This window comes from Sander lucioperca, chromosome 8, assembly GCF_008315115.2.
Source record: "Sander lucioperca isolate FBNREF2018 chromosome 8, SLUC_FBN_1.2, whole genome shotgun sequence".
NCBI lineage: Eukaryota > Metazoa > Chordata > Actinopteri > Perciformes > Percidae > Sander > Sander lucioperca.
In genome coordinates, this window is record NC_050180.1 from 37,156,647 (window position 1) to 37,264,043 (window position 107,397).

The 107,397-nt window shown below is 40.9% G+C and overlaps 5 protein-coding genes across 5 annotated transcripts; 2 read left to right on the top strand and 3 right to left on the bottom strand.

Annotated features, from left to right (window-relative positions):
- Nucleotides 1-24,811: 24,811 nt before the first annotated feature.
- gdf3 (growth differentiation factor 3) lies at nt 24,812-26,986 on the bottom strand. The gene is made up of 2 exons (XM_031279512.2): nt 26,599-26,986; nt 24,812-25,758 (listed from the first exon to the last, which is right to left on the bottom strand). The coding sequence occupies exons 1-2, from the start codon at nt 26,885-26,887 to the stop codon at nt 24,905-24,907; spliced, it is 1,143 nt and encodes a 380-aa protein (XP_031135372.1). The 5' UTR covers nt 26,888-26,986; the 3' UTR covers nt 24,812-24,904.
- Nucleotides 26,987-28,993: 2,007 nt separating this feature from the next.
- trappc10 (trafficking protein particle complex 10) lies at nt 28,994-54,196 on the bottom strand. The gene is made up of 23 exons (XM_031278749.2): nt 53,993-54,196; nt 50,127-50,208; nt 48,934-49,069; nt 46,652-46,851; nt 46,254-46,449; nt 45,860-45,971; nt 45,479-45,726; nt 45,071-45,217; nt 44,695-44,809; nt 44,093-44,169; nt 43,801-43,892; nt 42,970-43,110; nt 42,472-42,581; nt 41,792-42,324; nt 41,549-41,690; nt 40,174-40,332; nt 36,857-37,086; nt 36,156-36,256; nt 35,807-35,930; nt 34,398-34,562; nt 32,952-33,132; nt 31,871-32,065; nt 28,994-31,194 (listed from the first exon to the last, which is right to left on the bottom strand). Exons 1-23 carry the CDS (start codon nt 54,051-54,053, stop codon nt 30,947-30,949), a joined length of 3,795 nt encoding a protein of 1,264 aa, XP_031134609.1. The 5' UTR covers nt 54,054-54,196; the 3' UTR covers nt 28,994-30,946.
- Nucleotides 54,197-54,686: 490 nt separating this feature from the next.
- Nucleotides 54,687-61,864, bottom strand: cnga4 (cyclic nucleotide gated channel subunit alpha 4). The gene is made up of 7 exons (XM_031300533.2): nt 61,749-61,864; nt 60,692-60,793; nt 60,479-60,585; nt 57,446-58,029; nt 57,082-57,327; nt 56,749-56,914; nt 54,687-55,545 (listed from the first exon to the last, which is right to left on the bottom strand). The coding sequence occupies exons 1-7, from the start codon at nt 61,802-61,804 to the stop codon at nt 54,749-54,751; spliced, it is 2,058 nt and encodes a 685-aa protein (XP_031156393.2). The 5' UTR covers nt 61,805-61,864; the 3' UTR covers nt 54,687-54,748.
- A 2,700-nt stretch (nt 61,865-64,564) lies between these two features.
- On the top strand, nt 64,565-90,246 carry fam160a2 (family with sequence similarity 160 member A2). The gene is made up of 12 exons (XM_031278861.2): nt 64,565-64,931; nt 73,288-73,798; nt 77,778-78,182; nt 78,453-78,683; nt 81,282-81,527; nt 82,000-82,167; nt 82,828-82,907; nt 83,957-84,120; nt 84,706-86,094; nt 87,036-87,214; nt 87,647-87,809; nt 88,399-90,246. Exons 2-12 carry the CDS (start codon nt 73,670-73,672, stop codon nt 88,701-88,703), a joined length of 3,459 nt encoding a protein of 1,152 aa, XP_031134721.2. The 5' UTR covers nt 64,565-64,931; nt 73,288-73,669; the 3' UTR covers nt 88,704-90,246.
- Nucleotides 90,247-98,159: 7,913 nt separating this feature from the next.
- Nucleotides 98,160-101,453, top strand: LOC116035692. The gene is made up of 2 exons (XM_031278993.2): nt 98,160-100,328; nt 100,433-101,453. Exons 1-2 carry the CDS (start codon nt 98,382-98,384, stop codon nt 101,174-101,176), a joined length of 2,691 nt encoding a protein of 896 aa, XP_031134853.1. The 5' UTR covers nt 98,160-98,381; the 3' UTR covers nt 101,177-101,453.
- Nucleotides 101,454-107,397: the final 5,944 nt, after the last annotated feature.

A 107,397-nucleotide genomic window follows, 5' to 3' on the forward strand; every position in this document is an offset into this window, starting at 1 on the left:
GCACCAGTAACTCTGCTTCCCACCTGGCATGATGATTTGTATTCATTTTTTTTGATGAATAAATTTGTAGTGTCTTTATCAGCTGCCATGGTAATAGAGAGGTGGAGGGCATGCAACGAACGAAAGGCCATCTGGACTTAAAACGGGGAATACACCGCTGACATTCCTGCTCTTTTTAGTCTTTATTGACATGAAAGCTTTGTCTACAGTAAAAAAGCAAGTACATCCAAAAATCTTTATCAGATCTTTTTTGATATCATTTTTCTCAGCCAAGCACAACAAGTCTCTCAAATGTCTGGTATTTCCACTGAATATGTGTGTGTGTGTGAAAAGATATGGCTGAGACATGCAAAGATGCAAAGTCTTTTTCTGGTGTGCATTTCAGGTATTGACAGGGGATATTTTAGCAGGTGGAGGAGAACAGAAGGTATTTCTGGAATTTGGAGGAAGGTTTAGAGGTGGTTTGAAGGTTGGCGGATTAGAGGAGAAGGAAATAGGTTGACGGGGACAGAGGGATAGGAAAAAGGATGGAGGAAAAAAGATTTAGTTCGGGTGAGAGAGAAGCAGATGGATTTGAGGTGAAATGGGGAGGAGGGAGAATCAACTCAGCACAGAGTGTACTGAAGAAGAGGGCAAAAAAAGATATTTAACTTTTGTCTCCTTATTCATTCCCCTCTGTGTGTGTGTGTGTGTGTGTGTGTGTGTGTGTGTGTGTGTGTGTGTGTGTGTGTGTGTGTCTGTGTCTGTGTGTGTGTGCTCTCGTACATCTATCTTTGTGAGGACCTGCTTAAATGTTATACCTTGAGATTAAGGACATCAAGGACACTGTAGAAAGTAAGAACATTTTGTCCTTTCCTTACTTCTTTAAAGGGCTGTTTGAGGGTTAAGACTTAGTTTGAGGATTAAGGTGTCAGTAATGGTCCACAGAGGTGTAAAAGTACAAACAGGTGTAAAGAAACACCGTCTACACCATGTTCAGTCTTAATCTGCCAATAAGAATCATCAGGATCAGGCCGAACGGAGAGCTCTGCCCCCCCCCGCCCTATATAATACTCCCTTCTCCACATTCTCCTTTCTTTGTTTCCTCGCTCGTTTCCTTTGTTTTTTCTTCCATCCGTGTTTCTACTCTTGCTTTTCAATGTTTTTCTCTCCTCTTTCTCCTCCTCTTCTCTCCAATGTTTCCTCTCCTATTTTATTATTGCTTCCTCTTTCCCCTTTTCTTCCATTACCTCCCCTCTATCCTTTCCTTAACTTGTGTCCCCTCATTGCTTCCTGCCTCCCCTTCCTTCTTCTTGTTTGTTCTTTTGTCTTCTCCTTAGCCTTGTTTTTGATTTCTTTGCCTTTTTGCTCCTTTTCTTCTTTCTTCTCTATATTTATCCTATTTTTCACCTTTTTTCTCTTGGTTTCCTCTCTCCTCTCCTCTCCTCTCTTTTCCTTTTCTCTCCTCTCCTCTCCTCTCCTGTCCTCTCCTGTCCTCTCCTCTCCTCTCCTGTCCTCTCCTCTCCTCTTCTCTTCTCTCCTCTCCTCTCCTCTCCTCTCCTCTCCTCTCCTCTCCTCTCAGCAGGATTATTGATGGCCTCCTATTCTCTGTGGCCAGGCAGACAGGAAACAGAGACACCTGCAAAGAGTGAAACAGCATCACAACCCTTCAGGCAGGTGACCAGGTAAGTGACTATGTGTGTGTGTGTGTGTGTGTGTGTGTGTGTGTGTGTGTGTGTGTGTGTGTGTGTGTGTGTGTGTGTGTGTGTGTGTGTGTGTGTGTGTGTGTGTGTGTGTGTACATGTTGGGATTTGGGCCCAGGTTGGAGTTATGGGGGTTGCGCTGACAGAGGAAAAAAGGTAAAAGGGGAAAAAGAGGGAAAGGAGGAAAAGAATTCATTTTATTCAGTAGGATGAGAAGTTTATCTGTTTGTGTGTGTGTGCGGGTGTGTGTGTGTGTGTGTGTGTGTGTGTGTGTGTGTGTGTGTGTGTGTGTGTGTGTGTGTGTAGAGTAACAGTGGACTCCTGCTACCTCCAGCCCCACAGGCCTCTCAGAATAAATGGATTTTCTTTTTCTATTCTAGGACGCACTGGACCTTATTTCCTTCTCATTCTCCTCTCTCTTTCAATCTCTGTCTCCATCTCTGTTCTCCCCGAGCTACAAGAACATGCTCACAGATGTTTTAACCCTTACACTCGGCTCTATTATCTCACAGAGGACCATTAATAGACTTTAATTTAATTTAATAATACTTTATTACAGTAGACTATAAAAAGGAGCAGAACTAATCAAAGCAAGGCAAGTATCCCAATCAGTGGTTGGATACCACTTTTTTTTTCCTGGCTCAGAATGGGCCTTTTGGGGGGAGGGGGGGTACGGGCATATCAAAGTGTCAAAGACTAATATCCTGCATTCTGATACACTTTTATGCACCAATTTATGGTGGCAATACCTTTATTTATCCTATGAGAAGGAAAACACAGATGACATTCAAAATATAATGGAATATAAAGCGTTAGTGTAGGTGGAGCATTTGGGCCCAGTCGCTACGCACACACTACGTTACTGAGCACACACTACGCACACGCACTCAGCGAGGTGCAGGTCGATGAAAGATGAGAGAAGTCTCTGCATGTTCTGCAGTGTTAGTTTAGTTTGCTGTCACATTACTCAACCATGTATTTGTGAATAGAAATATCTGAAGTGAAAGTTCTGTCACAAAAATATTTTGTTGCGTATCATTGCACATTTTTAAGTGGGTATATGGAAATCCTGGAGATTTCTTAGTGGGTATACTGCGTATACCTGCGTATCACGTAGACTACACCACTGATCCCAATCATACTGTACAACTTCAAATAAGTGAGGTTAGAACGCACTAAAATGATAAGAGGGATAAACAAAATAATAGTAATAGCAAAATAATCATGAGCATCAGTATTGGACAGACTGAAATATGTAAGGCACTGCTGTGTGTGTCCCATTTTCTACCGACAAGTCAACATTGGCTTTGTTTAAACATGATAGTTCCCTGACCTTAACCACCTGGTTATTATTGTAACCATGACATCAAACCATGATGAGCCACGTTAACCCAAACCAAGATATTTATCTAACCCTATAACCAAGTCGTGTTTGTGCCTAAACCTAATCAAACATTCACCATCATAATTTATTTGGACAGTTTTGGAACGTACTGACAAAAAAGGGTTTATATGCATTGTTGTGGAGGGCAATTACAAACAACATCTTTTGTATCAGAAGACTTGTTGGTTCCATTATGGTGTCCCACTCATTTTTATGTACGTTTTTCAGGCTTCTACATCTTTGGGCCCATAGAACCTAGATTCCTCTTAACACAATGTGTGAATTCCTTCAACAGAGACAGGAGGACTCAAGTGCAAACAAATATACACCAGGAAAGCAGGGAGGATATAGAGAAATGTTCTCACGCCGATGGTACGGGACAGGTAGTCTTGCATTGCCAGACCCTCCTCAACAGCACTGTAAAGGAGGGTCTGGCTAGTCCACACAGCATTCCAGGATGGGAGAGAAACGTGGTCTGGTTTATTGGCATTTCTTTAAACCAATTACAATCATCTTGGGCGGCTCCGGACAGAGCCTGAAGCCGCTGCAAAATAGCCTTGGGAAGGAACTTGTTTTGGTGGTACGTTCAAAAGTTGTTTTAGTCGTGCAACAGAAAACTCAGTTTGGACAGATATTCTAGCTAGCTGTCTGGATTTACCCTGCAGAGATCTGAGGAGCAGTTAACCATAGTCCTCATAAATCCACCGGAGTTTAAAATTCCAACACAAAGAAAGCGGAAGGTAACGGACATCCGGCCGAAAAGAAAGACATACGGCGGAATTTCTGGTGGCAATGGAGCAATCCCGGAAGCGAAAGTTTGTGGATACTAAGGACTAAGGAACAGGCAACAGGTCAAAACACAGAAACAGATCTGATACAGGTTTGGGTGGAAAGCAAAGACACAAGCAGCATTGACAATGTGGCGGGAAATGAGTGGAAATGGACTGGTTATATACTGTAGGGCTAACGAGGGAAAGTGGAAACAGGTGAGCAGGTGAATGAAAGAGTGAGCGGACTGGGACAGGTGGGAAAGTTTGAGAGAATTTGGTGGATGGATAGAGAATGGCAATGCAGGGAGCAGGGGAAGTGAGAGTGTGGGTAAGGGGAGGGACAGAGACCTTGTCACACCTGATGTATAATAATAAACAATTCACTGATACAGCACACTTTTCATCAGACCGAATGCCTCATTTTGAGATATTAGAAGCAATTTCAGGATGTCTGTGACATTTAATGTTTAATTTACTTCAAGGTTTTACAGCTGCTTCTTTTGTTGTGTGTGTGTGTGTGTGTGTGTGTGTGTGTGTGTGTGTGTGTGTGTGTGTGTGTGTGTGTGTGTGTGTGTGTGTGTGTGTGTTTGTGTTTGTGTGTGTGTGTGTGTGTGTGTGTGTGTGTGTGTGTGTGTGTGTACACAATTCGCCTCACAGCGATGCTTAACTAGTAATTAGTGAATTCTTAAAATCCATCCTGAACCTATTTAAGATTTAGGAGTCGGTCACACTGTAAAGTTGCAGAGAAAAATGATTTAGTGTTAGCTCACTAGCTATATTACTAGCAGTTAGGATTGCAAGCTAACCAGTTACAAAATGTTGGTATTGCAGTCTTTATTCTACCAGAGAATAACTGGTAACACTTTACTTGAAGGTATTTACATAAGAGTGACATGACACTGTCATGAACACATGACACAGTCTGACACATGAACTCTAACCCTAACCCTAACTCTAACCCTAACCATAACCATAACTTGTCATGACAAAAACCGAATGACACTAAATGACAGAAGCGTTCTGTCATAAACGGTTATGACTTGTTTATAACCGTTTATGACACGTTCATGACAGTGTCATGTCACTCTTATGTAGATACCTTCAAGTAAAGTGTGTCTATCCCTTCAGACATCAACAGTGTTAAAGCAGTTTGCTATTGGCCCACAGGTAATGTCAGCCAAAACAAAAATACTGCTGAATTTATTTTTCAAATCTTATCATCAGCTAGAGAATTGCTGAGTCCTTTGAGCTTATTAAAAAACAATTCATGGCGTAGTGTCTTAAAGCCAGCATGAAAAACAGGATTCAAATTACAATGTTCCAGTAAAACTGCAACAAAACATCCCAAAGCTTTAATTCTCACCCTAAAGAAACATAAATGCACAAAACAGCCCAGTCTCCTCTTCATATGAAAGCACTTTATCAACGTCACAAGGTTGCTTATTATCAAGCTTACATTAGCCGAACAGGATTAGCTTTGCTGTGTTTTGTGTTCATTACCGGTTACTGCTCTTTGTTCTTGTAGGAATAAAGTCTGCACACTTGATAAGCCACTGCCTGCCTCTAGCTTTTTAGTTTCATTAATTTGAAAAGGTTGGATGTTGCAGCTTTACAGTAAGTAGTGCTCTTTCTTGTTTAAATAATGCTCCTCCATCAAAAGTCTTTTTGGTAACACAAAGCTGCTGAGCTGATGTTTATGTAATCTTTGTAATTTAGTATTTACACGGTTTCTTAGTTAAAAAAAAATCCTACCCTTGAAGTTGACTTTTTATATTCTAGTGTAGGCGTCGTCCATCTGCTCCGGCTGTCAGCAGCTCTGAAGCCTGGAATCAAATCTACAGAGAGACAGAGAGGACTCTTGACATTGTCCAGAGGCTCTCCATGGTGATAACTGCATTATGTCACATCTTACAGCGGCCGGGAGAGCTGGAGAATGGAGGAAAAGATTCAGTTTCATCACAACATGCATGTTGAATATGTTAAGATAATAGATTTATGTCAGTATTGATGGGAATAACATTGCACTGTATATTATAACTCTCACACACACTCGAATAAACCTAAAGATGATAATCAGTTCTCTCGCTGGTTAAAAGCTCTGATTAATGCTCCCTGAAAACAAATGATTCAGACATATTAAACAATTATAATTACATACTTCACAGAAACCTTACAGATACTGACCCTGATTTACACCATATACTGCTGCCATATAATGCTCATTCAGCATTTCTATTATCGTCTTTCTGAAAACATGAAGTAATTGAAACCTTTGTGATTTAAACACAGTTAGCTGTACTTGACATTTAGAACATTAATATAGCAGTAAACAAATATTTTCTATGTAAAAAGATATAATGGAGTAATGGCATCCGGAGAAGTCACATTCGCTCTGTGTGTGTTGTAATCTAAACTACTTTGTTCTTTGTTCTGATAGCCGGTCTGCCACGCGTGCATGTTAGTGCATGTGGTTGTGAAAAAACTTATACTATATACTATAGAAATACTAGGCTTGTGAGACCGTCCTGATTTCGCGAGCTCCAGTTTTCCACTCGCAGATCAGTCTGGCATCTTGAGACAGAGAAAATTTGGATTTGGGTTTAGGTGTGACGCAACGAGAAGCGACTGTTCAGTCTAAACAACGTGGCGGCTTCCACGGATGAGATGAGCGTAGCTATCGCGCAAGTTTTATCCAAATTATTCCAATAGTATTCCTTCATTGAAAGAAGAGTAAAAAGCAAGAGTTTGATATATATCGTTGATCTGATTGGTTGATTTGGCCCATCTATCACCAACATAGGTGGTGATAGACAGATGGTTTATCCAATCAGCTAACCAGTATTTTCGCCCCTTCCCAAAAGTTCTCCAACAGAAAGTTCCCAGATGGATATGCCGAGCAAATGCGAAGCAATCCATCTGGCGGAGTCAGGTTATAGAAATACAGCTCCCATTAAAAAATCACAGTCGCAGCAGTGCAGGTACTTCCATCCATTAAACTCATCAAAGTTTTTTAGATGTACATCTACGAATGTCGAATGTCTGGGGGTTATGGGAAATGGGGTTCATGAAAGGCTGTGAAAAACAGAAATACTAAATAACGAAAAAAAAAATTTTTAAACTACAATCCTTATTAAACATTTGAAGCAAGCCACATGTCCAAGGCTGGAATTTGAGTCTTTAGTGTTGCAACAATTGTCAATGTTTGAATGAGGTTTTTAAGTTGAAACATTTTTGACTCACGTGGATGCATCGTCACCGTAATTTGTTCCACCTGGTTACAAATCTGTGTCTGAATTTGTATCCAGTTGCACCACTAAAATGTGCTTCACATTCAGTCTAAACACACTTTTTTTTTACTTTGGCTTGAGTTGGAATTTGTCTCTTACCTTACTGTCCATGCTGCTCCATGAGCTGTTGCCCTCCCTGGTTTGTTGAAGAGCAAAAAAACTATAATGGAGAAACAAAATTTCAATACATGTACAACAAAATAGGTAATATCAATCTAGCAGAATCTCAGACTACATTTACACGTGGCCGGCTATTTTCATAAACGGACATTTAGAACCTCTACGCTTTCAGAAAAGTGTTCGTTTACATGTACCCGTGTATATATGCTGTCAATGTCGTTAAGAGCATGCCACACCTGTAGGTGGCATTGTAACGAGAAGCTCAAGCCCATGTTAGCCAATCACAATCCCGAAAATAGCAACAACAGCAACGAATCACTTCCTCTTTCTCTCTCTCGGCTGCCTAAACCTCCGTTTGTCTCAGTTTACATGCAAACGTGCAAACAAAGTTTTCCAAAATCTCCACTTTGGCCGGAGGTTTTAGAAATAATCGTTTTCTGTGACAAAAATGGGGTTTTCGTGTAAATGAGAAGCCAAACCGCAAGAAAATATCTGCGTCTTCCCTCCGTGTAAACGGGGTATCAATCAAAGTGAGACATCTGATTGATTTTGCCCTCTGTGGTTGAGGCTCTGCTGTTCTCTGAAATCATCCTGTTCTCTGTGGCATATGGCTTCACAGGTTTCACAAACAATCATGTTCAGTTGGATTGTTTGCTTTAAACCTGCCAGGAGCAGCAGATGGGCAGGGATAACTGATTTCAAGATAGACTGCCTGAACTTTCACGTTGCCTTGGGAAAATTCAAGCAATCCCAGAAAAGTAACCGAGAGAATGTGTTCTACACGCTGTATGCATGTGGATAAAGTGAGAGTCTCAGTGGTGTAAGTCTCAGCAGTGCAGCCAGTGAAGTTAAATCATGAGTCCACATTCAACACAAGTGCAGAGTGACTGTGGGATATAATTCATAGTGAAAGGTTGCATTCGGGAATACAAAATATTTCTGCATTGAAAGCCAAAGTGTGCAATGATATTTAAAGCTGCAGTAATGAAACCGAACTTTGCAGCTCCCTTTGTATCTACGAAAAATGTTGGAAAGCCTTTCAACTCATTGTTTTGGTTGTACGGCACTGTATGGTTCAGTCTCATCAACCTCATCACCTCAAGCTCTGATAAACCAACTGTACTCTACAAGCACAGCTCAAAACAGGAGACATATACAGTTACAGTTAGTGACTAGCTGGTGAACATGTAACACATAGAACAACAGATCCGGCCCAGCTTATATCCAGCTTACATCCAGGACATGATTAAACCTTACACCCCTGCCCATCCGCTCTGCATCAACCAACCTGCTTGCTGCTCCCTCACTGCGGGGGACACCTAATCACTCAACGAAATCCCCACTGTTTGCTGTGCTAGCTCCTAAATGGTGGAACGAGCTCCCCATTGACATCAGGACAGCTGAAAGTCTACACATCTTCCGCCGCAGGCTAAAAACACATCTCTTCTGACTGCACCATGGCTAAGAAGATAATGTTTATTAAAAAACAAAAATTGCACTTACATATGGAACTTTCATTTTGCTTTTTGTAGTTTGGCTTATTTGAAGCTAATGTGCTTCTACGTGATTCTTGTTGTTCTGAGTTTGTACCTTCATGGTTGAATGCACTTATTGGAAGTCGCTTTGGATAAAAGAGGCAGCTAAATGACTTGTAATGTGACATAGAGGAACAACAGACACCTTTTCTTTTCTCAGTAGGAGGTGGAGACCAACCCAGAGCTAAAAAGAGAGTGAATATTGGACTTACATTCACCAAGTGGACAGAAAAACTACTCACTAAACTATTGTTGTTGATTGGTTACTCATTAGAAACGGAGATAGCATTTTTGTAGAATTATGGTTAAAAAAGAAATAATTAAATTGTGGATGACAGCATTTAAATTTATAAATGACAGACACAAGAAATGTATGAATGAAAACAGTCAACAAGGAAAGAAGTAAAGAGAGTGGAAAGCTTCAAAGCAAATTATTCTGAAAGCCTCATTAGAGCACACCATTAGCTCCCTGCTGGGCTGGTATATAAACTGTTTCAATAGTTTAACAGAGATTTGGTAAAGTGTATTAAAAGTAATAAAGTGTTATAGCCTACTGTATATAACGTTGAAGGAAATGGTATTATGTATAGCATGTGTTCATATTCATAAAGTCTGCATATCAGTCTTTTTTATCTTTGTGGGGCTCTTTTTTGTGGTATGAAAATTGTCAAATTATAAAACAAAATATCAGCAAAAAATACAGTAAATATGGTCACAAGTTGCTTCAGTAACTAAAATGTCAATGGCACCCTTCAGAAACTCCTTTTGGTTAAACCTATTCTATCATTTCTGGCTCAAAATGCTAAAAGATATAAATATAATTAATTTATTGCCTACAATTCTCAGAGCATCATGATAGTTTCTCCTGCTTTCCTCATTGGCAACACACATCTTTTGACCTTCCTTATAAATTATTTATTCTCAACTCTGTCAGAGAGTCAGCCATATTATATTTAAGACTCACACATAAAACTGTATCTTACAAGGTGGTGAAAGAATCATTTATATTGATGTGAGCATTTCTTCCAGAGGAGAGCTTATTGAGTACAGGAAAGAGGAAATAAAGAGAACAGGTCTGTAGTTCCTTGTTTTTCTGCTTAATTGGTCATGTTTCTACAACAAATAAAGCGGATGGAAAGTTTTTTAATTGCTGCTGCACAGACAAAGGAAAGGCAGGTCACTGGGCTCCAGCCTCACTCTGTGTGTAAAACTGTACTGTTTTTGGTTATAGTAAATGTATTTATGTGTAATCTAGTATTAAAAGAAGACTGGACAGCCCCCTGCATAAATGTGGTGCAGGATGTTTCTGTAAATCAGCTTTGTCAATGTTCCCTGGAGAAATTAAAAGGTTAAAAAAAAAACACCCTTTTTGTCCTTGGGGAGTGGACAGGTGATCATCGCCTGCTGCCATTTTTCACAGGCCTACAAACCAGACGCACCTCAGGCCTTGTGACAGACGTTTTTTTTTCTAGTCAATTCTCTTTTTCTGAGGAGAAATTAATCACTTCTTGGTGTGAACGCCCACTGCGTGTGTGTGTGTGTGTGTGTGTGTGTGTGTGTGTGTGTGTGTGTGTGTGTGTGTGTGTGTGTGTGCGTGTGTTGGACGAGTTAATATTCAGGTTGTGGAACGAATGCTAATTTAATCAATATGCTGTAAATCCGACTGGGTGCTTACTCATGCTGGTCTGAGAGTCCCAGCGGGGGGAAAAAACACTGAAGCAGTGTGTTCTCATACACACACACACACACACATACACACACATACACACACACACACACACACACACACACACACACACACACACAAAGTTCAACCGCTGCTATCTATATAAAGGTCTTCCCATCTCTTCTGTTGTCTCTCTGGTTCAGGTTGTTGTGTGTGTGTGATCTGAAAAAGTTTCCTGGCAGTATCCCCTCCATCACCTCAGACTCAGACAGACAGTCTAAAGCCTCATTTAAACAGAATTTATTTCTCCAGAGGAGGTTCTGATTTAATATTGCATATGTTGATCATTGATTTTAATCAGTGCACCTGTGTGTGTGATAAGAGTCCAAAATATGTTCTGGGTTTCCCCCGAAATTCTAAGTGCCAACAGTGACTTTGCATATTTTAGCCCATTTACTAAAAACCACATGCTGTTGTGGTTTAGATTTTTGTATGGCAGCCATTGCTTTACATTCAATTCCATGCGGTAAAAGAAAATCATGCAGTATACTGCTTAAACCTGACAGTGTAGAGTAAATCATTATATCTTTCCTGCATTCATTGTTTGCCAAAGCTACATTTATGTGTCTGATCACTGTGATGGACATACATAACCCAAACACATAACTACCAGAATTATTGGAAGATTTTTACAGGAATGGAAACCCATGGCTACTGGGAACTGTAGCAAAAATTCGAAAACTGTCAGTAAAAATGTAAAGTACAGATAATGTATAGCTGCCACAAACACTGATGTAGTCTACTATGGACAGACACGTATTATAAAACTGTATTTTTCACTCGTTCACTCGTGCATGAAAAGGTGCAAAGCATGCTATCATTGGGCCTCATCAGCTCAGCACTAGTTTGAGTTCTGTGTGAGGACAGGTTGAAGACCTAAGTAACATATGCCACCTTGTTAACATCAACATTTACTTCCATTTGTGGATCAAGACATTGAATATCACTGTGCAGACATTAGCCCCTTGTGTCATGCCCAGCTCCCCATCCTAGGTCATGTTTTCAGTTTTCTGTCATCTTGTTGTTGTTGTTGTTGTTGTTGTCTTTCTTGTAAAGACATATCAGCACACGTTCAGAAAAAGACTAAAGTGTATTTGCAATAAGTCAGTCAAAATAATTTCATATTAAACAAAAGAAATTTAAAAAGCAATAAATTCTATCTTGGAATTATTATGCTTGCTGGTAGTGAGGCTCAGTGCGTTTCCATCCATCTGTTTTATGTGCATTTTTAAGTTGTGCGTAAAAAAACCTTGGTTGAAACACTGGAAATCTTTAGAAAATTCCAAATATCGTGGAGGAGATTGTAACCTTCTTCAAATAAATACATGAAACAAACATTGTGTGTGTGTGTGTGTGTGTGTGTGTGTGTGTGTGTGTGTGTGTGTGATATGAAATGTAAAATACTGTTATTTGTTACATGTTTTTTTTACTCATTAAGCGATGTTTCAACTTTTAAAATGTTGTATTTGTATTTGTGTTTTTCGAGGGACTGCAGATGTAAATTAACCAAAGGCTAACTCTGGTGCAATGCATCAAATGGTCACATTTATGTTTTAATTGCACATTGTCCCTTTTATAAATAAACTGAAATTGAAATTGAACATAAATGTCATATTTCCATCACATTTTCCACATGGTTTTTCACCGTTTGAGGTATGACTGATACTCTTATTTCGTCTCATTCCATTTTTCTTCTTCTGCAACGGTTTAATGGCACCCGACTGAAGAATTAGTACCACAAACTGCTACGCTCAACTCCTTATAATCACACAACAGTATAGTGGATGGAAACATGCATTCATTTGCATTTTCTTCTGTTGACTTTTTAGGAAATTCACTTAAAATTTGCACTACATTTAGATGGAAACCTGACTATATATAGTGTTTTCCGTCAGACTACCCTTGTGTCTTATAGAACCATCTCATGCAGAGGCACAACATATTTTGACTCTTCTTTCACATCCATTTCAAACTAAATGAACCACACTGCCATGCTCCTGGGTTTTTTTCTGATGTGAGGTTTATTCTTCTCATGTGTTATGTCTTGTTTTACTTCCTGCCTCGTGTGTTTTATAATTGTCTGGCCCGTCCTGATGTGTTTCACCTGTTCCTTGTCAGCCCTCATGTCACCTGTCCCTCGTTAACTTACCACCCTGCTTTCCTTGTGCTGTTCTCTTGTTTCAGTGTCTGATTTTCTGTGTTCGTTCCTGGCTTTCAGTGTATCGTCTAGTGTTAAGTGTTTCTAGTGTTCTTGGTTTTTATTCAGCCTTATGTTTATTAAAGCTCACTTTTTGTTCTGCCAACCTGCCTGACTGGGCTCCTGCTTTTGTGTCCTCTTTTTGAACTTTCAAACCGTGACACACACAATATACAGAGTGCCATATAATACAAAATATATATAAAGTCACACTATAAGCAGAATACTACATAATTTACACATTCTCGTTTTGATTCTACAAGTTAACAAAAGCCAAAATAACTTCAGGTCCCTTCCTGTATTGATTTGCAAAATTAAGTCATAGCAACAGGAGAACTGAGCCAATTTATTCTCCAGCAATTATATAAATGGAAGTCAAGACGGACTTCACATTTCCTGACATGGCGCTGTGTTACTGAACCGAGACCAATCTTCAAAAATATGGCAAAAGGATACATTAACCTGAAGAGGGTCAGTGACCTGTGTCTGACTATCTGACACAGATTAGATGCTCGTTAAAATCATATTTGTGTAAGAATTAATGTAAATGTGTTGAACTGTATCAGCATGAAGCAGCAGCTCAGCCGTATGGTTTGTAATTAAATACTCCAACTGCCACGGCTCCTCCAGCTGCAAACACACACACATTCACACACCAACAGATACAGGCTGTAGGGTAGGGTCAGGGGTAATGGTGTCACCTCTGTGTGTGTGTGTGTGTGTGTGTGTGTGTGTGTGTGTGTGTGTGTGTGTGTGTGTGTGTGTGTGTGTGTGTGTGTGTGTGTGTGTGTCTCCAGGTGAGGTGTTAAAATGTGTGTTGGTGGAACCTGCTGTCCCCTCATTAAAGGACACCCACGGCCACAACTCACGCTGACATCCAGGGGCCGTATTCACAGAGAATTTTATTTTACCACCAGGAGTTCTTCTAAATGGCACTAAAAAGTTAAGAGCTAAGAGTTTTTCCTCTTAAGACTCATTCACAAAGCTGCTGGGAGCAACTATAACTGAGGAACGGATAAAACTATTAAAGAAAAGTACAATATAATAGTTTCTGTTTTATCCCTCTACACTGTTATCCTGAATTAGTTGACTTTACTAGAAATTACCAAACCCGCTGCCTTAAACCATCTAAGTTTTTACACAAGGTGAAACTTAACAGGTCAAGCTGCAGTAACACAGAGCTGTAAGTTGATGCAGTAGACAAATCAAGTTTACATTAGTAGTCATTACTAAAAATCATTAGTAAACATAAATTATTTAGTCATGTTGTCTAAAGTAAGCATTTTAAGTTAAAGCTTTAGTGCGTAACTTTTTGATATTAATGAACGTCCGTTACATTCAAGCCATTGCCAAATGAGTTGATACAAAGCTAATTAAGACCATCAGCTCCACACAACTCTCTCTGTATTTCTCAGTATGGCTATAGTCAGAAACTGGCGACTTTCGCGTGCAGAAAATCAAGTGAAGATAATTACCTCTTCTGAAGAGTCCATCATGTTTTTTTAATCCTCCGTGTCCTCCTTGGCTACTAGTAACTGCGTGGAGGAGGGGTGGGGGTGGTAAGCGATCACAGAAGGCTTGTATCATGTGGATGCGCCAACAGTTTTGTTGTCATTACTTAGAATTCCTCATGGGGGAGACAGAAACTACGTACTATTGCTTTAAACATGCAAAGAAACATAAATATAAAAGTTAGGCTACTTACTACTTACTTACTTACTTACTTACTACTACTAGATAAATAATTCCCTCATGTAAATAATATTTTTCCTTTATGACAGAATGACTTTAAGAACAATGTATTCAATAAATGTGTTCCAAAATATCAGAAAGGACAACATACATACACATAACACACTGTAATATTTCAATGTATTGTACTAGACGGAAAGTTTAACTCAGGAGACAGAGTTACTAGTTTCCAGTATGTATATGTTCTAAAGAACACTTTCTCACCTCCCAGACACCATCAGTCCCCACCTGGGTCTCGGTCATGGTGCAACAATAAATGTAGTGTAAATGCAGTTCAAATGACCCCGCCCCTCCCATACAGAAACTTAACATCCTTAATTATCTGTGCTTAACATGATCTGTGCACTGCATACTTAACCTGATTATTACAAACAACTAATGTGATTTAGTAATGAATATGTTTTTTAACAAAACATGAAAGAATAAGTAGTGGCCACTAAAAAGTTTAATTACAACTAAATCTGGCTTTACAGTGTACTCTCTCAAATGTATCAAAAAATAATTTTTAAATATATAAATATCAAAGTCTTATTTTCTCTTCCTGTTAAAATATTGACTTGGGATGTACAGTACATCAATTATTTATCCAATTAACTGTGATTATGGACAAGCTAACCCCTTTCATGGTTAAAATCACACTAGCTAGCAGAGATAAATGCTTCATTTCCATTGCATGGTTCAGCTTGACTCAACTTACTTTTAGTACCAGTTACTTTACTCTATTTCATTGTTTTCATGAAACCGCAGTGACATAATCTTCAAGACGACACTCGCTGGATCCTTTCATCAACAACGATGTCTGCACTTTGTCAATTAAATGTTTTGTGCAGGATGTCCCGTGTTGTGCAAGTGACTGTTCTCTCTGAACAATCAGTGGTCTGCAGTGTTTGACCTCCACCTTCTAGTATCGCTCAGCTCGCTTGGAACCTCGCCCGAGGGGGTACCAAATAATTACCAGTTACCAGCTATTATCCACAACTTTTGCTAATGTAAAACCAAAAAGAAGCGAGTTGACTTGAGTAGAGCCGTGCCTTACCATGCAGTTAAAATGCGGCAATAGATTGTTTGGATTCAAGGTCCACTCAGTTCCCAAAAACCAAGACCTGACCCAGACCTGATTCAGGCCTGATCCAATTTATACTGTCATGAACTGGCTCACAGCTCAGACAAAGAAGGAAGAAAAACACATGTGGTTTGAACCAAATATAATTTGTTAATGCAGACTATTAATTATGGTAAATAAAACTAAGATAGCAAATCAAACAAAGAGGACCATGTGGGATCTGAGAGAGAGGGACTGAGCAGGCCGGCTTTTAAAGGCTTCCCAGAACAGCAGCCCAGGTGAACCTGCTCTCGCTATCAACATCCACTCAAGCAGAGTAGGGAGGAAAGCAGGAGGGGTCGTCACAATATTCAGTCTAGTTGGGTCAGATAAAGTCTATATCCACGACGTTCCACTTCTGGGATTGCTCCGTTGCTGCCGGAAATTCCGCCAGATGACACTCTTTTCGGCCGGATGTCCGTTACCTTCCGCTTTCTTTGTGTTGTAATTTTAAACTCCAGTCGATTTATGAGGACTATGGTTAACTGCTCCTCAGAGCTCTGCAGGGTAAATCCAGACAGCTAGCTAGAATATCTGTCCAATCTGAGTTTTCTGTTGCACGACTAAACAACTGTTGAACGTACACGTTCCACCAAGACAAGTTCCTTCCCGAGGTTATTTTGCAGAGGCACCGTGGCTCCGTCCGGCGCTTAGCGCCGCCCAAGACGATTGTGATTGGTTTGAAGAAATGCCAATAAACCAGAGCACATTTTTCTAACTAACCAAAGTTAGACTAACCAAAGCTCAACTCTGCGCAGAAACAGTGTGTGAATGTACTTGACCACCTTGAGCAAATCCACTGATCATGGTGATTCCATTGAAATTAATTCATTTTGGCACAAAATGTTGTTGTTATGAATGCCGCTGAGACCGACAAGGCTGGATGTATCCTTTTCTTCCTTCCTTCCACCACGTTCTGATGAATTGACTGACTGATTGTCTATCAGAGGAGGTCATTTTTGGAACAGCATCCCAACAAACATTAGAGAATGTCCAACTTACTGCACATTTAAAAAGCACCTTAAACAACTTCTTAAAAGTTCCCAGTTATGTCATAATTTTGACTAATCTTATTGATGTAATGTAACCTGCCTGAATGTGTGCTAATGTGTTTCTTGTTTGATATCGTATATTGTCATATTCTTTTGTGTTGCATTATTTTGTATGTTGTTGTTGTTTTCCTGCCTCGGGACTACAGGTGAAAATTAGCATTTATGCTATAACTTGGCTCATTTACAGTCTGTACAGAAATGTTAGATTGTTCATTCATAAATAAAAAAAATGAATGAGGTGTGGCTGGAGGCGAACACCAAAACAGCTGTGGTTCTCTGAAGACTTGATAAGTTGTGTCCATGTTTGAGCGATCAAATCAAATTCCTGAACAATTTGATCAAATCCTTTCCAACACTATGACCTGACCATATATCAGTTTCACACAGTAATAAATACTTTAACTGCCTTTTCAAGTGGCACTTGACTCCTAGATGAAGCTATCAATAGTTATTATGTTAACTTGTTCGAAAATAGCTGCCTAAACATCCAGCAAACACAGAGCAACATTTGCATTCATTTTGAGTCGTCTTTCTATTCACCTGATGACTGTAGGTCCAATATTCTCCTTACTACTCTCCTACTCTTCTTTTAGCACTGTTTTGGTTTCCACCAGCTCCTGAGAAATATATCTGGCTCCTCAGCTGCAAAATGTTCCCCTGTCTTCAACAGCTAGCTGATAACTTTGTCAGCTTTTTTGTTGAAAACAACTGCCTAGGAAATAAAGGTTGATGAGAGTGACGAGACTGAACCAAACAGTAAATGTGTCATAAAAGAATTCATCATTTTTGTTGGAGTCTTAAACGTTACAAATTCTCATCCAACCGTTTAGGGATTTTCGCGGCACAGTGACAGCATTATCTACTGGGTAACAGCTGGTTCAGTGTGCATTTGAGTGTACATACACGTTCCGACATGCAAACGTGTATGTGTGTGACCGAAAGTGTAGGTTAGCATGTTAATGACACAGAGGCTTGTGTTACTAGGCAGGATACACAGTGATTCCATTATCATTGATTAGGTGACAGTGTGTGTGTGTGTGTGTGTGTGTGTGTGTGTGTGTGTGTGTGTGTGTGTGTGTGTGTGTGTGTGTGTGTGTGCCAAATGCGTGTCGGTGTGACACACACTGTAAAAGGATTAGAAATATGGGAGCCAAGCAGTGTGTGTGTGTGTGTGTGTGTGTGTGTGTGTGTGTGTGTGTGTGTGTGTGTGTGTGCGTGCGTGCGTGCGTGCGTGTGTGTAGTGACAGATCATTAGTCAGAGTGCTTGTCCTATCAGACGGGGTATTACTGTACTCACTATGGAGGTCAATGGAACGATGAGTCTGTGTGTGTTTGAGCGAGAATAAGTGCCTCACTGTCATCTTTGCCACTCATATGATCATCTACTCACATTAAAGGTGCGGTAACATCTAATGGAAGCTGTAAGCGAGATACAACAACACTGACACACTATATTCGACATTGGGATTTGACAAATATTACCACTCATGATCAATTAATTTTTCCAACACTTGAGTGTATCATATAGCCTCTAACAGCCTCTTACAGCCCCAAAACACACACATCAGCAATCACCAAAAACATGCCAAACGTCAGATTCTCTGAACTTTGTATCGCCACTACAGCATGCAGAATAAATTGACAGGATGCCATGTTTCCTTCATGCTTGTTGCCTTTTAAAATAGAATCCTTAAACCTGCAATGATTCTTTGTCGATTAACGGCAGCAAAATTAGAAGAAAGGAACAAAGCTGCGTACACTACACTGTCAATTTTTGATATGTCACTAAGCAAAATTTGCTTTATTTGAAGTTGTGTTTAAGGCCACTAAGTGAATATAAGTTTAAATGTCACCCTCCTTTTAGCTCTGTTCATGGTCTCCACCACCTCAGGGAAATATATAACTCTAAATCTATGTTCACCAGCTTGTCTGGGCAGATATTGTACAGCAGGTTTTTAAGAGCTTTTCACTGAAAACAACTGCCTGCGTGTGAAAACAGCATTATGAGAACGGTGAAGGGTGAACCGAAACAGTAGTTGTGGGCCATAAAACCAAAACAATTAGCAGAAAGACGCTGTGTAAAGCTGAGGGGAGCTGCAGAGTCAGGTGATAAATAAGCTGTAGCAAAAATTGAACACACTGATAATGTGAAATAGTTTCAAAACAAAGGTCGATCTGCAAATATTGCATTGAAATGTTAAGAGACCATGCTTGTATGGGAATTAATAGTGTTTCATTAAAGGCCCAATCTGTATTTTTATAATTTTTCACAAACATTTCAGGCATATTGACATTACTGAAGAGTTTTAGCCTTAGATGGAAATGTTTTGTGCATAGCATGGGTTTAATTTGAAAATACTGTATGTGTGTATATTCCTGGTATGAATACATCCACCAGCAAACATTAATCATAACGTTCATAAGTGTAAGTCTGTGACTGTGATGATGGCAGGTTGCCATCATTTTTGATGATGGGGCGACTGCGTTGGTCATTGGAACAAATATAAGGTTTGACTGTGTTTTGAATGACACACTTAGTCTTAAATAAAATGATAAACATTGAGCCCTACACACACACACACACACACACGCACACACACACACACACACACACACACACATATCCCATCCTCACTTCTGATGGGCTCTGCAGTGGTCAGCTCAGCACTTACCCACTGCTAACCAGCAGCTACCTTATGCTGACACACACACATGCACGCACGCACGCGCGCACGCACACACACACACGCACGCACACACACACACACACACACACACACACACACACACACACACACACACAGCTACAGCAGCCAGTCAGCTCTGAAGCCACATTGCCCCCTGCTGGTTAATAGAATAACATTGCCTCTAAGTGTCAGAAGTATTTAGATTCTTTACAAAAATAAAAGTATCTGTAGTTAAATAAAAAGTGTAACGTTGTCCTCTGGAATGTTGTAAAATTGAAGTAAAGCAGCTTCAAATTATATATATTCAGTAAAAGTACAAACATCTAGGAATTCAATGCATGTACAGTGCTTGAGTAAATGCTGGTTACTTTCCACTGTTGTTTTATGGTTTCTTGTTTTCCTTTTCTTTCTTTTTTTGTATGATTGCTTTATTAATGTTATTGTTAATGTTATATAATGTTATTAATTAATATCATGCCTTTCACCATAGAGTTTGGCTTACAATGTCTTAGAAAACTAGAAGGGCCCTCGGAGAGCGCAGACCTCCATCAAGGCCATGTATAGTTAACGAAAGTGAAAAATAATTTGTGTATTCGCCCCATGATTTGGATCCACTCCAAAATGAAATGGATTCTCCCTTGGCCCACAACAATGGAGCCAGTAGTTTTTCCGTAACCCTGGTGCAAATCAAACCAGCCAAACCGAAAACATAACATCCTTGATAGAGTAATGGAAAGGAATTATTAATAAAGGAAGTATTTTCAAAATGCTTGTTTCCTAGTTCTATGGGGAGTCAGGGCAGCAGCAGATCCCAGTCGCTTCAACAATCTGATGTCTTCACATCCTGTTCTGTGGGATAAATCAATGAAGTACTAGTACTTAAGGAAAACAAAGAAGCTGTGTTATCACAAATAAGCAGAAGTTAAAAATTCAGAAGTGTGCAGTATCTCCATTTTTTTTAAACTAAACAACAATGGCAACCAGATGAGTAAGAAGTTACACAGCATGACATAAAGTATGCCGACAATTGAACAATACACCTATAGTATTATTGAACATGTCATTCCAAAACATAGACAATAAACTGCTCCTATAACAGTCTCTTTCCACCAGATTTTGGAGCCTGGTTGCAGGGACTTGCTCAGCCACAAGAGTATTAGTGAGGTCCGACACTAATGTTGGGAGACTCACAGTCAGTGTTGTAGTTCATCAGAAAGGTGTCCAAGGCCTTCCCCAAACTGTTGCCACAAAGTTGGAAGAACACTGTTCTAAAATATCAACGTATGGTGTAGCACTATGATTTCTCTTCTCTTGAAAACAGAAATGGATAGAGGGACTGGAGACAGAAATACAGTCAGGATGGCTGAGTCATACTGGCTCCGCAGGCTCCATCTTGACTGGTATTGATTATTCATTCACTCATTGACTGTGCACATGTGGGAGAAACTGCAGAGGAAGGAAAAAAGAAAGAAAGCTATTATCCACTGTGTCCGATAACATCTGAACTCAGGTTGTGACGCCAGTCAATAAAAGCACAGATTTTTTTTTTCAAAGTGTGTGAAAATGTATTAATTTGTGTCATTTGTGGTCGACAGGTATGAACAGTACATGCATTTTACCCAGTGGAAATGCTAAATTAAGTTAGTAATCATAGCCTAATCACCTAATTCCCAAATCAACCAGCTGTTGCTGTAACAAGACAGTAGCTTGTAATACTGCAACTTGATCATATTTGAATTACAGGAATCATTTCAGAAGTTTTATACTATCTTTTAAATTATTCTGACGGCGTTCATTTTTTGTTTGTTTTAAAATGAGACAATCCAAGTGAAAACTGGTAGAGTCTGTGATTTGTTGTTGGGGATCACCAAAGTAAATAAGATTCATCCTCTGGGGGCCATGATTATCTGTCCCAAATCTCATAATAATCCATCCAACAGTTGTTGAGATATTTCAGTCAGGACCAAAGTGGTGGACCATAGAGCAACACCGCTAGCATGGCTAAAAAAGAAAGTGGTACTTTGTCCCAGACCCCTGAACCCAGCGAAAACGGTTGAACTCTGTATCTTATTTTCTGAGAGTGTTAAAGGAGCTCAGGGTGTCCCCAGGTTTCACCACTGACGTAAAGCTTAAAGATAATTTGACTCTGTGGCTCGTCTGTAACTCAGTGAAGATTCATTTGGGAGAAGGAGAGAGCGAGTGTTTTAGTTTAAGAGACAGGAAGAAAACACTTCTGTAAGTCTGACTGTGAGAGATAGAGTGTGTATTGTGGGCCCCAGAGGGTAAAGTGGAAATGACTTTGTCTTTGACAGCAAAGTACTGTTGAACAGCCTGAGGCTTCTTCTTTTTCCCGTCTATCTCTCTGCTGCTTCACTCTCTCTCTCTCATTCATCTTCTGTTTCAGTTCAGTTATGTTACACATCAGAGGAAAATAAGAAAACAGTATGATTGAAAAAAAAAAAAAAAAAAACTGGCAGAGTAATAAACAGGAAGGGATGCAAAAAAAAAATAAAATTAGTAGTAAAAGGTTTTGTTTAGATATTTCAGTGTGAGGTAGGTACAAACTACATGTTGAAATATTGCAATTTAAATGCTGTTGAAGAACAATAATATGTAATCTATACATGTAAAAACGTGCAAAGCAGTGCTTAAAGGGGCACTCTACCTCTTTTACACAAGGTCAGTTTACTGGTCATGGTTAGTCTTACTGACCCTATTGGTTGCATTATGGGAAATGAGGGACCCAGTGTTTTTTTTTAGCTTGACCCATACTAGGGAATATAAGAATAAGAATTTAAGAGTATCACGGCCTCTGCTACACAGATTTTGCCAACTTTATGAAAGTGTAATGGAGTGCCCATTTATTGGGACGTGTATAAAAAAAAAAAAAAAAAAAGAGGGAAAGGGGACTAGCACCCTCTAGTACTTGTACCTTCCTGCTGTATTGCTAATTTCTGAAACTCTTCAAAGTAAAGTATTTATTTCCTGCACACTGCCAGCACCAATGTTTTCAGTCACATTCACCACAAACATTGCATTTTCAAATCTGTTTCTGTTGCATGATTTCTCATGAACCTGTCTACAAGGTGTGCATTAAACAACACTTAATTCAACCTCCTGATCTCTGAAGCACATACGGTTCCAGGAATTTTTCAAACACAGAACTTTCACTTTTCTTCTAGTCGAGATTCCAAACACACCAAAAATGCCTAAAATAAGTTGTATTTTAGGGACATTTCTATGAATTGATGCTCAGGGCATCTACAATATTTCAATTTAACATAGTTGTAGCAATAAAAACATACTTTCCTGAATTGGTTTTAAGTATTTACATCAGTATTTGAGTCAGTAAGTTGTTGGAACCATAGACTGTATAGGTTGGAACAAGTGTGAAAATCAAAAGGTGAAAATTAAAAGTTTAAAGGGTTGATAATGTTGTTTGAGAGCGTTTCAAGACTGTTCTCATAACGTGGGAATGAAAGAGAGACAGTCTAGGAACCTTTAAAAGACTAGCATTACCATAACCCATTGGGAACGTTAGGGGAACCTTCTGGGAGCCAAAAACTGCTCAGTGGGTCTCTTCTTCTCTCCTCCTTCACACCCCAAACTCTGTCTCTTACTAATTAGTACTACCTGTCAGCCTCTCTCTGTTGCTGTGGCGACCAGCCGTCGTCAAGGCAACCCCAGTGCCTGTCTGTCTGGCACAGTGAGGGAGGTGGTGGCCGGTGGGGGGTGTTATCAGGCAGGAAGGTGAGATAAGAGTTCATTTCTCCTTTAGTAGATAAAAGAGTAGCTTGTCCCCGTCAGTGAGACATTGAAACCATAGGAAACCGGTGGTGACATGTAAAGGCAGAGAGAATTTTTGCTGATCTGAATATTTCTATCAATATTGATATTGTCGTTGCGTGAGGCAACAATCCCCAACAAGCAGTGTGTGAATATTCTAAAACGTAACAAATCTGCCAAGAAAAATATGATTGCAAAGCGAATGCGTCGAGGATATTTCGTTTCCAATGTTAAGCAAATACTAGCCTATAATAGTTCTTTAAAATGAGCATTTGTTTTCCAAGAAGATGTAAGTTTTATCTTCAGGATACAATTATGATTTTAATAGTTGATTTATTGATTAGTAGATCAACAGAAATCATTTAAGCGCACACAGACATTCTCTGCTTTCAGCTTCTCAAATGTGAGATTTAAACTACCAGCTTTTATTTTGAAGTAACCACTTACTTAAGCAGCATTATTGCAATAAACATAGAGCAGTACGCTAGGGACAAAGGAGAGGAGAAGGAAAGACAAGTTGCTCAGTTTTAGATTAGCCAGCTAATGTCCAGATAGGACATCGAAATTTCAGTCTCACAAGGGTCTTTCATTTTGTTGGGGGAAGAACGCTGAAAATATAAACTCATTGGATGATATCCAATCTTCCTAGTGACAAAAAAACACAGAACATAAAGGTTTCTTTCATTAAAGTCAGCACAAACATCTAAAGATAACGCAGGATTTATTCCTCACATCTGTATTGCTGTTCCAAAGCACTGGTCTCCGAGACGCTGTATATAACAAACACTAAATTATTTCCCCCCAATCCACTGAGGGGACCCATAGGAGAGAATAACCTGGCCAGTCGCCCCCAAGTGATTTGATTTTCAGCCCCCTTATCTTAAAAGGTCCAGTGTGTAACGTGTAGTTGTTCATTATCAAAATATGCGTTGCCCGTTCATAAACTTGTCCTTTTTCATGAATATTTACCACCACCATCAATTCCAAGTATTCCTTTTGGCTTGAAATTTTACATTTACATTCGCATGAACTGGGGCAGACGCTCCATATTCATGCGCCATCTTGAAATATGTTAGCCGGTAAGGGACATACAGGACGTGATAAACTCACAGGTGCTGCTAATGCTGCTAATGGGTATCGTAGCTTCCCGGCCCGGGAAGTTTGAAGAAGGAAACATGGAGGACCACACGTATTCAAAATCCAAATTTCAGGAACAGGAGTCTTCTTCTTCGCCCAGAAAAAGAAAAAGGATATTGAAGGGAGCAAGAGACCGGCTTTTTGAAGCGTGAAGGCTACCGTAGCTGTAATACATACTTTGAACTGCGTGGTGCAGGAGAGTTGATTGCGATATATGATCTCAACGCTAGATGGGAGAAATTCCTACACATTGGACCTTTAAGTGTGGATTAGTAAAGAAAGCTCCACCAAAATTAGAGACTTAAGAAAACTTGTCTTTCAAATTCAGTCCTCCAGTGTGGCTTTATTGCAATTTTTATTAACACCAGCCTTCATATTAAAAAAATATGTCTACATTTCGTGAGAATACAAATGTTAAAATTCTATATCATTGACTGCAAAGAACATTGTACACTGAAGACCTCGTCTGACAAACAAACAAACAGCATTAAAGCAACACTATGTAACTTTTCCCTCTTCGGTCCCCCTACAGGTTGTCTCATTGGAACTACTTTGGGACCAAAATGGGAAAAGTTACATAGTGTTTCTTTAAGTCACATTAAGAAATTGAGACTCCTAACTTTGGACTAAGAAAAGCTTAAAAAAAATAACTGGTGGATATTTGATAGTGAGAAATGTCCACCGACATCATCGACACCCACACTCATCCACCACCATATCCTGGTAATGTCGGAGCACCACGTTGTCGTTGTTGTCGTAGTAGAGCATGGAGATTGGGGAGAGGCGGATGGGGACGCAGCAGGGCTGTGGCGTGCCGTGCGGGTCCAGGGAGTGCACCAGGGTCTGCAGGATGGCGTGGTTGGTGCCGTTCAGACTCTCACTAAGCGGGAACGGGCACTCGCCGTGGCAGTAGTTGGCCATGTAACCCTGTGGAGCGATGATCCAGTCCTGCCAGCCCACGTCTTTAAAGTCGATGTAGAGGCGGCGGGCCTTGCACACATTGCTGGGTGTCACTGGGAGGTGGACGGCGCTTCTTCGCTGTCTGGAGCTACACTGGTGGGGATTAAGGGACACGGCCACCAGCGAAGCCTGGATCAGCGGCAGGGTGAAGGCTGGTTCCGAAGGGAGGGAGTTCCCGGGGTGAAATGGAAGAAGCTCCTTTGAATCTGTGCTGAGAGGAAGCAGCTCTAAAACCAAACCGTAGTTGCGTCCCGGTGTGCGCCAGCTCTCTGCCAGCGAGGTGAGGTCCATGGTGATGGAGGCGGGCTCAGGCTGCAGCTGGACTGACTGTGACAGCAGGAGTCTGCGGTTGGCCTGGGGATTGGCTCCCCTCAGCGTGGCTCTAAGCACTTTATACAGAGACACGCCGAGGGCCCGGGGCCCCTGCAGGAGATCTGCCGATCTGAAGGGCTTCCAGTGGAACTTGATCTCCAGCTGAGCCAGAGACAGCAGCTCCACAGGCTGCAGGACGGACATGTTGAAGAAAAGCTGCTTCTCCAGACAGGCCTGACAGCTGCTGCTCCAGCCTGACATCAGCCTGCCTGCAAAACATCAGCGGGGAGAGGAGCATTTTAACAGCAAGGGTTTATTTAGGTTTTATATTTATGTGGCGATGGGATGCATGATAACCTAAATAAGAATAATAATCATTTGTCATGACCGATTACTTCTCACTCAAACACACACTGTGGTTGTACTCACTCTGCATGTTTAGCAGCACAAATAAAGCACATTTGCAGTAGGATTTAGTGCAAACACCTTAAAATAATAAGCCTTTTGTTGTCTATTTTTATAGAAATGTTGACAAAAAAATTGCTCTGCCATGTTTCTGATAACACTTTGATCAATAAATAGTGTGTATTCTCTCTCTCTCTCTCTCTCTCTCTCTCTCTCATATACCGGAGTGCAAATCTTGGCAGAACCTGCTTTTTTTTTATAAACACAGATGTGCAAAACTTTGCACAACCACAACACATGGAATACGCCACTATGAGGCCAGTTACACAGTGATACTGATAAAAATGCCATATTTGTGCAATGCAAAGGAATATTAGTACATAAGAATTATAAAGTCTATCCAAAACTCCACAAGTAGGCCTACTAATTTACTATTTTCTTTAAACGCATTTTTATTTTCTTCAACATTGTGAGCAGATTTTAAAAAATGCTGAAATGTATTTCAGAAGCATAATTACTAAAAATATCTAGAGTTCTGCCTTTAATTAATTAGAAGTTTAAAGGCAGAATTTACATTTGATCGGTCTCCATCTAGGCCTAAGTTGTGGTCATGCGGAAGCAACTACACTTCACATGACAACTTGAGCACATTTGGCCTTTACAACCAGTCAACATTAGCCTACACACTAAATATGATGACCTACCTTGGTCTTGCACGTATCGGATGATGTTGCCGCGGACTCCGTACTCAGACACCGTGCAGGGGTCGCTCTCCCGGGCCTGGATGTTCTCTGACCTCCGGAACATTCTCCAGAGCGGGGAGGGGACGTGGCGCCGGGGCTGGTGGCTCCCCGCGGGCCGAGGCCGCTCGGAGAGCCCCAGGGAGCTGAGGAAGAGCCGCTCCTGGCTCCTCATCTCCTCCACATGTGAAAGAGCACACACACCGAGGAAACACGCCGCTAGCAGCAGCAGAGGAGTCACGTTTGGCCTCATGTTTGATTGTATTACTCAGGTCTGTTGGTACCTCACCTGTAACGTTGTTCCCAGAGACAGCGGGGCGTTTGTTTTACCCTGTGAAACCTCCCGGTGTGCAGCTGCATAATTATGGTAATGAGAAGCGGGCAGACAGGCAGAGATAAGGTGAGCGGGCCGGGAAGAGACTTAGAGACTTTTACCATATAAGTGTGAGATTCACCAAGCCCAAGAGTTTGAGTTATAGACGAAGAAGTTAAAATAGAAAGCTGGTGAGTTGATTAAAGGGTCAATTTACCCAAAGTAGGCTATATCAAATTAAGATAGGCCAACTAGTATTACTGAGATGGACATTACTTCAATTTCATTCAAAACAACAAATATTAGGCCTATTTAAAAAAGACAAAAGCAGCATAAATACAGATATGGTGATGGTTACCCAAGATAATCTTAAGACTTCTCTGTAAACTGTTTAACTTCTGTCTAACAATGTAGTCCCCCAGTGAAACCATTGTTAACATTGGGATGTTACTGGCACTACATAAAAGGTCAGGAGATACCAACATGATTTGGATTATCATCTGGAGACCACAAATGTCTGCCCCAAATTTTGTAGCAATTTGAACGATTTCAACCGACACAGCTAACTTGACTTAACATGATCAAAACATAGCAACAACATGCACTGGCAGACTGTGCCTGAAATCTTTCTCTCCTGCATGTTTACATCAAAAATCGTTTGTTTTCAACTTAAAGTCACTGTTTGTTTCACCCCTCTAACCCCTCACGAACGCTGATTAGGCTAAACATTAAAACCACTTTGTGTAGAATATGAATACATAGATAGGAAGAAAAAAGACTTTGGTGTATAGTAGTAGTATAAAAAATGACACATTGCACACTACTAATTAGCATGTCTACCCGGTGTCTATCCACAACTAGAGAGAGATTGTAGCTAGAAATACACACACCAAACCCAACAGAAAAAAGATCACCATGTTAAACTAATGCTAGAGTTTATTCAGCAATATTTCAACCCAAAGCTGTGAGGTCTGCAGTGTGTTAGAGGCATTACTGAACAGTTCTGCCAGCACTTTGAGTTTCTTACGCCATCTCGTGTCCATTACAGGTATTTCCTCTCTGTAATTCTACAAACTGACAGCACCAATACATTCCCTTTCAGACAGTGTAGTTTATATTTTTAAATGCCCAAGGCGGTAAAAGCATCCAGTATTTCACACAAAAACAGCCAGTATTTCACACACACACACACACACACAAAAAAAAAACAAAAAACAAATTCACTTGTTTCTTTCTCATCCTTGATCTTGCAACCCCACAGATTTAGTCCTGACTCCCATGTTGGCAGCATCACATTTTAGTATCCAGCTCAGTCTTTGCAAGTCAGTGTTGTCTGTTGTCCCTCCACAAAAAGAAGTTGGTGCCCAATTCCTACTTAAACCACACAATAATCACAGCTAAAAAAAAATTGAAGTTGAACATTTTTCTAAATTAACACTTGGACTTAAAGTTTGATTTTTCATTTGTCGCTGAACTTCCAAAGATAATTGAGCTCCTTCTGCTTCGTTGTGCTCAGTTTTGATTTCTGTTATAACTTATCCATAAAATAGTTTGTTTCGTCTTTTTTTTTTTCTTATGTTACACTATATGATCAAAAGTTTAAAACCACTGTCCACATTCTTAATACTACAGCAAACAATAATATTTCCGACAAGTGTTCTTCCAACTTTGTGTCGTTCTTTAACATGACAATTCCTCCGTGCACAAAGTCATATCCATAAATAATTGGTTTTCTGAGTTTGGTGGGAAAGAACTTGACTGGCCTGCACATAGTCCTGAACTTAACTCCATTTAACAGCTTTTGGATGAACTGGACTGCAAACTGAGAGCCAACATCAGTGTTGGACCTCACTAATGCTCTGAAGCAAATTCCTGCAGCCAGGTTCCAAAATCTGGTGGAAAGCCTGAAACCATGAAAATGGAGGCTGATATAGCAGCAGATAAATGCACGTTTTAGACATGTTTAACAATCACTTCTTCTGTGAGGAGACCTTCTTTATCTATAATGTTCTTGCTAACATGCCATTATAAACACCATACATCGAGTCAGTTCCAATGATTTTTTTAATATAGTTGGAAATCAAAGATGATTTTGATTTGAATCATTATTTACAGATCAGTATGTACAGTGGTCAGAGAGAAGCCGGAGGCTGTAGTTGCACTGTGTGTGTGTGTGCACCAGGGGGGAGGAAAGGACGAAGGAAAGGACGCGGGCGGGCGGGGCTGACATTCATCCTCTCAAATAAATGAATAAATAAATCCAATAAAGACTTATTACATTCATCTATTCAACACCTAAAGGTATGTGTGCATAGCTCGGATATGGATTTGGCGACGCACACCCAAACACACACAATAAATATACACACTGTATATGAACAATCCACTGATAAGGTAAGACAATAGACAGACTATAATGTGCACTGGCTGATCTCACCTGATCACACACACACACTCGTACAGAAACATACACGTAAACCCTCACACATACACACAACTACAGCTGAACCCTTACAGTCTATGAGCTGAACACACCGCTACTCAGTCGGAAACTCATGTCGTCAATGGTTTTACATTTGAGAATTTTGTGCTGATGTCTGCATTTCCGTTTTTGTTCAAAATGAATACAGTTATCCAATAAATCTTACTTGTATGTTTTAAGACATTTTCATAATCACTGGCGACTTTTCTAGGAAGCCCAGAGAGGCAAGAGAGAATTTTCTTTTGAAGGGTTTGTTGTTGTAATACTCATTTCAACCACAAGAGGCTGAAGTGCACCACTACCCCATTTCACCCATTTTCAAAGATGGAAAAAAAATGAAGAACAAGAAAAGAGAAAAGAGAAAAAATTTGCCCGGGAATAAAAATATTTTTTTCCAGACGTTTTCAGATGAAAAAATGAATAAAAACATTCTCTCTTGCCTCTCGCGGCTTCCATACTTTTTTTATCTTGCAGGTACAAAAACTATTCTCTTTGCTGTTATACTTGTAATAAAACTGATATTTAGAATACATTATTTAGTATAGTAATGTACATTTTCATCTAAATTTTTACCAAAACTCTACTGTAGAGGGCAAGCAGCAGCTTGATCTAAATAAATAAATAAACCTCGCTACAGGTAATAGTTTATGAACGTTTGAATAACCGATCAGCAAGCACCATAATTAGTTACAACGTAGCAGTATTAGCTTAAAATATGTCCAAATTTAAAATACAAAAGGATGCCAGAGACAACTTAATTTCACATGACAACATTACAACTGTCCAAAAGCTGGAATTTTGATCATTTTGGGACCATTATCAGGCTGATACTATGTAGTCTGTTGTCAGAATTAATATTCTACTTCAACATCAGAGGGAATAGTTTTCATATTGGCAGGACAGAAGAGTCTGGAAGGATGGATGGATGGATGGATTTGTCTCCAAAGATGCATTCAAGTTTGTTAACCTTCCTCGTTTTGACTTCTGTAAAATTGAAGCAACTCGAAGATAACCATCAAGGCAAAAGTCTCAAATGTAAAAATGATGACTACTTGAGTGGCACAGGAACGGCACTTACAGCTGGACACACTCGATCAGCTACTTAAGTACTGTAATTTTGACTGAGGCGTACACACATCTAGGGCTTTGGTGCATCATGGGACAATCAGGACTGTTTTCTTCAGTTTGAAGGAGCAGGACAGGCGCCGATCTGATTGATCAGTCCATATATATATTTATAACTATAAATCCATCCAATGAGCTATGTACAAAGTATGGCAAAGAAACATCTTTATTTAAATTTTATCAGCAGATGTCATTGGCTCTTCACTGTGTCTAGTCCGTAATGTCTCCAGTGATGTGAACGTTTCATGCTTAGGGGTGAGTCCATGCCGGCAACCTGCAGCGGTCTTCGACAAGGACTCATGGACCCGATCTGCCCCAGAGCAAAAGCTCAGCAGAGTCCACCCAGGGCCTGGGTTCAGTTCTATAAGAAGCGGGCGGTCTTGCCACCAGGGTCATGTAGCGTTGACCTCCAGGATGTGGTCGTCGGTGGCGGGCAGCACCAGGACCTGCTGTGTGTGGCTATGGTTGAACACCTGTCCGGGACTGAAGGGCTCCAGACGCGGCATGGCCACACCCTTCTGCTGCTGGTCACCGCTGCCCACAGAGTGCACGCTGCCCCGGCTGCGGATGCTGGCTGTGTCCCCCTGGTCGTCCAGCGCCTTGTCCAGCAGGGACAGACTGTCGTTCTCCACGCAGCTGTCTGAGGACGGGAAGAGACGAACTAATTACCGAGCGTCCACAGGATGAGAGAGAAGATCAACAAGTCAGCAGAAGTCCATTTGCTATAATGTTGTTTTCACATCCCAGGTCCATTAGGTTTTGACGGACCAGTGTGATTTCCACTCCATTTAATCTAAGCTTATTTAATGCATTCTTGTCTGTTTACAAGTTGTCCAAAGCTAAAATTAAAGTTTGTCCTGAATGATGACTACATGTTTCCTAACAGATGATGGTTTGGAGGTTAATATGTTGTTTACCTGACATTTAGCTGCCTCTTACTTTTTGAAGACATCATGGAACAACTTTCCCCTAAATAAGCAGCGTTCTCTCTTTTATTATTTTTTGGGCTTTTTCCGCCTTTAATCGACAGGATAGCTAGGTGAGAAACGGGAGAGAGAGGGGGAAGACATGCAGGAAATCGTCACAGGGTCGGATTCAAACCCTGGACCTCTGCGTCGAGGCATAAACCTCTAATTATATGTGCGCCTGCTCTACCCACTGAGCCAACCCGGCCACGAGCAGCCGCGTTCTCTCTTACCCTAACCCACTACTTGCTGCTTGAATGACATTTAAGTGCTTTTCCCTGGTTTTTCTGCTACATAACATGGGACGAACATCTACTAAGATGTGTGGTTTTGTGTTTGGGGAGGTCTTACCAGGGTCTGGTTGAATGGCCACTGCTGCAGTGTGAGGCAGGTACTTCAGCACTTTGATCTTGGGGAAGGGCAGGTGTCCTGCAAACAGAGGCATCACCTCGATCTGCACCTTGTGAGTGGCGTCGGCCACCATCGGCATCAACACCATCCCTGAACTCTTCCCGCACACCGCCCAGTTACTGCTGCTGTCAGCCACTGTGGACACACACACGCACGCACACGCACACACACACACACACACGCTGAAGTCACTGATGTTTTGTCTGTTCTACAGTTGGTGACTCTACAGGGACTCTAAATATCAACATATTTGTATTTATATGCATGATTATATGATCTACAAACTCATCAATCTACTTCTAGAAATATTTGCGAAAATTGCTAAACTTGCATCAACGAGCCTTCGCTGTGCTTACGGCAAACAGCTGGCAAACACTTTTTTTTACTTTTTAGATTTTTTTTACTTTCAATATTGTCGGCAACTAATGAATATCTTCTTTAATGGTTAGCCTATCAGATATATCTTTCATCTAACTGATTAATTATTTAGTTTATCAAATGTCAGATGTGATGAACGACTGAAATGAGAACAAAGGTGGGAAAAAGCTAAAAAATAAACATGTGGGATACGCTGGAACCTACAAATGTTTGGCATTTTTATTTTAAAATGTGTTTAAACAGGTAATCAATTATTAAAATAGTTGCTAATTAATTAGAGTTTGACTAATCAAGCTTAATCAAAAAACATTTCGGCACTCGTTTTGTTTTATTTTTGACTCTTTTTGGAATCGTTATTTGAATATTTTTACTATAATCTTAATTGCAAATAATGATTATCTTCATTACATTTTTATTTGATCATATAATCCTTTGTCACATTACCAGAGCTTGAAGAAAGCTTAAATTTGATCTTTTTATTCACATTTGAAGCGCCGATGATATACATCTTACTGAATGAAAGACTTAATTAATTGATAATTCATTTTCCAGTGCTAGTATAATCCCCATTCCCCTGCTTTTATGAATCTCTGCTTGTGTTTTTCCATCATTTTAGAAAACCCGGATGATAAACCTGACATACCTTCATACATGAGTTTGGTGGTTTTGAGGCCATCGGTGTCAGTCTTGCTGTCCTCCGCCATCTCTCCCTCTGCAGGTTCAGTCAGTCGGGTTATACACACCTCCAGGCCACAGAGGAAACCGGAGCGACAGTGCTGCTCACCAGCAGGAGGCGAGATCTCAGCTCTCACACTGTACAACGTCTGACGAAAACAAACAGTGGTTATTTATGATGGGAAAAGTCTCTTTAAAAGGTGCAGTAGGTAAGACTTATAAAACTAACTTTCTGTCATATTTGCTGAAACTGACCCTATGTTCTATTAGAACTACATGAAGCAGGTAATTTAAAAAAAATCTGGCTCCTCTGGCACCACCTACAGCCTGTAGCGCGATTTGCAAAAATCCACCGCTCCCTGTTCAGATGCACCAATCAGGGCCGGGGTCTAACTGCGTGTCAATCACTGCTCATGCACACGCATTCATTGTCCATTGTCCCTCGTGGGGGGAGGGGCTTAGGAGACTGTTTGGGCTTTAGCAGAAAGAGGGGAGGGACTGAGAAGTTGTTGATGTTCAAATTGTTTGGCTAAGTCCTGGATCTTCGCAATCCTACCTACAGCACCTTTAATGTGGTAGGAGTGTTTAGATAACCAAAACTCACAAAATAGTATATGCATGTCTTTATACTACATGAGTAACATTATCACTTATTCAAACCAGGAACATAATTGCCTGTCCTAATGTTTTAAAAACATCTAGATATTTAAGTGCCACATGCACATTTAAAGAGGTTACTTCCCCAACAAAAGATGCAAAAGAGGAGTGAGGAGTAAATTATGCCTACATGTGTGCTGTCTCAGTCAGCAGTAATAATGAGAAAAGTTGATCTACAGGAGACTACATGAACGCAATACAGAATGCCTAAGAGGCTTACTGCATTATTTACAATTATAGTTTTACATTTAGAACTGTTATCTATGTTTCCCTTTACATAAATAAAGATATTTCCAGCACAAATTGATGCAGAAAAGGGTAGAAATAGGTGCATCTAATTCACCAGAATGCAGGAAATTAAATGTTTAATGCTCAAAATTGGCCACATTTGATGTGGGAAGGTCCCACAGACAGGTCCCCACATCAAATGTGTCCACCGAAATGGAAACAAAACCTTTGCCTTGGTGCCTGGCCAGCTGTGATTAAGCCAAATGGTTGTGCCATCTAACTAACATCTACAAACTGGGCAGCTGAAATGAACATACACAGATAACTGGGAAAGCCAATCACCGCTTTTGTGATCTGCGTGCATTGCTTTCAGTTTATTTTAATGGGTCTGGGCTAAGGCCCGCGCCTCATCAAGTACTAGAAACGCCCCTGGCTCGCAGATTCGTGTGGCTTTCAGGGAACACAATTACAGCTTCACTTATCAAACTCTCAGGACAAAGGGACACAATAAATGTTTAAGTGGACTCACAGTGACTCTCTCCAACTGGAACTGGTAGTGGAAGGGTTTGAAAGCAGAGACGTCTTGCTTGAGTGGAGAGAAGTTGGCAGAGAAAACACACTGTAGACAGGAGGGCAGATCGTCCTTCCACCTCACCTCCCACAAGCAGAACACGCTGTGCTTACTGCACAAAAGCTACAAAAAAAATGCATAACTATGAATTAGTGATTGATGTAGTTTTTATGTTCTTTAACATCAGACGACAAAACAGACGAGAAATGTACAAAATTCATACATGACAGTCAGCCAGTGTCCACACTAATGTGGACATATTTGAAAATGTTTGTTTGAGAAATAAACAGGGCCAAAAACAAAAACCCTAGGATCCAAACTTAAACCAAAGCAATAAATCAACTGTAAAAGTGTAAAATATGTTCCTCCTGTTTCTGTCAGTGAACAACAACATTCTGTATAACTGCCATCATGGTAAAGACTAAAGAGTGTGGCTGAATGGGTAGATCCTTTTTGACAGACATGTCCAGATACTCTGCTTAGTATTTGTCAATTCTGATTTTCTTTGTAAAGACCTCCACAGGGAGGCATCCAGGAGGATCCTGATCAGATGCCTGAACCATCTCTGTTGGCCACTTTAAATCCCTCCGGATATCTGAGCTCCTCGCTCTATCCCTACGTCTCAGCCCTGCTAAAGAAACTCATTTTGGCTGCTTGTGAACACAAGCATTATTTCTGTCACTAGCCAGAGTTCATCACCAGGAATGCGGCTTGCAACATAGAGCAACTGGTTAATCAAGAGCTGCATCCTCAGGCTGCTCCCTTTAGATGGAAGGCTGAAACTAAGGGGAACATAGTCTATATCGACGACGTTCCACTTCCGGGATTGTTCAGGTGCCACTGGAAATTCCGCCGGATGTCCGTCATTTTCGGCTAGATGTCCCACACCTTGCGCTTTCCCGGTCAATTTATGAGGACTATGGTTAACTGCTCCTCAGATCTCTGCAGGGTAAATCCAAACAGCTAGCTAGACTATCTGTCCAATCTGAGTTTTCTGTTGCACGACTAAAACAACTTTTGAATGTACACATGTTCCACCAAAACAAGTTCCTTCCCGAGGCTATTTTGCAGAGGCACCGTCATTGACTCCAGGGCTTAGCGCCGCCCAAGATGATTGTGATTGGTTTAAAGAAATGCCAATAAACTGGAGCACGTTTCTCTCCCATCCCAGGGTGCTGTGTGGACTAGCCAGACTCTCCTCCGCAGCGCTGTGGAGGAAGGTCTGGCAATTCAAGACTAGTGTAAACATGGCCGTAGAACCCATCTTATTAATTTCTAATATTTCCCCATAAACATAATGAAATGTATACTGGAAGCTCTCTACGGATCCATCCTGTAGTCAATGACATTTCTTTTTTTCTGCTCACCTGTTGAGTTTTAGTGTTGAGAGACTGCAGCTCCAGTGACGCATGCTGCTTCTCGGCCAGCTTTACTTCTGCCAGCGTGAAGTTCACATCTGACATGTTCTGCACACACACCTGGATGTACTTCCTGTGGGGTCAGGTCAAAGGTCGCAGGTCAGGCATGTGTATGAGCAAGTTGTGGAATGAAACTGGTAAAGCATGCTGTTAATTAAATTAGTAAAGCAGGTTCTTTTGTTTTTACAATTTTATGTGAAAGTGAAAATATTTCCCAAGGATTCCCATGGATAAACATAGTTGGTTTGACAATTCAAAATGGCACATACAGGTTATTTCTATGAGAATGGAGGCTTACCTGTTACCAGCAGAAAGCAGAGAATGTTTGGTCTTGAAAGGGATGTAGAAGGTGAGGGCAAGCAGTGTGGAGTAGATGGACCACGGACAGTCGATGGACATCTGGGGACAGACACCAGCGGGACTTTACTATCAAATCTCTTGAAGTATCTTGTTTCAAACAGCTCTAACTGGCCTAATTACAAAGAGCAACTAACGATAATTTTTTATTACAGATTAATCTGCACATTGTTTTTTTTTTTTATTTTCAATTAAAATCATCGTTTGGTCTATAAAACATTAGAAAACAGTGAAAAATGCCTGTTACAGGATCCTTGAGCCCAAAGTGACTTCATCAAATGTCTTGTTTTGTCTGACCAAAAACTCCCTAACCCCAAATTCTTCAATTTACTATAATGTAAGACAAAGAAAAGCAGCAATTACCGACATCTGAGAATCTGGAAATATCAATTATTTTGCCATTTTTGTTTGAAAAATGACTTAAACAATGAATCAATTATCAAAATAGTTGCTGATACACTTTATGTCGAGCAACTAATCTATGAATCCATAATCATTACAGCTCTAGATTACTGTACAGATACCGCCTAAGCCTTTAAATATTGGTTGAACAGATTGTGAGCTGTGACAACAGAAATGTTGCTTACATCACTATTTCCTCATCTCACGCTTTGAAAGTGTGTAATTGTTTGAGAGGCTCACCCTCTGGTCGATGGCGGTCATGGGCGTGTCAGGATGACTGTAGCTGCGTGGTCGATGGCGGACCTCCCCGTTGGTCAGCCTCTCATTGGCGGGCCGGTCGGACCCGGACGGGATGATGCACAGAACCTCCAGGAGGAACTCCACAGTGTGGTAAGGAGGGGTGGCGGGCAGGCTGATGCTGGTCACCTTCTCAGACGACTGGATGAACAGGGCGCTTTCACCCACCAACTCTGTACACAGGAAGGGGAATAAATAGCAATGAGAAAAGCTGTATATGGGTTCGTCAGTGTGCTTATAGGCACACAAATATCTGGTTGTGATCAGCTTTCTGCAGGAACCTGATTTTTACGATTTGAACATTACGTACCCAAGAAGCATGGTCTGACAAAAACAAACAGTAGTTATTTATGGTGGGAATGTCTCCTAATGTGGTAGGAGTGTGTTGCGGCTGTAAGTAGGGCCCTATGATTTCCGTGTTGCGGAAAACACGGACGGAATCACGGAATCTACACATAAAAACGGAATTCTCTTATACATGCGGAATCGCACGGAATTTGCATACATTTTGTTGAAATATTAAATAATTTTTAAACTTTTTTTTTTTTTTTACTTCCTTCTCATTTTTCAGTTTAAAACAACAAGCGGAGAAAGGTCTCTACCTAAACCGTGGCCAAATGGTATTGTTAAACATGTTGCCTAGTAACCATACGTCACTCGAATATTCACGTTGAGTTTGTTGCGTGGGGAAAAAAATGTCAAAGCGAGTGGCTCCTGATAAGCCAACGGTGGCAAAAAAAATTAAGAAACTCTCAATTGACTGCTAAATACTGGGCTGAACAATACTATACTATGAGTCTGGACAACAACTCTTTTGTAAGTTTTGTCAACATACAATTGACTGGACCCGCAAAGACACATGTAACGACCATTTGAAATCAAAAGTTCATCTCAAGAACAAAGCTAAATCCACAGAGGGCAAATCCCTCCAGGTTACCATTGAGGCAACGACACAATCAATAGATGCAAGGCGTGAGTTTGTGGAAGATTTTGTTGCAATGTGTGCAAGCAGGGAGGCGCATTTCAGGCAGACCCACCTGCCGCGGGTCTTTGACCAGCACATGCAAAAAGTGCTGCAAGAGATCCGTGGAAAGAAAATCTTCGTTTTTGTCGACAAAACCTCTGACAACCGAGATGTCCTCAACATTGCTATAGGTGAGCATCCAATTAGCTTTTATTAGGGTAGGCTAATACAGCATATTAGCCTATGTTTAACTTGGCCTAGGGCCTATATTACATTTTAACATAGGCCTACACTTTCTACCTACAAATATTGTTGAAGGTTTAGCTGAATTCTGGAGAATTTTGAATGTGCTTTGCTGAATATGTTAACAGTTTAAATAAAAAAGCTGAATTGTGAGTTTGTGTCACTGAGTTTTTAAAGGTCAATACTGCTTAGAAGTGAAAAGAAAAGCAAATCCGAAAAATCCGAAAGGGCTAAAAATAAATCCGAAAAAACGGAATTTGAAAAAAAATTAAACAGATTTCATGGGGCCCTATGTCAGCAGTCCAACAAAGTGCTGCCGCGAGGGACTAAACACAGAGATGCATAAACACACTGTGACACGCTCAAGATTGTATTGCAATGATTTATTCCTCCACACGTAAAATACAACTAGTACCAAATGTAAAGTTACTTTGTGAGTCGAAAAAAGTGCAGTAGTGCTGCGGTCAACAGAAGGTTTTCACTCCCAGGCTCACCCCCTCTCTGTCAAAGCCCCAAAAACCCAGGTGAACAGGTGAAGCAAAAAAATAACGTTAATCACTTCCATTCAAGCCACGATGAACACGCCCACCATCTACAACATAAGTGCACAATAGGCCTGCACGATAAATCGTTATAAAATCGCGATCTCGATTCACCCCTGTTCGCGATTTAATTTTTAAATGACTTAGATTTTTTTTCTCTTCTTCAATTAATTTATTGAAAGCATTTGACATCGACATAAACATGTTTTAATTATGTAAAGACATGTTCAAGGAGTTCAGATAGAGCCTGTATCAGGGCCATATTTAGTTCAATGTGTTATATGTCACTATTTTTGGTAGCCTACTGTACTTAAATGGTCAGTATGTACTTTATTTTCTTTATTCATTGAAGCCTCTATGTTTACAGGCTTGTGGTGATGCGCAATGTGCTATAGGTACCAAAAAAAAAATCTATGTTTGGTACTGCCAATTTGTTTTGTTTTGTCATGGTCATGTGTGCAATAAACATTACACTTTGTGAGTAAAAAATCGTTGCAGAGAATCGTGATATCAATTCTAAGCTAAAAAATTGTGATTCATATTTTTCCCCGAATCGTGCAGGCCTAGTGCACAATATAATAATCAATAAATAATATAAATGAGACCATAAACAACATACCTACAGAGTGCTTAGATAATCTACAACTCACAAAATAGTAAATGCATGTCTTTATACAACATGAGCAACATTATCACTTACTCAAACCAGGAACATAATACATAGTTGTCTCATGTTTAATTTGCCTATCCAAATTTTTTAAATACATCTAGATATTTGAGTAACTGACAACACACAATTACTAGCCTGGCATCACTAGACTATTTCGCAAATGCATATTAGTTAGGGCTGGGCGATATGGAGAAAATCAAATATCACAATATTTTTGACCAAATATCTCAATATCGATACCACAACGATATCGTAGTGTTGACTATTGGTGCTTTCACAAAATATATACACAATGAGATTTTTGATAAATAATCATCAGTAATATGGATATAATGACTAAGTGGGTAAAGGCAAATAATAGAACAGTTACAACAGTCTGGTAAGTTCAGAAAATGACATAAATTTACTGTGATGCAGCTTTTAAAACCAGGAAAAGACAACACTTATGCCATATTACGATATCCAAAATCTAAGACGATATCTAGTCTCATATCACGATATTGATATAATATCGATATATTGTCCAGCTCTAGTATTAGTCTATTAGTCTAGTCTACGTTCGGTAACTACGTTCGGTAACTGATTGATCGATAACCCTGATTAGGGTTATTAAGAGAAACCAGTTAACAAAGGTAGATTTGTGCTGGAGGAACCAGATTTCTTGGCCATGTAGATGTGTAACCATATTTCAAACATGGTTTTTACATGTGGGTTTGTGCACACAAAGATTTCAGACGGGGAGAGAATGACAGCAGAGAGATCGATTGTCAGGAAAGATCACTACTCCAACGGCGCTCCCTCAGTGGCGGATTCAAATAAAGCTTTTCAAATGTGTACTGACCAGCTGTAGGGTTGCTGATGCGGGCGGTGCAGCTGGTAGAGGGCAGGATGGGCATGGTGTCTGTGTTGCTGAGCTGCAGAGCGTCTCCCTTCTTCACTGCGTAGTGACCCGTCAACAGAGTGAACTTCACCATCTGAGGCAGACCGGCCAACAGTGGCTCTGAAAGAACACACAACCACAGTGAACAAAATCCCCACACACATGCTGCACTGTGGTTTATATACGATCAAAAACGTGATATGGTGGTAATCAGAGCAGCAGAAACACGTGATCCAAGCTCAGGTGAAACTTCACCATGATATGTTAACTGAACTTGAACTTCCTCCAACACTAAACACTAAAATGCAGGCAGAAAATCATCACATTATTTTACCCTCGCAGCTTTTGCAGGTGATGATCATACAAATATTTACATGACAGCAAATGAAGATTCAGGCCTGCATAAGTATGTAAATACAGAAGGCTTGTACAGAAATAGTTAAATAATATGATACACCTTGCTGTCAAGGCTCTAGACTTGCTACAAGAGCATACCCAACTTATTCTAGACAATCACATAAACACTCATAACATGGTAAGCTGAAGAAGCCTGGGGGATAGTGTGACACGTTTTGGTCTGCCAGCTGCATGTTTGGTTTGTTCAATTAAAGAAATCTGTGAAAAGCTGAGTGCAGCTCCTAATCTAAGCAAGTGATATAAAATTGAGAAATCAAGGTTGCGCAGTTCTAGTGCAGTGGTTCCCAACCTTTTTATCCTTGGCGCCCCCCCTAGAAAAGCTGAACCCCCCCCTCCCGAAACCGAAGTGGAGGTAACTCTCGAGCTAGAGCCTTACTTTCTTTTTTGATAGAGAGCAGTTATCAGCACTTTTACGTTTCTCCACCATGTTTCATTCATGAAACAGTGATGCCGTGGCGGGATGATAGCAGCTAGCAGCTAGCAGTTAGCAGATAGCAGATAGCAGCTAGCAGCTAGCAGCTGACCTGATGACAGCAAGGTCCCAGGTTAAGAGGTCCCGGAGGTTTGGCCTACTAAGTAGCCTGCCTACAATTTTAAGCGAGAACAAAAATATATAGTTTTTATACCGACTTTTGTATATTATTTTATATATATTCTAGTATATTATCATAATTTGTTAAACGTGCACATATTTTTTTTTTTTTACCTCAACCTCAAACCAGATAAAGACTTGCGCCCCCCCTGTGATCTTTGCCGCCCCCCTGAGGGGTCCCCTGACCCCAGGTTGGGAACCACTGTTCTAGTGTTTCATGGAATTAAGTTCATGTAGTGCAAAGCAAAACACACTTGAAAATTGAAACCAATACCACAACCTCAGATTTTAAGCATTCACGTCACCCATTATATAAAACATTCAGACCTGAGAGAGGCTCCACGGTGAGTTGAGGCTCCTGAGAATAGACTTCATACTGGACCGATGGGTAGATATGAGGCAGTACAAACTGCACCTGACCCACCGTGGCATACAGCTGACGCAATGTGTAAGTACCTGGTTGTCCACTCTACAAAGAAAAGAGAATAGTGACAGAGCAAAAGTTATTTTAAAATGTTCACATTTTAGTTTAGCTTTTTTCATTTAAGGCGGCAGCAAAGTTTCTCTTACTGGTGCTGTGAATAGGATGCTGTTATTCCCGGGCTCTAACGTTACATCCTGCACTTTCAGCATCTGTGCTCCTTCCTGTATGGTAACAGCAGGAGGGCTGACACAGTTGGGCGTGTCCGGCAGCGAGATGTTGTCATGAAGACGCATGACCAGATGAGTGTTTTTACACACCACTCCTGTAGAGTTGAGCGAATTGTCCGAAGGACTCCTGTCTTGAATCTCATCTAGCTCTAAAGGGGGACCAGCAGCTGAGGAGGAGGGCGGACCCGCTGACGAGTTACCTTGGTGAAACTCTACTGTCCCTGGGTTTGTTTGTCTCTGATTTCCCTTAGACCTTCCATTAGTCCCTCCACGCTCCAGGTCAAAGTGAATGCTAGCAGCTAGTTGCTGTATGTGCACTGCCACGGGCATCAAACATCGCAGAGTGAGCTCCACCTGCAGGACGGCTCCAGAGTGCACCGAGGCTGTGGCTGGACGGAACTGTAGCCGTGTGAGTTGAGAAAAAACACCCATGCTGAGAGTCACTTTGTGAGCTGTGGAGGAAGAAAATTACATTTGGTGTTAAAGACCCCCATAAAGCAGTACAGACTGATGATATACAACGGTGTTTATGAGGTGGTTTTGCCCCTTTAAGCTTTGTGTTGTGAAGGTAAACTTGTAATGATGGCATGATCACTTACACTGATCTTCAGACTTGTCCGCAAAGGTCAGAATTTCTTGACAAAAGTGCTTCCTCTCCTCCGTGGTCAGATTCACATCACCAGCCAACAAGGCACTGGTTTGCAAGTAGCTGCAGTGGGCTGTAAAGGAAACCAGACACTACAGTGCATTGGTACAAGAACACCACCTCTATCAGGTCAACACAGGAACCCTTTTGTTAACTTTCCAATGCCCGAGCATGTTGGATGAGATTTTGGATCACCAATGGGCCAACCTACTTCAACCCTGACTGAAAAGGCACAATACGACCAACTCAAAGCTGATTAATATATTTCTTATTATGTATTCCTCTAGTGTACAGCACTATAAGGCTTTGACTATTTGAACAACTGCATATGCCACAGAACACTGAAGGTTATTTCCTTTTCCAGTTTAATCTTGGAACTACTGCAAATTTGACGCATTTGGCCCTTAATTGGTCTTCTGGCTATTCTTGGTGTTTGTGTTATGAAGGATACTCTTCAGTTCTGCCCAGCAGTTTCTGACACTCAGCAATCTGTTTCCTGGTGTGAGTGACGGGGAGGCTCCATCCCTCTGATACGTACGACTTCAAAGCTTCCTGTAAGAAGGTTTCTGCCCGCTCAGGGTCCCCCTTCTTCCTAATAAATGCACAAACAGACAGAAATACATCACCTTGTTTCTCATATCTATAGAAAAGCACATAGATAACTGACAGAATGTTTGCTTTTCCACATCCTTTTCCACAATGCTACTTAGAAGTGAAATCAACTCTAATTTAAAGACCAAAGTAAAGGCAGACAACAGATAGAGAGTATCTATACCATTCATGTACTTAGCATAAAGCATAAACAAATTAAGCTTTACTCTTTTTTTTTTAAATATTTGTAAAGGTATTATTTTGTCTACTGTCAATGCAGAATGATGAACTATTCATCTGCATTTGGCTGGCGTTGGGCATTAGGTGATGAAAGTTATCTAAAAAGTGATGTCAAAGATCGGCCTCTTAAAAGCCACTTCAAAACCCAGCAAAAAGAAACCTGTCACTGCATGACATACTATAATAAATGCGTTTAAAATGTTACTTTCAACTGCACATTTATGGCTTCACAGTTATTTTAAAACCCCATTCACACCCATCGTACCACATTAGTGTTTTCATTTATTCTGCCTAATTAGACCTCTCCACAGGAGTGTGTGGGTGTTTACAAGCAGTAACTGATTGACAGTTCTGGAGAAGAGGCCTAATCAGCCAGAAGAGCTGAAAATACCAGCGTGGAAGCGTAGCAGCTTTAACCCTTGTGTACCCCAAGGGAAGTAGGATTACTTACATGTAGAACTCAGCCAGGCTTTTTCCCACTAGTCTGGCAGACCTCAGCCGGCCTATGGCCCTATACATCTCCATAGCAGCATGAGAGAGTTCCTGATGCAAGAAGTGGCCAACAAGGTGGTGGAGGAGGGAGAGGGTGAGAAGGAAAAAGGGAGGAGAAGGATCATTTCCACTGTGGTTTCCAGGAGATTACATCAGAAAATAATTAATAATAATTCAGAAAATGGTTGTTAACTTCCTGCTTTGCCAACTACAGAAATACAACACCAGGCTGTGGCAAGAAATTGACTTACAAGATAGTGCCTTTCAAAAGCTTCCACAGACGACAAGGCTTCTTTCAGCTTTTTGTAAGGGCTCTGCAAACTGTTGACTGTGGAGGATAACAAAGGGGAAATTAAAACAAGGTACAGGTCTTTCAAATATGAGTTTTCATTCAGGAAATAGTATTTGGAAGTGGAGTACAAGTACAAATGTCTGATAAACTGAATAGGTCTGATAAAAAGTTGGAATTAGTGCTGTAAAGTTTTGCTTTGCTGGTGTTTTCAGCCCATGACCGTCTGCTTGTAGAAGAAAAAAGAAAAAGCAGGGGCAAAAGATGAGGAGAAACTGCACTAAATGGGTTAAATCCCAGATCAATCTGTCAGACATCTAGTCAGTCCTGAGTCAGCTGAACCGCTGATGAGGGCCGATCACACTGCAAAAGCTGCAGGCAACAGACAATCACACTCGGCACAAAGGTGCCTGACTGTCGGTGTGTTGGTGTGTCAGGGCCCTAAATCACAATCTATGTGTTGATGTCATCAATGGGAGGGGTTGGGACGCCTGTAAACATTACCACCCAGCAGGACTAGAAAATTAAGCTAGTTTCATTTAACAGCTGAGTCTAAAAACTCACCAGTCTCGGGCCTCTCATCCCCCAGTCCGGCCAGCAGATCCACAGTCCTGTTCAGGTCCTCTGATGTGGGTCTCTTCTCTGACACCAGGCCACAGAGTTCCCCCAGGGACTTCAGCTGGAGAAGACAGACAGGAAAAAGAAAAAAAGAATTTGATTTGAAAACGCTTTCATTAGTCGGAGAAACACATTTTTACCAGCTATTAACTGCTCACTATTTAAATGAATGAGTAAAAGAATGAGCAAATAAATTCCTCCTCTTAAGTCAGAAATGTACTACTGCTATATGAAGAATGGGACCCTTGTCCTCTAAAGGTATCACCATGACACATCTTGGTCAATCAAAGCCAAAGTTACATGATTCAGTATTTTTTGTTACCTTGTCAGTGGCGTAGGCCCACAGCCCGACGGTATGGGAGCAGTTTGCAGCTAACTGGGCCTGATCACAGCAGCCCTCGATCCTGTGCAGAACCTCCAAGCAGCTGAGAAACACCCAGCAGTCTAGCGCCCCCTCCAGCACCGACACCTAAAACAACAAGAGCGACAACATACAGCATTATGATGAGCGACACATTTAAGTTCAGTCCGTTTAGGCTTTGTTCGTTTGTTTAGGATTTAGGATGTAGAGCAGTTCATATGTCAAACAAAGAATTATCCATTTTTATTTAGCGTTTTCTATAGATGGCTACAGAGTTTGAATACATTTTGAGATTCAGCCTGTATTAAGTACATGCAGTTGATTAAAGTGTAATATACATGACAGAAATGTCCCTGTAGGAGTCTGCACCTCCAGCAGGCGGAGCTCCTGGACACAGTTGTGCAGCAGCTCCAGGGCTCTCTGTGTGACCTCCCAGGGCCTCAGGAGGAAGATGAGTAAGGTGCACTGGCGGGAGAACAGGTAGCTCCTCAGATCTAACAGGCTGGCCTCCCCACGCTGGATCCCATCCCTCTTCTCCATGTCTATGGGCCGCCGAAGAAGCAAGCCGTTCCAGCTGCACACTGGGGCGCAGAACGATCCGAGCCAGTTAGCTGTATCTGTGAATAGAAATAGACTGGTCAGACCAAAACCAAAACTAGAATGGACCTTTGATCTTGAAAACAAAAAAAGCATGTTATTTTACTTGAGGACTGCGATATTGAAGCCAACCATTAGGTGGTGGTAACTTACCTCCAGCTCCAAAGTTAAGGACATATTGGGTAAAAAGAGCATCGAGTTCATCATACTGGACCAAGGCATCTTCAAACTGCTGTAGCATCTCAAAAACAAAGGCCAGCTCCTCCTACACACAAACACACACACAACTGAACTGGGACACTTTAGCACCGTAATCCACAACACAAGGCAGAGTTAGGACAGCATCAACATCAACACAGAATCCCTCTACATCACACTGATGAATATGTTCTTGACTGAGAGCCCCCACTGAGCACTCGGACTCTGATTCTCCACTAAGGGTGAGGCTGGTTTAATGAGACTGGACTGGACTCCGTTTCAGTCATTACACAACCTCTACTTCTCTTCCTGTGCAGACGCATGCCTGTTGTTTTCCTACAGTATGTACCTGGACCATGAAGTATTCACAGAAGCTCCAGCCAGGCTGGGTGCGTTTCTCTCGGAGCGTACGCATGTCGTCTTCAAAGCGCCCCAGGTTCTTGGTGAAGGACATGAGGAGAAGAGTTCGCAGCTTGAGCAGCAGGGAATTCCAGGATTCCTGAGACCGAGACGAGTCTTTCAGAGGATCGGACAGCACCACACACCTGCGTCAAAGGGGAAATAACCTTTACAAACTCAGGGAAGGTTGACTCAACATGGTTTCTTATATTCAGCGGGTATTGATTATGTTGCCTGCTGTGAGAACATATAAAAACGGCAGCAATAAATCAATCTGTTACCAATTCTCATGGTCCTCTCCAAAAATTCATCAAAATCAACTTGTTTATAGGGGAGGAGTGTTCTCACCTGTCGTTCTGCTTGTTGCAAAAATCGCTGCGGATCTTGTCCACGATGGATGACCGAGGCAGGATGTTGGTCTTGTTCTTCTTCTTAGTGTCGTTGGTCTCCACGACGATGATGACCCAGTCTGCTGAGCCATGAGCTCGCAAGCTGTTCTGCCAGCGCATCATGTCCTCCTTCACCGTGCCCTTATACACCTCTGTGTCCTACAATGAAGTTACAAAATAATAGGTAAAATAAAATAATCACTCTTTACAGCAGGAGGTTGGCAAACAGTTCACTCTTGATTGCCTCATGTGAACCCCCAAAAAGGACGTTAAAAAAAACAATTATACATATGAAGGAACACAACATAAAAAACTCTTGTTGATACTGAATTTAGGGGAAATCAAGTCTTATAGAAATAAATGATTTAATGATGAAAGAAAGGGAAAGGATACTTCTCCTTTAAGTGACCTGTATGTTGTACACAATGAGGATGTTTCCACATCAGAAGATACCAGAGGACAAAAACTACAAAAAAGAGCTGGCCAGCAAGTTTACATTTTATAATAACTTACTGAATTCTGTGACTCAGTGAATGACTGCTACTTGAGGCAATCTCAAGTCTGTTATTATGTAACAGTGTCCAGTGGCAGGGAGAGGAACTGAAGCCCTGGTGTTTCACAATGTTTTGGAAGTGAACTTCTAGTTACATTTGGCAGGATCATTTTTGGGTTGTGAATCTTGGTGATCGGCCGATTGACACTGCACATGCAATCACGTGCTGATAGAAATTAGAGTCACAGTTTGAGTCACTAGACAGCATCTAAGGCACAATTATTGCATGTGACAGTTAACCGTAAAGGAAATTAAAAGAAATGAATGTGTTCTTTTCCTTTTAGATAGTTGTTTATCAGGGAAGTGGTGATTCCCGCTCTGACACAGTCTCGAAAATGTAACTTTAAATAATAAAAATGCACAAAGGCAGGCTTTATTGCAGGGCTATTGTAGTGAATTGTAATACTGTACAGGTGATAATGTTGCTGTGCCCATCTGCGTACACATATGATATGCAGGCTCACTACTCCCACACTGGAGGCATAGTTCTTAAGTAATGTCATGAGTCACATGCTGATGACAGCACTTCCTTAAAGTAACCTGCTGCTCAGCAGCAGCAGGTTCCTGTGGCCCTGTTTCTTTTTCTTATCTGTTTTCCCTAAACAGCGGCCCTGCACAGTAGATGTCAAGTTCAGTTTAGGTTGGTGACTGCAGGCTCCTAAAAATCCATCAAGTGGGCACAAACATGCAGGTGCATTTGCAAACGTGCTATTTTCTAAATTTCTAAACTAAATACATTTGAAAATGCTATTTTCTGGGTGTTGTATGGACAAGGAAAATAAAGCTTTGTATGTGCCTGTTAACCTTATGAGTCATGGGAATTATGCCAAAACGATCTTAACTTATCTTATAGCTCTTACACTATGAGTTTGCATATCTTGCTTACAGAGCTGTGTGATCTATTTTTCCCAGATAAGATAAGTAATAAGTAAGTACTCATCTATTCTTAGGAGGGTAGGCAAGCAGACATTGCCTATAGGCTACTCCAGAACACATGAAATAAACAAACTTTGTCAGAAATCTGTGTGTTCTCTTGGGACTTCCTGCACAGAAAAAGTCAGGTAGCAGCAATATTAAAAGGCAGACTTTGAGTTGCAGCCACCGCCTCTCTAGGATTAATCAGTTTGTACGTTAACGTAAGTGATCGCACAATAAAAGTGTTCTCATTGATGGGTCTTTATATTTATAGTGTCAGACAACTCAATTGTAATGGCCATAAAACAGTCAACATTTAATCCAAACTCTAACAGCAGCAGCATTTCTTTCATTAGTCTTAGTTGACAGGAAGCTTTTATGGCCACAAATCAAGTCATTATGCGTGCAACTGTCTGACAGCAAACACAGAAAGCTATCACAATAACCTAATCATCTGCACCGATTGTTCAACTTCTGAAACACAAAAGTGTTCACAGAGAGTTATATCATTAAAGCACTTGAGTCTTTGCACCGGATCTGCCAGCAGGATAGAGAAGAACGGAAAAAAGTGTAATAAAACAGTGCTTTATTGTCCCACTGGAACAGGAAGACAAACCTCCCTTGTATCTTTACACACTTTGTTCCCAGTATTGTTAATGAAATTACAATTGAGTGACTGAATGATGGATGCACGTGTGTGCGAGTGTGTGTGCGTGCGTGCGTGCGTGCGTGCGTGCGTGCGTGCGTGCGTGCGTGCGTGCGTAGCTACTCACACAGCAGTCGGTCCAATAGATGTGGAGAAAGGGGAAGGTGAGGAGAGCCTTGTTGCCCTCCTTGGGGAGTAGTTCCTCTTTAAACTGGACAAAATTAGCTTCAAGGTGGATCATTTTTGGTGCACGGCCATAAGTCCTGTACGGAAAAGAAAGCGGGTTTTATAGGATCGATTACATGCTGTTTACGATGAATATTATTTTTATTGGTCCATGAAAAACTGTTGCCATATCTATTGAAAATCCATGCCAGATTTTTTTTTCCTCTCCACACATTAGTTCCACATTCAAGACAGAGGGAGGGAGAGAGAGAGAGAGTTCATGAACACTGACCCCTGAATCTGTCACTGGATCAGCAACTTTCGCAGAAGCTTAGTTCAAAAGTGTTTGAAGGACAATTCAGTTTCTCATACCATTGTTTTGACTAAATACTGTCCTTTATCAAATCCCTCATCTGAAGAGAGAACAACAAGGCCTGTATGAAAGTATGTCATTTGTCAAAACTATGATACTCATCTCTGATAACCTTAAATGAAATATAAATGCAGACATCACATTAAAAAGCCCAACAAACTTGTAACTCATTTCAGCTCATAAAAAAAGTCAATGTGAGACAATTTCTCCTGCTCCATCTCAGCCATCATAGAAAGCATTCTTACATCATACGCAGCAGTTTCTTATGGCGGTCTGGATTGTCTGAACTGCATTTTAAACTCCAGCACATTATCAATAAGTCATCCAAAATCACCAGCACTCCCATACTCTCGTTAAATGTCTCTATCAGGACGTAAAGAGGACCGTAAAGGGAGCGAGTCTCTGGCTCTGCACACTGTGTAAGTGCAGGAGTTCTTGCCATGCACCACTACCATTCAAACAGTCGTATATTTATGTACATCCTGCACTCACCGCTTCCTACATGCTTCTTGTCTTTTACTGTGAATGTTTCATGCATGCAATGTTTTGTGATTAATGCATGCAATGTTTCGTGGTTATTATTGTGGCTATGTAAAAATTAAAAATGCATGGTGCAATGATGTTAACCACCTGGAACACCTGTACCAAAAACATACCCGCTGACATCAATGAGAGGGGACAAAAATTCAAGAGCAGCCCATAGACTCCATCCTCTTGTGGCAACAAAAAGTAAAAGCTATTACAATGTTTTTCCATTATACATTCACCAGAGCAGCACTCACCTCCTCCACTCCATTGGCTCCCTGGGAAGTTGTTGGGCCAATGAGGTATAGAGAGACGTAAACAAGCCCTGGTCTCCAGCACCTGTGATGAAAAGGGCAGAACAAAGGGAAATTCAAAATTAGTCAGAAATTAAGAATTCAAATAGGGACACGGATCATTTTTGGGGGAAAATTAAGTTTGCACATAACTGGAAAGCAATCATACTAATGTAAATACAAAGAATATGGGCTTACCCAAAAAAACTCAAGTGAAAAGCAGGGGTACAACGTGAAAAGGGTACAAATGCTACAAAGAATACTTAACCGACAAAAAAAATAGAACATTAAAGAACAAAATCCAGAGCAGAAGTCAGAAGTTGTTTTTGCTCTACTCACACTCAACTATTGTACTGATGTTTTCACACAACACAGTTAAAGGCAGGGTTGGTAACTATTTCCAATATGCACTTTTTTATAAATTGTTTGAAATGGTCTTTCCACCCCGAAGCAATAAATAACTTATTGGGCTCTGTCTGAGCTCAATGTGCGCCGTCACCACCGGAGTTACTGCAAGTCTACTGGAGAGTGGAGGAGAAAAATCAGCAAAAGTTGCCATGGTTGCCGTCGTTCTAGGAATCACGGAGCAACACGAAAATAATATTTTTCATTTTAACTGTGCTGTGTAACTGATTATTTACTCACTTCTAAAACTGTCATTTCTGTCTTTTCTGTTGAGCGACTGATAAATGCCTGCTTCCAAAAAGCTTTGGAAAATCGTTCTGTATTGCATTGGATTCATATGTCTGTGCATATTTCATGCTTTCTACTGTTATTGTGCTTTAGGGAGCCAAATGTTGGCTGAACTGACAAACACAGTTTTCTGCAGAGCTGTTTCAAACCATCGAGTTTGTCATCGTTTGTCCCAGAGAGTTTTACAATCTGCACAGCGAGAAACACCCTCTATCCTTGGACCCGGTTTCATCACCGTGTCACATTACTGCACAGTCTGAGTCTACATAGAAGCCTTCTAACAACACAAACTGTAGCAGCCATTCCTATTAACATTTGGTCTTTTTCACTTAACTAGCTGCTCACATCTCACTAGTGCTTTAAAATAAAAGTCCGCCCCTTAGATTATCTTATACTTGTCAATATGGAGAGCAGTCCTTAAGTACTACAATACATTTGTTGTGGCACTGCACTGAAGCACATTGCATTTAAAATGAAAATATGACTATTAATGCTGTCAGTTAAACGCGTTATTAACGGCGTTAACGCAAACCCATTTTAACGGCGTCAATTTTTTTATCGCGAGATTAGAGTAACGTAACTATGGAGCTAGAGCTAGCCTTCAGTAACGCTATTATTGTACAAGAAACAGGCATCATTTGGCCCGTTTCCATGTAGTTACATAGTCACTGATATGATCATAACCACTACAGTGCTCAATTACCTATTTTTGAGGGGGAAATAAACTTTTTTCATCGCACACAAAATGGATATATATGCTACAAATACACAGGGAACTGCTGCTTGATGATTATTACCGAAGCCTGGCTGAACACACTCACTCATCCCAGACGGCAGCTAGCGGCTAACAGGGTAGGTGAATTTAAACAATGTCTGAGTTGAAAACGCATCTTGTTGTCATGTAAGGGCCCTGTTCATGTTGCACAGACATTTTAATTGCATCTTGTGTCTGTTAAGAGGCACAAAGGCACTCTTTATGATATGCCCCCAAAACTGCTGTTTTAGCTAAGTGGGAGCTCTCGGCATTAGCTGCAGCAGCTCCAGTTAGCTAGCACCGATTCGGCTCGTTTTTTTTGCTATCGACAGTACTCACATACTTATAGCGATCAAGATTAACGTAAAAATTGCCCGGAGTTCTCCTTTAACGCGATTAATCACGATTAAATATTTGAATCGTTTGACAGCACTAATGATTTTGAGAGTAAGGTGTTCAGTTTTAAATTGCATTTAATTTATTTTTTTATTTTTTCAGCTGGTGAGTTTGTGTAAATAAGAGTCTAATATTTGGCTCCTAAGCTGAGCAGATCCACTTTTGAGGTTGGTCCATCCTCCAAATCCCCAGCAGTGCTGTGGAGCAGGCCCTGCGCCCCACTGGTAGAATCCCCAGTCCAGCTCAGCAATAAAGTTACTTCAATATCACCACCAGTTCTCCATTTCAGCAAAGCTCAATCTGTCAACAGTGACTTATAGGACTGAAGTAATTGTTCAAGCTACACTGGAACTGTGCTTCATCCGATCAACACATAATAAGCCCTTTTTTTTTATATAAATACCCCCCAAGAGGAAACAGGATCACAAGTCCTCACTAATCACACACTGTTAATGTAAACACCTTCAAACATCCTGCAGGACAATCTTCAGCCCTAGTGAGTTCCATTTACATTAGTAACAAAATATGAACTGGTCACCAGGGTTTTTCCTGATTTAGAATGGGTCTTTGGGGGGTGACTACGCACGACAGTAAGCATGACCGGTCTGCGTGTAAAGGCAATGAGTCTGTGTTATTTCTGACAATTTGATAAACAAAAATGTATATTAAGCTTGAGTAAATAAAACCCCAATCGACAAAACTGCCTAAAAAAATAATATTAATATTTAAATATTCCCATTTAAATCCCCAGTAGAGACCAACACAGTCAGAATCTAGACGGTAAAACTGATTAGTTAGCTCTCATATTCAAGTTTATGTTCTACTTCTTTAACTGTTTGGTAAATTCCTATTAAACACATTCAGAGAGGATTTGAAGTCAGTGCTCTGATCTGAAACCTTGTTAAAATGCAACAGTTTACACATTTAGTTGATGCTTCTGTGTGCGTTAATTGATGCCATTAATCTTTTTAGGTTATTAAAGCTCCAGTAAAGTCTGAACAAAACTGAACTTTGAATATTCTACAAAGGCTATCTGTTATCAAATACAACCCGGCAAAGCAAACACCAGTATAATCCCTGTGCCTGTGTAAATCAACACACAGCGTCAAATAGCGAAAGTACAACACTGGTCATCTTGCTGGGGACACCAGTAAAAGCAGAAGGAACAGAGAGTTGCACTTTTGCAGGGTTTACTTTTTTATTTTTTTATTACGTTGCTTATTTCTTAATATATTCACCAATGCAAAAGTCCCAATGTAACAACGATGATAACCTGAGTTAGGATACCTGAAAGCCCCTCAAGAAACACAGGCTGTTCCGTGGATCCCACTTGGGGAAACCTGTGACTTAATTCTGAATACACCAACAAATCCCATTAGGCAACGTTCACACCTATGCTTTATATTCATATTCCGACCTCTCTGTGACTATGTCCACTCTGTCCTAAAAATGGAGCAACCTGCGGTGTGAGAGGAAGCTGGCACCAACTAACGTTACCAGACTCGGCTCCTAAAATAACCTCTCCGAAGAAGGTTCCATAAGATTCCAAGGGATTTATGAATGGCAAACTGACCCCACCGCCCAAACATCATGTCTGAGTCAGTCAGTCTGAGCTGTTAAAGGAGAAAACTGTGGCTGTCTATCAGGGAACAAGGTGATATCCTTCCCAAAACTGCAGCAACTAGCCGTGACGTTGTATCGTTAGCTAGGCCTGTTAATCGATGTAGCTACAAACTAGCTGAGAGAAATGCCGCTACACATGTTAACATTTATCACAGGCAGTGTTGCAGTGTATAAGTATGAAGCTATTATAGCCTTGATGAGTACAAATTAAGCCACACATCACCACACGCAGCGTCTCCAAGCTGGTTAATATGAGGGTACCTGCTAGCTTAGCTTAAACGAGCTACTGAATGTAGCTAGTTGGCTGGCTTACTGTCAAGACCAGAAAAATAAGACTGAACGTCTCCTTTTACTAAACACTCACATGTCACAATCGGCTTGTTTTCCATAGTATAGATGATAGGCTTTTCCTCTTGACACTCCATATGTGTTAGCGGTAGTACTCCATGAAAATTATATACAAACCGAGCTTTATTATTAGTAAATGCTTATGTATGCAGTTGTGTTCAATCGATGGGGCCTGTGTCCCCACTGCACTTCCGGGAACTGCGTAAACCGTGCGTCATTAAAGGGCCGACCTGTGCTTTTTATGACACCTCATGTTTACTGTCGATGCACCATACATCCATGCTATGCAGCCATTACAGGTGTTTTATTCAAGTAGCCTATCTGACTATAAAATAAAAAATAAATTGTTCAAGCCCCAAAGAGACGAATCAAATTAAATATAGGCTACAAATAACAAAACCCCATGTAACATTTTTTTCATTAAATTAATTCAAAAAGCAAAATCAATTCATCACCATGCAACCTACAAAATGTTTATGAAGTATTTTATTAAATTAAAAAGAAAACATGTAGCCTAGATAAATGAAAAGTGAATCTGTCATGTAGTTCTCGTTTCAACACCTGTTTTGGTTGATACACATTTATCTACACTGCATGGGGAATACAATGCTGTCACCTTGGGGTACAAAGTTGTATTGCAGAAAGTGTATCAATGAGATGTTAAGGTTTTCAATATTTTTATTAATATCAAACTGATAAATGCCTACAAACGAAAATACACAATTACATATTTTTAATCATTCTCCTTTTCAGTTATTTTGCTTTTTCATTGTTATTTTTTCTGCCCGTCACCTTTCTCCCCTGTCTTTTCTTCAGCCCTTTCTCTCCCCTCTTCAGATTCTCTCTCTCCACTTTTCTCTTCTTTCTCATCTTCAGGTTCAATTTCCGCTCCATCTCCTTTCCCAGGTCTGTCATCTCCTTTCTCTCTGTTTTTCCCTTCATCGTCTTCTTTTTTATTTTCCTGATTATCTGGGTCTTTCAGCACAGATTTATCTCCCTCCACCATCCCTTCCACATCTTCCTTTGTACTTTTAGTGCTCTCCCCATCTCCCTCTTTGGTCACATCATTATCATCTTCTCCCTGTCCTTGTTTTTTTACCTTTGCATCTGAACCCTCTTCTTCCTCCCCCTCTGCCTCTTCTCGCTCCCATCCAACCTCCCCTCCCACCCCTTCACCTCTTCCCTGTTTTCCTTCCATCTCCTCTTCCGGCAGCTGAGTCTCCAGTGCTGCCACCTCCCACTCCAGCTGCTCCATCCTGGCCTGCGCCTTGTGATTAGACGACTCTAATTCCACCATAAGGCGAGCTAGTTTTGTTTGCAGGATTTCCAAGTTGCTCTCCAGCCTGTTTATCTTGCTTTCGACTTTCTCTGCCTCCGCCTCCTCTTGCTCCCCAGTCTCCTCCAACATGCCCATCTTGGTGAGGATCTGTCTGCCTTTCTCCTCCAGGTGACGTTTGGCTGCAGGGAACTCGGATAGCACGTCTGTCAGGTCTTCTTTGGACAAGCTGAACAGGTCAGAGTAGCCAATGCTTCGGATGTTGGCAGTGCGACGATTGCCTGACTTGTTACCTAAAAAGTAACATGTTGTAATTTCTTAAAAACTTCAGTGAGATTTAAATAAAATAAAAATATATCATGATGTTTCCAACTCATGTTCTATTATCCAAAGCGAGGCCATTTCAAAGATTAAAGGGACATTAGGGAAACATTCTTGTTGCTGCCTTAAATGAGAAAGTCAATAGTATTAACATTTCAAGGTGCCCTGCCACACGTATTTCATTACTTTGTGGTAATGCCTGAAGTTCTACCATGGACTCTGTAACATTTTTTTTTGGAAAAAATGCCTTGGTTACCTTGTTTCAAGCCATTCTAGCGTGGTATAGAAAGCCTGCAGGAAGACTCAGCTTGATTTGTGTCAGTTCTCATTAATATTCAACAAGCTAAGCTGCTTGACTCTGATTGGCTAACAGCTAGCCAATGAGAGCCTGGCTATCAGCATCCTTTACCCAGTGCAACTGGGCGAGCTCATGAATAGTAATGAGCTCAGGCAACGCCACGTCAGACTGACCAGCTTTTGTAATTGGCCTGATTTCTCCGCTTATTTCTTTTCTATGGCTAGAGCTGACAGAGGAGGTAGCAGTTCATTTTCACATTCATGACATAACACAAACACATATGGACCTTACATATTTCAAAAAATACAAGTAAAAATGTTTTTGTGTGGCAAGGCACCTTTAAGTATTAATATTTTACAGTTATGTCTCTCAGCTCTGTGCTTTCCAGCCTCACTGCAATTTCCTTTCATTATGTTCATCTACATTTTGTTTTTCTACAGGGTCTTCCAAAGCACATTCTCCGTGACTCAAGTCACTCAAGTTATACGACTGACCTTTAATTTGAACACAACTACAACCTTTCGAATTTCCCAGTCTTGACCAATCTTACAGCAGGTGCTTTAGACAGTTTTTAGACATACTTAAGTGTTGCTTTATTATTGAGTGTTGGACCTTTCTCTTCAAAATTGCAGAGCTGCTGTCCTAAAGCACCAAGATGTCTCTTCTCTTGGTACCAACTCATGCTTGTCTTCTTGAAGTATCTATAGTCTAGTATTCCACCTTTTTGCACTCTTGACCCAACCAAACTCTATTCCGACTGTATTTTTTTTTAGTACAATAAAAAAATGCTTTGTATTGTGTCAAGTATTGACCTATTTCCCCCCACATACATGCATTAATAAATACAGTATGACCAACTACTTGACACTTGACCTACCTTTGATATTGAGGATACTAATTTCCCCAAAGAAATTTGATTCACTCAGCACAGCATATTCTGTGACCCCATCATCTGCTACAACTGCAAGTTTGCCGTCTGTGATGATGTACATTTCATGGCCCACATCTCCTTTCCTGCAGACATACTCTCCTGGACTGAACACCTGCAAGACAAATGGCATGACAAACCTCCTCATCCTTAAACAATTCTTTTAGATAAGAAACTACGCAAAGAAACAGGGTTGAATTCAAATCTACATGACACATATATGCCACTGAGCCATTGAGTATTGAACCTGATGGTAGCAGGTTCACCTGTTTCCCCTCTGACCTGAGGTGTTAGTTTGAGCACCAGCTCCTCCAGCAGACTTTTCTCACAGCTCTGGAAGATTGTGACTTTGGAGAGTGTGGGAAGGTGAACGCTGACAGCGATCTCTGTCCTCAGGTGTATGGGCAGCTGTTGCAGGATTTCATTCTCTCGGATGATCTTCTTGTTGATGTAAAGATGCTGGTACCAGTTGTTGATACGCTGATTAAGCTCCTTGCTAATGAGATGGCTACGCAGGTAAGCCTTCACCTGAAAGAGGATACGATTAACATTATTTTCTATAAAATAATGAAATTACCACATACAGCTATCTGCCCTATATATATTACAGATACCGACAGGAAAAAGACTCAGTTCAAAAACGTACCAGCTCATGGTTAGGGAAGAAGACATTATCACGGTCCCTTAGGCTTACGATGACATCGCCAACATTGCCAACAACCGATGCAAACACCAGTACAGCAATGAGCAGGTCTGCAGTCATAAACAAGTACTCTTCTTCCCTTTGTGGCTGGGGGACGTCTCCCACTGTGGTTAAGATCAGGGTAGAGAACCAGAAGCAATAAAAGTACTGACGACGCATGGAGGCAAACTCTGGATCGGAGACATTGGGGTAAACCCAAATATCACTTCCACAGCCCACGTAGCTCGACAGTGCAAAGTAAAAACAGGCATTCCAGTGGATCAACACAAAGATGTAGATCATGAGCTTGGAGATGCGGAAGGTGTTGGGGTAGGAGGTTCTCGTCTCTATGCGATCCAGGGCCTCGTCAAGTCGTGGCATGCGCAGAAGGCGGTTGATCCTTACTAGCGGAGTTTGGATGCCAAAGACAAAGTAGAGGACGTCGGTGGGCAGCAAGGAAGCCAGATCCAATAAGAAATGTTTAGAGTGCAGGTAGCGCTTCTTCAGATGAGTTAGGTCCTTGATCAGGATGCCCTGATCCAAGTAACCTGGAGAGAGAAAAACACGGTTGAACAAAGCTCAGATTACACTTCAAACACTGGCAGAATGATCAAGTCAAAGCGTAATTTGTCACTGACTATTTGGGAGTATCAAATCCATCTGACTTGCAAGAGTTAGTCCTGCTTTCAAATCATAAAGATGGGGAAAATGACCATGTTTATGACTTTTCAAGCTTTCACCTCCCCACCCATCATCTGACATCTCAAGATGATTGTTGGGTTGCAGAGTTGCTCATGTAGGGGTTCAAATACTGTGCATCGTCAAAATGGCAATATATCCATTGACTGTTATTAAATTACACTGAACAATGGACTAGGGATGATGTGAGGCAGCCATGGCTCTTTGCTTTTTCAGGTACTTCTTTATTATTGAGCACCAAAGATACATGGGAGGATCTAGACAAATCCTGCCTAGTCTCAATTACAACTTGGAAGGTGACATAAATGGTATTTACCAGTTTTAACTCCAATGTACGGTGGCCGACAGGGGCAGACGCCCTGCAACTTAAGAAAACACACGCAAATAGACAAAAGACAAGCAAATTAAGAAAACAACTTAATTAATTTGACAACACATGTGCAGCATTCAGCAAACGCACTGCAAATACACACAACCAAATAGATAAATGCACTGCAAATAAAAAATGATGCAAAAAGAAAAACACGCAAACCCCGAAAAAAGAAGCGATGCAAAAAGAAAAACAACTTCATTAATTTGACAACACATGCGCGGCATTCAGCAAACGCGCTGCAAATATCACAACACAACCAAATACATAAACGCACTGCAAATACACACAACACAACCAAATACATAAACGCGCTGCAAATATGAAACGATGCAAAAAGAAAAGCACACAAACCCCGAAAACAAATGCAACAAAAAAACGCTGCATCCAGATTACACAACGGAAGTTCTTCAGACCTCTAGAGGGAGCAGCTAAGTGGAACAGCTGGATTTTCGACCTCACGGGGAGAGAGAGAGAGAGAGAGAGAGAGAGAGAGAGAGAGAGAGAGAGAGAGAGAGAGAAAGAAATTGCATAGACTGTAAATATTAAATCTATGTTTGAGATATGTTTTCTCTCGTTTGGTGGGTGTGTCTCGGCTCAGGTCACAGGTGATACTCAATCAGCAGAGACGTCTGTAACCTCGTGGTGATAAAACATTTAAAACTGCATCAGCGTTTAACTGACGTTTGTTTAAGCCATATTACATGAGAGGGTTTAATTTCGAGGTCCGAAATTACTGAAGTGTAGGCCTCCTCAAGTGTAATATTGTGATTATACAACAACGGTTACCAACAAAATAAGTGATCAATCTGTATTCATACTGTGGAGCAATTCGCTCTTGAAATACAAAAAACAGACAGGATTTCTAGTCCCTCCCTGTTAGTAAACCAGCCAATTTACCGTGGGATTTATCAAACTGAATAAATCCCGCCCGCACATATAAACACAAAACTGCTTTGCTAACTCCAACGTGTTGTAAGTAAGACATCTGCTGAAAAAGTTATTGTATTCATTAGCATGATTGCCGTACTGTTTAGTTCACAAACATCCAACACACCAAAGTACAAACAACTAGCGGACCAGACAGCTTTTATTTTGAAAAGCCGAAGCTCGGGGATGGCACCAGCCGGGAGGGCATGAGACGGGAGCATAGACTGTATATTAATAATATATTATGTTATTAATAATAATAATAATAATATGAATTTAATATCGGTTAATAACGGTCGAAAATCCAGCTGTTCCACTTAGCTGCTCCCTCTGGAGGTCTGGAGAACTTCCGTTGTGTAATCTGGATGCAGCGTTTTTTTGTTGCATTTGTTTTCGGGGTTTGTGTGCTTTTCTTTTTGCATCGTTTCATATTTGCAGCGCGTTTATCTATTTGGTTGTGTTGTGTGTATTTGCAGCGCGTTTATGTATTTGGTTGTGTTGTGATATTTGCAGCGCGTTTGCTGAATGCCGCGCATGTGTTGTCAAATCAATGAAGTTGTTTTTCTTTTTGCATCGCTTCTTTTTTCGGGGTTTGCGTGTTTTTCTTTTTGCATCGTTTTTTATTTGCAGTGCGTTTATCTATTTGGTTGTGTTGTGTGTATTTGCAGTGCGTTTGCTGAATGCTGCACATGTGTTGTCAAATTAATAATGAAGTTGTTAGTCTTAATTTGCTTGTGTTTTGTCTATTTGCGTGTGTTTTCTTAAGTTGCAGGGCGTCTGCCCCTGTCGGCCACCGTACCAATGTGACACGAATGTGACGTAACCCATTAATGCTATGATAACGAGAGATAAATTAAAATGCCCTCTCAATCTGATGACGTTCCTTTTATATTTCCCATTTCATATGACTACATATCTGACAAATAAAAGTTCCATTTTAAGAGTTATATTCTGTTTCAAAGTCTCAATAAAAAGCAAACAAATTAAAAAAGATTTACCTGTGTGAACAGTGATGATCATGTCAACCATATACATGAGGTCTGACAGATAGTCCAGTGTAAGCCACACAGGCAGGTAGCTCACTCCAATTGTAGTGAAGCATGTCCTGAGAAAACATGTCCAATAAGAACAGGGATGTCAAATGATTACAAGTTAAATGCCTAAATGTATGATTACTACTTGATATTCTATATAATCATATCCTGTTGTACCTCAAAATGATGATCACCCAGTTGTAGACGATGGGGAAGATCATGACCTGTAGCCAGACATAGTAAAACTGTTCTGCCGGATCAACCACCCACTCTTTCCAGCTGAGAGGGAAATGATGATGAAGAGTAGAGAGAAGGAAATGAGGATGATCAGTCATGATGATGACATGAGGGGATCTGTCACATACAGACTGAGGTTTATGGTTCTCATATCTACATGAATAATAAGCCAACATTTGTCACAGTACGTCTTTAATACTTAAAAACATAATTTTAAATTACAGTGTTGATCTGTCTAATGGGATGAACATGATTTTGACTTTTTTTCAAGTCATTCTGTATGCTTTCATCATATACAGTCTATGGCTTTCATGTACATACAGTATCATACATCATTAAGATTCTGTGGTAATTATTAGAATATTTAATTTTGTTCATATTGCCTACTTCTGCTTGTTTATACGGTCTTAAACATGTCTATAATTTTAAAATGCAATTTGGTAGATGCTTCTTTTAAATCCCCTATCAAATTAAGATACAAAAATAAGAATATACAATGGTAAAAAAAAAAAAGCTCTCATTGTGGATAAAAATGTGGCTAAAAACATTAGCTGGACATGTATTCTGTCATCCAAGAGGCTTGCTGTAGTTAATTCAGAAGTGATTAAGTCTGAATAAATGAATAAATGTCTTCACACTAATTATTAAAAAATACCTTAAAACCAGATATCCGATTATGATCCATTAATTACTTACTTAACGTTATGTTTCCCTTTATCCTTGACTCCAGCTTCTCCTTCCTCAGTCACTTTCTCCCCCCGTTGCCACTGCAGCAGTCTCTGCCATTGGTTACCTCTAATACTAACATTGCCTGTTTTATCCATTCTCCAAAGTGTAGCCTTTTAAACTAACACATGTTTCTAAGTGAGCATGGCCTTTGATCTTGTTCCCGCTTGCATGACCGTTGCTCTTTCTTGGACAATAGTTCAAACAACCTTGTTAACATGCATCAGGAAGTAGGCTATGTGGTTCACCTATAACAACAAACCAGGTGTACCTGAACACTGCCTGGTGATGTAGGTCTCCATGGAAGAAAACCACAACAGATGTCATGCGTCCTCAGGGAATTCATCCTTTGCCTAGAAAACCAGAGAGGTTTTCCTTTGCACATCCCAGTGGCTGTTAGAGACAGCAAACAATAAATGGAGTGTATTGAGCCCAAACTATAGAGCATGGATCACTGTCAATACACATACAAAGTGCAGTGTAGGCTATGTGTAGATACTATAAATATGCCACATTAGAAGAGAACATTTAAAATTATAAGAGACAGTGGTGTTTTTATTTATTGGTTTTATTTATTTGTATTAGTTTATAATTAGGGATAATTTGGCCAAAATTAAATGTTTATTAAAAAAGATATTAAATTAATTAAAAGAATATGTATATGCAAATGAAAATTCCTTTTTCTTTAAATGACAAATTTGAAAGCGAAATTGTGAAAGTGAAATTTAAAAACTTGAAATGAGAACACTGGAAAAACTCAAATGTATAGCCTACATGTGAGCCTGGAAATGTGGAACTTCAGTTTAACTGAAAAGCTGTACAGTATTGCATCTTTTATTTCCATGCATTTTCTGCCCTCCATTTTGCATTTTCCTCTCTTTGCACATTATGCATTTGAGTTGATGTTTCATCATTATGAATTGACTAATTTCAATCACAATAAAACTTTTCTGTTTTGCTGATAATACTTCTGTACTTTGTAATTTTGAATCCAGAGCTACGTCAAATGTTATATTTCGATCGGTCTGACTGCCCATATTAACCTTGACCAGAAAAATACTGAAGTTTCAAAGACTGACATAGAGCATCAAGAAACCATCAGCATCAGCATTTCGATAAAACAATCCCAACTCAAAGTTCACTTGCTAGCTGCCCCCTCCAGAGCTTTCAAGCATATACCCACTGATATAAAACTGTTTTATATGTATGCATATATCACTGCCCTTCATCAGAGACAGAATGTGTCAAAGTATTATTTCCAAGGTCAAGAATGAGCTTAGATGTTTAACTTTTAAAGGGGCACACTACACATTTTACACATGAAGTTCAATTTCCTTGTCACAAGGAGTATTCCTCCTGTATGATGTCTTCTGTGGCTCTAGAGGGAGCTTTTTCTAAGGTTTGAAACAATAACCAATATGCCATGTGTCATCAGGGTTATCTCACTGTGGGTTTAAGACTTGAGACATTCTTTGGTGTTTTAGCCCTGTTTTGGTCTAATGGTGTTTAGCCTTAAAATTCTCCTCTTCGATAAAGCTTATAGTTATGGAGTGAGGAGTTGCAGCGTCTGCCTAGCCCGGCCCACCTGCTTCTTGTCATAGTCGTCAGATTCAGCTACCATATAATCAATAATATAATCAAAGTAGAGGGAGGCAGGCCAGTACAGCCCGATCCGGTTGGGGAGAGTTCTAGCCCAACCAGGCTCCTCTCCTTAACCTGTCTCTCTTAATTATGCTGTTATAGTTTTAGACTGCCGGGGGACTTCCTTCCTTTGACACACTGAGCTTCTCTCTCCTCTCTCTTTCCATTTGTGTGCATCCATGTCCCAGAAATGCTTGTTACTGAGCTTATTCCCCGGAGTCCTTGTGTTTTTTTTCCGCCCAGCATGTTTCCTTGGATTAGGGTGGCACCAAAATAATGGTTGCAGCTGTCGCCGTAGTCCTAATGCACGCCCTGCTATGCCCTGTTACACCCTGCTACGCTCTGCGGTGCCCTTCAGTGTTCTGCTACGTCCTTCTACGTCCTGCTATGCTCTGCTGTGCCTTGCTACGTCCTGTAACGCCCTGCTATTCCATGAACTACTACAACTATTTCTAGTCACTGTTCCATTATATTTATTGTGACTGTTATTGCCACTATTCATCACACCCCCAACCGGCATCGTCAGACACCGCCTACCAAGAGCCTGGGTCTGTCCGAGGTTTCTTCCTAAAAGGGAGTTTTTCCTCGCCACTGTCGCACTAAATGCTTGCTCTTAGGGGATTTACTTGAATTGTTGGGTCCTTGTATGTTATAGAGTGTGGTCTAGAACTACTCTATTTGTAAAGTGTCTTGAGATAACTCTTGTTATGATTTGATACTATAAATAAAATTAAATTGAATTGACCCATAGTGGGGGACAAAAGTCAGGGTATCTCGGCCTGTTGCTTCAATTTTGACCATTAGGCCTACGTTTGGTATTTTGTTTTTAAATCTGTCTTTATAATAATAAATTGGAGTGCCCAATACAGGATGAGCAAAGTTAGCAGCTACTGAGGTCACAACATATTTTTTAGCAACTAGCAAAGCAAACTGATGAAATGCCATATGGTTGAAGAAGGCCATGAAAGACTTATAGACTTTGAGTTGTTTTGTCAAATTACTATTTCCAGGATCAAGAATGATGTTCTTCTTCTTCTTCTTCTTTGGGATTTTACGGCAGCCGGCATCCAAAAAGTTGCATTGCTGCCATCTATGGAACTAGCACCGCAGTGCATTATATCCTGTTATACAGTCCAGTGTCTATTAAAAATTTAAACAAACAACGTTTTCCCCTCCCACTTGATCCTACTTCTAAAATACTCTTCAGAGATACTTCTTCCAAACCAATTTCTCGCAATTCTTAAGAATGATGTTCAGTCATCATGAGCTGCTTTAAAGACTGATTTCTCATTTTAGTCAGTTTCTCGCGTAGGCCTACTAAAGACCAAAATAGAACGGTTAGTACACAATGTACATTTGTCAGTTAGTACAGAATTGGGTCACCATGTTTTCTTCTTAATAATGGCACTTCAAACCCTTCAGACAGCAGGGCGAAGCAGAGAGGAGCAGTGTCGCTGTGGGTGTGAGTCAGAGGAGTCGTGTGGGAGGAGTTAAAGTAAGATGGCTGCGGGAAAGGGAAGAGTGTTTGAGAAATCATCAAATGGGATGTTTATCTGTCTCTAACAGGATGCACAGCTGCCCGAATGAAGGAGTGGTTAATTTGTTAGCTTCCCCGGCTCAATATGGTCTAGTTCGCCAGTTGTCTCCAGGTTACTTGCGCGCTGGTCATCCGTTTACTGCTCTGACATTGTGGAATTCATTAGCAGCTAGTCGTTAGCAACCTACCAGCGCTAACTTACTAGCAACCAGCTAGCAGGTATCCGTGGAAATCAGGACCTCGCAACAACTGTTGAGACTCCCACAAATATTAAAGGTAAATAACTATTTTATTACCTTCTATTACAGTGCACAGACAACTTGATGACTTGACCACATAACATGGTTGACATTTCTAAGATAGCTAATTATATTTGCAGTAACGTTACAAACTAGCTTGCTACATCATCTCGCTATTGAAATGCATTGGTTGTTGTTTTTCGGCGGACCCTAACGTAAGCCGCTTGGGTTGGCTAATGTGAGATCTGGCGCAGGATGATGACTACAGGATCAGGTGTAAATCCCAAATGCTGTTTAGATAACGTTAATTAACCCATCAGTGTAAAGGCAATGTTGTGGAGGGTTGAGAGCTAGGTGCCCCATTGTCAGACTGAAGGGGACACATGACCCAAAACACTGCAGTGATTGATGGCTGACTTTGCATGATACAATCTGTGAACGTCCTGATTAAATTAGAGGATATTGTTTTCCCTGAAACTTTGCTTTGGTAGTTATCTTTAACCCTTGTGAGCTGTGGCAAAAACACTTAATCCTTCAATAAACTGTAATCTAAACTCTCCAAATTGAGTAGATCAGTTCTCAATCAAATCGAAAATCAAAGGCGAATATCTGAAGGTAATTTAACAGATTACATTATGATAGTTATTAATTCACTCAAGTGTAGGGCTAGATGTCAATATATCAATAGTATTGACTGAAATGTGTCTGTAGTATTGAAAAGTATGGAAAGCAACAAATACTTCATCAGACTCCTCGTCTTTTTTTAGTCTTTGTCCTCCTGCTTTAAATCATAATTTTGCTATTTTGACAAACTGAACCCAAGGCTGTCATTAGCAAGGTCAAGATTGCATTTTCATGCTCAAATAATTTAGCTAATTTTAGATCGCATTAGAGCATGAGAGCTGAAACGATTAGGCTATCGGTACTTGTCGATCCACAAAAATGAATCAGCAACAAGGTGGACTATTGATCAGTTTTTATACAAGCAAAAATGCCAAGAAAAATCACTGGTTTTAGCTTCTCCATTGTGAATATTTGCTGGTTCTCTCGACAACAGTACATTAAATATCTTTAATAGAACAAGCAATTTAGATATTCACCTTGGGCTCTGGCATTGTCTGACATGTATAGACCAAACAATTATGCAATCAATCTAGAAAATAAGTTGCATATTAATTGATAATGAAAGTCATTGCTAATTGCAACACTGGCCTGCATTTAATATAGGCAAAGTTTGTGTACAGCTACTTTGTATTAAGACAAAATGAATAAGTTTGCATTTGAAGTTTGTCTGCTTCACTTGGGTAAAGTCACTGACATCTTTCATTAAAAGTGACCCACCAGAGTAGAGCCATGACAATATTTTTGTGAAATTTCTGGAGTGTAGTTGTTTTCTGGAGTGTAGTTGTGCCATAAGTTAACTTTGAAGGCTGCAATCTAGTCTCTCAGAATAAGTTTGGATAAGGCATTGGGTTCCATGTCAGAAAAAAGCAAGTTATAGGCTACGTACTTCACTTCTTTTTATATAGATAATATTTGAAGGTGGGCAGAGAAGCTGGTTGTCATGCTGGTGAGTGGTGGGGGTTACAGAGCGGAAGTATTTGTTGGTACGGGAGATTAGTAAACAGGCCGCAGGAAATAGGCCTAAATAATTTTGCCTTTAGACAGGAGGACAAAGGTAGCCACCTTTTTCTGGTGTATTTTAAGATCAGCTTTGCCACTGACTTAAAAATGCACATTTGGTCGAAGGGGAAGTCCGTATCAGCTCATACCTGTCGCAGCTGCTGCTATGAAAGCTCCCTGCCTCTACCACTGCAAACACAGATGTGATCAGTGAAGTTCAACAGTAAAAACAGATAGGGACAGAAGTAGAAATGTGAGGAAAGGGAAGGACTCCTTGGAGCTCTGCCTGTTTTTAAACCTTTGTGCACCTTGAAAATTCCTGCAGAAAGCAGGTGTGGCTGTCAGTTTGTCTGTTGTAAGAAGTCACAGTAAGCTTTTCTCCACTTCTGTCTGAACATGTGAGCGAGTATATCTTGGCCTTTAGACACTGTGGTGTGAGATTATATACCAGTCAAGACTAGCTGTGTTATGGCGTGTTTAACCACTAACCTTTGACAAACTCTATTGTCTTTATGATGGCAGCTTTCCTTTAGTGGAATCTGTAGTTGAACTTTGAACTCATTTTATGGGTGCTTTTTTATAGTTGTGTGTGCATGTGACATGAAAATTAAACACATTTTGAATTTGCAGATTGGCAGACGTGCATTTAATTGCAATTATGCTGAATCATAGACTGCATTTTCACTGAACTTGTTTTCAGTCCGTCATTTTGCGGTCGATAGCCTATCTCTCTGTTTCGACTCTTTGTGGGCTGAGTTTCCCTCCACTTTCCACTGTAGTGAATGGGTTCATTTAGTGCATTTAAAGAAAAGATTAGATTTAACTTTGACTCACCCGCTGAGGACTGGTTAATCATTAAAGAAGCCTGGACGTTAACTTGACCTGCCTTTTTCAGCGCTGTTTGTGTTAGGTCTACTCATACAGCTGGTGTATTAGAAATTCAACAAAGAAAACCATGGCGCATTATTGATTCATTTGTCATCAAATCTGTTACTCGTGTCTGACCCAAGTCCAAGTCATGTGACTTCAGTCCACATTATGTGGTCATTAATAATACACAATCTATACTAGCAGTGTGCATTAAACCCGTTAACCTATTGAACCTTTCTGGACCTACCAGAGGGCTCTTTATGAATGATCATTTATTCAAACACTTCGGACATAAAAGCAAACAAATTCACACAAATAGCTTTCAGGTCCATTAAAAGTGCTCATTTTATGCTCATTTTCAGGCTCATAATTGTATTTAGAAGTTATATCAGAATAGGTTTACATGGTTTAATTTTCAAAAAACACCATATTTTTATTGTACTGCACATTGCTGCAGCTCCTCTTTTCACCCTGTGTGTTGAGCTCTCTGTTTTAGCTACAGAGTGAGACATCTCACTTCTGTTCCATCTTTGTTGGGAGTCGCACATGCTCAGTACTTAGGTAAGGACTACTACCCAGTCAGTCAGAAGCAGAGTTTGAGGGCGTGCCACGCTAGCAGCTAGGCGAGCATTATAACGTGTGTTACAAAGTGAAGCATGTTTGTCTCTGAAGTAAAGGCTGGACTACAACAGAGCTGTTTGGAGCAGTTTGTGAACAGTGTTTTCTCTGGAAGATGGTCAGTCCCTTTGGGGTGAACTTTGGGCTTTTTCACTTTGTAAACCTATAACGTGCACAAAAAAGATATATAACACAATAATGGAAAGGGGAAAAGCCAAAAAGCATAATATGCATACGCGGAGTTTGCGGGGGGGGCAGGCTGAAGCGGGTAATTGCATTGTTTCATGGCATGACCAGATATATTATAAATATTTTAAATAACACAAAACAACTAAATGGTGGTAGGTAATACATCTGATTTCATATAGGCCTACTGCTTTAGTAAAAAGTAATAATTTTTTTCAGGGCTCTGGCTCTCACCTGAGACCTGTCGACACATATGCAGGACGCAAAAAAATAAAATTACTGTTGCACTAGTCTGGACATCTTACCGTGCCAACATTGTAATAAAGGTTTCCTAAATGCCATGTATATAAATTTGCTGTCAACTTCCTAATTGATTGCGTGTGTATTGTGTATATTTGGACTTTTATACGTTTTTATTCCACATTGTTTAAACGGCGAAGTGGATCTCCTGATCGCTGTGGATTACTTTTTTTTTCGTGTCATTGGATTACGGCAAAATACGGATCTTTTTTCTTAACGTGTCTTAACCTTTTATGGTGGGACTGCGCTTGGTTTCTGCGTTTGGAGAGGCATCTCAACAGACTGGAGGTCCAACACTGATTGTTCACTGTTACATTTTAGTTGAATTTAAGTGTCGGGGCAGTTTGCCACCGTCTGTCTGTTGCATTCCAAGACAGCCGTCCTGCGATTGGATTTCATAAGGGCGAGTTGTTAAATTGTTAGAATGTAATTTAAAATCTTCTTTAAAAATAAACATATGTTTATTTAGCATGTTTGTTTTGTCCATATGTGCTCGTTTTTTTTTTGCCCCCCCTGGCTCGAATGTCAAACTCCGCTTATGATAATATGAGCACTTTAATAACTAATGCTTGTGACATTAACCTTGGACTTAATGCATTACAAGGAAATCAGGTTTCTCCAGCAGAAATCTAACTTTGATAACCAAGTTTCTCTTCTCTCTCCCCAAAGCAAATCTTTCTTTTAGGTATAAAATAGGCATGTTGGAAAGGTGGGTATCAGATGTTGGTTCACATTTTTAAAAAAATGCATCAAAAGGGTTATTGGGTTACTGCATTATAATATACTTCTCCAATGTTGATCCATCTGTTCAGTCCTTTCCAAATAATCCTCACAATAAATGACTAAATATAATGTACTACTTCCAGCAAATATTTGTGGAGCTTTTTAGGATGTGATAGCAGAAGTAGCATCTCTAGCTATGTTATGGAAAAACGATGAATATTTATCAACCATAACCAGTATAAGTAATAATAGTAATAAACCAGTAATAAGTCAGTATTTCACACTCAAAAATACTTTTGACAGCCTATTTCCATAATACATTTCCCCAGTTAAAGAAACCAGTTTCAAGTTTACATAATGTTGAAGTAATCGGGTTACTGCAGAGAGTCGACAGTAACCCTGTTACTTAAATACATATAAACACATAGAGAGAGGCTCTGGCAGTGCACAAAGGTGCAGCGTGAGGATTTGTTTCATATCTTGGACATTGGTTCAATCCTTGCAGGTGTTTTTAACAGCTGAATTGTCTGATTAAAAAGTACGTGTTGTAGCCAGTTTGAGCCCAAACTGGAACTCTTCATCAGTTCACTGTGGCTGCTTCCTCTTTTATCTTTTTTCCGCTTGCGATGACATGCAAAACTGTTCAACCACATGGTTTATCAACAGAGTTACAGAGAACATACTTTGCATACAATTTAGCTCTGACCATGTTAATTATCTCATATTCTCAAATAAAAACTACTAAGATCTGTTGGGAGATCTGGGCACTGTTTTATGTTTTCTTAAGGCAGCTACACACCGGACCGATAACCGGCCGTTGGACAGTCTGGCGAGGTCAGTGACTCGAGTCTGTTCGGTGTGTTCCGTGCCATCGTCTGTTGGAGGAGCTGTCGGCCTTCATTTTGGCCGACCTGACATGCTCAGTCGGATTTTATGTTGGCAATGCAAGCTGAAGCGACGTAGCAGATGACGTTGAGAAGTTGCATTGAGGAATATTTTAGGAGCACCATTTTCGGCAGTACAGAAAGGTAGTGGCCCACACTAACTTAGTGTTGAGCCGGGAAACATGGCTAAAAGAGCTCTACAGCGAACAGATGTGCTGGGCGAGCCGTCAGTCGGCGGAAGCTAACAGAAGCTAACTGGTGTAAGCTGACAGCTGACCAACGCTACCAAGTGATCGGCGGAGACAGGGAGTACATGTATTTGAAAGACTCCGGCAGTTGTGGTAGATGAAGGTCCAGTCGGGAGATTGGATGGAGAGTCCACTGAAGTCCACTGTGGTCTGAAGGGCTAATCCTCGCTAGATCACTAGCTAGTCGGGAGGTTGACAGCTAACGTTATCCAGCTGAAGCTAACAGTCGATCGATGGTGAGTAACGTACGTTACACAGGCTGGCAGCAGCACAGAGTCCAGAGTTGATAAGTGTGTGTGTGTGTGTGGGGGGGGGGGGGGGGGTAGAAAGGTGTTGAGAATGACCAACACCTAATCTTAAACTTAGGGTACTTAATTTACTACGACCCGATCAGAGGTTGGGACGTTCAGTCAAAATCAATCATGTCCCCTTCAAACGGGATCTCTGTTTGCAGGATTCAGGCTGGACCCTCCCGGTGATCATGCTGCTCTGGGGGACCGGCTGTACAGTGAGAAGCCGCTGCTGACCGGCGCAGTGCTCTGCCGGAACTCCGACTGCTGTCTGTCCGCGCGGCCGTCTGACGGCATCCGTATTAAATTGAGACTGTTTCATTAGCGGTTAAAAACGTCTCGTTATCGCGTTAAATAGTAGTCTAATTCGGTACAGTTGGTTTTAACGCCTGATGCGAAGTGTAGGCCTATAGGAGTACACATGAAAACCCTGAACAAGCAGCGTCACTCTGCTCTGTCTTTCTGCTATGCCCCATTCACGTAGTAGTTTTACACTATGTAGATTAAACTCTGCAATTAATCCACGGTTCACATGTATGTATGAACTGTGGTGGTCCGTTACACTCTAGGCTATATTCAACATCACTGATTAAGTAGCCTAAGTCAATCATACAAACAACTGAACTTTAGGGTCAAGTGTTGTTGTATCCGGCCCATGTCCCGGATGTGAAAGCCTCCTTACTGGACTACTGAATATAATAATATTCCATTATATTTTGTATTTTGAATTGTTACCTGCCACCAGAATTTTGTGATTTCCTTGCAATAAATATTGACATTTTTACCATAAATTGGTGCCTAAAAATGTATCAGAATGCAGGAATTGAAGTCTTTTTACCACATACAAACGGCATAAATAAAAATTTGTTATAAACGTGTGCTCTTTAAAAAGTAGAAAGCATTGTTTGCCAGTTACATTAAATGTTTAAAAATCTGTTACATAAGGTACTGCTTATATTATTTCACCATCTGTACACAAATGTAATTAGTGAATGCACGTGTCCGTGGGTGGGGCTGCATGGGCGTGGTAATGTGGGCTGGTGTGGGTGTGGGTGTGTTTTGGTGTGGGTGTGGTAGTAAGGAGAGAGAATGGGAGAAGGAAGTTTGTGTGAGGTGGACCTGATCACCACAGACCCAAATCTTCTCAGCTGTTGCTACTGTCATATGCTGTACTGTCTCTTCATGTGGCACTATTATTATTTTTATTATAACAAGGTAATGCAATGTGTAATCAAGTGATGACTGATTAACAGTAATGTAAATGCTAAATGCCCTAATACCTGTTGATACTACAACAATGCAAAGTATAGGCTCTTAACCTTGCAGTTTTGCACATATCATGTAAGACTCAATTTCTCCATTTCTTTGCACAAAACTCTCCAGAAAGTGCCATTTAATGGTTTATTTTTCAAAAAAATGTCTCTTTTGATAACACACTGAATATTAATATGGTTGTGGGGCAAAAAATCATTGAAGGAAAGCATGCATCTCGTAAGTTTATAATCTTTAATGATCAATCTGTCGTCAACTTTGATGCAAGGAATATGCTTGAAATGGGCATGCATAATACAGGACAGACAGTTTCTCCCATGTTGAGCAGAAGGTGGACTGGATGTAGCTTTTCCACAGAAGGACAAAATGGTTTCCCTGGTAACAACATACTGTAGAGGCTGTTTGTTTAGGAAAACACGGAAAAAACACAGATGCTCTTCAGCATAAATGAAATGATTTCTGAATAAATGGGTGTTTTGATATACACTACATCACTTTAATATCTCTGGCTGTATGAGACCATTTCATGTTGCTGTTTTGCAAATGAATGAGTAGAAGGACTGCATTATGGAAATACCAGACTGTGTTTTCTTTGCATCTATGTATCTCAATTTAACAGATATATAATTGACATTTAACTAACTGGATTAGCCAAAACAGACATTTTCATCTGGTTATTTTTATCAATAAAAATGTTCTTTGCAAAGTTTTAAGAAAATGTTTTCATTATGTCTATTTGGATATCACGATGCAAAACTAAATCTACTGTGATTAAATATTTTAGTCATGTTTCCCAGCTGGACTGCTGGCATGAATAATACACTTTCAGACTATTGATAAAGTGGTGGGCGTCAGACATGCATTAGTGTAAGCTAAAACACTGCACTAGCTCAGACTAGTCCGGATTCCCATCAGTTTTAGCCAAGTGTGACCCACTGAAACATAAGTCTATTACACCAAACTAAAGCGTGATTCATGCTTCTGCGTTAAATCTACGCCGTGGCTACGTACGTAGGTACGTGGAGATACGGACCCTACGCCGGACCCTACGCTGAGCCTGACGTGCACCTCTCGAGAAATGTAACTACACTTAGCGTTACGTTGCATTTCCCCCTACTCATTTCATGGTTCTCCTTCTCCATAAACAACATGAGATCAGGGAGAGGGTTAACTTTTCCTGCTACAGATTTCCCACGTGGTCAGAAAATACAGGGGACACACTTTGTTTCTTTCACTATAACTCTAGAGTCTGTACTAACTGTACTAAACCTAATTGCCGTCACTCTCTCACTCGCTCTATCACACACTCTAAAAGGTTGTGAAAATGCATTATAGTTTGTGCCCGCAGGTTTACATATGTTTCGTGTTTGTTTACACAGAGCAGAGTGGCCGTCCTGACTGGCTATGGAGTGGTGTTGGCTTCAGACTGGATGACAGGGTCTACAGGGCGGACAGGGTCGCACAGATTCTGAAGCAGCAGCGGCTTTTCCTAGATGTACACTGACTGGCTGTGACAGCGCGTTTGCAGCAGACTTCCTTCCCCTCCTCTCTGTTTGGAAACACTTCCCCTCCCCCCTTCTCCCCGTCTCCCTCTCCTCCTCCCTCCCTCATCTTTTCCTTTTTCTTCCCTCTTCATTTCTTTTTTGCATTCTGTTGCTTCCATACTTCAACCTTTTTTTTATTATTTTTTTTTTTTTTTACTGGAAGTCCTCTCATATTTAAGTTCTTGTGACCTTTGACCTGCCTCTCACCGGATCCAGAATGAGCTGGCTGAGCAGGTTGAATCCACGCGCTCCGGGGAGTCGGTCTGGCCGGAGTGCCGCCCCCTCCAGCCCCTGCACTGCTGACCCGGAGACCTGCCTCATGGTGTTTGAGAACCACTGGAGACAGGTGAGCTGCAAACACGCCTCTTTTGGGAATTTTGATAAAATTACGTATTTTATTTTTCACAACCCGGGTATTAGTTTGCTGCAGGGGGCGTAGTCAGTAATGGGCCAGGGCAGCACTGGCCCACCCACTTTACTCACTGGCCCGTCCAGCCAAGTTTGATCAAAATACGTTTAGTTGTGAAGAATATTCAAATGTATGTAAAAAAAGAAATGGTAACAGAACTAGTTGTGTGTGTTTTAATGTGTCTTCTCTTCTGATTAAAACGAAACGGATTAAACCATAGAATAACGATCAAACAAATAGGAAGCCTTCGGAACGTAGGTGGTTGCTATGGTAACAACAGGCAGTCTCTCCGGTCTGCCTTCAGCAGCTAACGTTAGCTAGCTGGCTTTTTAGACAATGTACCATGGATGTGTTAAGCAATGTACTGTTAAAAGTTACCGCGACAACAATGGCTTCTTTTTAAAGTGGTACGGACAGTTTTCTTGGATGGAATACAGTGTAAATAAGGACGAGCTTTTCTGCAGCATGTGCAGACATTTCCCCAGCAGAGCTGACAGCCCATCAGAGAGAGAGGAGTTTGTTTGAGTGCTAGCCCTCACAGAGGTAACATTAAGTAAAACATGTTTCATGCGTCTTGCGTTATTATTTAAGTAACCTAGTAACCTTCCTATTTAGTAAGAAATCGTGAACACAGATGATGGCTTCTAGCTGAAACGCGTTTGTGTTTTGCCCACATTAAATAAGAATATAACTTATCTGTAAGTGACGTAGTTTTTAATTTTTATTTGATCCTGTCACTGCCGTGGACTCCATACACTGTCTAAGATTTGGCGCTTTGTTGGCCACTTTTCATTATATCTTTCATAATTCAAACAATGCTTGGCTGGAAGTTTTTCTTTTACTGCTGGCCATAGTCCTGAAGCAACAATGCTGTTCAAAGGATATGTTATATGTGTGATTTCTGTCTGATGTAGGCTATTCTATGTCATGCAGTATGTAAATGCCTTCTCTGTGGTTTGGGTTCATGTTTAGTTGCCACTTTGTGCAATAAAATGGTTAATTTTATAACAGTGCTGTGCAGAGCCAGTGCTGCTGGTTCTGCCGGTGCAAATATATTTTAGCCTTGATTGTTGTGTAAAAACTTTTTAGACTGAGCTTTGTTGGTTGAGCATGTTGTAGACAGTACTGCTATTGCCGTTGTAATGCAGTATGTTGGAAGGTAAAATTGTTGCTGTTTTTTTTCAATTTGTCCTTTTTGCTACATCTTTTTGAAAATGGCCCACTCACTTTTGTACTGGCCCGCCCAAAATACTATTTCTGCCTACGCCACTGGTTTGCTGAATCATTTTTTTTACTCACCAACTTAATGGTTGAGATGTGGAGACAGCATCTCTGCTATGCTCACCGTTACCATCAAGTAGAAAGATTTTTAAACAAGTCACAAGATGGAATATTATCCAAACCCCACCTCCTCTGGGTGAGTTGTCCATTTCTCACTCCTCCTTCTCTGAGTCATCACTCAGTCACTTCTGAACACACAGACATGATAAAAAATATTTTGGATTCAGTGTGACTTACACTTTCTGAGGCTATCATTATACTGTATCTGATGTTATGGCATAGAAACATCAAAAAAAATCCACTCAGAAATCACAGAAAAACAGACTCTCCTTATAACTCCAGAACTTGCCTAAACATCTTCACGTTTTTTAAGTTATCTTCAGTGTCAAAATAATCCAGTGATGGTTGTCTGTACGTCCATGGGTACATTGTAAACAGGAACTGCTAGTTCGGCCATGGTGCCAAAATGTGAACAAAATATTGGCTAAAAAAAACTGGGCTCAAGTTGTCTCGTTTGTGTCTGAGGAGGGGCCCACAGTGTCAGACTTTGAAAAACCCCTGGTTCACCCTGTTAAGGCAGAAAACAGGGAAACGTTTGACAATCCCCATTTCCCAGACCTCAAGCTGACTTCTTTAAAGTGCTTGTTTTCTCCAACCAACAGTCCAAAGATTCGGCTTCCAATTATATAAAACAGAGAAAAGCCTAACATCCTCATATCTGAGAACCGAGAACCAGCAAATATTGTTGTTTGATAAATGACTTCACTTTCCGTTTCTAAACTAATGGCTAATCATTTCAGAACTAAATCTGTTACACCCACACTCATCAGTCATTTACAATGGTTGACTTTTTTTTGTTGCATGTTTAGTTTTGTTTTGCTTGTGTAAATACAAAAGTAAATATTCACTTTTGGTTATCATAATCATCGTGTTTTAGTGAATGATAATCTGTCCAGACACCAAGTGTGGATGTTCACACATTCAGTTAGCTGTGCCAGTGCTAATGGGAGTAGTCAGTCTACTGGAACAGTGTGACTGGCTTATGTCCAATCACTGACTGAGTTTCCTCAGAGGCAATATTAGACATATGAGTGTGTGTGTGTGTGTGTGTGTGTGTGTGTGTGTGTGTGTGTGTAATTTGTTCAGACTTAATAGGTGGATATCTTGCAACTAAATTGCAACATATTCACAAGATGTTAAAGTACTACATGTCACTAAATGATTACTAGTACCATACTGTACCTAACCTGCATGTGTTTTGGTGGAAGGAAAGTGGAGCGCCCTGTACATTTTTTGAAATATCAATCCTCCATGTTTTCCTAGTTTGTAAGGGGAGGATAGAGGTATACGTGTCGATAATCCAGTTACATGTAAGTGCATATGAGAATAAAAAAAAAAAAAAAAAGTGGCAGACAGATCTTGTGGGAGAGTGTGTTTTTGCAAACACAAATGTGTTGTGCAACATTCACCGCAAACTTCAAGCTGCATAAACACAAAGAAGCACATCTTTATCTGCTCAAGCTGTTTGCAGCTCTGTAAATTCATAATTGCTGTAGTCATGCTGACTGGTAGACCCTTTGATAAATTGTTGTTGCGAAACCTCTCATTTGTCTTTTGTTTTCCACACCACAATTATGCAATTTTGTTGCATTTTATCTTCAAAAAATAACTGTGTTGCAGTGCCAGTAATTACTTTGTATTGCATTTATATTATCTGTCAACGTATTTAGATCTTAGTAAATTAATTTAAATGATTTTGTAAAAATTGGAAGTAAACTTTTATATAATAGCCTACTATCTTTTTGGAATATATTTTTAATGTTTAAAGCACCCATATTATGCTCATTTTCAGGTTCATAATTGTATTTTAAGGTTGTACCAGAATAGGTTTACATGGTTTAATTTTCAAAAAACACCATATTTTTATTGTACTGCAGTGCTCTCTCTCACTGCTGCAGATCCTCTTTTCAGCTGGTCTCTGTTTTAGCTACAGAGTGAGACCTCTTTTCTTCTTCTGTACTATCTTTGATTGCACTCACACATGCGCAGTAGCTCAGATGTAGATCATGTCAGCTAGCTAGCTCCATAGACAGTAAAAGAAAGGCTGTTTCTACAACTTCGGTCAGTTACAAGGCAGGATTAGCTGGGAGACTTCTAAATGAGGGCGCACATGTAAGTAGTTCTTTTGTAGATTATGGTGAACTTGTGTGTGTTGTAGCAGCGCTTTGCTATTGAGAATGAGGTAGCATGCTAGCGTTAGCATTAGCGTTAGCATGCTAACGCTACGAGCTAATGGTTGCGGTTAGCCAGCTCGTTTCGGCTTGTGACGTCACAAGCCGTGCCGATTTTGAACAGCTCACCCAGAGACTGAAGGCAGGACACATTCAGAAACCGTATCTCACTCTAAACAGCATGGATGTTTTTTTTTCAAAGTTTGTATGTGTGTGGAAGCACCAGAGACACAACATAACACCCCAAATCCCAGAAAAAGTGTTTTTTTCATAATATGGGCACTTTAAAGAACTGATTTGAAATGGAATGAGGCTACCCTTTTACAACCCTCATACAAGGACAGCAGCAATGTTAAGCATGCAATGAGTTAAACATTACACTAAAACACTGTTCCTTCATTCAGGTCTCTTGGGTGTTGGAGCAGCAGGAGCCTTCATCCTCCAGCGATGACCTGACGGCAGTGAGGAATCACACCGACCAGATGTTATGTCTGCTGGCAGAGGAGCGGCCTGCTGAGAGCCCAGAGGGTGCCCCCGGCGTGGCACCCATGGGCCCCATACTGGAGCTGGTGGTCACCCAGAATATTCTGGCGGGCCTGGTTCAGTGGCACCTCCGCCGCGGCTTGGACCCAGACAGCCAGGGGGCGCTGCTCAAGCTGTTTGAGATGCTCATCGGCCAGTCCCAGCAGCCTCTGCTGCAGCACACAGCCATCCTCCACCCCCTGCTGAGGCTGCTGGGAGCTTGTGCTGACCCAGAACTTGGTTGTCCGTTAGCCCTGGAAAACAGCCTGGTACTGCTGCTCAATCAGGTACATTCACCTACAGTCTGTATACTTCTCTATTGTGTATATCGTTACCTAGAATCTACATAAGAAGTTATTGGTTTTTGGCCTTCTAGCTATTATTTGCAAAACGTAAACTAAAGACGAAAACAGACTGTGGGATTATTGAGACTACAAACGGCAGCAATTCCAATAGAACACTTTAGGGGAGAATTAGCAGACCGCAGAATGCCGTCGCATTCAACCGAGCCGTGTAATAATACTGTTTATAATTGTGACTCTGTGAATCCCCACCAGATCTGTGTGTCCATGGCCCGGCAGCCTGTGGTTCTAGAGATGTTGTTTCGGGCGGCACCGGCTCAGCAGGGCTCCACCAATCTGCTGATCTTCTCCCTCCTGGTGCCGTTCATCCACCGGGACGGAGCCATCGGACAACAGGCCCGAGACGCACTGCTGCTGGTCATGGCGGCCTCGGCCAGCCACGAGGCCGTGGCGCGTTACATCGCTGAGAACTCCTACTTCTGCCCAGTGAGTGATGGTGCTCATTAAAATATGTTGTTATGAAAAGTTTTTTTTTTAGACTTTTAACTGGGGTTTTAGTAGACGATGTAGTTAATAAAGGTTTTCTTCCCATTTTCTTCCTGCCTTCAGCTAGAAACTGTTGCTGTTGTGGCTCTGACTTAATTATATATGTTGTAGTTATATTGTGAGTTTGTGAATTTGAAGTGAAGTTAAAGGATAATTCCAATGTACCATGGCCACAGAAATTGATGTTCGAGGTTTTTGTCCATTTGTTTTAAAAACCAGCACAACTTGTCATATTGCTACATTATTTCCAACCTGGTTTTGGTATTTTGGCATATTTTTGATAGCTGAACCTATAGGGGACAAAAAAAAATAATCAAGCAAATTACAGTGTCTTGACTCATATTCAGGCATTCATTAATTATCTTATTCAATTGTTAATAACTCACAGAGTAGGGCAGAGATCCATTCATTTGGGTTTGATGGTTTATTAACATCCTCAATATCCTTGTCAAGTTTTTTAGTTCCAATCCACAAGGTAAAATCCTACTGAGCTTCTTTCAAAGTGAAGCATTTGAAAATGTAGAACCTGTCAAAACCTTTTTTTTCACTCTTACTGTAACTGACTGCACAGTAATTCACATTACTATGCATAATATCAAACTTGGCTCTATTATTTATAGTCACTTTGGCTCTTACAGAAAAGGGCCATCCATATTATATACACATAAATATGACCTACTCTTTAATGATGTGATAGGTGTGTGTGTGTGTGTGTGGGGCGATGCAATGCATCAGTCATGGTGTGTGATAATGGAAGGGGAAGGACGTGACTTTGCACTCTGACAGACAGTTCATCCTTATCTACATTCTATCAGCTCTGCCTCAACTTAGAAGGCTTTGTGTAGGCATTTAAAAAAAATAACCACTTTACTCAACACCACCAAATCAATAATATCTAACCACTACTTTTTCTGCTAAACTACCAGGACAGGTAATCAAAGAGTTTAACTGAAACCTGATGATGGAACATGGCAGTTGATGTAGCAGGTACCTAAAAAAACAAATAATGTAGATGATGGTTTTCCATGTATTTGTGATCGCGTTTAAATGAACCATGATTATTTCAAGCAATAAAATTCTACTTTCAGATAAAATAGAAAAAAACACTTGGTGTCTGTTTTGACATTTTCGTTTAGTCTGTAAATGATCAAAACGGATATAGAAGATTGGAGCTGTTTCTGCCTGTGTTGTTGTAGTTTCTACCTGCTGCCACTAGGTGTTACTAAAGAGCCATACTTTGCACTTTAAAATGTATTTTGAACTAAAAAAGGCTGTACTAACTTGCTGGATTTAATGTTGAAAGTGACTCAGTGCGAGGCGCAGGTTTGTGTGCACACATTCTAACGTCAGGACCATCGTTCTGAATCCAGTCTTTGCAGCCAAAATCTGGTCTGAAATTACAGCAACCGAGCAACCTTTTTAGCTTCAAAACTGCATTAGGACGGCGTTGCGTGATGAGTGTGGCTGTATACCATAGTTTAATGCTATGGTCAGTACTGCTTTCCTCTGCCTGTTCACTCTGGTGTTCAAAGAGCTAGCTCAGCTATTTTCTGCTCGCCCTCCTTCCAGCAGCTTCAGTCTGACCTACTTACAGGCTAGCAGGACCAGTGGAGGTGGCATCAAGGACCGAATGCTCCTCCCTGCCCGAGGCTCACTATTTTCTGCCTGTGCATGCTCACACATTCTAATCCACTTTGTTTGACATTTGTGGATGCAGCAATAGATTCTTACTGTGTGGTACCGTAAGCAGTGCTCATCACAAACCCACTCCTCTTTCCTCCCATGGAATCTCAGTGCATAGCTCTTTTTTTTTTTTTTTTTTTTTTGATGAATTATGATCAATGAATTGTTTGCATTTGCTCAGTTGGGCTAACGGGTCCAGATTTCTACATCATATGTTTCCACTGGTCCAGCAAGCAAAAATACAGTTTCATAAATGCCATCCAAAAACATTAGGGCTTACAGTATGTGGCTTTTTATCTGTGACGTTTCCATCATGTCTATACATACTGGCAGGTCATTGTGCTTATCAAACTCATTTCTTAAGACTGCAATAGGTTAAATGAGCTGTTGTACATTTCTGTAGGGTCATTAGTGGTGTTATGAAAACAAAATGTGTTTCAGCCAAGATAAAAGAGAACACTGCCAAGTATTATGTACATTATAAACATGCCATCTCTGGGACTAAAACGGGGAAGGTAAGGTAGGGGTTGTTTGTTTCCAGACCGTATGATCTATAGGACTTATTATACGGCTGCAAATTTGCTGATTATTAATTTTTTTTTAATTTATTAACTGATTAATCATTTGGTTTATAAAATGTTGGATCATTTTCCATCAATCTGCTAATCGACGTATTGTTTCAGCTCTCGTTTCTTTTTTTTGTGTGGAGATTTTCACAGAAAACAAAACGCCCTAATAACAAACAACCATAGTGCTTTAAGGATACTCCCACATTTTTACCTGAGGGCTGTCCGACACCTCAACCACCTACTGACCCACAGCTGTCTTATCTAAAGCCTCTCTGTCTCTTCTCAGGTGTTGGCGACGGGCCTCAGCGCTCTCTACTCCTCTCTGCCAAGAAAGATTGAGGTCCGAGGAGACGACTGGCACGCCCTGCGGCGGGAGGACTGGATGGGCGTGTCATCGCTCGTGCTGTTCATGAACTCTCTGGAGTTCTGCAATGCCGTGGTGCAGGTTGCTCATCCCCTGGTCCGCTCCCAGCTCCTGGACTACCTCCACAACGGCTTCCTCGTACCCGTCATGGGCCCCGCGCTGCATAAGGTACAGTAAGAAAGGGAAGTAGTTATCACAGACCTCCCTGTCACCAGTTTACTTTAAAACTATTTTAATGTTAGAAAAGAAAAAGGCTTTGTGGACCACAAACTATGCACGGCCAGATACCATTCAGGGTATGTGAGGAAAATAGTTTTTTTGTGATTTGGATAAACTGATCCTGTAAGTAAAACAGGATATGGTGGACCACACGGATGGAAATTGACCACTTGTTTATGGCTGCTCTTGAGTTACTGGAAGACATTATTTATTGTGTATCTGAAGTGAATTAGTGGGGGAGCAATTGTGTTAACTTGGTAGTTTGCTGACCGTTCTTCAACAGATGAGTCAGATTGTGAGTGAAAGCAAAAAATGAAGAAGAAAATTTGAAGAAATTGTCTCGTTGCCGGTTTTTAATCTTAGACATCATCTTATTCATAGGACAGTTTTTACACAAATTCCGCTGTGTGTGTGTTTGTAGTCGTCGGTGGATGAGATGATTGCCAGCACCGCCTACCTGGACCTTTTCCTGCGCAGCGTGTCGGAGACTTCTCTCCTCAAAACCTTCCTGCGCTTCTTCCTGCTGCATCGCCACGACAACGACACCATCCTGGACACATTACTCACACGCATCAGCAGCAATTCAAGGGTATACATATATATATGTGTGTGTGTGTGTGTGTGTGTGTGTGTGTGTTTTTTGATTGATAGAGCTTCAAGGCCCTTGTATGAACTCAGCTGTGTGGGTGGTGCTTGGGCTGAGAACAAAAATTGATTGAAAGTGATTCCAGCAGTATACAGAAGTATCTGGTTTTTCAGAACAAACATGGAGAGTAAATGTCGTCTCCTGCATCTATGCATGCTGTATTGTACGGTGTACAAAAACAATCCACAGTGAAATGTGCAAATAATCGTCATCGTAATGTCATTTTTTTGTCGTAGAAAGCAACAATGGAAATTAAACAGAAAGTAAAGATTTCAGCTTTGAAGGAAAGCTGTGCTTTTTGACAACTTCAGTCTTTTTGTAGTTTTGTTCATCGCTCACACAGTAACATTTAAATACGACGGTACCACTGAACACAGGAAACCCATACAGTATATCCTGGGAAATGTTTTATTACTGAAATACACCTGAAAAATGAGAGGAAGTGTTAAAAGTGTCACATTTTTTGTGCATTTATGATTTGTTTTTATGATTTTTGGAAAATTGCAAAAATAAGACAATCACACCATATCATATGCAAATTGGCATTCGTATATATTATCTCCGGACACGTTTCCAACTAGTTTCCTTATGTGTGTGTTGCAGCTCTGTATGGTATCGTTGAGCCTCTTCAGGACTCTTCTGTCTCTGAACTGTGAAGACATCATGCTGCAGCTTGTTCTCAGGTATGTCTGCACATCTCAGCATGTCCTCCCAGGTGTTATATTTTTATTAGGCTCATTTAAAGGTACTCTAAGCGATGTCACGCATTTTTTAGGCTACAGCATGTTTTGTCACATACAGCAAACATCTCCTCAATAGCCGTGAGCTGCCGGTCCCCTGAACATACTGTAAAAAAAACGCGGTCTCTGTAGACAGCCTAGGGTCCACACACGCCAACAAAAACAAAGTGGTCCAACCTGGACCATGCAAACATACACAAACCATGTTCCAGTGTTCAGCCAATAACGGACAAGAAGGATTTGGGGAGGGGGGGGGGGTTAGTGCGCTGAAGCACAGAAGGGAGGGGACGGGATGAGGAGGAGGGAGGAGCGAGCTAGTCTTTGTTTTGTTTGAAAATACTTTGAACGTCGACAAGAAGTAACGTCATCCAACATCGCTTAGAGCACCTTTTAATATGCAAAACATGGCTCTAGTAATGAATATTTTTCTCCATACTTGTTCAGATTAACTGAAGGTTGATGTATGTGTCAGAAAGTCAGTCTCTGTCTTCTGTGTACAGAATGCCCCCCCCCTCATCTTTTTTGTAGATGTACTACCTGCGTCCTTTGAATGCGCAATTACATTTTTTTTTGTGAAATGCCTTTTACGTAGTTGCAAGGAAACACTCTTTGTGTCACTAAGATGTGTGCCCTCCTTCTAGAATTTTGAAAAATGAGGCGTTCCTCTGTCCACAAACCAGATAGGGAACACGCTGTCTTCACATTTCAAATTTTAACAAGCATTTTGCAAACTTCCAAGGTATGTTTTGCCTTTTTGTCTATAGGACTAAACAGCAAATACAGCTGCTTGTGTCTTTGTACTTCTTGGTATCTTCTCACCAGGATGATTAAGAATCTTTATAAACATGTTAGCTACAGTTTGTAACTGCCAACGGTCACAGCAAGATAGAAAAGCCAACATTGCCAAATAAAATGTGGTATCGTTTTGTGTGTGTGTGGTATAAAATGACTGAGTTTATTAATGGTTTGGGCATGTATGTGTTTGCTGCTAGGTATCTACTGCCCTGTACCCATGTAATGCTGAGTCAGCGTCGTGCTATCAGGGAGGCTGACCTGTACGGAAAGTCAGCAGACAAGTTCCTGTCGCTGATCCCAGAGTGCTGCCGGCTGAATGCAGGGTCCTCTGCTGACGAGGACGGTGCATTCTGGGGAAAAGGTGAGCTACAAACACCTGTGTGGGGAAAAAAAGCTATTTACACTTTTAGCTGTGGCTGTGACACAACTGTGGATTTGTGAACAACTGAAAACATTTTTCAGAAATGTCCACACATAATTATTGGAATATCAAATCAAGACAGACGTTATGTCAGATTCAAAATACTTTATTAATCCCGAAGGGGCAATTCATTTTTACGGTCTATCCCATCCATGTAAATAAATAAGTACATAAGTAACGGCAACAATCAGCATCCGCATCCACCTCAACATGCCAGTGACAACAAGAGTATAGATCAGATCAACGGGTTGTGTTCAGTAGCCTGATAGCTTAAAATCTTTATATAGACCTTTTCACAGATGTAAACATAAACTTTCTAAATGGCCCCAAGTTGATTTCCTGTTACAGTGTATGTGAATGAAATCAACTGACAGGAAGTTAACAAGGGTGTTGTCTAGCAATGGAATTACATTGAGTCTATATTATATCATACACATAATCTTTATGTGTAACTCTTTATGTAATGTAACTTACCAACAGTGTGAGAGAGTTAACTGTTTGCATCTGTATTCTTTCACCCTACAGTACTGAACAGTCCCACCACAGAGTCTCCAGCCCCACCCAGACCCAGCACCCCATCCCGCTTATCCTTCTTCATCCGCCAACAGAGCAGCGGAGGTGGATCAGGAGGAGGGGCTCCCTCTACCCCCACCAGCATGGAGCCGCTGCAGTCGGGTCCTTCCAGCTCCCACCCCCTGTCCCCTGAGAGCCCGATGCACCAGCAGCAGGCTAACACGGAGTGTCTGGACTGGGATTCGGGTTACCTGGAGTACCTCAAAGACGCCCGGCGGGGCATCGAGATTTGCTCCTGGGCCTGCCGCGACTGGTCGGCGCCCTACGATGGAGAAAACCCCTCCCCGAACACAGCTCCTCCACCCCCACCTCCCCCTACGTCCAACCCCTCCATGGCTATGTTCCCTGAGCACTTCTCTTTCCAGCAGGGAGGAAGCAGTAACACCCCGCCAGGCCAGCAGAGGGCGCCCATTGTGGCTGCAGCACGAGCCGAGTGGAGCAGCTCAGAACGGGACAGCGGCGAGTGGGACGTTACAATCGGCAAAAACAACTGCATCAGCCTCACGCCACGCTCCAAGAAACGCAGCCTGCAGAGAGAGGAGCTCCTGCCAAAGCCTATACCTCATCTCGTCCCCTCTTCCTCATCCTCGGCCGCCCCTTTATCGACTTCCCACCCCGCCTCGTCCCCAGCACCACACAATCCCACCTCTGCCATCACTGTTAGCTACCAGGCCATGTATAACGGAGTGACGGGGCAGGGGGACGGGTGCTCAGACAATCGGGACAGAGGACTGGAGGTAAAGAAAGTGAAGAGAGACTTGGGGGAGCAGCAGTATTTGGATGAAAATGCAAATCAAAATGGATCCCTTGTCACCTGCTCCTCCCAAAGCTGCACCACTCTCCCGCAGTCCATTTTTAGCAACAGTGAAATGGGTGATCGCCCTAACCAGATTTCCTCTCAAAGCTCCATCACCCAGCCAACGTCTGACACCAAATTGCTGACCAGCGACACCTCAAACCCACCCAGTGCATCCTCAGATCTTCCAGAAGCCAACCAGACGCAACAATCTGTAGAGAGTCTTATCCAGGAGCTGCTGGAGCAGGCACCAGGAGAAGCGCCGCTCCCCGGAGACTCCAACGGTCAGGGCATCAGCATCGAGGCCTTCACACAGGAGCTGAGGGAGCTGGAGGACCGAGTGAAGGAGCGCAGCAGAGCAGCCTGCCAGCAGGAGGAAACCGCCAGAGAGTCCCTATCCTCTGAGCGGCAGGAGGAGGAGCAGCAGCAGCTGTCCTCGGCCCTGGAGGTGAAGCTGACAGGTGACACCAAGGAAGACGGGCCTGCGGTGGGCCTCTGCAGTCCTGCCAGACCACTAAATCAGCCTGCCTACCAGCCGTACACAGGTGAGACTCAATTGTTGGTGTTAGTCTGATGCTGTGTGTGTGTGTGTGTGTGTGTGTGTGTGTGTGTGTTTTTAACCTCGTTTTTTATTTGCAGAGAGTGGCAGTGTTGTTGAAAGTGTGATGACTTGTTGGTTGTATTTTTTTTATATTCTATTATTTTAAACCTATGCCTAGTTGTGCATGTGTAATCAAGGTAATTTGATTTACTCCATTGTTAGTTCAAATACTGAATCATAACTGTAATTCTTCAGACATAATCCCCAAGTAGGATGAATTTGTTTTTCACTAAAGTGCTGCTGACTTTTTGGTTATTCACCTCAGTTCCTGGGTCAGTGTCATCCTCCGAGCTTGGTATTTTCAATAACACTGTATGGACACATGTCCCTGATAATAAAACGCCACATGGGGTATTTGGAAGTAGCATAAGCTAGCATTAGCATTAATAACTGCCTCTCTGTCAGCGCACACGCCGCCCTCTTAAATAAGTAGTAAGGTGTGAGGTGCCACTAGCAGAGTTTTTAGCAGCAGTACCCACACACCAAGACTGAACAATGTTTCTCTTTTGTAATAATGTTTCTTCATTGTCACAGTTTTTCATTAAGTCAGTCCTGAAATCATAGGGGATAGATTACAGTTCTTTTCTCACCAGTGGCAGGTTTAATTGTCCCCATTTAACCTCTACAAGCTGTTAAAGCACCCTGCTGCCTATTTTATTTACACTTTGACAGCCTTTATGCCACCTCGCTTATTTAAAAATAGCTTCATGACAGTGTCATGACAGTGTCATGACAGTGTCATGACAGTGTCATGTCACGCTTATGTAAAAAACTTCAAGTAAAGTGTTAACCGACACCTTTTTATTTCATCCCTAGTTTATTCACGTGCAGCTGAGCTGAAATTGTGTGTTGTATCTTTCCACTCAATGATCCTTCTCTGTGCAGGTCCATTCATGGTGGTTCTGTTTGCCAAGCTGGAGAACATGCTCCAAAACTCGCTGTACGTCAACATCCTGCTCACGGGCATCGTGGCCCAGCTGGCCTGCTATCCTCAGCCCCTCCTACGCTCCTTCCTGCTTAACACCAACATGGTCTTCCAGCCGAGCATCAAGTCACTGATCCAGGTACACTGCACCATGCCAAACCTGTGACCTACAGTATTGACCCAAGGATGCTCTCCGTGCTGTCTATTAAACTTAAGTGCATTACATTTCTAAACCAGATGCTCATCACAATAAAGTTTCTGTATTTCTACTTGAAGTGATGGCGGCTTTTAGTCTATCGTTTGTAGGCATAGTTGTCCGTTTCCAGCCCACCTCACTTCTGTGCTAGCTTCTGTTCCAATAGGATCAGGCCCACAAGGCATTTGCATAGTTTCTTTTTCATATTCCATTTCATATTTCATTCTTTTCAACGGATGACTAATACTGAATTGGACAAAAAAAATAGCACTTTTAGTTTGGGTACAGTGATCAGTCTTAAATAAAACTGACTATGTCAATGACAGTACTATACTAATACTGACAATCAAAACTTTTTTCGCCGACTCCCATCAGGTTCTAGGTTCTGTGAAGAACCGTATCGAGGCGTTTGCTGCCTCTCATGAGGACTTCCCTGCCATGCTGAAGAAAGCCCAACAGTACCTGGTGGCCCGAGGCAAGCTGGACTGGGCTGACTCTCCTGCAGCAGTTCCTACCTTGCGGCGCTCTGATTCATTAGGTGAGCATGGATAGAGGAGGCATTTACACATATTACACTATCCGGCTATTAAACTGGAACAGAATCAGATTTCCTCAGTTTGTAAGAACTAACTTATTTGCATGTGATTCAGTTAATTACCAAGGACTCAAAATGTGAGATTGATAAGTCGCTGTCTTTATTTCCACACAGAAATCTATGGAACAAGTTATTTCTCTATTAATTTAAAATCTTTTCTTTAAACAAGTGAAGGCAAGTTTTTTAATAAAGCACAATTCATACACTGAAGTAGTGCTTTACATTCAGTTAAAAAGAATTAAAAACAGAAAACGGATGAATTAATGACCACTAATTTACATCAAATATTTTATTTATTTTTTAAAGAGACACAGATCCCAATAATGACTATTAATAACTTAATCTTAAATTGAAGGAAAAAATGTCTGTTCATACGGATACGTTGTTTTTTTTGTTTTTTTACAGAGCTTTCAGTCTTTGAAAGCTCTGAATAAAAAAACTAGTAAGTGGACCTTGAGTTGAGAATAATTTCAAGTCACATATCCTTGTTAGCACTGTGCTGACTTGTAAACCTAACGTTCTCTTGTTCCAGTGAAGAGTCGTAAGCCATCTCTCGGAGACCTGATCCTTCGTCACACCAACAGCCCGACCCGGGCTCGGCACGCCGCTCAGCTGGCCCTCGCACACGTACGGGACGGCAGCCAATCACTCCACAGCGCTTTGTTCAGGGGTGGCGGAGGGGCCTCTGGCCTGGAGAAGCAAGCTGAGGCTCTGCGAGTTAAGAACGCCGTCTACTGTGCCGTTATCTTCTGTGAGTTCCTCAAGGAGCTGGCTGCCCTGGCTCAAGAGCACGCCGTCACTCTGCCTTTCCCTCACAGCCCGGAGGCAGAGGAATAGACTGCAAACTCCTTAAATCTAGCTCTTAGCCTCTATGTCTTTTTGATTAGGCTGTAAAAAAAGAGTTATATAGGATTCTCCCCCCACCAGAGGACAGACTAAAGCACTGAGACTTTTCTGTCACTAAAGTGGGTCGTCTGCAATGACTCTGACAAAAAGCAAGATGGAAACAGTGGCATTTTTGTACCAAATTGTTATAGGATACCTATATGACTGGAATCATTTTCCTCATCTGTAAACTTATGATATTGTGCATATCATGTATTATATTTACATTCTATACTCAGAAAATCTCAGTAAATGCTTGAGATTTAGGAGCTTGTACATACACATACCATGTCATGGTGTAATGTGACACGGTAAAGCCACAGATAAAAGAAATAGGTGCACATATTGGTGCTAGTCTCTTTATGTTTTAAGTTGAAAGGGTGCTTTCAGGCGGCATAGGAGAAGAAGGTTTTTGTCCTCAACAAAATTAATAACAAACGCCAAAAATAGTTTGGCAGGAAAACATTAAAAGTGTAGACTCGTCAATCACCTACAAAATGATCCCATCAGCTTTGGCCACGTCTGTACGACAAGCTCGTCTTTGCTTTGGTCCTCTATCAAGAACTGGTCAATAGAGGAAGCTCACAGAGAGATGAAAACTGGAACACAGGCGAGGGACAGTGCCACTCTCTCCTGTGAATCAGCACGGCCAACACAAAATGTACTGGAAAACTTTGGGTAATGAATACCATTTTTATTATATTTTGTTTTAAACATGTTTGTCCTTTGCATTTGCACCATTTTCTAGACATATCAGCAACGTGTGGGAGCAGGTGTGTCTGTCGTCGTGTATGCGAGGTTTATTTTAACAAATGACTCCAACTCTTCAGGCCATTAGTAAGCCATTCACCTGTTGCCATAAAGGAGGCTGCGGGATTGAAAGGCAGCACTGCTTTACAATTAATACCTTTTGTCTGTCATTTAGTCTTTCTAAAAGACCTGAGAGAGTCTGCCATAAAAAGGTGAGAAGGGAAAGAATTTTCCATTTACTTTGAACTGACATTTGAAAAATGTCCTTGTGAGGCATTCACTCACTTTTTTTTTCATTTCTTTGTGTGCTAAAAATGAAGCAATCTCAATTTCAGCTTTTCCATTTTAAGTTAGCTTCAAAATATTGTCTCCTTTGGATGAGACGGGCCAAACTGAACATACAGTACAACTGTTCATCTTGGAACTTAACATGCTGCTATTTTTTTTTTAACACTAACACCCATTTTTATTAGTGTTGTCGCTACTATCTCTTCATTTCATTGTTGGGTACCAAGTATGAATGTGCATGTGAGGATGTGCCAGAGTCAGTGCCAGTGTTGTGGTCGGCATTTAATTTATTTTCTTGTGTCGGAGGTTGAATGAAGTCGCAGCCGCCCAGTGTTAAAAGCATTTGCCAAGATGAAATTCTCTTTTTTTCTTTAACGTTCAGCAACCTTTTGAAGATTTCAATTGTCTGTTGGGAGTTTGTTTTATAAGATGGTTATTCTTTAAAGGTCCTATGACATGCTGATTTTTGGATGCTTTTATATAGGCCTTAGTGGTCCCCTAATACCGTGTTTGAAGTCTCTTTTATATAGGCCTTAGTGGTCCCCTAATACTGTATCTGAAGTCTCTTTTATATAGACCTTAGTGATCCCCTAATAATGTATCTGAAATCTCTTTCCCAAAATTCAGCCTTGGTGCAGAATTACAGCCACTAGAGCCAGTCCCACAAAGAGCTTTCCTTAGTATGTGCCATTTCTGTTTCTGTAGCTTTAAATGCTATTGAGGAGGAGAGAGGGGGGGGCAAGGTGGAGGGTGGGGGGTGGCCTTGACCAACTGCCACTTTGCTTGTTTGCAAGCCATGATGCCTCTCTCTTTCTCATGGGTGGGCCAAATTCTCTGGGCGGGCAAAGCAGAGAAAGGGGAGGTAACCTTTTCCCTTATGACGTCATAAAGGGAAGATTCCAGATCGGCCCATCTGAGCTTTCATTTTCTCAAAGGCAGAGCAGGATACCCAGGGCTCGGTTTACATCTATCACTGGGGGACCATAGGCAGGCTAGGGAAACTCACATTAATGTTAAAAAACCTCATAAAGTGACATTTTCATGCCATGGGACCTTTAATTCACAGGTCCATCATTTTGGACCTCTTAAATGAAGCATTGAGTGGTAGGTAAAACCCATCTAACTATGACCTAGCTTTTTGTGAATTTGTTTGGTTTTCTGCACATCGACATTCTCTCATCTTTTAGCAGTAGAGAAGCTGCTAAAAGTGCCTGCCATCCTGCGAAGACAACCGTTTCATCTGGACGAGTTGAGGCCTTCTCAACTTGTCAAAGCCATATCCATGGTCGTCATGTTTGTAAACGTAGTACTTCATTACTGCTGTAACTCACTTTTCTATGAAATTTCTAGACACATTTCGTAACACCCCACTGTTTTAATACCATTAGTTAAGAGTCTGCATGCCACTTAAGGCCAGTTTTATAATTAAATAATAATGAAATAGTGTAGAGTAAGTTTTCTTTGGTTTGTGCGATAGTGCTGAACTCAAATAAGCTTTCATGCTGTAGGTTTTAGTGGTTAGTGACTAATCTCGCTGACTGATCAGCGGCAGCGGCAAAGAACACACTTCACACTGAATGTTTGCACTCGCTTAATTAAATTGGTAGAGAAATCACTTCTGTATTTTACCCACTGCCATTCGTCCATCCATCTGTTCACCTTAGTCAGATTATTGTTTCCCTTGCACAGATAAAAAGGCCAGAGGGTCTCATTCCTCAACAGTTTGTCTACTTTTACACTCACGATTGTGTTTTTTAACTAAACTATTTCTTACAAACCATTCTGTTAATGACATATTTTCACAGTAGTACTATCACTTCCTTGGTCAGTCGCATTGTAACCAAGCCGTTTCAGTCAGTTATCTGTATTTCTGTGATATATTCGTGGACACCAAAGACCATTTCTCTCTGACAATACTGAAACTTTCAGTGTAACTGTTTAAGCAATCTGACACACAATCTGTAACAAACCTTATTCGTGTAGCACTTTCTAAATGTTGGAAGTGCTTTCAAAAACCCCTGCAAAAAAAAAAAAAGTGCCAATGCCTAAAATAGTACAGTAAAAGTTCAATACAAGGAAAGGATGGAAAACATTATGATAAAATTGTACTCACCAAGTTGATCGGTGCAACATTGTCAGAAGATAGAACCGATGGCTAAACCTGTGAAAACAAGACCAAAGCTGTAATAAACCAGAATTATTCCTAAAAAGGAGATTTATCAGGTGAAGCTTATTGGACAGGGCCCTGAGATGCAGAAACTTGGTATTGGTCCTACGTGACTGATTTTCTGATTTTGGATTTTAGCCCACGTATCTACACATCCTGCAGTCATTTTTTTTTCACCGCTTACTGTTTTTTTTTTTTTTTTTTATATGTACTTGTATTTAATTTTTAAGAACACAGACATATATGTGGCTAAGTTTGTAACAGGGCGTTTTTATAAGGGATTATTTCCTACCAGTGACTTTGACTCCTATCTGGAGAAGTCGGATGACAGACTGTGAGCAGAGCTTAATTTAGTGCAGCGCTGATATGGAGAAACAGAACTCGCACACAGTGGGAAAAAAACCGTGAGTTTGACAAATATAATGGAGGCTGTGTGGTCACTTCCTGTGATGGATTACCTTGTTTTATGGAATTTGTTTTTCACACTCCACAAGAATGGCAGCCAGCAAATGGCTTCCTCTGCTGATAGAAAAGTGAGCCCTCCAACTGTTCAGGCACTAGTAGGGATCATGGACATGGGGACAGCCTGTCAAGAACACACCAATACTGATTCTATGTTACATTTGGGAAACAAATTTTTAAATATGCAGCAACTACGACAGCTGGATGCTTAAGCCAGTGCGGAACAACAAAACCAAATGAATTAACACCCTTAGAAATAGTTAAATAGTGAATATCTTCCGTTTGTGTGTTGGTTTGATGAACCGACGTCTCAGCCGTGGTGGTTGCCGTTTCCTTGTCTCACCTCAGCTCTACTCAGACTCCAATGTATTTGTTTGATCAAATTATGATTGTGTTAACTGACATAGATGGTGGTGAGTAGTAAAGCTAAGCTTCAGAAAATGTTGTCATGTTATAGATTTAGTTTTTGTTTTGTTTTCTGCTGTGTTCTGTGTTTCAGACATATGTACTTACACTACAATTGCTCCATCAATGAGTTAAAAATAGAATCGTTCAGATCTTTCAAATTCCCAAGCTGTTGAGTTGTGATTCAATTCACAGCATGCAACTGACTTTTTCATTTGAATTAGGAATTACTGTATAGCATGCACCTTTGTTCCAGGGTTAGGGTTATGATTGGCTGTTCTATCACCTCAAACAGTTTCCACTCTGCAACATATTTCAGTTTCAAATGTACGTACGTTTACAGTTTATTTCTGCAAGTGATTTTAACTGTATGACTATAAGAACTGAAACTGTTTTTGGCCATTTAGCTTTGGAAACATATACAGTTCATCTAAAGGGACTCAGTTGCCGGTTAGAATTTGTTGTCACAGCTGATTTCTCAACACATCATGTGTACACGTTTGACTTGCAATGCTTATCACGGGATGTACAGAATCTTCTCACTTTTTCTTTGAAAAGCTTCGACTTTGCCCCCCTGAACGATTTCTCCCCTGTGATCTATGCAAATCATGCTCTGGTGTCCACCCCCACCCCCCCCCTTGAGGCTGAAAGATGATGTGGACTGATTTAATGTGTAAATAATGTAAAAAAGTAATGGGTTAAAAAATGCAGAGGTATGTGAAATAACCAACAGGACAGAATGGAAATCATGCGAAAAATAATGTAATGATGAATGTTATCAGAAATATTTTTCTATATTTTGAAATCGTTAGAAAAAAAGGACAAAAATACAAAGTGGGAAAGAGCTGTCAGAAAAAAAAAACACTACAAAGGGAATGTTTTTATTAATTTATAAATTTGCCTAGCAATATCGCTTTTGTCCTGGTGTCCTTTCTTTGTCGTCTTGTGACTGTACGAACATTTATCTATCTTCCATGTAAACATCATATCTCCAGTATGGTAAAACAGTGGTTCCCCAACCTTCTTGGCTTGTGCAGTAAGTCTACTTGTGAACTCTCATCACAGATTATGTATGGCTTTGGCATGGACACGTTCAACCATCGAGGGACTTTCCTTCTTGAATAGTTTGAATCATTTAAGGCCTAAAAATAAATAAATAAAACTATCCACTATTTTACATGAAAAACAGCAACAATTAGGAAATAAATCTGAAAGCAATAAACATTACTTTGTGTGCAACAGAAGCATCTGATGATGTTGGAAACCACTGTGGTAAAAGACTAGATAACACTAGCTAGTACGCATGTTAACATGCGCGCTGCACAAGCACAAAGCAGTGTTCATTCATAATGTATCCATTTGGGGGGCCAGGGCCCATCCCAGCATGTATTGAGCATTCCTGGAACACTAGTATCTCAATTTCAGGTTTTAGTATCATGTTTATATGTTTACACACACTGGATAGACTGATTTTGAGAAACGGCTTTACTCTGATACAAACAAAGATAGTGTTCTATATAACACCTTAACCAGGTTTCTGATCCTTGTCTACCATGGGTGCAGGCGCATCTTTAACTCATTATAAATTCTACTCGTTATGTAGAAGTTATGTAAAGTTAAATATATAATAATAAGCAATAGTCAAAAGTCAAAGTATACTTTATTATCCCATAGTTGGAAAATTTGTTTGGTCAAAGTGCAGCACATTTAAGACACACAGGCATATATACCCCACACACACACACACACACACACACACACGCACACACACAAAATAACATTTAGGATTACATAGTTAGGTATGAACACAACTCACAGCCTTCACCCACATACACTTCAGTCAATCAATCAGTAGCAGGCTTGAAACACATAGGCCTAAGGCAACATTCCAAATGAATTAAAAACAAAAACAATTCTTTGTTTTATATCACTGTAAATGCATGTAATATCTTTGCAACAACATAATGAATAAAATAGGTTAATTGATAATAAAACATTAAAATAATTGATAATCACCTAATGTTAGAATCATGTAGACGGGGGTATTACAAGTAAGACTAAAATATGTGCACAGAAACAGTCTGTATTAAACATCAGTAAAACTCATTGGACTGGTCACCAGTAGAGCTGAAATAATTAGTCAAATAATCAAGTAGTCAATTAACAAAAAATTAATCGGCAACAATTCTGATACCAGTTAATTGTTGAATTAATTTTTTGAGCAAAAATTAATTGGTTCCAGCCTCTCAAATGTGAATATTTGCTGGTTTTCTGCAACAGTAAACTAAATATTTTCAAGTGCTTTGTATTATCAATACATTTGCTCCCCGCTCTGAATCTTTACTACTTAAAGTTTTCTTCTCTAAAACAAAGCAGCGGGATGTCAGTTGTGGATGCACATTCTGAGTTTGCACACAGAGAGAAACTGGAGTCAGCTTGGCGGTCTCCTAGCAACAGCCAACAAGAGGGGAAACAGCGCAGAGGGAGGGCCAGAGGTTAATGGTAAAAAGTGAGGGAGTGGGGAGATGTGTAGAAGAAGAGCAGAGCATGGGGTCGTAGCAGCGCTGGTACCTGACTGCAGGTAAGAGACGCCGAAGGATTTGTGTTTTTATCTTTTTTTTATCAATCACATTTCAATGGTTTTATTATAGTACAATTTGATTAAGTACTCGTTGATTTCATTTCTATTTTGTGTGAAAATGCAAATGCGAAGAGGTGCTTTTTTTATTTTTATTTCTTTTTACAAATATTACAATTTCACAATATCTTTTGAGTACTTCTGAAGTTAAGTCTTATTTTTTGAGACGGACATGTAGTAGTAACTATATTTTCCTAATGTGACCCAGTTATAACACAGCACTCGCAGGATGAGCAACTAGACCCTCCGCATCTATAATGTAGTTTGGTAATGTAAGTGGAAACCTGGTGTGACACAAAGAGATGGGACTGGCACTGTGCCTAAGACACACCTGTCACTTTATCTCCAACATGAAAAACTTTAAATCCTTTCCATAAATACAAGTAGCTACACCACAATGAACATACTGTAGACCAAGTCATTGCAAGTAAAAGAACAAGTCAACAAAAATGTAAGCAAGTATTAAAACTACAAGACTGATATGAAGACTGATATGAATAGAATAGATACTGTTTAATTAGTAATGTGTAAAGTAACTTATACCACAGCAAAAAGACTTCCAGCTACTTAAAATATTCATACCCCTGATACAAATGCCACACTAATTTAAATATATTAGGTACACTCTCTCAACTACTACATCAACCTCTACTCTAGTTGTTGGCTCATCAATGCTTCTAAATAGCATCAAGTTAAGCCCAGAGTCAGGTACCCATGCTAACACCCAACCAAGGAGGCCCCAACGCTTCAACCACACGCCTTTCTGCCTCATCACTAAATTAAAACAACAAAGAGAAGGTTAAACAACAAGCTAAACAGAACATAAACACTTAAAAAAAGGTATACAATCCAGACGTACCCACATAGAAACTTTAAGGAACTTCCAAACCATTTTGTTATCCAACCTTAGTGATGACACTTTCTGTGATGGTGCAGTCAATTAACTCCGGTGATCAGGGTAAAAGATATCACTGTAAAGTGAAAATTCGAAAAATGAATGCGATTTACAATATGTGCGGTTATGTCAATTAAAGTGCAAAACATAAAGACAAGTAAAGGTATTACCCATAGTGCCTTGCACAATTAAAATTGGGGTGAGGGTTTAGGTTGGATTTAGAGGGGAAATATGAGGGACAAAGGACTAGACTGTTTGGAGGTTCAGTTTAATATTTTACATTCTTACTGATGAATTTATACAGAGAAAATAATGGCTTCTTCCTCTATTTCTTTTCCTTCCTCAACATCTCCCTTTTGCTAAACTATTGAATGTCACTAAATAAGGCTAGTTATAACACAGACATGTTCAGTATTTGCAAATATTTAGTTGAAAAAGCTTTATGCGTGGGAAGGCACGTTCTTGTCAGCTAAAAGGGTCGGTGCAACATAATACAAAGTCTTTCTTCTACCAAATGTACGTCCAAAGAGAATAGTGTGGCACACTAATTATCTTTCTTTACATTTTCAACTCAAGCTCAGAAATTACCATGTTGTTTAGTTTTCAGTATTGACCACTTGTTATTGAAGATGTCTGCATGTTGAAACTACATATTGAGCTTGAACATACAGATTAAAACACGTAAATCCTCAGTAGCGCAGGAATGAACCATATAATAATGGGTCTGTGTGTGAAGTTTTTAATTGTTATACTTTATGTCCAAATCCATTGAGTAATACAAATTGTGAAGTATGAGAAGTTGTCACTGAATACTATCATTTTTATTATTCTTAAACACATATTTTGCAATTTGGAGTCATACGTTAATACTGCATTTATTACAGGCAACATCCTTCTACAGCTGTGTTAAATGTTTGTTAAAGTGACTTCTTTTTCCATTTTAGAAAAACTTGTTAAAATATAAAGTAGCAAAAAAGCATTATAAAGTATTCATACATTGGACTGTCATACCCATTTCTATAAAATAGTTTGGGGCCATAAATTCCTGATGTATTCCCTGAATGCTTCTTTGTGTTCATTATATGATGGCTCCCTGGGGTTCCACTATTATCACAATACATCACATGGAGGACAGACATCTTTCATTGCCCTATCACTGTGTTCTTCTCATGAATACAATTTCAAAGCGGGGTCTGTATGGAGAACTGGGGAGTTGAGAAGTATTGTTGTGTTGACACTGTCTCTTTACCTCCCACTCTTGCCCTCACTCTGGATGCTTCTGGCTGTCTGCCTCTATTTGAAGTGCTAATAGATGTTTTTTCAGTGTAAAGCTTTCTTCTTCCTCTATGCTAGTTCTCTCTGCCCACAGAATTGTCTCTCTGATGCCCTTCCTTCATAGCTGTATCACCTTTCCAAAAGCATCTGTTCACTTTGCAGCATAAAAATGGCTCTAATAAGGGTGCCCGGATAGCTCAGTTGGTAGAGTGGGCGCCCATATATAGAGGTTTACTCCTCGACACAGCGGGCCCGGGTTCGACTCCGACCTGCGGCCCTTTGCTGCATGTCATTCCCACTCTCCCTCCCCTTTCATTTCTTCAGCTGTCCTGTCAATAAAAATGCCCAAAGAATTATCTTAAAAAAAAGGCTCTAATAAAAGATCTATTTGGTGCACATAGTTAAAAAGTGGTTGCTCAGTCACCTTTGCCAGGCTGAATTAGTGTGTTTCAGATTCAGTAAACTACATGTGTGTGGCATGGGTCATATTGGGGTAATATAGTGTTGGAGAAAAGCATTGGCTTGTTGAAAAATATGTTGGGGCTGAACAAAACATTAGGTGTTAGCAGCGTAAAATCACAATCATTTTATATACTCTAATATTACTCTTAATGTTAGTCTGAATTACCTGACATACTGTGGTTCATTAGGCATTTATTATTTTAATGATCTTCCCTTTCTGCCCATTATGTCTTTCTGTAGGAACTCAAACTAAATGCTAGAAAATAAGGAAAGATCCATCCATCCATCATGATGTTTGTGGGAACTCCTTTGGGTAGCAATTCCTCCTCTCCTGTTCCAGCCCACAGCCCCAGTCCTGATCGTCATTCAGACGGTCCTTCCCCTGCTCTCCTGCCTCAGTCCCCTCCATGTTGGGCAACACAGGCACGGTGCGACCTTGCCAAGGCAGAGGCAGAGCTGCGTCGCCTACAAGAGCGTCATGCAACTGAGACTGAATCTGTGAAGCGGGGTGTAGAGAGGGCCATCCTGGGAGCGCGCAGAGAAGAGCGGCGCCTGCTGGAGAGGGTGGAACAGGACCATCGGGACACTCAGCAGCATCTGGAGCAGGTCCAGAGGGAGAACATGGCAGCAGCCCGGGTCAGCCAGTCCCTGTTGGACCAAAGGCTCCGTAAACTGGCTCAACTTCAGCATCAGATTCAGGAGGTGGGTCAACAGTCACGTCTGGAGGATGGTGGGCCAAACCAGATGCTGAAGGACATTGCAGAGTTCCTACAACCCTGGGAAGTCTCAGTTTCCCTAAAGAAAGTGAACTTCAAACCCAGCTCCCAACCTCATGCTGTCAACTTCGGAGATATCCGTGTGCAAGAACAAAGCCTGTGCCTGCATGTCGGAGGTTGTGGGCCACAGGGGCAGCTTTGTGCTCTCCATTCACCGGAGACGCAGTGTGAAGACACAAACCATCAAGGTGCTGGAGGAGAGAAGAGCAGCCTAGGACAGGGGTGGACCTCACCAACAGGCAGGGTTGCCAGAAAGATCAGCCTCTCCACCCGGAGTGATCTGGAATCAGAAGAGGAACAAAACCTGTCCTCAACAAAGATATGTCGCTGGCTTCCAAAGTGTGAGCAGTCTGACTGGGAGTCATCACAGGATGACGAGATGGAATCAGCCTCTATTCAGCCACAAGGAGAGGATGCATTTTTGGCTGTCCCTGCGGTACTTATAAACATGGATACTGAAGGCAAGCAGCAGATGTACAGGGTGAATAGTAACGGAAAACACTACTCTCCCAAAAATTTGAGGAAGTCGATTACTGTGGTCTCTGGTAAGAAGCCGTCCCCCTCACCTGAACGAAGATGGAAGCATGCTAAGAGTCAAGTAAGTCGCTGCTTGAGTTTAGACAGCCAGGGTGGAGATAGAGGAAAAGTGACTCAAGATTCCAATAGTAGACTTTTGAGGTACAGCAACAGTGCCCTATCAACTCCCAGGATGACTCCAAGAGCGCATCTGACCAGCCAAAGCTGCCTAGACCTCACCTCCAGGGGGCGACCTCACTCTCGCCTCAGCCAGTCCTCTGACGAACACTCTATAGGGACCCATGGTGACTCTGGCCGAGCACCATCCCCGACAGACAGCCTGGACTCCAGCTATACTTTCATTGTTAGCCCACCTCATGACTACAGCATGAACAGAGGCTCTCTGAACTACAATTGCCGTCTATCAAAGTCTGCAGTGGACTTGACACACAAGACTCGCCCGATGATCAGTGGTGGGACAAATGAGCAAGTAGGAGTGTGGAACGTGAAGTGTAGCAACTTCAACTCCATGTCGAGCTCAACCTCCCCAACTCTCAGTAGGGGGCCTAGGGTCTCTGACATGGGGCAGACGCTCTCATACCCTACATATAGAAATCATAATATTCTGCATCAGCCACAGAAAAACATCACAGTGGCTGGCTCAAAACAACCCCCGGTGGCTAGGTCTTTATCCATGCCCGTCATAGATGGTTCCACTCAGGAGCCAAAGAGAGGCAGAAGAGAGAGAGGAGAGCCAGCCCTGGTGGAGTTGGAGGAGGAGGTAGAATCTTCCATGACAGTATTCAACCACAGAGGAATCCATTTGATCAGGAAGTTTGGGAAGCAGGGTTCGGGTAAAGCAGAGCTTACGCTGCCAAGTGGTATCCATGCAACACCACAGGGCCAACTCTATATAGTGGACTGTGGAAATGCACGTGTTCAGGTACGTGTTGTGTTAAATGTCTTTCAGACATACAATATACAGTATGTGTACTATATCAAATGAAGTTTCCACCCATGTTAAAACTGAATCCAACTTTGAAACAGGTGACTGACCCTCGGGGGAATGTCCTCCAGCAAGTGACCTCCCCAACTTCTGATGGCACTGGCAGACGATGTCGGAACTACTTTGACATTGCCGTCAATGCTAAGGGTTTGATTGCACTAAGCTGTGCAGCAGAGCGGGCCCTGCTTGTCTTCAGCCGGCATGGTCGCCTGCTCCAGACCTTTGGAGGGTCAGGGTTGGGCTCTGCAAAAGATGAGCTTGAGGCTCCCAGGGGTGTGACCGTAACCAGGTTGGATGAGTTCTTGGTAGCTGATATCCGGAAAGGTACCCTCATTGCCTTAAAGCTTGACCCTAAGACAGGCTCCCGTCTTGAGCGCACAGTAGTGACCGGATTCCACCGGCCTTACTTAGTGGCAGCATGCTCGAGCTCAGGCATGGTAGCTGTGTCCGAAAGGGGTAATGAGACAGGTTGTGTGCCTTGCATAAAAGTGCTAGAACCAGGCTGGAACACGGTGAGAGTTCTAGGTGTATGTGCTGGTATGGGACCAGTCCTTGCCTGCCCCTGGGGCATCTCTATAGATACAGATGGTAATGTGCTGGTAGCGGACTGGGGGGAGCAGCACAGGGTCCTGTTATACCCAGCACAGGGAGTCGGGTGGCCGATAGTAACCCAGGGGTTGAGTAGTCCACGTGGACTGACCCTGCTACCTGAGGGCCAACTAGCTGTGTCTGACAGCATGCACCATTGCATTAAGATATACCAGTACAAAGTGACCCAGGAGTAGAGAGAATGTGTTGATGTTTGAAGATACAAGAAACTGTGGTAGGGTAACCAATCACACCTGAGATCTAGTGTGTATTTATTCTTAATAAAACTAATTTGGGTAATTTTACTGCTGAACCGCAACTACAATCAGATGCAGCTCCTGTGCTGATACTGTAAACTTCACTTGTGAAACCCAACTGCATTTAGACTGACAAACAGCGTATTGGTGTTTGGTCTAGCTGTACATTAAAGGAGAATTCCGGTCGATTCCAACACTCTAGCTCTGTTGTTTTTAAATTTGGAGTGGTGTCAGTAGCGAGAAAAATGAAAACAATCGGTGCTGCCTACACCGTGTTATCCTCCTGCTAGCATTAGCACCCAACAGGCTTAAACAGGGCATGTTTTAAACTTGTCTTTAGCCTCTTAACATGTTCAAAATGTCATTAAAAGTGCCTACCCATGTGAAGTGATTCCTTCCGAGGGAACACAGTGAATCTGACTGCAGTAGATGTGAAAGAAATGCATAAAAGTTCTGCTAATTCAGCTCTGTTTAGTTCTGATGTTGATACTGCAAGGAGTGCTTCGGGACCGTCTACCAGCACTCCAAATTCACAAACAACAGAGCTACGTGTTGAAATCGACCGGAATTCTCCTTTAAGAACAGAGTCAGGTGTATTTGTAAGCCAAAGGCTATCAATTCATCATAAAGGCAAAAGCCATAAAGCTAAGATATAGAGACAAAAAAACAAATAGCTGGTGCTAAACTGAGTTTAGTTTGGTTTTGCTGATCTAAACTATTCAAGGTCAAATAAAATTGCTGATTGCTTTCCGAATATAGTTTATAGATTAAGAGTTTAATTATAGTCTGTATGTCTGTAATGCCCTTCATTTTCTGTTTTCACCCACAGCTGCTTACATGCAGAGAATAGTACTGACAAATCAACTCTGAAAAGTATTCACTGTTATGTGTATGGATTTAATAAATTCAACAAGATTCAAGACAAATATGAATGTAGTATTGTTTTTTCAATGTGGCATTTTTATTTTGATGTGTTCAATGTTGTCACGATTTGCTTTAATCATTCCTGCAAATTCTACAATTTTTCACGCCGTCACTGATCTTTACTGACAACCAGTAGAGCTCGGTGGCTTTTTTTCAGTCCTCCCACTCCATTCTTTCACCAGCAGTGTCTGTCATATCCACCACTCTTTGATGGATTCTGTATTTAACATGTGGATACACTGCTGCCAGAAAGTACAGGGAGGGTGAATCATCAGCAGTGAAACCAAACTGTCATCCAAATTCTTTTCTGTGAAATGTGTCTGTTAATAGCAGATCAGGGGAACATTGCTTATTTGGGATCAGGCATGTATTTACACAAATACAGTATTTGCAGTAATCGTACTTAGTATATTTAGTATTTCATTTTTTAGGAAACTTTATACTTTTACTCCACTACCACTCGAGGAAATTCGTTATTACATTTTACCCCACTACATTTACTGAAAGCTGCGGTTACTCATTATAGTCTAGAAATCTAGACGCACCCTAGTGGCAGCAAATTTATTTTGCAGCCAAGGGGGGTCTAGGCACTCTCCGTTGGCTTGCGAGCTGGAAAAACCAAACTCTGGTCAGGTCAATCACATTGTGTATAGAGTCAGTAGGCGGGCTTATGGCTGCTGCTGCTGCTGGGAATAGCGGTCTTCTGGAAGACTTGGAGTTAAGCTTTTCTTTGAGAATAGAACAAAGAACGGCACTGAAATCGTTCTTAAAAAAGGAAGATGTGTTCGGAGTTTTGCCGACTGGATACGGCAAAAGTTTAAAAGTGGGAGATTGGAGTGCTTTCTACCAAATGGTTTACATCCTAAATGTCGCCATGCTCACATATCAAGACATACCTGATCTCTTGTTCAAAAAGACAAGCTGGTCTCAAAATCATTTTTCATAGAATGAAGAGAGATTAATATATTATGTTTATTCCTGGAAAATCTACTGTTGTGATGACTTGTATGTTGACAGTAAATTACATTTTTTTGCTGAAATATTTTCTATTGTGATCTTTTCCTCCTGCAGCTTGTTTTGTTTCGTATGACAAACAGTTTTTTTTGTAAATCCTGGTATTATCATCAGGAGTGTCAGCAAAATTATAAGCTTTTCCAAAAATACAATGGTGGAGCCACAACAACATATTAAAAAACCTTAAACAGATTGTTTCTATTGTAACAATACACAATGGAACATTAAAACACATTTTAAAATATTACAGCTAATTTCTGTATGGAGTCATCCAGGTATTGGCGTATATGAATACTGCAACTACAAATTAATTTACAGAATGGAGAATCTGATTATTTTTCAATACATCACAGCCATTTTCTTCATTTCCTATCACATTAGCAGCATTTGACACTAACTTAACAATCGTTTGTCAGCCATCTCTGCACTAGTGGGGAATCACAAGTTAAATCCTGCAGTACACCAACCACAATTAGAATTTAAATGCAGATGAAAAATTATTAACCACAAAATGAACTTGCACAGAAAAAACTGAAGGAGGAATCTCATGGGTCTAACACCCACTTACTCATATTTGTTGCCAACTAAAGAGTAAAATACAGTAAAGGCTTTGTTTGCATCAATTTCCTGCACATCTGAGATTCAAACCACCTTTTGTTTTTCATCATCCACTAAAGGGATTTTAACAAACCATGTTATGTAGCCAAATAAGAGCAGTGTTCTTTAAAGTTGCAAATGGTAATATTAACCGTAACATAAAAGCTGTAACCCTAGTCAGCTGCTGAAATTTCAAACTTTGAAGACAGGCAGCTCACCTGGCTATGTCTATTTCCAGGGGGGATATCCTCCACATTCTCATGCCTCCTGAACTATCCCCCTGCACTGAGTATTTGCTGGGAATTCTCTGTACTACAAGGTTCCCTGAACTACCTGGGTGTGGCGCTATAGTACGGTATTTGCTGGAATTGCTCTACATCTCAGGCCCCAAAAATATTCAGTCAGTCAGTTTGCTCTTCACTTGGTAGAATTGACCAAAGATTTGGTGGACAGGCAACCCATAATGTGATGTAGCTAATAGGAGCCACGTAAGTTTGTTGATGAAACGAAGCTATGTAAGCTAATCTCTACAGCATCTCATAAACATTATACAAACATCCAATAGTGTTCTGATTGTGTCAGCTAAGTTTTTAAATGCACACCACACTTTATTCAGCATGCTATATTTAGCTTACTGCTAGCACAAAAGAGTCTCAATAAAGATAAATGCACACTACATTCACATATGCACACACAGGATTCATACATGCACACACGTGATTCATAAATACACACACAGGATACACAAATGCACACAAAATTCACAAATTCACACACAAAATTTAAAAAGCACAGAAGATTCACAAATGCACACAAGATTCACAAATGCACAGGACAAGGTTCAGAAATGCACAGGACAAGATTCAGAAATGTATTTCTGATGCACACACAAATATATCTTGATTTACAAACTGCTTGTGGTCTGTGAACTTCACTGCATTTGTGTGTGAATTTTGAGACTGCCCTGACTTGGCTCGACACACAAATGCCTTTTTTTAAACAGGGAATGATCTACAACCAATCAGATATCTCCCTTGTTTTAGCCAATCACAAGAACGCACCCCACGTGGGGGATTGTTTACTTATAAGCCAATCACATGAACGCGTCCACACAGTGCTATATGAATGTGGTGCGGGCGCGGGCTAGTGCGGTGGAGTTCAGTCAAGCCCCCAGGAAGAGCGGCAAGTCTAAAAGCCACCATGGACTTAGCAGATAACGGTGGTACTGCACCCCATGGCCCAGAAAGACTTCTCACATAGACTTTGCATGGCGAAAGAAACGTCTATATTTCAGCGGATAATTTGTTTCTGGGTATATCAACTTACCAGCCCGAACACTGAAAGGGTCCTTGTTTAAAACGTCACGTTTTTAACATTTTTAACATTCACTAGAAGCGAATCCAGAATTTGGCATGATGAACGTGCATAGTGGACGCGAGCAGAGCCGCGGGACTGCGCCCGCCCGCTCACATGACTGTTCTCCCTAGCTCATGTAGCTAGCTGTAATAATGGATATAGCTAATGGTTGTAATTCACCATCTGTTCTATTAATACGTCCATGGTATTATCTTATGAAGTTATGATACATCCGAGGGATATATGTAGCTATGCTGTAAAGCCTGTTAGCTACGTGGATGTAACGTCATTAACGTTTCCCAAACTGGTGGGCTATCGGCTAGCTAGCTAGTTGCTAACATCAGGGGTAGCTAGCATGGCTGTATTAAGATCTATACATAGCTAGCTATATGCCTACATAACGTTACTACAGACAAAGTGATTACATCGCCTTGGTTCTCTCTTCTGATACATCCGAGGGCTGTATGCTGTAAAGCTTGTAACGTGGATGAAGGATGAAGCCATGGATGAGCTTTGTTCACGAAACTGCAGGCTAACAGCTAGCGCTAGTTATTAGCTAGCTAGCTAGCTAGTAACACAACATAATTATTAAATCTCCTTGGTTGTCTAGCTAAATACATCTATCGTTTATTTAGCTAAGCATGTAAACGATAGGGAACAACGAAAACACAGTGTTTAACGTTAGTGAATATTTTAGACAATGAAACGGCGAGTTCATGAGTTCGCCAATTGTAAGAGACATGAGAGAGAAGCTCATGAACGCGCATGTTGCTACCGGTTGCTACGACAACACAAACAAATTGTTGTCTTAACACATCCATGACTCCACCGCGCTAGCACCACATTCATATAGTGCTGTGTGAACACGTTCATGTGATTGGCTTATAAGTAAACAATCTATGAAGGTAAATATGGTGCAAAAAGGGAGAGCTTGTAGAATACAATGTGAGAACTTGCAGAACAAAAAATCTGAACTTGTATGTTAAAATTTGCAGTTGTAAAAATTTAATTTGCACTTGTAAAAATAAAATTTGCACTTGTAAAAAATATTCACACACATGTGATCTGAATTTGAAGTCATACAAAGAAAAAAAAACATGAGAGCTTGTAAAAAAAATCTGAACTTGTAAGTTGAAATTTGCACTTGTAGAAAATGTTCACACACCTGTATTCTGAATGTGAAGTTACAGAAAAAATATTCACAAATGTGTAGATTGATATTTACATGAACACAATGACAGCTGCAAACTTATAATGCAACATTTACTCGTATACTTTTTTTTTTACTCTGGTTCATTTTCCATCACAACCACAACTCAGTGATTACAACCTCTGGAATCTGTCACTGCAACTTCACATATGTGCTCTCTCGCATCACAAAGTGGCCAATCTGCGCACCTCGACTTTCACAACACTCTTGACGATACATTTGGTGCAAAACTAATTTGTACCTGTGGACTTAGGCTGTGGAGCTCTGAGCTAACAGAACGGGAAAAGCAGGGTTTCTATCGCCAGATGAGGGACAACTCTGTCTGGCTTATTTATGTAGCATGGAAGCTTGGTGGAATAGCATGCTAGCGTTAGCTAGCTAACTAGCAGCCAGCCCGCTTCTAAATAAATACCTTTTAATTGTCTAAACACTTTTTAACAGTCAAACTAAAACACTGGCGGTGAGCTCCAGGGCCTGCAGCCGCAGACGGACCGTCATCAGTGGGGATCGACCAGCGTAGCAACACTGCTTTTGCCAGAAAGCTTCGCTGCCGACCTCGACCTGCAGTCGGAGCTCCAGCGGGACACGGAGAGCCCCACATCCGGTAGCAGCGGCCCATCCCCCGGCCATGACCAGAGCTTGCTTTGCTGATGTTGTGCATCCCTGCTAAGAATTGCACCCGCTTGGGCAGAAACAATCATTTCTGCAGAATTCATTGCTGCCGAAAATTGCATCTAGGTAGCAAGGAAATGCTACTAGAGTCTGATAAAACATTGATGTCTCTAAACCTTCTAAAATCCTAATCATTATTGATGAACATGACAAAGAGATTTACTATTGCCTAGTTTTTAAACAGTACTTTGCCTTATAAAATCATTATTTTCCCTAGTGGATGCAATTCTCGGCAGGGATGCGAAACTTGGCACCTGTTACCCACTGATGACGGTCCGTCTGCGGCTGCAGGCCCTGGAGCTCACCGCCAGTGTTTTAGTTTGACTGTTAAAAAGTGTTTAGACAATTAAAAGGTATTTATTTAGAAGCGGGCTGGCTGCTAGTTAGC

Coding starts and splice junctions, on each gene's coding strand:
- fam160a2 (XM_031278861.2), top strand. CDS start 73,670: ATGAGCTGGCTGAGCAGGTTGAATCCACGCGCTCCGGGGAGTCGGTCT. Junction 82,168..82,827: donor GCATCAGCAGCAATTCAAGG/GTATACATATAT, acceptor TGTGTGTTGCAG/CTCTGTATGGTATCGTTGAG. Junction 87,810..88,398: donor GCGGCGCTCTGATTCATTAG/GTGAGCATGGAT, acceptor CTCTTGTTCCAG/TGAAGAGTCGTAAGCCATCT.
- LOC116035692 (XM_031278993.2), top strand. CDS start 98,382: ATGATGTTTGTGGGAACTCCTTTGGGTAGCAATTCCTCCTCTCCTGTT. Junction 100,329..100,432: donor GTGGAAATGCACGTGTTCAG/GTACGTGTTGTG, acceptor ACTTTGAAACAG/GTGACTGACCCTCGGGGGAA.
- gdf3 (XM_031279512.2), bottom strand. CDS start 26,887: ATGAGGCCAAACGTGACTCCTCTGCTGCTGCTAGCGGCGTGTTTCCTC. Junction 25,759..26,598: donor CCGATACGTGCAAGACCAAG/GTAGGTCATCAT, acceptor GATGTTTTGCAG/GCAGGCTGATGTCAGGCTGG.
- cnga4 (XM_031300533.2), bottom strand. CDS start 61,804: ATGACATCTGTTGTGGTTTTCTTCCATGGAGACCTACATCACCAGGCA. Junction 60,794..61,748: donor CATCACCAGGCAGTGTTCAG/GTACACCTGGTT, acceptor TTTCCCTCTCAG/CTGGAAAGAGTGGGTGGTTG. Junction 56,915..57,081: donor TGCTCAAACTAACACCTCAG/GTCAGAGGGGAA, acceptor TTTGTCTTGCAG/GTGTTCAGTCCAGGAGAGTA.
- trappc10 (XM_031278749.2), bottom strand. CDS start 54,053: ATGGAGTGTCAAGAGGAAAAGCCTATCATCTATACTATGGAAAACAAG. Junction 45,727..45,859: donor CCTTAACTTTGGAGCTGGAG/GTAAGTTACCAC, acceptor TTCTATTCACAG/ATACAGCTAACTGGCTCGGA. Junction 31,195..31,870: donor GGCCATTCAACCAGACCCTG/GTAAGACCTCCC, acceptor TCCCGTCCTCAG/ACAGCTGCGTGGAGAACGAC.